At 41.5% G+C, this 116,501-nt stretch overlaps 2 protein-coding genes across 3 annotated transcripts in view; both read left to right on the top strand.

Annotated features, from left to right (window-relative positions):
- Window positions 1–5,785: 5,785 nt before the first annotated feature.
- LOC139550725 (contactin-associated protein-like 2) lies at window positions 5,786–102,339 on the top strand. 2 transcript variants are annotated; one of them, XM_071361822.1, is made up of 25 exons: window positions 5,786–6,249; window positions 37,849–37,959; window positions 38,121–38,314; window positions 42,868–43,015; window positions 47,089–47,292; window positions 47,759–47,943; window positions 48,745–48,888; window positions 63,943–64,201; window positions 80,019–80,168; window positions 81,994–82,156; window positions 84,445–84,551; window positions 84,795–84,914; window positions 85,159–85,274; window positions 85,619–85,703; window positions 88,245–88,401; window positions 88,606–88,733; window positions 88,865–89,035; window positions 91,251–91,469; window positions 91,822–92,058; window positions 92,248–92,478; window positions 92,885–93,018; window positions 93,742–93,835; window positions 95,868–96,098; window positions 99,207–99,281; window positions 99,373–102,339. In XM_071361822.1, exons 1-25 carry the CDS (start codon window positions 6,168–6,170, stop codon window positions 99,570–99,572), a joined length of 3,945 nt encoding a protein of 1,314 aa, XP_071217923.1. In that variant the 5' UTR covers window positions 5,786–6,167; the 3' UTR covers window positions 99,573–102,339. The 2 variants fall into 2 exon arrangements, with proteins under 2 accessions (XP_071217923.1, XP_071217924.1); XM_071361823.1 differs by lacking the exon at window positions 80,019–80,168.
- Window positions 102,340–106,668: 4,329 nt separating this feature from the next.
- The window catches only part of LOC139550724 (cullin-1-like), a 15,281-nt gene continuing 5,448 nt past the window's right edge, over window positions 106,669–116,501 (top strand). The window contains exons 1-12 of the mRNA XM_071361821.1: window positions 106,669–106,958; window positions 107,148–107,325; window positions 109,116–109,283; window positions 109,381–109,431; window positions 109,537–109,627; window positions 109,741–109,904; window positions 110,056–110,218; window positions 115,209–115,339; window positions 115,481–115,588; window positions 115,704–115,810; window positions 116,060–116,108; window positions 116,356–116,487. Coding sequence (XP_071217922.1) covers window positions 106,819–106,958; window positions 107,148–107,325; window positions 109,116–109,283; window positions 109,381–109,431; window positions 109,537–109,627; window positions 109,741–109,904; window positions 110,056–110,218; window positions 115,209–115,339; window positions 115,481–115,588; window positions 115,704–115,810; window positions 116,060–116,108; window positions 116,356–116,487 — 1,482 coding nt within the window. The 5' untranslated portion in view covers window positions 106,669–106,818. The remainder of the gene's footprint in view (window positions 106,959–107,147; window positions 107,326–109,115; window positions 109,284–109,380; window positions 109,432–109,536; window positions 109,628–109,740; window positions 109,905–110,055; window positions 110,219–115,208; window positions 115,340–115,480; window positions 115,589–115,703; window positions 115,811–116,059; window positions 116,109–116,355; window positions 116,488–116,501) is intronic.

The following is a 116,501-nucleotide window of genomic DNA, read 5'->3' as shown; positions in this document are numbered from 1 at the left end:
CTATAAAGCACATATTTGTGAAGTGCTGTGGAGACTGTTGTCCTTCTGGCAGGTTCTCCCATCTCAGCCAAGGAACTCTGTAGTTATGCCAGAATGGTCAATGGGTTCTTGGTCACCTCCCTGAGGAGGTTGCTCAGTTTGATCTGACAGCAAGCTTTAGGCAGAGTCTGGTTAGTTCCGTATTTCTTCAATTTTACAATGACCACTATGCTCTTGGAAACTTTCAACACTACAAATAGTTTTATACCCTTCCCCAAATATATGCCTGATCACAATTCTATCTTGGAGTTATAAAAACAATTCCTTGGACTTCATGGTATAGTTTCTGCTCTGACAACTGTGGGACCTTATAAAACAGGTGTGTTTCTTTCTAAATCATGTCCAAACAATTGAATTGGCCACAGGTGGACTCCAATCAAGTTGTAACACTCAATTTGGTGTCATAGCAAAGGGGTGTGAATACTTACACTATCGGTCAAAGTTTTAGAACACCTATTTATTCAAGGGTTTTCTTTATTTTTAGTATTTTCTACATTGTAGAATAATAGTGAAGACATCAAAACTATGAAATAACACATATGGAATCATGTAGTAGCCACAGAATTGTTAAAGATATCCAAATATATTTCATATTTGAGATTCTTCAAAGTAGCCACCCTTTGCCTTGATGACAGCTTTGCACACTCTTGGCATTCTCTCAACCAGCTTCACCTGGAATGCTTTTCCAACAGTCTTAAAGGAGTTCCCACATATACTGAGCACTTGTTGGCTGCTTTTACTTCACTCTGCGGGCCAACTCATCCCAAACCATCTCAATTTGGTTGAGGTCAGGGGATTGTGGTGGCCAGATCATCTGATGCAGCACTCCATCACTCTCCTTCTTGGTAAAATAGCCCGTACACAGCCTGGAGGTGTGTTCGGTGATTGTCCTGTTGAAAAATAAATAATAGTCCCATTAAGCCCAAACCAGATGGGATGGCGTATCGCTGCAGAATGCTGTGGTAGCCATGCTGGTTAAGTTTGTCTTGAATTCTAAATAAATCACAGACAGTGTCACCAGCAAAGCACCCCCACACCATAACACCTCCTCCTCCATGCTTTTTGGGAAATACACATGCAGGGATCATCTGTTCACCCACACCGCGTCTCACGAAGACACAGCAGTTGGAACCAAAAATCTCCAATTTGGACTCCAAATTTCCACCGGTCTAATGTCCATTGCTCGTGTTTCTTGGCCCAAGCAAGTCTCTTCTTATTATTGGTGTCCTTTAGTAGTGTTTTTTTTGCAGCAATTCGACCATGAAGGCCTGATTCACACAGTCTCCTCTGAACAGTTGATGTTGAGATGTGTCTTTTACTTGAACTCTGTGAAGCATTTATTTGGGCTGCAATTTCTAAGGCTGGTAACTCTAATGAAATGATACTCTACAGGTAACTCTGGGTCTTCCTTTCCTGTGGCGGTCCTCATGAGAGTCAGTTTCATCGTAGCGCTTGATGGTTTTTGTGACTGCACTTGAAGAAATTTTCAAAGTTCTTGACATTTTCCGTATTGACCTTCATGTCTTAAAGTAATGATGGACTGCCGTTTCTCTTTGCTAATTTGAGCTGTTCTTGCCGTAATATGGACTTGACCTTTTACCAAATAGGGCTATCTTCTGTATACCACCCCTACCGTACCTTGTCACAGCACAACTGATTGGCTCAAACGCATTCAGAAGGAAAGAAATTCCACAAATTACCTTTTAACAAGGCACACCTGTTAATTGAAATGCATTCCAGGTGACTACCTCATGAAACTGATTGAGGGAATGCCAAGGGTGTGCAAAGCTGTCATCACGGCAAAGGGTGGCGACTTTGAAGAATCTCAAATATAAAATATATTTTGATTTGTTTAACACTTTCTTGGTTACTACATGATGCCATATGTGTTATTCCATAGTTTTGATGTCTTCACTATTATTCTACAATGTAAAAAATAAAGAAAAACCGTTGAATGAGTGGGTGTTCTAAAATCTTTGACCGGTAGTGTATGTAAATTCGATTTCAGTATTTCATTATCAATACATTTGCAAACATTTCTAAAAGCATGTTTTCACTTTGTCATTATGGGGTGTTGTGTGTAGATGGTTGAGAAAACAACAATTTAATTAATTTTGATTTCAGGCTTAACACAACACAATGTGGAATATGTGAAGGGGTATGAATACTTTCTGAAGGCACTTTATGCTCATATTTAATTTAATCACCTAATTTCTATATTTTATAAAAAATTATAATACAAAAAAGTATTATATTTGTGTCCACATTAAATTATAAAAGTTGATTGTGATTTAAATAAAGGGAAAAGGGGTTCCTGGTAATTAAGAGTAGTAAGAGACTGAGTTGAAACAATGGAGTATCCACAGATGTGGGAGTGGTGTCATTGTAACGCTCTGTTGCAGGCGGATTTTTATTTTTTTATTGTTTGTTTCAATATCTGTGTTTTTGCATGTACATTGATTGTTTTTTATCTTATGCTACACAATGACATGTAACATGCATTTTCCTAAACTAATCTAATCTGTAAGTGGTTGGATTTATTGCAACTGTTACTGAGAAGGCTGTTCCAGTTTACATGATGTAGGTAGTCTCTAACAACAATACTCTCCTTCGTGCTCTGACATTCTAAATGTAAATTGTGGGTGATGTAAAATTGCTCTACAATCCCGAGTGGCGCAGTGGTCTAAGGCACTGCATCTCAGTGCTAGAGGCATCACTACAGACCCTGGTTCGATTCTAGGCTGTATCACAACCGGCCGTGATTGGGAGTCCCATAGGGCGGCACACAATTGGCCCAGCGTCGTCTGGGTTAGGGTTTGGCCGGGGTAGGACGTCATTGTAAATAAGAATTTGTTCTTAAATGACTTGCCTAGTTAAATAAAGGTTCAATATATACAGTGGGGAGAACAAGTATTTGATAACCTGCAAAATCGGCAGTGTTTCCTACTTACAAAGCATGTAGAGGTCTGTAATTTTTATCATAGGTACACTTCAACTGTGAGAGACGGAATCTAAAAAAAATCCAGAAAATCACATTGTATGATTTTTAAGTAATTAATTTGCATTTTATTGCATGACATAAGTATTTGATCACCTACCAACCAGTAAGAATTCCGGCTCTCACAGACCTGTTAGTTTTTCTTTAAGAAGCCCTCCTGTTCTCCACTCATTACCTGTATTAACTGCACCTGTTTGAACTCGTTACCTGTATAAAAGACACCTGTCCACACACTCAATCAAACAGACTCCAACCTCTCCACAATGGCCAAGACCAGAGAGCTGTGTAAGGACATCAGGGATAAAATTGTAGACCTGCACAAGGCTGGGATGGGCTACAGGACAATAGGCAAGCAGCTTGGTGAGAAGGCAACAACTGTTGGCGCAATTATTAGAAAATGGAAGAAGTTCAAGATGACGGTCAATCACCCTCGGTCTGGGGCTCCATGCAAGATCTCACCTCGTGGGGCATCAATGATCATGAGGAAGGTGAGGGATCAGCCCAGAACTACACGGCAGGACCTGGTCAATGACCTGAAGAGAGCTGGGACCACAGTCTCAAAGAAAACCATTAGTTACACACTACGCCATCATGGATTAAAATCCTGCAGCGCACTCAAGGTCCCCCTGCTCAAGCCAGCGCATGTCCAGGCCCGTCTGAAGTTTGCCAATGACCATCTGGATGATCCAGAAGAGGAATGGGAGAAGGTCATGTGGTCTGATGAGACAAAAATAGAGCTTTTTGGTCTAAACTCCACTCGCTGTGTTTGGAGGAAGAAGAAGGATGAGTACAACCCCAAGAACACCATCCCAACCGTGAAGCATGGAGGTGGAAACATCATACTTTGGGGATGCTTTTCTGCAAAGGGGACAGGACGACTGCACGACTGCACCGTATTGAGGGGAGGATGGATGGGGCCATGTATCGCGAGATCTTGGCCAACAACCTCCTTCCCTCAGTAAGAGCATTGAAGATGGGTCGTGGCTGGGTCTTCCAGCATGACAACAACCCGAAACACACAGCCAGGACAACTAAGGAGTGGCTCCGTAAGAAGCATCTCAAGGTCCTGGAGTGGCCTAGCCAGTCTCCAGACCTGAACCCAATAGAAAATCTTTGGAGGGAGCTGAAAGTCCGTATTTCCCAGCGACAGCCCCGAAACCTGAAGGATCTGGAGAAGGTCTGTATGGAGGAGTGGGCCAAAATCCCTGCTGCAGTGTGTGCAAACCTGGTCAAGAACCACAGGAAACGTATGATCTCTGTAATTGCAAACAAAGGTTTCTGTACCAAATATTAAGTTCTGCTTTTCTGATGTATCAAATACTTCTGTCATGCAATAAAATGCAAATGAATTACTTAAAAATCATACAATGTGATTTTCTGGAGTTTTGTTTTAGATTCCGTCTCTCACAGTTGAAGTGTACCTATGATAAAAATTACAGACCTCTACATGCTTTGTAAGTAGGAAAACCTGCAAAATCGGCAGTGTATCAAATACTTGTTCTCCCCACTGTATATATATTTTTTTAAATGGATAGGACTACAGATTGGTTTCTACTAGTTACCACAGACACAAAGTCAAAATTTACTATAGTAAATATTCATGAAAACAACAATTTTATTTTTGGTCTTAATTTAAGATGAGGATTAGGCATAAAGTTAGCATTGTGGTTAGGTTTATAATCACATTTTAAGAAGAGACATTTAGAAATAGGCAGGGTTATTCTTTTTTCAACTCTTCAATCTCTGTCAAGTTGGTTGTTGATCATTGCTTAAATACCATTTTCAAGTCTTGCCACAGATTTTCAAGACAATTTAAGCAAAACTGTAACTTGGCCAATCAGGAACATTCAATGTCGTCTTGGTAAGCATCTCAAGTGTATATTTGGCCTTGTCTTTTAGGTTATTGTCCTGCTGAAAAGTGAATTTGTCTCCCAGTGTCTGTTGGAAACAAGGGTTTCCTCTAGGGTTTTGCCTGCGTTTACCTCTATTCCGATCATTTTTATCCCCCCCAAAAAACTTCCTAGTCCTTGCCGATGACGATCATATCCATAACATGATGCAGCCACCACCATGCTTGAACACATGTAGTGTGGTACTCAGTGATGTGTTGGATTGGATTTATCCCAAACATAACACTTTTTATTCAGGACATAAAGTAAATTTCTTTGCCACATTTTTTGCAGTATTTCTTTAGTGCCTTATTGCAAATAGGATGCATATTTTGGAATATTTTTTATTCTGTACAGGCTTCCTTCTTTTCACACTGTAATTTATGTTATTATTGTGGAGTAACAACAATGTTTTTGATCTATCCTCTGATCTTCTCATTACAGCCATTGAATTCTTAACTGTTTTAAAATCAGGCAATGGCAATGTAACCCCCAATATAGTGTTGTTTGACTCCAGAGGAGTTGAATTAACTCTTGCGATTATATTGTGAGTAAACATTACTCTAAATAATTAACTCTAGAATAGGCCTACTGAACAACACTGCAAAAAGTTAAAGAAGTAACAATTATTTTTCATTTAATACTGTACAGAGTGAAACGTAATGATGCAACACTAAATGGAGCACATACAACTCTGAAAATATAACTATGTATGCTTTACTCTTTTAGACTTGGACCAAATGTTATATGTGGCAGAGTAAAATGTTCTCCGCCTTAATTTTATTTCACCGACGCGTGTCCCCTTGTGTACGTTTGGTGGACTGTACCATCACCGAAATAAAGGGGAACAGCAAGACAATTTCCAATTCAGTACCTGGACAGCGGCGACTCTGTTTGTCCGGTCATAATTAGCAAGCGAGTTTCCGTCAATGCAGTTAGAGCTAATGAGGCAGTGCAGTGAAAAAACATGGTTCGTGAGGATATTCTTTGAAAAAGAGGACCGTTTTTGTCAAGTGTTTAGTTTTGCTGGGTGACACTAGAGGTAGCGAATAATGTGCACCAGCGAGTAAGCGAGCCATTGCTTGGTAGCAGCCACTTACGATATAGCTAATAAAGCCCTATCTGGATAACTGTCATCAGCTTGCTTCCGCCTAGAGAGGCGGGTTACTATACGAAACATCCATAGGCAACGGAAAACAACAACTTGCCACAATATTCTTTGTTTCAAGGTCTAATTGAAGATGCTTCCTGGACCGGAGCTAACATTACTGCTCTGGATCTTCAGTTGCATCAGCAGCCTCAGCTCAGCATCTTCAACATCCAGTAAGTAGGCTAACACACACTGTATGATATGTCCTGAGCTTCGTTGCTTTGTGTCCGTCTTGTGCAGGACAAGGACCAGGGCATTCATTGCAGGCTGAGTGTTATGCGTCAAAGTGTTTAACACTTCGGCATCAGACCTGCTTGGAACACATGGCAGTAGAAGAATACCGGTGTTTTCAGTGCTTATAACGGATAATCGTCTGTTATTGTATTTATTTATGGGGATGGGGCTATGCTGCTTATTAGGCTACATTTGACCTGACTCCTTGTGTCGTTCGTAGATCCAATAGTTGATTCTGAATGGCAGGCTACAGTATAGGCTACGTTTGGTCTGTGTCAAAATAATCTCCCTTGATAGATGTTTCTGCAGTTTTGTGCACTGCAATATAGTTTATTTTTTACTGAAGGCACATTTAAGTCTCCAAAAAGTTTAAACGGTATAGATCAGAACACCTACTGTCGTTTTATTCTGTGATAAGTCATGAGTTAATTAAGCCTAATATTTAACGTGCATACACACATATGAAGGATAGCTATCGTAACAGCATGTGTTTTAGGAAGTTCTCCTTGCGTGCTTTACTCTTTATTGCTAAACTAGTCTAAGCCAACATAGCAGGCATAAAATAAACTGGATTGACACAGCTGTATTGATGGCTGGGTGAGAGTGCTGGTCCCATGTGACATTAACTTTAAATGGAACTGTTAAACATTAAGATCTGTACAAGCAAAGTCATTATTTAACCAATATATCTATACTGAATAAAAATATAAATGCAACATGTAAAGTGTTGGTCCCATGTTTCATGAGCTGAAATAACCTGTTTCTCTCAAAATTTGTGCACAAATTTGTATAAATTCCTGTTAGCGAGCATTTCTTCATTGCCAAGATAATCCATCCACTTGACAGGTGTGGCATATCAAGAAGCTGATTAAACAGGTGCACCTTGTGCTGGGGACAATAAAAGGCCACTCTAAAATGTGCAGTTTTGTAACACAACACAATGCCATAGATGTCTCAAGTTTTGAGGGAGCAGGAAATTGGCATGCTGACTGCAGAAATGTCCACCAGACCTGTTGCCAGAGAATTTAATGTTCATTTCTCTACCATAAGATGCCTCCAACATCGTTTTAGAGAATTTGGCAGTACCTCCAACTGGCCTCACAACCGCAGACCACGTGTAACTATGCTAGCCCAGGACCTCTACATCCGGCTTCTTCAACAACGGGATCGTCTGTGCCTAGCCACCCTGACAGCTGATGAAACTGAGGAGTATTTCTGTCTGTAATAAAGCCCTTTTGTCGGGTAAAATTAATTCTGATTGGCTGGGCCTGGCTCTCAAGTGGATGGGCCTGGCTCTCAAGTGGATGGGCCTGGCTCCCAAATGGGTGGGCATATGCCTTCCCAGGCCCACCATGGCTGCACCCCTGCCCAATCATGTGAAATCCATAGATAAGGGCCTAATGAATTTATTTCAATTGACTGATTTCCTTATATAAACTGAACATCGTTAAAATCGTTGAAATTGTTGCATGTGGCATTTATATTTTTGTTCAGTATATTTTGTGTGTGGATGTGTCTGTTTACACATGTACATGTGCAAGAGAGACATTAAGATGCCCTGAAATGAGAGCATAGAAGTCACAGGACAGCAGTAAAAACAGACAACCAGATCAACTGAAATAAAACAAAAAATAGATCACATAACTCAGTGATATTTGGCACTACATTTGGCTATTTAACAGACAATACATAGTGGTGTATGTCTTCGCCACACACCCCTCCCCTTCTTCTTGTCTCAACATTTTTTATTATACACAAGATACTTTATCTTCATGCTTTTCACTGACAGCTGCAACTCAATAATAAGCTAGTCCTACATTTGCCGCATGCGCTGCCCAAGGGGTCTGAATACTTTCCGAATGCACTGTAGACAGGAGTAATTAGGAATTTTGGCAAATGTATTTCCCTATTGGAGGCGCCACCTATGCCTGTCTGTAATGCTTGGCCTTAGTGTAACGGTAACCCATGATCATATTTGAGGAACAGAGGAAGGGGTATTACATGTAATTTCTGTCATACTCTATAACTGCCAATAGTCTGCTAAGAGGGAAAGATGATTAGCTCCTCCAAATTAAGCCATAACAATCTCTGTCACTGTCATTTCTGTCTATTCAAGAGGTTGTGTACATTGTGGTAAAGTGTTCAGACGTTATGCCCTCGCCATTCATTCAGTGCGCGAAATAAGTTTGTTTCAGTGGCAAACTATCTTATCATCATGCCTGATAGAAAACTGAGAAACACACAGACAAATTAGAAAAACTATGCCCAAACTCAGTGAACACAGCCTGACCATTGACACGACTTCACAGGCAGAGCTGACTGCAGGCTGAGTTCACTGAGGTAGTGACCTCACTAACACTGTGTGATAACTCTTGCCACACCATAAGGATACATTTTTCTTAACTCCAAATATACACTTCTTGTTGTTGTTATCATTATCATCATAACTTGCGTTTGCAATGTTCTTTCAGTTTTCATAAATTAAACGGAGGGAGAGTTTGTGTGTTTGTGCCTATTAGAGCTACTAAACACATTATTTAATTGCTTTCCTCCAGCCTGCACTGACCTTTCACTATTTGTATGAGTGGAGAGGCAGAAAGTTTAGATTTAATGAAGGTTGGATTTCACCATTCTGAACGTCTCAGATCAGATTAAGCTGTAACTACCTGGTTACCTTATCTACATATTTATACCGATTGTGTTCGACTAGATAAACATTGAAAGCCAAACTTCTATGGAAATATTATTGGATTTCAATTGTAGTGGTTTCCCTGACAGATTATCATGTTATTTAAGTGACTTACGTGGTTAAATAAGGGTTAGTAAATTAACATGGTAAAACCAGATTAGTTATTTTGCTAGTACCTTGTGTCAGTAGCTATATTTCCATTAATTTGTCCAGTTATTTTTTTTCGACATTTAGAAAGTTTGCATAGAACATAGATGCGACATTTACATTTAACTATCTTGTCAGTAAAAACAGCTGGACGTAATGACGTCACACCTAAAAAGACCACTTTCGCAAAAACGTAGTGTCAAATAAAAATGTAGTGGTTGAAGTGTTTCCTTTACTCATTAAGGCAAATTGTGCATTAATAAATTGGCGACAGCCTGTGTGCCCTCCCACCTATCTGTTTCATGTCTCAGGTAGCCCACGAAAGCCAGCATGGGTAGAATACAACAATTTACTAATATTTGCCATATGTTCTAATAATTCTCCTGTGCCAACGTATCGCCACGGTTCGTGCCATGGTGAAACTTACACTCCTGTAGATCTGAAATAATTGGATGGTGAACCTTGCCAGCCAACCAGAAGAGCAAGGCGATGCAATTCAGGCATTCTTGAAAGTCAGGACAATCCTTGTCCTGCAAAGAAAACATAATTTTTGTAGTTTTATTTTGCAAGCAGTAGACATTTGGATTGAAATGTGGAGTGGAGGTTTATAGTTGTGGTGACATCACGTGCCCGCGCACCTTAAAAATGATTTGGAAATCATAATTTATTCACATTTGTCGCAATAAAGAAAGTTACAAATCCATCCATGTCGAACAGATAAAAATGTACATCTTTAGAAAATGTATCCTGTATCTGCTGTTTCCAATACACAACGCAATTCTTTTTGCAACATTGCTTTTGTAAAATAAACCTGGGTCAATGGAAACCTGCCTAATGAGAAGGGAAGCCAGGAGCCAATCACCCTTGACTTCCATTGATGTCTCTGTGTTGACCTGACCTTTTGGTATTTGTAGTGACTGGGACATAAAGACCGACTCATTGTGGCCACGTGTCACATTCGTGTGTCAATGATTTCCTACAGTAAGATTCCATTTAAAGGTCATGAACAGTCAAAATCATGTTTCATGAAATTGGTTATTTGAAGGAAACCAGATCAAAGTATGATAACCAAAGTATGAAAAATGAATGTTACTGTGAAGTTACTGGTCCCCTCCCCCATGTCAAACGCTTGGATTCATTATTAAGAGGACAAGGTGACATCACCTTAACTCTCATTTTAATACACCAATTGTAACATGATATTCTCTTACCTAATTTAAATAAGTACTGCCTTGTAACCAACATTGGAGAAGGCGTGTTTGCAGAGGGGTGTGGTTTATATACTAGCTAGATAGCAACTCTACTGGTGCCAAAATTTGACTGTAGGGGGTCGGCAAATATAATTCAAAGTTTACCCTATTCATCTATGGCAAAGATACTTATAAAGTGTTGTTTCCATTTTTCATGAGCTAAAATAAATGATCCCAGAAAAAGGGTTAGTCCCATATTTACCTCCTTAGTTTACAGGCAATGGGGCCACACTCAAATGGGTGCTGAGGAGTATTTCTGTCTGTAATAAAGCCCTTTTGTGGAGAAAAATTCTGATTGGCTGGGCCTGGTTCCCCAGTGGGAACCAACCCATGGCTGTGCTCCTGCCCACTATGTGAAATCCATAGATTAGGGCCTAATTAATTAATTTCAATTGACTGATTTCCTTCTATGAACTGTAACTAAGTAAAATCTTTGAAATTATTGCATGTTGCATTTATATTTTTATTCAGTATATATGTTTCTCCTTTCATCTGTGTCGGGTGTTAGCTAGTTACTGGCTAGCTAGGTCTTCAGACAGCATTGAACAAAAGGGGGGGGGGGGGGGGTTGTTCAAAACTTTGATGCAGTTGTCAAGTCAATATCTGTCAATGCTGCTGTGAACCGCATCACAAGAGACATGTAAAAAAAAAAAAGAAATGAAAATAATGAGATCATAGGTGCAATTTCAGTGTTGTTTGAGTTGCTTTGTGTATCACCAAATTAGCCTGAGATGATTTTACTGTATTGCAACCAAGTTGCTTGACATAGACGTTTCAAAGAGCTGGTCAGTCAAGGCAAGCTCATGAATATAAGTTCTCCACCCACTCAGCCTGTCTTTTCAAACTTCCTGGTAGTTAGCCATTAGTGAAAAAGTACTTTTCAGAATGACTGTTCAGGACCTTTAAAAAAGTGGATTGATCAATAAAAAATGCAATGTATAGTTTAAATTCTTTATTTTTCATTTTTCAAATTAAATCTTAGAACTAATCGCTTTATTCATCAGACTCAATGTACTTTCCCTGGCTAAAGGATTTAAATAAATCTAAATCTGAGTAGTACAATTTGGCCAATTAAATAAGTAAATCCAATTGAAAAATGAACCTAGTCAACCCTCACTAAGGTAGCGCAAAGACCTGCATAGAGAAGCCATAGGGAATAGACCAAAACAAAATCAGGTCTCTCTTTAGTTCACCAAACAAACTATAAAAACAAATGAATCATGCATATTTGAGGCATAAATACCTGCAATGGACTGTACAATAAACATATGGCACAAAAGAGGATTATTACTGTCTGAAAGAGAGACTACTCCTTACAAATGCTGTATGGATTTTATACTTGTGTCCAGTGACCCTAAATAACTAAATGTTAACAATAATATTGAACTGAAGCTGCTGTGTGGGTCATGTAAGTAGGGGAATAATGATTGCGTCTCCAGATAATAATCTTGCTGCATATCCCCTTTTGAGAATGAACCTCTAGATTGGTGTTTTTTTGTTAGGCAAATGATAAAGCTCATTAAGATTCTGGACACCTGCCACCATCATTTGTCAAACCATGTGACGACCCTTACCGTGATCCTCCCCCCATTCTCCAAGATCCTCCTTTTGTTCACTCTTGGTGAACACCTCCAGAACAAAGACCTGCCCAAAATCAGCTCCCAAAATAACAATACCACAATAAAAACACATTAAATCTCTAGTAAAATATGACCGTTATTCCACTGTCACTGAACATATGGAGACAGCTTGGCCTCTAAACATGCATATCTGAAATTATTTACACATTTATCACATTGTTGTTTGCATTTGGATTGAGATGGGGGGTTAAAACCGTAGGAAACACACTCCCAGTCACAATGTCTTGCCATGGCTCATTGCTGGTCATAACTCTGTGTGTGATTGTGAAGTGAATCATTGGGGTTTCTGAGTCCCAGCAAGAGGAGATTAAAAAGGAAGCACTCATGCACCAGCTTTCAGGCAGCAGACCTCCCCGCGGATCACCAGCTTTTGACAGACCATGTTTTCGTAAAAAATCTGTATTCATTTGTGAGCAGTGCGGGCAGATGCTGTGTTCAGTATGATTGGGTCGAACAAAGAGAGGGAGCCGAGGAGGGAGCTATTCAAAGCCTAGCTCAGTCATTACCACTTGATGGGGCTGTGGGTTGGAGAGGCATAATTGACAGCGTTCACAACAAAAGTAATCACCCGTATTAACTCACAACATATGGAGTGTCAGTCAGTCAGACTCCCAAGATGACTCCCAAACACTGAAATCTGAGATTAAAATCAAAACTTTTTAACATCATCATTTTAGGGAGGTTGTAAAAAAATATATGTTTATTGTAATTAGCTCCAGTTGAGTTAGCTACATAGTGGAAATTGAATAGCTTTGTTTACCACAAGCTTCAGGGGCTTAACTTAAAGCCATCTCCTGCTGTGAATAGAGTTATCCAAAAACATGGCCTTGTACGAAATCCATTATCAAATATAGCATGCACAATGATGTTGAACTGTAGCTGCTGTGTTCAGTATGATTGGGTCCGTATTAAACATGATCCTGTTTGGAACATTGTATCTATGCTACGGTGGGGATAGTTGAGTGCGTTAGTGTGGCCCCATTGCCTCTAAACTAAGGAGGTACATATGGGACTAACCATGTCTCTGACACAGATCTTTAGGCACAGAACTCTTTAAAGCAACTGCTCTGGTTTACTGTTAAACAAAAACCTGTCATTAATTACAGCCCCCTTTTTATTGCACATTTTAAACCAAATGTTTTTCATACTGTAGCAGCAGCATAGTAGTTTAATGTGATGCATAAGTGGGCTATTTTTTCTATTCTTGTGTGTTAATAGATAGTTAAATTATGCATACAGATAATTGTATGATAAGATGGTAATTATAGTTTGAATTTATTTTGGAGTTCACATCTAGTATGGGATGGGGGGCAAAATAAATGATAACTGAAAGAAAACATTGAGCTTGCAAGACGGGGGTTCCCAAACTTTTTAACTCAGGCCCACCTTCCAGTATTGGGGAACATCCCACACCCGCCACGTTCATGACACAAACTGTTATCATGCCTCTTGTTGGTGGAGAGAAAAGTTTTACAGCTTTACTTGTAAGCTTATTTCCTGCAATTCTACACATTTTGTCATGGAGTGCAGAGAAAATTATGCAGTTTTAAAGCCAATTTTCTTGCAATTCTATACATTTTGCCATGTCTGTGTGTTCATGTGATATTTGAATGACTCAAACACGACTCAAACAAAATCTATGGTCCCCCGTGCCGATCCCCCCCTGCGCCCCACAGTTCGGGAACCACTGGTCTGAGATACTTAATGAGATGATTGTACTTGGTATAAACCTTGTCATATTTCTCTATTTAAATTAGCTTTTTGATTCCCCTCTCCTCATATCCATTCAGACTCATATTCACTGATATCTCCCCCTGCATTACTATCGAGGAAATCATATTAAGTTTAGACCCACCCAATTTATGTCTGCGATATTAACAGAATTATTTTCCTCGTTATTCCAGTTCTTAGAAGGCATCCATTATTGATCAATGTCACATCCATTTCTTTGACAGAATATCACCCGTAAATCAAATCAAATTCTATTTGTCACAAACACATATTTAGCTGATGTTATTGCAGGTGTAGCGAAATGCTTGTGTTCCTAGCTCCAACAGTGCAGTAATATCTAACAATTCACAATACACACACATCTAAATTAAAAGAATGGAATTAAGAAATATATAAATATTAGACGAGCAATGTCGTAGTGGCATTGACTAAAATACAGTAGAATAGAATACAGCATATACATATGAAATGAGTATGGTAGTATGTAAACATTCAAGTGACCAGTGATTCCACGTCTATGTACACTGCTCAAAAAAATAAAGGGAACACTTAAACACAATGTAACTCCAAGTCAATCACACTTCTGTGAAATCAAACTGTCCACTTAGGAAGCAACACTGATTGACAATAAATTTCACATGCTGTTGTGCAAATGGGATAGACAACAGGTGGAAATTATAGGCAATTAGCAAGACACCCCCAATAAAGGAGTGGTTCTGCAGGTGGTGACCACAGACCACTTCTCAGTTCCTATGCTTCCTGACTGATGTTTTGGTCACTTTTGAATGCTGGCAGTGCTTTCACTCTAGTGGTAGCATGAGAAAGAGTCTACAACCCACACAAGTGGCTCAGGTAGTGCAGCTCATCCAGGATGGCACATCAATGCGAGCTGTGGCAAGAAGGTTTGCTGTGTCTGTCAGCGTAGTGTCCAGAGCATGGAGGCGCTACCAGGAGACAGGCCAGTACATCAGGAGATGTGGAGGAGGCCGTAGGAGGGCAACAACCCAGCAGCAGGACCGCTACCTCCGCCTTTGTGCAAGGAGGAGCAGGAGGAGCACTGCCAGAGCCCTGCAAAATGACCTCCAGCAGGCCACAAATGTGCATGTGTCTGCTCAAACGGTCAGAAACAGACTCCATGAGGGTGGTATGAGGGCCCGATGTCCACAGGTGGGGGTTGTGCTTACAGCCCAACACCGTGCAGGACGTTTGGCATTTGCCAGAGAACACAGAGTCTGGAGACGCCGTGGAGAACGTTCTGCTACATCCTCCAGCATGACCGGTTTGGCGGTGGGTCAGTCATGGTGTGGGGTGGCATTTCTTTGGGGGGCCGCACAGCCCTCCATGTGCTCGCCAGAGGTAGCCTGACTGCCATTAGGTACCGAGATGAGATCCTCAGACCCCTTGTGAGACCATATGCTGGTGCGGTTGGCCCTGGGTTCCTCCTAATGCAAGACAATGCTAGACCTCATGTGGCTGGAGTGTGTCAGCAGTTCCTGCAAGAGGAAGGCATTGATGCTATGGACTGGCCCGCCCGTTCCCCAGACCTGAATACAATTGAGCACATCTGGGACATGTCTCGCTCCATCCACCAACGCCACGTTGCACCACAGACTGTCCAGGAGTTGGCGGATGCTTTAGTCCAGGTCTGAGAGGAGATCCCTCAGGAGACCATCCGCCACCTCATCAGGAGCATGCCCAGGCATTGTAGGGAGGTCATACAGGCACGTGGAGGCCACACACACTACTGAGCCTCATTTTGACTTGTTTTAAGGACATTACATCAAAGTTGGATCAGCCTGTAGTGTGGTTTTCCACTTTAATTTTGAGTGTGACTCCAAATCCAGACCTCCATGGGTTGATACATTTGATTTCCATTGATCATTTTTGTGTGATTTTGTTGTCAGCACATTCAACTATGTAAAGAAAAAAGTATTTCATAAGAATATTTCATTCATTCAGATCTAGGATGTGTTATTTTAGTGTTCCCTTTATTTTTTTGAGCAGTGTATATAGGGTGCAGCCTCTAAGGTGCAGGGTTGAGTAACTGGTAGCCGGCTAGTGATGGCTATTTAACAGTCTGATGGCCTTGAGATTGAAAAACAGCTTCTGTCTCTCAGTCCCAGCTTTGTACTGTACCTGTACTGACCTTGCCTTCTGGATGATAGCGGGGTGAACAGGCCGTTGCTCAGGTGGTTGATGTCCTTGATCTTTTTGGCCTTCCTGTGACATCGGGGGCTGTAGGTGACCTGGAGGGCAGGCAGTGTGCCACGTTAGTGGTTTATGTCCTTATGGAAGTACTGTACATGAGATGTTACCTATACCTCATGTCATATGGACAAATTTGAACTCCTTGGCAGAAGAATTGGCCTCATCAACTCAAAGTATACATTCCAACAACTGTAGGTACAGTATCTATATAGCAGCAGTTACTGAATTCAGATGTTACAAATATATTACCACTCCTGCAAATAAAGTCCGGTGTCTAAATTGGCAATGATCGAGTGGTGTTTGTGCATCTAGCGTTGTGGTGTTAAGGAGCAGCATCTTGAGAGTTATTTAAACACTCAAAAATACCCATTTGCTTTGAAGGACAGCAGTAGGTGGAAGGAGCGTGTTTAATTTGATGCTTGGTTACTCTCTGCAAATCTCACAGGGATGGCTTCTGAAAGCTTTTTGCTTTTGTTCAAACTAATCTAAAAAGGAAAGGAAATGTAAATATGTCAATTTGACTGACATGTAACAGAGCAATATGTCATTTGAAGCAGAATTGCTCCACCGTGAATAAAAATGTGTCAAATTGTGATTTGCTGCCACATTTCAATTTGGTATCCCTGTTCTCTGATGTTTTAATGTGTTCTACAATACAGTTCAACATTCAAACATCACGCTATCAAACTTCCCAGCAGAATAAATTATTTGGCTTCTATAATTTTCCGCTCAGAGAGCTAAGACTTGGTGCTCAATGAGTAGTAGCTAATTCATTATCACAGCAGAATGAAAGTACAGTAATGGTCCCACTGAGAATAATTATTCTTAGAGCTTCATTTGCTGATATAGTGAATTAAATCTGCTCCAACACTTTCTTTTTCTACTTTTATATTAATCCTGTGAGCAAGTGTCCTTGCGACACTCATCGGCTTTGCAGGGGTGTATTGTCTGCACGTGTGGCATCATTGCGCCATTCACTCATTGTTGAAAAATAACAGGGAAGAGAAGGACAGAAGCCTATAGACAGCTAATTTCAACTCTCGCCCTCTCTGGAATACCATCAATACAATAGCTCCCTAGTTTGACTCAGGAAAATCTTTGAACAAGGTCAATATACATAGCCTATGTACCGCTGCATAGATCCATATCATTGAACACATACATTGGAGGCGACAAAACATGCCATTCCATTAGTTTAAGCGGAGGCCATGCTCCAATAATAGCTCAGCTGCAGCCACAGCTTTGGCTGTGCTAATAAGGCCCAGAAAGTCAGAAGCTCCACAGTGACATATTGAATCTAACCCATGACTTATGCACTGGTATAAAAAGTACCCAATTGTCATACTTGAGTAAAGGTAAAGATACAGTACCTTAATAAAAAAAATACTCAAGTAAAAGTGTAAGTCACCCAGTAAAATACTACGTAAGTCAAAGTATTTCATTTTAAATATACTTAAGTATCAAAGTAAATGTAATTGCAAAAATATACTTAAGTATCAAATGTAAAAGTATAAATCATTTCAAATTCCTTGTATTAAGCAAACCAGACAGCACTATTTTCTAGTAAGAAAAAGATGAGCTATATGGATAGCCAGGGGCACACTCCAACAATTTACAAAGCATGCGTTTAGTGAGACAGTCAGATCAGCGGGAGTAGGGATGACCATGGATGTTCTCTTGATAAGTGCATGAACTGGACCCTTGTCCTGTCCTGCATTTAAAATGTAACAAGTACTTTACAACACAGTACTTGTGTTCCGGTGTTATACTATTGTCTAAATACTGTAGTATTACTATATTTATTTACTATTCACTGTAGTGTTTCTGCAGACTTTACTATAGTGTTTTTGCTGATATGACTAGTATACTGCAGTATTGTTTTTATGAAAATTGCTAGTATACTGCATTATTTACTGTAGTGTTTTTGCAGACTAAGGGGTGCTTCTATACATTCCCTGCATGTCCTCCCCTAATAAGGGTTCCGAGGGAAACACTGACAAAACCTCTGGTTCCTATCCTGTCACTCAATATTCTTTTGTTACGATTGAGGTTTAGGGGAGAGTTCTGGTGATACCCATCTACTGTGGGACTCCAGTTAAAGAGCAGGGAGAGGCAGTAATGCAGTTCAGTTTGAGGCTTTATAGATTCAGGCACTGAGATGATACATGGAATGATTGACAGTTGAGACTTGTCTTGAGACTTGGTTGGCTTTGTATGGAGTATGGTTGATCTAAAAAGGAGAAACAGCAAGGTACAAATAACATGCCATAACAGCAATGAACATACATCATTAATTGTCCATTAATGTCAATAATCAATGACAATATGCAATAAGCATATACATTTGGGAAACTATGCATAAATATAACAGCAGTAAACAATTAACTTCAGAAGGGGGTGCAGTGGCATGCTGCATGTTAGGCCGAAGTTATACAGTAGCAGGATAATTTAATCAATGGCTACATGCATAGCATAACAAACAATATAAAGCTAACAAAAGTAGCAAGCATAGCCATAAATCACGCCAAATTAGCATAACTAAAGGCAATGCACAAAATGTGCAAAAAACTTAAGCATGTGTCTATTAACACTACAAGTACCAAAGAGAACAGAACAGTCAATTGAAAATAACTGTTTGACTGAGCTGTTAGCATTTCGCTGCCATTAGTGGCCGATATCAACTATACAAAACAAACAATGGCGAGAGAGTCCTCTTTTATAAGATAAAAGGCTTGTACTCACATTTCGATGACACGTACTGGTTGTTCTTTGTGAGAGTTGTTTGTCGCGCTCAACTACTCAGCTCTGTCTGAGTGAAGGACCCGGATTGAAAAGAAGCACCTTCGAACATGCCCGTATAAATACCTTGCCATAGAGTTTTATAGAGTGCCCTCTGTCCTCCTGTGACTATAGAGATGGTTAAGGGCACACCTGCCACGAATGCCCTCCCCCACATTAATGTCACAGAGAAAGGAATTCTGTACAAAGATTAAAAACCAACCGGCAGTTCATTTTGGCTTTACCAGTATAAATAATCAACAATCACCAGACAACCAATAATACATATCCAGATAGTGGCTAGCTCGACTTTTTTATTTTTTTAACTATGCAATCATACAATCATAAATATGCAAAGTATTTTAAATTATCCTCTTTCATGAAATGATATGTGACTTGAAGTCCTAAGTGTTTATGATTGTCTGAGTAGAGCAAGGTGTTGTCTGGTCCCTTGCATTGCTTAGAACTGTTGACCCAACTCAATAGGTGGTCTGTCAAGAACCTGTGTCTTATGTTCTGGTCTGGTTGAGATGTTCCCCTCATTCAACAGTAACTCGTATAGTCTGGGAGTTGTGCCATTTTAGTTAAACCTAGTCGGCAGGTGTTACAACAATATACTAGTCATGTTGTCCACAAAGACACTTAAGTAAATACTACAGTATACTAGTCATGTCCGGAAAAGCACTATAGTAAATACTACTGTATACTACAGTCATGTCCTCAAAACACTACAGTGAATACTATAGTATACTAGTCATATCATAGTAAGCATTACACGATCGAGGGATACTACAGTGGGTAGTATAGAACTCTCCAGTATACTACAAAATTATATAGTTAGCGCTACACATTTGAGGGATACTACAGTGTGTTGCATAGAATTATATAGTATACTACAACATTCTAAAGTAAGCACTACATGACTACAGTGTGTTGTATAGTATTCTACAGTATACTACAACATTCTAAGGTAAGTACTACCAATGATCAAGGGATAGTACAGCGTGTAGTTTGGGATTCTACAGTATACTACAGTTTACTACAGAATTCTATAGTAAGTACTAAAGTATTCTATAGTAAACTGAAGTATTTTTTATGTGGGCGAGCGAGCGGTCTGATTAACATGCCACACTTCTCAGTGTATTACTGTAGCGACTCTACCATTGTGTCACTGACCTTGGCGCAGCAAAAAGACATGGGTCATCAACAAATTAAAGGAGCATTACATGGTGGACCCAATTCATTAGCCTATCCCCATCAACATTGTCTTGCATATTTAGGAGGCTTCCGGTTTTAAATTGCTTCATAAAATGAAGAAATGTTGTGTCTGACTATAAGCCTTAGGCCTAGCTTGATGACAGCTAGTGGGCGTGTTGCTAAAGTCACCAGTAACCACATTACCACTCATTTTTTGTGTAGATAGATATGGTAATATAGGCCTAGTTCCTTGTGATGTAAATAGAATAAACTGCCTATTCTCCACTAAAACAAAACTCAGCAGCTCATGCACTGTTAGACATGAAATTACCAATAAGGAAAACGTGCTGATGTACAGAATATCCAGTGGCCATTTTGAAACATTAGCTCCCCTGTAGTCATCTCGCTCAATTAATTTGTTTTCATGTAAGCCCAATGTTTGTTAATGTTGTGCTACTATAGCCACAAGGCTGCTGGAATTATTCTCCCTATGTTTAAGGAAAATGTGTACTGCCAGTGTACTGCCAGTCTCTCACACGAGATGAGAGTGGGCCTTGCTGCTGCTGATATTGAAGGTCTTCGTTGTGCTCTTAGCAGAAATGAGGCTATCACAGGAGACTGCACTTAGGCTCTGTTGCCAAATCAATAACATTGGACTGTCTACATCAGAGATGGGGAGATCTGGGCTCAGCCCACAGCTACAGTAGATGAACAGCAGTCTGAGAAATGAGCTGTCAGCATCTAAGCCATGCCTTTATGCGCCAAGGAATTCATCTGGTTCACTTAATGTATGTTCAACCATCTGGGACAATCTCACTACAACAGACGGTCATGATACAAGACTTGTCTCGGGGTGTGTGTGTGTGTGGGTAGGTGGGTGTGCATACAGCACAATATTTGCTCACAGATGATGAGTAAAACTCAGTCTACACTCAGTGTATGACTAATCTGGTGTATAGAAAACGTTGGTAATGCCAAAGCTACAGTATTGTGATGAAGTTCTTCCACTTTCAAGTTCTGCTTTCAAAACGTTGTTGATAAAATCTGTCTTGGAAAGCAGTGGGGTATTTTCTAAAACATGGCAGTGTGTTTGAACATTTTCATCCACAAATAATTGTTAGGTTTCTTGGGTCTTAGAAAGTGTTTGTTGTCTGGATACCTTTTATTCTGTTGTGAGGGGCTACACATTCCCTCTCCACCTGTCAAAATACAAAGAGGAAATTACTTGTTTGTTTGTTCTTTTGCATTTCTATCAAACAAAAAGCATTCTTTCTTTGTCAGTCTGGGCAGACACTTTGATGGAGGCAATTTTCTGTTAAATGTTAATTGAGGCTAATGAAAGGAAAGTAACAAACAATCAATATAACTCCATAGGCACTCAGTGGTCCAGCAACATTCTTACTGTAGGTGATTCAGATGTCCACAATCACATTGGTCCTTGTCTAGTGTCATAAACCACGTTTCCATCCAGTTTTTATGTGAGTAAACTCATATTGTATAAAATAAATATATTTTATAAATGCCGACACATTTGTTTGTTGGACATGGTGGGATCTTTTTGTGTCAGTCAAATTAAGTATACAAGAAATGGCGGTGGAAACGCCGCTATGCGCAAATATTGATATAATAACCATCATATTGAAGTAGACTTGGAGTCACGCGATGATGTTGTGTGTGGTCCTCCCACTATGACTCGGGAAACAATACAGTTTAGTAGGCCACAGATTTACATTTACATTTAAGTCATTTAGCAGACGCTCTTATCCAGATGAAATATCTTATGAACTTCACAGGGTGGTGAAAGTGCACGGCGATTTTGGTACTCCTTTCCAATAAATATCGAGGGTCTTATTCTGGTGACATGATGATCGATGCTTGACTGCCTTTTTTTTTTTTCAATTTAAAGTTTTATTAAGTTTTCAAACAACCAACCAAACACATTCCACATTCACAGATGTGACAGACTTAAAAAAAAAAAAAAAATTATAATAATAATAAAAAAAATGTTATATATATATATATATACATATATACATACCTACATATACATACATACACACATACACACAAATAATAATTATAACAAAATTTAAAATGTAGAACTTGCAGCAGCACTATCAAGGTTCTTATTTGCTATTTCCAGCCTTAGCTGAGATGACGAGCCAATGATTAGTTTTTAGATTTTACAGCACCTTACACAACACGCATCTGCTCACCTCCCCGATCCCCCCATTCACTCTGTCCAATTTGAGATATAGTGGAGTAGTGGAGACCAGAGTCTATCAAACTTGGGCTGTCTCTTGTGGAGGTCATAAGTGAGCTTTTCAAGAGGGAGAAAGTCAACAATCTGGTCAATCCACATTTTAAATGTAGGAGAGGTACTAGAGGCCCACAATAGAAGGATACATTTCTTAGCAAAGTATGTAATGGTCATGAGCAAATTTTCTCTGTCAGGATCAAGAACAAAGTCCTGCTGGGCATTAAGAAGATAGAGACACGGGGTCATATCAAACTGTACATCTAGTATTTTCTGTGCAGCAGTATGTATAGATTGCCAAATTCTGGCAATCTCTCTACAGCTCCAAAATACATGCATATAGGTTCCACTTTCAGAGGTACATCTTTTACAGTTAGGAGAAATGTCTGTTTTCATTTTATGGAGTCTCAAGGGAGTGTAATAAAATTTGTACAAAAATTTGTAATTCGATTCTTTCATTTTTACATTAGTAGAGGAGCAGTATACCCTGTCGCAAACCTCCGCCCATAACTCATCACTGATAGTCAGACCAAGGTCCTTTTCCCAGATTATTTTCAAAGGAGTAAAGGAGGAGCCTCCTTTCTCAGAAAGGAGTCTATAGATATAGGATATTTTGCCTTTAATGGATTGTGCTGTGACAAGAAGGGTTTCAACTTCGTTCAACTGAGTTCTAAACCTCCTCTTGGAAGTAAATGAGGAGATGACATGTCTAATTTGAAGATATTTAAAAAAAAATGGGATCTTGGCACATTGAATTCACTGCAGAGCTCTTGAAAGGATTTCAGTGTAGTGGTCTTCTGATGAAATAGGTCTGAAAAGGTCCTGATTCCTAGAGTATGCCAAAGATTAAAGTTGGCATCCCTCAGGGCTTTTGGCAAGTCTGGGTTGCCTACTATAGGCGAGTGAGAGCATATTTGGGAGGAGATGCCCAGGTATTTCTTACAGTCCCTCCACGCTAGTAGGGTGCTGTAAATCACAAATGTTTTGGCTATGTTGCCCACTTCACTAAAGTTATTAATGAATATAGTTGAGCTTAGTGGCAATGAACCACAGGATTGGGCTTCTATCTGGATCCATGTTGACTCTTGTCTGTTTGTGATCCATGTTAGCATGTTGCGGATTTGGGCAGACCAGTAGTACAATTGAAGGGAGGGAAGGGCAAGACCGCCCTTAGATTCAGGTTTCGATAGAGTGGAGAGCTTGATCCTAGGTTTTTTATTGCCCCATATAAATTTGGTGATGCTTTGGTTAATTGTTTTGAAAAAGGAAGCTGGGAGATCGCATGGGAGCATCTGAAATAAATAGTTCAGTCTAGGGAGGATGTTCATACGGATTACATTAATTCTTCCTACTAAGCTAATTGGGAGGGAGATCCAGGTTTGGAGGTTGTTTTTGATTCGATCCAGGAGTGGAAGATAATTCTCCTTGAAAAGCCTATTCAGATCTGGTGTTATGAATATCCCAAGGTATTGAAACCCCTGTGTCTTCCATTGGAATGGGCATAGTGTCTTCATAGAACTGGTGAGTGTAATATTGAGAGGGCAGACAGTGGATTTGTTCAAATTAATCTTATAACCTGAAAACGTGCCATACTGAGCAATTGTGTCTAAAATGGGAGGAAGGGATTTCTCAGGGTTGGATATGTAGAGCAAGACATCATCCGCGTAAAGCGAAATCTTGTGCTGCAGGCCGCCTGCAGGAACACCTGTAATACTTGGATTGCTCCTTATCAACTCTGCCAGAGGCTCCGCCCCCAACAAGTAGAGCAGGGGGGATAGCGAGCACCCTTGTCTTGTGCCCCGTCCCAAAGGGAATCTGTCAGAGTTCAGTCCGTTAGTAGTCACCATGGCATTTGGATGAGAGTATAGTGATTTGATCCATTTAATAAAGTTTGGGCCCATATTGAACTTTTCTAAGACTGAGAACAAAAAGCTCCACTCCATCCTGTCGATTGCCTTCTCAGCATCCAGTGAAGCCAGCAGGACAGGGGTCTTCTGTGCGTTTACTTGATCAATAATATCAAAAAGACGGCGAATGTTATCAGAAGAGTATCTGTCTCTAATAAATCCAGTTTGGTCCGCTTTTATTATTTTGGGAAGAAGAGTGTTTAGTCTTTTGGCCAGCAATTTGGTAATTATTTTGTAGTCGAAATCCAACAAGCTTATGGGCCGGAAGGAGGAGCAGGATAGGGGGTCCTTGTCTTTTTTGAGCAACACTGTAATGCGAGCTGTGCGCATTGAGTCTGGGAGAACTCCGTTTTTACAAAAATCCTCCAGCATTGGCATGAAAATAGGGCTAAGCTGGGGCCAAAAAGCTTTGTAGAACTCTCTGGGGAATCCATCTGGGCCTGGGGACTTGTTAGGTGGCATGGAGGTAATTGCCTCCAGGATCTCCTCAGGAGTGAAGGGGGAGTTGAGATCTTCTTGGTCAGTCTCTGATAGTTTAGGTAGCGAGATTCCCTCTAGGAAGGAGTGGAGTTCTGCTTCCGTGTGTTTTCTCTCAGAGGTATATAGTTTGCAGTAAAAATCATGAAAAGTTAAATTGATCTTTTTTGGGTCATATGTGACCTCGTCCTCTGCTGTTCGGATAGCCATAATTGTACGCTCTGACTGCTCTTTTTTTAATTGATAAGCAAGCAATCTACTAGGCCTATTGCTATACTCATGGTATTTCTGTTTAGTAAAGAAAACTTTTTTTTAAATCTCCCGAGTATAGTCCAAATTCAGTTTGGCTTTGGCTGCTTTAAGTTGACTCCAGGAGGTGCTGTCTGTGGATTGTTTATGTACTTTTTCACAGCGTTCCAGCTCCCTCTCCAGATCTAGCCTGTGTGCTTCCATTGCTTTTTTCTTAGAGGAAGCATATGCAATTAGATGACCTCTTAGTGTGGCTTTAGCAGCGTCCCACATTGTGGCCGGAGAAACAGGAGAATCTTTGTTGTCTTGTGTGTAGTTGTCTATCCATGTAGTTACCAATGTATGGAATGCTTCGTTTGATAGCATGGAGGTGTTGAATTTCCAGCTCTTTGACCTCGGGATGTTTTTGCAGAGGTCAAAGCGGAGGTGGACAAAGGCGTGATCCGAAAGCGCTATGGGTCCGATTCTACACGTGGCTGAATTTATGAAACTCTTTGGGATAAAAATGTAATCTATACGGGAGTAGGTGTTATGGACATTAGAGTAGTATGTATAGTCCATAGATGAGCTATTAGTCTCTCTCCAGATATCTATCAGTCCCATCTCTTTAGTAAGAGAGTTCAACATCTTTGCAGATCTAGGATTTGTGGTGGGGACTTGAGATGATTTGTCTAGGGTTGGGTTCAGGGTACAATTAAAATCTCCGGCCAACACTCCAAAGGAAACACAATGCTCATTGAACAGGGTTATCATTTTCGACATAAAAGCAGGAGTATCTGTGTTAGGGGCGTATATGTTTAAGAGAGTAATTGGTTGCCCATACAGTGACCCAGTTATCAAAATAAATCTCCCCTCCGGATCAGATATGTTTTTGTCAATTATGAATGGAACATTCTTATGGATAAGTATGGCTGTGCCTCTACTGTTGGATTTGAAAGATGAGAAATACACCTGTCCCACCCAAGCTCTGCGGAGTTTGGCATGTTCAGCATCACAGAGGTGTGTCTCTTGCAATAGCGCGATGTCTGCTTTTTCCTTTTTTAGAGCACATAGTATCTTTTTCCGTTTTATTGCATGACCTAGACCATGGCAGTTCCATGTCAATAGATTTAAGGTACTAGTCATCGTCATCGAACAGTAATCGAACTTTAGTGCAAGTCATCTCTGGGTAAAGGTGGATAGTAGTTACAGCTGCGTTCACATAAAAGGAAAATAAATGGTTTACATAAAATAACAGTCTCTGAACACCCCAGCCGAGTTCCCAAACAACTCGACATATCCCGTTGGATCTATTACCTCCCCGCTCAGTCACAATTCTGTGTTCCAACAACAACAACAACAAAAAAACGGGAACAGTTAGCAACGCACAACGTCTCCCCCTCCCCACCAAAGAAATGCCTCATCCTCTCCGCCCCGCATTGGGTAAATGACAACGTAGCCCCCGTCCAGACCACATTAAAAATGGGAGAAAATAAAATCAATAGCCCAGCCTACATATAGTAGGCCTAGGTTATAATATGGAGCCTATCCCTCTCAGCTAAAGGAACATAAATATAGATTAGACGGCTATAATGACATTTAGCAGGGCGGGTGGGTCTTTGGATATCGGCTATATGTTGTCTTACCTCCTTTAGTAATAATAGTAATCGCATTTAGTCATTGGTCCATTTCTCATTGACCGGGGTTGTCTTTCAAAAAACGTTTTGCCTCTTCGGGAGTTTTGAAGTGTCGCAGGGCTCCTTGGTAAAGAATCCTGAGCTCGTTTGGGTATTTGAATCCCCTAAAGATGCCTCGGTCAATGGAGTATTTCTTCACCTCGTCAAATTCTCGGCGCTTTCGGCGTATTCCAGCTGACAGGTCCTGTAGTAAGATGAGTTTGGCGTTTCCCACTGTAATGGTGTTGGTTTTCGCCACCTGTAGGACTCGTTCCTTGTCGGTGAATCTCAAGAAACGTATGGTGATTGGGCGCGGTGGTTGTCTGGCTGCTGGTGGGGGCCTCAGTGCTCGGTGAGCTCTCTCGAGTTCTATGGGTCTGTCGGTGGACAGGTGGAGCCACTCGGGAAGTTTGTCTTGCAGGTAGCGGATCAGTGGCATGTTTCCCTCTTCTTTTTCGCCCAGATTTAATAGAACACAATTATTCCTTCGCCCCCTGTTTTCCAGGTCCTCTGTTTTCTCTTCCAGCTGCTCTATTTTTTTTTTAGCATATGCTATTGTTTCCATGGCGTCTGTCAATAAGTTTTCCGTGGATAGGATTCGCCCCTCTGCCTCGTCCAGGCGCCCCGCGTTTATGGTTATCTTGTTGTTTATGTCAGGCAAAGCATTTTCCAGGATTGTCACCTTGCCCCCTATCGCACTGAGCTGAGCGTTAATGGCATCTAGTTTAGTGTTGAGTTCTGTACGTTGGGATCTCAGCTCAGAAAAGATGTCTTCGACAGAGTGCGAGGTTGGCCTTCGTTGGGCCTCGGGGGGGAACGGGTCCTCTTGCTCCTGGCTAATGGCGCTAGCTTTTTCTGAAGCTAGCTGCTTCTTGGAGGCTTTTTCCGTCGCTAGTGCTCGAGTCCGGGTAAAAATGTCACCTGTAGTGTCGCCTTTTGTAGCCGCCATGACTTTTTGACTAAAGCTAAATGAGTTTAAACTTGAAGTGGAGGTAAGATTAGGAATTGGAAACTACTTGTGCGGAGCTCCTAGTTCATGCGGCCATCTCGTTCAGGGGTCACGTGATCCCCCGCTTGACTGCCTTTTGACAAATAAAAATATTCTCATCATGTAGACTACCCTACTCGCACAGCCTACCCGCACTGTATCTGCTATACACGCACTGTATCTGCTATACCCGCACTGTATCTGCTATACACGCACTGTATCAGCTATACACGCACTGTATCTGCTATACACGCACTGTATCTGCTGGCTAGAGTGCACACGCCTAAACCAGACACATCTGCTGTAAACGCAACAGTTTTTGTGACTGAGAGGGACCGCATTTCAGCCGTGTGTAATTTCCATGCAATGGAAACATATTGAACTTTAGATTTTTATTTGGTATATGAAAAATTAAGCGAAAAAGTAAATTTTGTATGCACTACATCACGCAAAGCCTTTTATCCAAGTCAATTTAATATTGACACTATTCTCGCATTATTTACCAAGCAGTTGGTTTGGTGTTTAGGGAAACCTCAGGAATGTAGACAGCGGAGTTATACAGATAGTTTTTCTATAACAAATTTGGTAGGAGGTAGCTACATCGCTAAAATCTGAATCTACATGTCATAGTTTGTTAGTGAATGAGCAGTGTAACCTTTCCTTAAGTCTATAACGTTGCTTTTGAAGTCTATAAAATGTATCTGGCTTATGGCTACAGATTCAAGAGTGATAATTAACTTTTGGAAATTATGTTGACCTCTGCAGCTCCAATTAAACATGAGTGCATGGTGCATGTTGATTTGGAGGCCTGTAGTTAATGAGATTGTAGAGAGTGTGCAGTGAGTTTTGAAATGCAGCCCCGAATTCTAACCGTTGACCTCTGTAGCCAAGCAAGATTGAGCCATTAGCAAAAGTTACGCTAGGAGTCTGTTAGTCTCTTAGACAATAAGATGGCGCCTGAGAAGAAGGCAGACGTTTTACGTGCCCCCAACAGATTGTGTTTTTTGTTTGTTTATTTGCATTGTTTAAAAAAATATATATTTAATTTTTTATTTTATGGAATATCCGAAACATACAATATACTTGCGGTGAAGCCGATCAACAACTACACCATACCAGTCATCCAACAGACTCCCATTCAGAGCGACACACAGAAGCATCCAGGGTCAATGCCCTGGTCAAGGGCACGTTGACAGATCTCCCACCAGGCCAAAAAACGTGAACCCGAACCCTCCAAGATCCCCCCACAGTTCCCCAATCGCTGTCCCTCAACCATTTGAGACCCCTCCCACAGTCCCCCCAAGAAGAAAAATTTAAATAAAAAATAAAATGAATTCCATTCCCCACCCCCAAGAACACCCAATGCACCAACAACCAACAGAATGAACTAAAGAGAAAAAAAGAAAAAGACAGAAGAAAGCAGCAAACAACAATGGACTTTTTTTTTTTTTTTTAAAGGACATCAAGGACAACTAACATCATAACAGCAATGCCATTTGTATATGTTTGTGTGCATGTCCGGCACTATTACATGTATGTGTGTGTTCCTGTATGCGTTTATTAGAATGATAGTGTGTATATATGCACATGTTCAAACACCTGCACGGCATCAGCCTCAGGCAAACCGGCATTAGCTGTAAAAACACTGCCCATCAGTGTCATTCAAACTTACTTTTAAATCTGTTTTACTGTGACTTTATTTTTTACTTTTATCTTTGACCATCATCTCCCGCACAGCAACTCCACTCCCACTTGTCTCCAATTCCACATCCCAACCCTCAGCTTCCCTCAGCCTGTCACGCCCTGACCATAGAGAGCTGTTTATTCTCTGTTGGTTGGGGCATGATAGTGACTTGGGTGGGTCATCTAGGTGTTTAATGGTTTATGTTGGCCTGGTATGGTTTCCAATCAGAGACAGCTGTTTATCGTTGTCTCTGATTGGGGATCATATTTAGGCAGCCATTTCCCCTTTGTGTTTCGTGGGATCTTGTCTACAGATAGTTGCCTGGGTGCACACCAGTAGCTTCACGTTTCGTTCAGTATTTTGTTGTTTTTGTTCGGTGTTCATTTAAATAAAATAAATGTACGCCTACCACGCTGCACCTTGGTCCAATCCTTACGACGATCGTGACACAGCCCATCCCACCTATCTCTGCTGGCTACCCTCTTCGGATTTCTACGTAACATATCTTTCAACTATGCTGTGATGTTTAACGTACAATTTCAATCTATCTAGATAGATTGAAATTGTACGTTAAACATCACAGAATCCACAGATTGTGAGTTGAAGATAAATACTTTTACTTAGAGTATTAGAATATTAGTAATTGACTGACCCGGTCTCTCGAGATTTTATAACAGTACTATTTCTAGGGTCAATTTTAGATCAATGCTATGCATTTTCAGCCATTCCTGAACCTGAGATCTTCATTCGGTGGGAGAGGATAAGATGGAAAGGAGAACATCTGCCTAAAATATTTAGCTTCCTCTTTTAAAATATAATTTGGAGAATCATTGATGAATCCGTCTACAGTGAAGAGTTTCTGCAAATGCTTTTGTTATCGTTCCTGTATTGGAGATTCAGGAAGAATTTTGTGCATTTTTCTCCATATTCCATCCAGTTTGATTTATTTTTGTAATAGATTACATTAGATCATTCTTGAATAAGTTCCTCAAGTTCTTTTTGTTTTTCCTCTAACTTATTTTGCATCTCTGTAGTATCGTTTTTATTGCTATCTACCTGTACTATTAGTTCATGGATTTCCCTTGTTAGTCTTGTCTATTTAGCCAGAAACTGCTTTTTTATTATTGATGAATATTGAATTGAATGGCCTCTGAAGGTACATTTAAAGGTATCCCAAACAATAAGGGGATTTCCTGAACCTATATTATACTGGAAAAATTCAGTTATAAATTATTTTGTCTTAGTTAAAAATAAGTTGTCCTCCAGTAAACTTTGATAAAATGTCCAATATCGCCGTCCACTTGGAAACTCTATAAGAGTTATGTGAATGCCAATTAGATGATGATCCGATCGCATTCTGTCTCCTATTAAAACTTTTTAAACATTTGATGCAAGAGAGAAGAGGCACGAAGGTAGTCAAGACGACTATCTTGATTAAGTCTCCTCCATGTATATCTCACTAGGTTGGGGTTTTTTAGTCTCCAAATATCCACTATTTCTAATGTGTCCATAATATTTGTGAATTCCTTAAGGGCACTGTGATGATAGTTTGTAAAGTGATTACCTTTACTGTCCATTGAGGTACTTAACACTGTGTTATAGTCTCCTACCATAATGATATGATAATTTGTTGCCTGTAAGTTCAGTAAACTTGTATAAATGTTTTAGAAGAAGTATGGATCATCCTGATTTGGACCATATAGATTAATGAGCCAAATCTTTTTTTTGTTCACTTTCATATTCAAAAAGATCCTTACGAATCATTCCTGACTATTTGCACATTCAGATCGAAATTATTGTTAATTAATATCATCACACATTAATCACCCCATTCCTTTTTCCACGTAACTTCATCTAAGGATGTAGAGTGAGTTTCATGAAAACAGTATGTTAAATTCCTTTTCTTTTAGCCACGTAAAGACTGATCTTTTTTAATAATCCGCTAAACCGTTACAATTATAACTGGCTATACTTATTTGACCCCTTACCATAACTAGATACTATTCTCAGTCTAAATTGACCATAATTAGTGCTTGTAAAGTTACTGCCATCAGAGGTATTATGACGGTCAAAATTAGAGCTTTCAAATGTCTGATTTAAAATTCAAGAAATAGGTTTGAGCAATATTTGTTTTATTCACTTGCCTGTTTGCCTGTGAGCCAATACCACAGATGTTAGAACATTGAGACAAGATATTATGTGTGTAGTAAATCTGAGTAGGTTGATGAGTATGATATTGGATGTGATTTAGTGAGAGTGTGTACGATGTCTGTATAAGAGTAAGACTATAATGTGTGCTGTCCAAATAAATAATTACTCTGCCAATTTGCATGGTTGAGTGTCTATGTGTGTAACATGTAGTGCGTATAGCCTTAATATTCATGATGATAATTGTAATCCATATCGTATCACCGTCATAGTTGCATCATAATTACCTTTAACATCATTGAAAAACACATCCCAGCATTTCCATAGCAATTGCCGTTTCACATGATCATGAAAGAGACCTTGCATTACTCTAGAGACGGCTTCACTACAGTACAAATGTATTCCGTACAATATGTTATTATTCCCCAATGCCACTATTCTGATATCTTCCCCTTGCTTGTTTAAACATATATAAACTTGTAGACAAATACATAAAAAAGATAGACAAACAAGAAACATATTAAATTATAAAACAGTTCTCGACAATAGAGAGAGAGTGAGAGAAGAGAAGAGAAAAGAGAGAAAGAGAGAGTGAGAGAAGATTACGAGATCAGGTGTGTGTGTGTATGTATAAGTCCATATGTGTAAGCGAGCATGTAATTGTGTACGTGTGTGTTCATATCCACTTCATAGTGTTCAGATATTTTTATAGTTCCCATACTTTCTTTTTTTTGTAACCTGAAGTCCCTGTAGAATTTAGTACAGCGATGGTGTTATGTAGCTGTCTCAGAATAGCTATCCATCTATAATGAGTTTGTCCACATTGAGAAAGGCACACTTAACCTTCTCCCTCTGTTGCCTTTGTACCGGACACAGTCTCCTATGATGTTCGTTTATCTCCCTTGGAAATTGGTGATTGAGACCGAATTCGGTCCCTTCCTTTAAGCTCCCTTCCCCTGCTTTTGATCAGCTCCTTTTGTTGGTAGTGTTCAAATTTTGCGATGATCGGTTGGGGACCCTTGGTCTTGTCGCTCCGAGCTCCAAGTGTGTGTACTCAGTAGAAAGCCACCTTGTTTACAGTCTCTATACGAAGTTTCAAGGCGGATTGCATGAATTCTCTGATCGCGCCCTCTGTATTATTGGATGCGTCCTCAGGAATCACAGAAGAAAAGAAAAATCACGCATGCTACGACTTTGTATGTCTAGTAGCGACTTCTTAAAGTCCTGTTTTTCTTGAGTATACAATCCATGTTGGAATCGTTGATTTTTACCTTGGCTGTGAGTGCCTTGTTCTCTGCTTGGAGAATGAGAATTTCACTCTGGCTAAACTCAAAACTCCCCCTCAGCCCTGCTACCTCCTCACACAACCTTTCCAGTGTTGCATCGATTCCAGCCAGAGCACTAGCCTCTACTTCAACGGTAAGTAAATTGTCCGTGTCTGTAGATTAATCTGTTTATCTTTTTTGTGGGGGTTAAAGTTATTTTGTGAGGTAGTCGGATCTTTCCATGATGGGAGTATGTTGTTCCCCCATAGCGTAAAGCTGTTGGTACTCGTCGATTTCCCTCAGGATCTCCTTAGTATCCAGGTTGTCTCTTTACTGCAACCAGTTGTTTTACGAAAAGATAACAATGAGTCTTTCTCACGACGACGACAGGTGTCTGTAGTACAGCCAGCTAGCACTCCCGGAATCCACGCAAAAAATGGAACACAAACTTGCAGTCCCAGACGTAAAGGATAACCGCGTCGTGGAATCCTTAGCAACAAAAATCAATTTAATGAAAAATATTTAATATTAACAACAAACCAAGTGTAGACAGTACAATGTTCTGTTGCATGCTCTGATTATGTATGCTGCGTGATGACGTCATCTTGTGTTTCTTGGCCCACTTTATTTGCGTTGTTTGTAACTTATTTTTTACTTATTTTGTACATAATGTTGCCGCTACCGTCTCTTATGACCAAAAATAACTTCTGGACATCAGGACTGCGATTACTCACCACGGACTGGCAGAATCCTTTTTTTCCTTTAACAAGTCTGACGAGGCCGACACGAACGATATACTGCTTTCTTGGGAACAGCCCCAGATCCCCGTGATTTGCGTGAAGTTGGGGCAGAGAAAAAGGCGGGCTGCCTTCTGAGAACTCGTAGGCGATTGAATAAACCCCCACTTCCTAACATTCTGCTAGCAAACGTGCAATCTTTGGACAATAAAATAGATGACCTACGCGGAAGATTAAACTACCAACGGGACATTCAAAACTGTAATATATTATGCTTCAAGGAGACGTGGCTGAATGACGACACTATCAACATTAAGCTGGCTGGTTATACGCTGCACCGGCAGGATAGAACAGCGGCGTCTGGTAAGACAAGGGGCGGCGGGCTATGTATTTTTGTAAATAACAGCTGGTGCACGATATCTAAGGAAGTCTCGAGCTATTGCTCGCCTGAGGTAGAGTATCTCATGATAAACTATAGACCACACTGTCACGGCCGTTGAAAGAACTGGACCAAGGTGCAGCGTGGTGAGCGTACATTTTCTTTATTATTATGAAAAGACGCCGAACAAAACAATAAACACTACAAAACAAACCGTGAAGCTAAAGGCTAAGTGCCATAAACAAAGTCAACCTCCCACACAGACAGGTGGGAAAAAGGGCTAGCTAAGTATGGTTCTCAATCAGAGACAACGATAGACAGCTGTCCCTGATTGAGAACCCTACCCGGCCAAAACATAGAAATACAAATAATAGAACATAGAATACCCACCCCAACTCACACCCTGACCAAACCAAAATAGAGACATAAAACGGTTCTCTAAGGTCAGGGAGTGACACACACTACCTACCTAGAGAGTTTTCATCTGTATTTTTCGTAGCTGTTTACATACCACCACAGTCAGAGGCTGGCACTAAGACAGTATTGAATGAGCTGTATTCTGCCATAAGCAAACAAGAAAACCCTCACCCAGAGGCGGCGCTCCTAGTAGCCGGGGACTTTAATGCAGGGAAACTTAAATCCGTTTTACCAAATTTCTACCAGCATGTTAAATGTGGAACCAGAGGGAAAAAACTGTACCACATTTACCTCACATACAGAGACGCATACAAAGCTCTCCCTCGCCCTCCATTTGGCAAATCTGACCACAATTATATCCTCCTGATTCCTGCTTTCAAGCTAAAATTAAAGTAGGAAGCACCAGTGACTAGGTCAATAAAAAAGTGGTTAGATAAGCAGATGCTAAGCTACAGGACTGTTTTGTTGGCACAGCCTGGAATATGTTCCGGGATTCTTCCGATGGCATTGAGGAGTACACCACATCAGTCACTGGCTTCATCAATAAGTGCATTGATGACGTCGTCCCCACAGTGACTGTATGTACATACCCCAACCAGAAGCCATGGATTACAGGCAACATCCACACTGAGCTAAAGGCTAGAGCTGCCACTTTCAAGGAGCGGGACTCTAACCCGGAAGCTTATAAGAAATCCTGCTATGCCTTCTGACAAACCATCAAACAGGCAAAGCGTCAATACAGGACTAAGATCGAATCGTACTACACCGGCTTTGATGCTCGTCGGATGTGGCAGGGCTTGCAAACCATTACAGACTACAAAGGGAAGCACAGCCGAGAGCTGCCCAGTGACACGAGCCTACCAGACGAGCTAAACTACTTCTATGCTCGCTTCGAGGCAAATAACACTGAAACATGCATGAGAGCACCAGCTGTTCTGGAAGACTGTGTGATCACGCTATCCGCAGCCGATGTGAGTAAGACCTTTAAACAGGTCAAAATTCACAAGGCTGCAGGGCCAGACGGATTACCAGGACGTGTACTGCGAGCATGCGCTAACCAACTGACAAGTGTCTTCGTTGACATGTTCAACCTGTCCCTGACTGAGTCTGTAATACCTACATGTTTCAAGCAGACCACCATAGTCCCTGTGCCCATGAACACTAAAGCGACCCTCCTAAATGACTACTGACCCATAGCACTCACGTCTGTAGCAATGAAGTGCCTCGAAAGGCTGGTCATGGTTCACATCAACATCATTATCCCAGAAACCCTAGACCCACTTCAATTTACATAGCGCCCCAACAGATCCACAGATGATGCAATCTCTATTGCACTCCACACTGCCCTTTCCCACCTGGACAAAATAAACAGCTATACGAGAATGCTATTCATTGACTACAGCTCAGCGAACAACACCATAGTGCCCTCAAAACTCATCAATAAGCTAAGGACCCTGAGACTAAACACCCCCCTCTGCAACTGGATCCTGGACTTCCTGACAGGCCGCCCCCAGGTGGTAAGGGTAGGTAACAACACATCCGCCACGCTGATCCTCAACACGGGAGCCCCTCAGGGGTGCGTGTTCTGTCCCCTCCTGTACTCACTGTTCACTCATGACTCCACGGCCAGGCACGACTCCAACACCATCATTAAGTTTTCCGATGACACAATAGTGGTAGGCCTGATCACCGACAACGACGATACAGCCTTTAGGGACAGCCTATATTAGAGACCTGGCCGTGTGGTGTCAGGACAACGACCTCTCCCTCAACGTGATCAAGACAAAGGAGATGATTGTGGACTGCAGGAAAAAGAGGACCGAGCATGCCCCCATTCTTATCAATGGGGCTGCAGTGTAGCAGGTTGAGAGCTTTAAGTTGGTGTCCACATCTCCAACAAACTAACATGGTTCAAGCACACCAAGTCAGTCGTGAAGAGGGGGCAACAAAACCTATTCCCCCTCAGGAGACTGAAAAGATTTGGCATAGGTCCTCAGATCCTCAAACGGTTCTACAGCTGCACCATCGAGAGCATCCTGACTGATTGCATCACTGCCTGGTATGGCAACTGCTCGGCCTCCGACCGCAAGGTATTACAGAGGGTAGTGCGTACGTGTTAGGAATTTTATGAATAATAACTAAAACTATGTCTACATTTAGATAAAACTATAACTAATTGAACTCTGCACGGTATTATTATTATATCTGATTAATAATGTTAATTCATAAGGAAGGGATTAGGTAGTATGAACAATGAGGATAAAAACACCATTCCAACTTAGTTGGAGATTTGTGCTGTGGGTTATAAAGTAAGCAAAAAGGGTCGTTAAACTATGGTTGAACTGACCCAACTTAGCCCTGAGATGTTTAGATAAGGCAGTGAGTAACTTTTTAGGTCTTCCATTATCTTGAGTTGTCTGCTAAAGTGGTAATAAATTATAGTGAGCCTTCAGGAGAATAAATGATATTGTGTGTCATGTGTGTGCGCTGGGGAGTTGGAATGAACTTTTGAACCTGTTTTATCTTGGTCAAGAGGAGGAGATTTATTCTGTAACCAATGACGTCATATCTTGTATATAAACTGTTGTTCATGGTTAAATGGGAGCGTGCTCCGAGAATAAATACTATTATCTAATTTTAATAAGACTGTATCCTGTCTATTTTATGTTAATAAGTATCTTACAAATTCTTATAAATAGACAGATTGATTTTAATTAATGAGTACATAAAGGAATTATGAAATTCCCCAGTACATCACTGGGGCCAAGCTTCCTGCCATCCAGGACCTCTATTCCAGGCGGTGTCAGAGGAAGGCCTTAAACATTTTCAAAGACTCCAGCCACCATAGTCACAGACTGTTCTCTCTGCTACCGCATGGCAAGTGGTACCGGAGCGCCACGTCCAGGTGCAAGAGGATTCTAAACAGCTTCTAACCCCAAGCCATAAGACTCCTGAACACCTAATCAATTTGCTACCCAGACTATTGCATTGCCCCCCCCCCCTTTACACCGCTGCTACTCTCTGTTGTTATCATCTATGCATAGTCACTTTAATAACTCTACCTACATGTACATATTACCTCAACTAACCGGTGCCCCCCACACATTGACTCTGTACCGGTAACCCCTGTATATAGTCTCGCTATTGTTATTTTACTGCTGCTCTTTAATTACTTGTTACTGTTATTTCTTATTCTTATCCGTATTTTTTTTAACTGCATTGTTGGTTAGGGGCTCGTAAGTAAGCATTTCACTTTAATGTCTACAGCTTTTGTATTTGGCGCATGTGACTAATAACATTTGATTTGATTTTGATTTGATCTTTGGAAAGTTATTCATCAAGATTGAGTGTGTCTACCAGGAACATGACAGGCTGAACGTTTGATTTATTTTTCAAAGCTATTCATGTATTGCTATTGATGTGTTCAATAATAACCAAACCAGACAGAAATTGGCCTTGCCAGTATTCATATTGTACTTATATTGAATGGCCTTTGCTTCCAGTCATTACCACCACGGGCCTGCTATAGAAAAGGATGTGAATGGTAAGAGACGTCACATGTGCTATTCTCTCCAAAAACCTGTCTATGGTAAGGAGCAGTAACGTAAAATACAATTGTAAGGAAGAAAAGAAAACTTAATCAAATACATTGTTAAAACACACTGAAGTGTCATTTTATGGGACGATGACTCATTCCTCCATTGTCTGTATCTTGTGTTTTGTGTTGCCCTCCAGGGAAATGTGATGAAGTGTTGGCCACACCACTCTCTCACACAGCTTTTACCAGCTCCTCAGTGTACTCCGGTGGATATGGGGCTGGATACGCAAAGCTCAACAGGAGAGGAGGTATTAACTAAAAGAATTCAGAATGAAAGCTTAACATCTAAATATTTTTATTTTATGATTATTTTAAGCTGCAGTCTCATTCATTTCACTCACATATGTTTTGCCACATAGAAGCAGAGGATACTAACGGTTGCTGGTTTGATTGTTTCTCTCATCTCCAGGTGCTGGAGGCTGGTCTCCGGGGGACACTGACCGTTACCAGTGGCTGCAGGTGGACCTGGGCACTAGGAAGCAAGTCACCTTCATTGCCACACAGGGCCGGTACAGCAGCTCTGATTGGACAACCCAGTACAGACTCCTCTACAGTGATACAGGAAGGAACTGGAGACCGTATCGGCAAGATGGCAACATATGGGTGAGTGTGTTAGTTGTCATACGTGTATCAGAAATGCTTACTTAATCAGCAATCATTTCTAAATGTCTGTACTTTGTTCATATAATTATAGCCCAAAGAGAGCAATAGTAATGGCATATTTTTGTAGGCACTAACGCCATGGTTTGTTGAACAAATCCTATGGGAAAATGTTGTTGTAGGGTTATTGTATAAATGCCGAAAATAAGGTCTGTGGTGAACACAGGTTTAGGAGATCTTATACATTTTGTTCTATGAGATAATCTTCATCAGCTGACTCACTTTTTGTAAATCTTTAAGCGTTTACTGTATGTAATAAAAAAAGCACATAAAAGGCTTCATAATTAATGAAGGTCATGTTAACTGACTGATATTACCTCATAGAACAAAACATATAATATCTCCTAAGCCTGTGTTCATCTCAGACCTTTTTTCGACATTTATCCCAAAACCCTATACTTTCCCCATTAATTTTCCCCATAGCAATTGCTGAACGAACCAGATGTAACTCATTTCCGGTTTTTAGGACTACAAACTTTTTGGTTGTGCACCTGTTATACCCCTGAAAGGGGGAAATATAGAAATAAATCACACAGAGATGTAGCTTCAGCTTCAAGTCACTTGTAATTAGTATTTTTCATATAAAATCATTAACCATTTACATAGGTACAATATATATATTTTTTTTACAAATGCACAAAATATATTCTCTTTAAATTAGATAACTGTTACAATTGTTCAATAAACCAATATTGTCTCATTTATACATTGCAATGGCTTGATTAATCCTCTATTATCGCTCTTTAAATTGACACTGAAAGCATCACGTATTCCACTATTTATTATCACCATTGATTATCCTTGTATATACTGTTCCTATATTTATTAGATACTGTATGGATTAATTCCTATCAGCATGCAAACTCCTCCTAATAACAAAAACATGTATAACCTTGAATTAATTCATATTTAGTGCTTTAGATTACAACAACATTCACATTTTCCGAAAGTTTTCCATTGTTCCCATTCACCAACCACACACACAGGAGCTGTGCTCGGTCTCTCTTGGGCACGCTCTGATCACGAAGTCACCTCGTGTAAGTGAGCAGCCTTCTAGCAAGCTAGCTGTAATGGCTGTCGCTCTCCTCATCCTCGGATGAGGTGAGGAGAGAAGGATCCTCAGACCAAAACGCAGGCTCAGGGAAATAAGCCATCTTTATTATAAATTATGATGGCACCCGAAACGAAACAAAACACTTTCCAAACTACAAAATAACAAAACGACGTTGACGCAACCTGAACATAAACTTACATAACTAAACATAAACTTACGTACAGGAAAACAGACGACAACGAAACGAAACAAACAAACGCTACAGTCCCATGTGGTACGAACAGACATACGGACACAGGAGACAATCACCCACAACGAACACTGTGACAACGCCTACCTAAATATGACTCTTAATTAGAGGAACGCCAAACACCTGCCTCTAATTAAGAGCCATACCAGGCAACCCAAAACCAACACAGAAACAGAAAACATAGAATGCCCACCCAACCTCACGTCCTGACCAACTAACACACAAAAACTAACATAAATAGGTCAGGAACGTGACAGTACCCCCCCCACAAGGTGCGAACTCCGGACGCACCAGCACAAAATCTAGGGGAGGGTCTGGGTGGGCATCTAACCACGGTGGTGGTTCAGGCTCGGGGCGCGGTTCCCACCCCACCATAATCCATCCTAACTTCCTCCCTCCAAGAATGTCCACCCTCTTTTGACCCCCACAAAATTCCCTTAACAACATATCTAATAGGGACAACCCCGGGACAGAGAGATAAATCAAGAAAGAGGGATAGATAAGAATATAGAGATAGATGAAGATAGAGAGGGAGATTAGGATAGAGGGGCAACTCCGGACTGAAAGGCAGCTCCGGACAGAGAGACAGCTCTGGACTGATGGGCAGTTCTGGGTATCCAGCCTTTTCAGGCTGAAGGGCAGCTCATGGCTGACTGACGAATCTCGATGCTCATGGCTGGCTGACGGCTCTCGACGCTCATGGCAGGCTGACGGCTCTCGACGCTCATGGCAGGCTGACGGCTCTCGACGCTCATGGCAGGCTGACGGCTCTCGACGCTCATGGCAGGCTGACGGCTCTCGACGCTCATGGCAGGCTGACGGCTCTCGACGCTCATGGCTCTCTGACGGCTCTGGCTGCTCATGGCTCTCTGACGGCTCTGGCTGCTCATGGCTCGCTGACGGCTCTGGCAGATCCTGTCTGGTTGGCGGCTCTGGCAGATCCTGTCTGGTTGGCGGCTCTGGCAGATCCTGTCTGACGGGCGGCTCTAGCGGCTCCTGTCTGGCGGACGGCTCTAGCGGCTCCTGTCTGGCGGACGGCTCTAGCGGCTCCTGTCTGGCGGACGGCTCTGTAGGCTCATGGCAGACGGGCGGCTTTGCAGGCTCATGGCAGACGGGCGGCTTTGCAGGCTCATTGCAGACGGATGGCTCAGACGGCGCTGGGGAGACGGATGGCTCAGATGGCGCTGGGGAGACGGATGGCTCAGATGGCGCTGGGTAGACGGATGGCTCAGATGGCGCTGGTGAGACGGATGGCTCAGATGGCGCTGGGGAGACGGATGGCTCTGGCCGGATAATGCGCACTGTAGACCTGGTGCGTGGTGCCGGAACTGGAGGCACCGGGCTAAGGACACGCACCTTCATACTAGTGCGGGGAGCAGGAACAGGGCACACTGGACTCTCAAAGCCCACTCTATACCTGGTGCGAGGTACCGGCACTGGTGACACCGGGCTGAGGGCAAGCACATCAGGATTAGTAGGGGGAGAAGAAACAGTGTGTACAGGGCTCTGGAGACGCACTGGTAGCTTAGTGCGTGGGGCCGGAACTGGAGGCACCGGGCTAGATACACGCACTACAGGGAGAGTGCGTGGAGGAGGAACAGGGCTCAGGATACGCACTGGTAGCCTAGTGCGTAGTGTAGACACTGTAGGTACTAGGCTGGGGCGGGGAGGTGGTGCCGGAAATACCGGACCGTGGAGGCGTACTGGCACTCTTGAGCATTGAGCTTGCCCAACCTTACCTGGTTGAATGCTCCCGGTTGCCCGACCAGTGCGGGGAGGTGGAATAACCCGCACCGGCCTATGTAGGCGAACCGGAGAAACCATGCGTAAGGCCGGTGCCATGTATGCCGGCCCGAGGAGACGCACTGGAGACCAGACGCGTTGAGCCGGCCTCATGACACCTGGCTCAATACCCAATCTAGCCCTCCCAGTGCGGGGAGGTGGAATAACCCGCACCGGGCTATGCACTCGTACAGGAGACACCGTGCGCTCTACTGCGTAACACGGCGCCTGCCCGTACTCCCGCTCTCCACGGTAAGCCTGGGAAGTGGGCGCAGGTCTCCTACCTGCCCTTGGCCCACTATCTCCTAGCCCCCCCCCAAGAAATTTTTGGGAATTACTTACGGGCTTTTTTGGCTTCCGTGCCAGACGCGTTCCCTCATAGCTCCGGTTCCTCTCCCCGGTAGCCTCTGCTCTCCTCCGTGCCTCCAGCTCAGCTTTGGGACGGCGATTTTCTCCTGCCTTAGCCCAGGGACCTTCTCCATTCATTATTTGCTCCCATGTCCAGAAATCCTTTCTCTCCTGTCCCTTACTCTGTTTAGTTTCCCTTTGCCGCTTGGTCTTAGCGTGGTGGTGGGTGATTCTATGTTTTCTGTTTCTGTGTTGGTTTTGGGTTGCCTGGTATGGCTCTTAATTAGAGGCAGGTGTTTGGCGTTCCTCTAATTAAGAGTCATATTTAGGTAGGCGTTGTCACAGTGTTCGTTGTGGGTGATTGTCTCCTGTGTCCGTATGTCTGTTCGTACCACACGGGACTGTTACGGTTTGTTCATTTCATGTAGGCTATTTTTCCCTGTTCGTGCGTTCTCGTGTTTATGTATGTTCGTCGTTCAGGTCTGTCTACTTTCGTTTTGTTATTTTGTATCATTATCAAGTATAGTTCGTTTTCGTCTTGTCTTTAATAAATATTATGTGTTCACAACCCGCTGCGCCTTGGTTCCCTCACTACTCCACCTCTTCTTATGAAGAGAGAGAGGACAGCCGTTACACTAGCTAGAAAAACGGCAAATTTTGACGTGGTCTAAACATACAAATAACACATTTAATGTTTTAAACATCTTTGCTGCTGACTAATTAACACACAGTAACATTCTTACATTAACAAATATATTCAAAATCACATTCATACCTGAAAGGGGGAAATATAGAAATATATCACACAGCTTCAGCTTCAAGTCGCTTGTAACGAGTGCGCTGGGAAGCCCTGTGCGCCCCTATAGGAATTCCTAGGTATAGCCTATCAAACTCACATCAGACAAATGAACAGCATATTACTTACTGGTCCACATTATGATTCGGTTTTATTATTTCGTTATTATGGCACTTTTAATTCTATCACGCACCATCTAAAATGCTCCCCATGAACAGTAATTGGCTTCAAAATGTGGAACCTAAAGGTTCTGTTTGCTTTCCAAGGCATTTTCAGGCAACTCCAACAGCGAGAGTGTGGTCCGCCATGATCTGCAGCATGCAATCATAACACGCTACATCCGCATCGTCCCACTTGAGTGGAACGAGGAGGGGAGGATCGGCTTGAGAGTGGAAGTCTATGGTTGTTCTTACTGTGAGTGTACGGCACTGTACATCCATGCACATCTCACACTACTGTAGAAGAGATAGTATATGTGAACATCCTTTAACATAAGAACATAAAAAGGAATCTCTTAATTCAAAACATCCTTTATTGCGTGCAGTTTGGATAATTTCTACATGAAGAAAATATGAGAATAATCATGTGTTGGCCAATATGGGCTTAATTAATATGTAATACTGAAGGTTTCAATTATCTTGGTATCATATATCATATCTGTCAGGTGGGTGTATTAATATGCTCAGTAATGTAGATTCATTGAGTTTAAATAATTACATAACTGATCTATGTGCCAACAGCGACATTCACACAGCTACAGGTTTTTGATAGAGTAGGAGATAGAGAACAGCTGTTTACTTTCGCTGGTTTCTGTTGTTACCTTCTACTACAGAAAAACACGCTTTACTGATCAATTTCTTTATTCAAAGCTTTCACCTGCCAAACCACCCTTTGCTGTGTCCATTCTATGCTGTATTACACACTGTAGAAACTGATAGACAGGAAAAACTGACCAGGAGAAACTTGTTTGCCCTAGTCATTGACCAGTCTAGTTCCCCCTGGCCACTTACTGCAAATACTCCATCCATGCCCTTAAGATTGAACAGCAAATAGATGTATCCGACTGTCAGACTGGGTAAAGAGATGAAAGCACCTTTGAAAGGAGAAAGTTGCCACAGGGTGATATCACAATGCCATGCTGCTGTCTAAAGACACGTAGGCTGGCACATCTCAACAGACAGAAAAGTATTTGAAGTAGGCTTATATACCGTATACCGGGGTATTTCAATACCGCCAATACCGTTGAAACTGTTTCTTTTAAGTATATACAGTGGGGCAAAAAAGTATTTAGTCAGCCACCAATTGTGCAAGTTCTCCCACTTAAAAAGATGGGAGAGGCCTGTAATTTTCATCATAGGTACACTTCAACTATGACAGACAAAATGAGAAAAAAAATTCCAGAAAATCACATTGTAGGATTTTTAATGAATTTATTTGCAAATGATGGTGGAAAATAAGTATTTGGTCACCTACAAACAAGCAAGATTTCTGGCTCTCACAGACCTGTAACTTCTTCTTTAAGAGGCTCCTCTGTCCTCCACTCGTTACCTGTATTAATGGCACCTGTTTGAACTTGTTATCAGTATAAAAGACACCTGTCCACACTCCAAACTCCACTATGGCCAAGACCAAAGAGCTGTCAAAGGACACCAGAAACAAAATTGTAGACCTGCACCAGGCTGGGAAGACTGAATCTGCAATAGGTAAGCAGCTTGGTTTGAAGAAATCAACTGTGGGAGCAATTATTAGGAAATGGAAGACATACAAGACCACTGATAATCTCCCTCGATCTGGGGCTCCACGCAAGATCTCACCCCGTGGGGTCAAAATGATCACAAGAGCGGTGAGCAAAAATCCCAGACCCACACGGGGGGACCTAGTGAATGACCTGCAGAGAGCTGGGACCAAAGTAACAAAGACTACCATCAGTAACACACTACGCCGCCAGGGACTCAAATCCTGCAGTGCCAGACGTGTCCCCCTGCTTAAGCCAGTACATGTCCAGGCCCGTCTGAAGTTTGCTAGAGAGCATTTGAATGATCCAGAAGAAGATTGGGAGAATGAAATATGGTCAGATGAAACCAAAATATAACTTTTTGGTAAAAACTCAACTCGTTGTGTTTGGAGGGCAAAGAATGCTGAGTTGCATCCAAAGAACACCATACCTACTGTGAAGCATGGGGGTGGAAACATCATGCTTTGGGGCTGTTTTTCTGCAAAGGGACCAGGACGACTGATCCGTGTAAAGGAAAGAATGAATGGGGCCATGTATCGTGAGATTTTGAGTGAAAACCTCCTTCCATCAGCAAGGGCATTGAAGATGAAACATGGCTGGGTCTTTCAGCATGACAATGATCCCAAACACACCGCCCGGGCAACAAAGGAGTGGCTTCGTAAGAAGCATTTCAAGGTCCTGGAGTGGCCTAGCCAGTCTCCAGATCTCAACCCCATAGAAAATCTTTGGAGGGAGTTGAAAGTCCGTGTTGCCCAGCAACAGCCCCAAAACATCACTGCTCTAGAGGAGATCTGCATGGAGGAATGGGCCAAAATACCAGCAACAGTGTGTGAAAACCTTGTGAAGACTTACAGAAAACGTTTGACCTCTGTCATTGCCAACAAAGGGTATATAACAAAGTATTGAGATAAGTATTTGGTCAATAACAAAAGTTTATTTTCCACCATAATTTGCAAATAAATTCATTAAAAATCCTACAATGTGATTTTCTGGATTCTTTTTTCTCATTTTGTCTGTCATAGTTGAAGTGTACCTATGATGAAAATTACAGGCCTTTCTCATGTTTTTAAGTGGGAGAACTTGCACAATTGGTGGCTGACTAAATACTTTTTTGCCCCACTGTATTTTTAATACATTTTAATATTTGTAGCTATTTTTTAAGTAAAGAAGATTGCGTTCTTCATTTCAACTGTCACATAAATTTTCATAATGAAGCTTACCGGTAGTCCCCACTCACGTGGTGTTTGTTTACAAGTACAGAACGATGAGAGACAGGAGCCTTGTGAGTCACTCACTCTTGAGCAGCACGCACCAGGTAGTTACAGTATGGAGTTCACAACTAAATGTTTGCCAGCTAGATATCTTATGACTATTAAGTTAATTGTCTAAAATGTGCTGAATGCTCTACAGTTGCGCATTTGGTTTGCCAATTTAGTAGCTGGTTAGCTATTAAGCTAAGTGGTTAGCCCTTGATTATGACTCTCAGTTCCATTCTATTACACATAAGTCATTGGACGAAGGCGTCTTCTCTTCGGGAGAGTTTTGTTAAGAGCCCTGACGCTCAATCTGAAGATTAACACGCATCGCTTGCGGTACAGTTTAGGTAGAATAAGGACCTTATCTGTCATATCAGCAAGAAATAATAAAAAAATAAACTAAAGGTTAAATTGATACACACCTTGATAGGGTTAGGGTTAGAGTTCTCACGCGGCCATAAGTCAACGTTACAACGCATGTTTACGAAAATCAGACAGAAGACAAGAGGTCTTCTGTACTAATTGCTAACTGGCGTGCTCTGAACAACTGTGTGTAAGCATAACTAAGGAAGTGTAGCTGAAGTGTAGTTTCGTCGGATGGAGGAACCCATAGCTGTATGGATATGTGCAAAACTGCTACAGTAAATGTATATTTTATATTTGAAGAATTCTTTCTCACTGATGAACGATAAGGTCATATGTTTCAAAAGCCGTACAGCAGCGATGATTGTTGAAATTTCTAAACTTTAAAACAGGATCGGGATTGTAGTTAACATGAGCCAGTCGGAGACGAAGCTAATGGCTGAACATTTTAGGGAGAAGTGAGAATGCCGCCTAGAGCTTTCGAGAGCTAACTAAGTGGTTAGCTTCTTCCAAAATCAAGCTTCACTTGGTAACAGCAGGGAATCCCCTCCTAAATCAAGAGCCTCGCTGTCTAATATTTGTTTTGTGCTTGTGAGTAGCATTTTTTAGTTACTTGTATAACTTTATGAGCTGGGATGTCGTAATACTTTAGGTCAGATGCACTAAATGCACTCATTAGCATTTAGATAGCATTCTCTATGGGATTTTAGCATGTACTTTTTAGCATAGCTAATCTTCGGATTACAGAGTCAGTGGTGTTTGAAAATAGCGTCCCTTGCTTGTGTTCAGTGCCGGTATTACCGGATATCCCGATATGGCACAAGGTCAGTATGAAGGTATGACAATCTGGATACTGCCCAAGCTTACTTTGCAGCCATGGTTATATGTATTAGAGACAAAGTAATTTCTCCCGCAGTTGTTCTTTTCCTCCAATTAGAAAAAGAGAAATCCGTATAAGCTGCCTCACCTTTTTGACATTGCTTGTGATTGCATTAGGTGATCTCTAAAGGACAATAGGTTCTTCTCATTAACACTCATATTACCTTTTATGTCAAAAGCCTTGACACAGGACAGTAGAGGTATTTGAGGGGATATTAAGCTCTGTAACCTTTATCACTGTTCGGTGACCTCAGGGGCGGATGTGATCAACTTCGAAGGTCAGGGTGTGATCTCCTACCGCTTCAAGATGAAGAAGATGAAGATCTTGAAGGACGTCATCTCCCTGAAGTTTAAGACCACGGCCAGTAACGGTGTGCTCCTGCACGGGGAGGGACAGCAGGGAGACTATATCAGCCTGGAGCTGAAGAGATCCAAACTACTTCTCATGATCAACCTGGGTAATGGACCATTATCTTATCCTGTCTATGGGATATCTGTGTGCATCCCAAATGGCACCCTATTCCTTATTTAGTGCTCTACTTTAGATCAGGTCCATAGTGCTCTGGTCAAAAATAGTGCACGATATAGGGAACAGAGTGCCATATGGACGCACACCTACTGTAGTGTACTGTAGTCACTGATAATATAGCTTCTTATGGCAACTACTTACGGCAGTTGATGAAACTTGATACAATTCCTGCATATTTGCTAATATGACTGGCCCTTATGCATTAATCATCTTCAGTTTTTATTTGATGGATTTCAGTAATGGTTGTTGTCAGAAAGATAATTATTCATCACAGTAGCCTACACAAATTAGCATTTGTAAAATGTTATCGCACTATGTCAGACTGTTGTTTATAGGAAAAATGTCGCCTTAAGCATTTTCTTGAATTCAATCTGTTTATGTCTTGTAAACTTCAGGCAGCAATCAGTATGGCTCCATCCTCGGGCACACCTCCGTGACAAGCGGAAGTTTATTGGATGATGACCATTGGCACTCTGTAATTATCGAGCGTTACCGACGGAATGTCAACTTTACCCTGGATCGCCACACGCAGCACTTCCGCACCAACGGTGAATTTGATCATCTTGACCTGGACTATGAGGTAGGCCACAGTTTTATTGTGTATTGTCTTAGTGGTTACTCTTTTTGCTTCCCTCCCTATCAGGGTTGGGGTCAATTCCATTAAAATATCAGTCAATTCAGGAAGTACACTGAAATTAAAATTTTCTTCAGTGCTTTTCAATTAGGAAAATCTGAAATTTGAATATGATTTACTTTCTAAATTAACAGGAATTTTTATGACCCCAATCCTATATAGTTTGTATATTGTCTTGGTTAATTTCTCCATCCATTCCTATAAAATTGTATTGTATATTGTCATTGGTGCGTTTCTACACCCCTCCCAATAAAGTTGTATTGTATATTGTTCTGGTTCATTTCCTCACATACCTCCCTATCTCTACAAGGAGAGGGGATATGAGAGATTATTTAATTAGATCCTTTGGCTCCTGTGAGTCAGGTTACTCAGAGGTCTGTGTGAAGATGTGTTAGTTCACAGATGCCAAATCGGAGCAAGCTCTCTCTGTACTGCGGCTCCCCTGTGTGTACAAAGCTCAGCTTTTAGGTTTGTCTGTGTAATTATCGGTGTGCGATACCGAAGGAAATTACTTTGGCTCCGCAGGGAAAGAGAAGGAAAAAAACACAACACCATACATACATTCATTATAAAGTGGAGATTAATGCAATCAGGCACAAGTGAAAACCAATATACTCTCTGAAGGGATGTATGCTGCTGTATTGATTTGATTCAAAGCGACAAATTGCTCTGAGGTGTGGCTCCTGCTGCAGAGCCTCTTCAAATAATACTTGACCCCTTTTCCTCTTCTCCTTCTGTGTCCTCTAGATCAGTTTTGGAGGCATGCCCTTCTCTGCCAAGCTCAGCTCGGGAGGCAGGGAGAACTTTGTTGGCTGCATGGAGGGCATCACCTACAACGGAGATAACATTACCAACCTGGTCAAGAGGAAGAAAATTGATACTTCAAGTTTTGTAAGAACCTTTCTCTGTCATGTTTTGTACATCTGAGTAGCATCTTTTCTAGGTGGTTTGTGATTCACTGGTATACCTTGAAAACATAAACGGTAGGAACAGCCATGTATTTGTGATTACTTACTTGGAAAGTCCAGTGTTGCAACACCTCACTTAAATATAATGATCCTTTTTCACTGAGGCACTACAATAAAACAATATAGTGCATCTCAGTACACTCACTGTAGTATAAATCAGAAGAGAAGAAACTCTTACCTTGTGGTGATTATGACAGAAAACAAATTAATTTCTTAGAAGTCATCCTATATGGAAACATTTTTAAAGTATTTTTAGCTAACTATTTAAGGATACATGTGAAATATTTTAAATTGGCCAAATAATGTATAAAATCATTTTCATTCATACATTTTAAATAAATTACAACAGATATTATGGAATGTATTTAAAGGCCTAGTGCAGTCAAAAATGTTTTGTATATATTTCAATACTATGAGGTCGGAATAATATTGTGAAAATGTGACTGACCGGCTCGATTCGGTCTTATGTAGCAACATTTTAAATTGTGTTTTTTACATTGGATAAAAGTAGAGACTCCAAGCTAGAAAATTGTATATCATACACCACAGTTGAGGAACAATGGGAAAGTAATTCTGCTTTGAAAGTTGACAAACTTGTAACCTCACTTTTGAGAAAATGGCCATTTAATTTTTTGGTGAACCACTTCTTTCTCTACACTCATTCAGCATCGTTCACACCCTCTTAAGCCTTAGCCCCACCAATCTCTTTAAGGATTCACATGTGAACAACCAAAGATTTCAAGGCTGGCTAAAGGCTGGTTTATTTTTTTATTTTTTCACCTTTATTTAACCAGGTAGGCTAGTTGAGAACAAGTTCTCATTTACAACTGCGACCTGGCCAAGATAAAGCAAAGCAGTGCGACACAAACAACAACACAGTTACACATGGAATAAACAAACATACAGTCAATAATACAATAGAACAAGTCTATATACAATGTGTGCAAATGAGGTAGGACAAGTGAGGTAAGGCAATAAACAGGCCATAGTGGCGAAATAATTACAATATAGCAATTAAACACTGGAGTGATGGATGTGCAGAAGATGAGTGTGCAAGTAGAGATACTGGGGTGCAAAGGAGCAAAATAAATAACAGTATAGGGATCAGGTAGTTGGATGGGCTATTTACAGATGAGCTATGTACAGGTGCAGTGATCTGTGAGCTGCTCTGACAGCTGACGCTTAAAGCTAGTGAGGGAGATATGAATCTCCAGCTACAGTGATTTTTGCAGTTCGTTCCAGTCATTGGCAGCAGAGAACTGGAAGGAAAGGCGGCCGAAGGAGGAATTGGCTTTGGGGGTGACCAGTGAAATATACCTGCTGGAGCGCGTGCTACGGGTGGGTGCTGCTATGGTGACCAGTGAGCTGAGATAAGGCGCGACTTTACCGAGCAGAGACTTGTAGATGACCTGGAGCCAGTGGGTTTGGCGACGAATATGAAGCGAGGGCCAGCCAACGAGCGTATACAGGTTGCAGTGGTGGGTAGTATATGGGGCTTTGGTGACAAAACGGATGGCACTGTGATAGACTGCATCCAATTTGCTGAGTAGAGTGTTGGAGGCTATTTTGTAAATGACATCGCCAAAGTCAAGGATCGGTAGGATAGTCAGTTTTACGAGGGTATGTTTGGCAGCATTTGTTACGAAATAGGAAGCCAATTCTAGATTTAATTTGGGATTTTAGATGCTTATTGTGAGTCTGGAAGGAGAGTTTACAGTCTAACCAGACACCTAGGTATTTGTAGTTGTCCACATACTGTAAGTCAGAACCGTTCAGAGTAGTGATGCTGGACGGGCGGGCAGGTGTGTGCAGCGATCGGTTGAAGAGAATGCATTTAGTTTTACTTGCATTTAAGAGCAGTTGGAGGCCACAGAAGGAGAGTTGTATGGCATTGAAGCTCATCTGGAGGTTAGTTAACACAGTGTCCAAAGAAGGCCCAGAAGTATACAGAATGGTGTCGTCTGCGTAGAGGTGGATCAGAGAATCACCAGCAGCAAGAGCGACATCATTGATGTATACAGAGAAAAGAGTCGGCCCGAGGATTGAACCCTGTGGCACCAAAATAGAGACTGCCAGAGGTCCGGACAACAAGCCCTCCGATTTGACACACTGAACTCTGTCTGAGAAGGTGGAACAAACTCCCTCACGACGCCAGGTCAGCGGAGTCAATCACCACCTTCCGGAGACACCTGAAACCCCACCTCTTTAAGGAATACCTAGGATAGGATAAAGTAATCCTTCTAACCCCCCCCCCCCCCCCCCCTTAAAAGAGTTAGATGCACTATTGTAAAGTGGTTGTTCCACTGGATATCATAAGGTGAATGCACCAATTTGTAAGTCGCTCTGGATAAGAGCGTCTGCTAAATGACTTAAATGTAAATGTAAATGTAAGTAGTTGGGGAACCAGGCGAGGCAGTCATTTGAGAAACCAAGGCTGTTGAGTCTGCCGATAAGAATGTGGTGATTGACAGAGTCGAAACCCTTGGCCAGGTCGATGAATACAGCTGCACAGTATTGTCTCTTATCGGTGGCGGTTATGATATCGTTTAGGACCTTAGGCGTGGCTGAGGTGCACCCATGACCAGCTCGGAAACCAGATTGCATAGTGGAGAAGAAACGGTGGGATTCGAAATGGTCGGTGATCTTTTTGTTAACTTGGCTTTCGAAGACCTTAGAAAGGCAGGGTAGGATATATATAGGTCTGTAGCAGTTTGGGTCTAGAGTGTCTCCCCTTTGAAGAGGGGGATGACCGCAGCAGCTTTTCAATCTTTGGGGATCTGACAAAATAAAATACAATTTTATTTGTCACATACACATGGTTAGCAGATGTTAATGCGAGTGTAGTGAAATGCTTGTGCTTCTAGTTCCGACAATGCAGTAATATCCAACGAGTAATCTAACCTAAGAATTTCACAACAATTACCTTATACACACAAGTGTAAAGGCATAAATAAGAATATGTACACAAAAAATTAATATATGAATGAGTGATGGAATAGAACGGCATAGGCAAGATGCAGTGGATGGTATAGAGTATAGTATATACATATGATATGAGTAATGTTAGGTATGTAAACATTATATGAAGTGGCATTGTTTAAAGTGTTAAAGTGGCTAGTGCTACAATTATTACATTAATTTTTCCAGTGGCTGGAGTTGAGTCAGTTGGCAGCAGCCACTCAATGTTAGTGGTGGCTGTTTAACAGTCTGATGGCCTTGAGATAGAAGCTGTTTTTCAGTCTCTCGGTCCCTGCTTTGATGTACATGTACTGACCTTGCCTTCTGGATGATAGCGAGGTGAACCGGCAGTGGCTCGGGTGGTTGTTGTCCTTGATGATCTTTTTGGCCTTCCTGTGACATCGGGTGGTGTAGGTGTCCTGGAGGGCAGGTAGTTTGCCCCCGGTGATTCGTTGTGCAGACATCACTACCCTCTGGAGAGCCTTACGGTTATGGGCAGAGCAGTTGCCGTACCAGGCGGTGATACAGCCCGACAGGATGCTCTCGATTGTGCATCTGTAAAGGTTTGTGTGTTTTTCGTGACGAGCCGAATTTCTTCAGTGTCCTGAGGTTGAAGAGGCGCTGCTGCGCCTTCTTCACCACGCTATCTGTGTGGTTGGAGCATTTCAGGTTGTCCGTGATGTGTACGCTGAGGAACTTAAAACTTTCTACCCCTAGGGGAGTGCTCCCTCTGCTGTTTCCTGAAGTCCACAATCATCTCCTTTGTTTTGTTGACGTTGAGTGTGAGGTTATTTTCCTGACACCACACTCCGAGGGCCCTCACCTCCTCCCTGTCGGCCGTCTCGTCGTTGTTGGTAATCAAGCCTACCACTGTAGTGTCATCTGCAAACTTGATGATTGAGTTGGAGGTGTGCATGGCCACGCAGTCGTGGGTGAACAGGGATTACAGGAGAGGGCTGAGAACGCACCCTTGTGGGGCCCCAGTGTTGAGGATCAGCGGGGTGGAGATGTTGTTACCTACCCTCACCACCTGGGGGGCGGCCCGTCAGGAAGTTCAGGACCTAGTTGCACAGGGCGGGGTCGAGACCCAGGGTCTCGAGCTTAATGACGAGTTTGGAGGGTACTATGGTGTTAAATGCTGAGCTGTAGTCGATGAACAGCATTCTTACATAGGTATTCCTCTTGTTCAGATGGGTTAGGGCAGTGTGCAGTGTGATTGCGTCGTCTCTGGATCTATTGGGGCGGTTAGCAAATTGGAGTGGGTCTAGGGTGTCAGGTAGGGTGGAGGTGATATGGTCCTTGACTAGTCTCTCAAAGCACTTCATGATGACGGAAGTGAGTGCTATGGGGCAGTAGTCATTTAGCGCAGTTACCTTAGCTTTCTTGGGAACAGGAACAATGGTGGCCCTCTTGAAGCATGTGGGGACAGCAGACTGGGATAAGGATTGATTGAATATGTCCGTAAACACACCAGCCAGCTGGTCTGCGCATGCTCTGAGGACGTGGCTGGGGATGCCGTCTGGGCCTGCAGCCTTGCGAACGTTGACACGTTTAAATGTTTTGCTCACGTCGGCTGCAGTGAAGGACAGCCCGCAGGTTCCGGTAGCGGTCCGTGTCAGTGGCACTGTGTTGTCCTCAAAGCGAGCAAAGAAGTTGTTTAGTCTGTCTGGGAGCAAGACATCCTGGTCCGCGACGGGGCTGGTTTTCCTTTTATAGCCCGTGATTGACTGTAGACCCTGCCACATACCTCTCGTGTCTGAGCCGTTGAATTGTGACTACTTTGTCTCTATACTGACGCTTAGCTTGTTTGATGGCCTTGCGGAGGGAATAGCTACACTGTTTGTATTCGGTCATGTTTCCGGTCACCTTGCCTTGATTTAAAAGCAATGGTTCGCGCTTTCAGTTTTGCGCGAATGCTGCCATCAATCCACGGTTTCTGGTTTGGGAATGTTTTAATAGACGCTGTGGGTACGACATCGCCGATGCACTTGCTAATAAACCCGCTCACCGAATCAGCGTATCAATGTTGTTGATGAATACCAACTGAGCAGGTGAGCAGAAGGACTTGAGTTCCTGTATGTTGTTATGATCACACCACATCATCGTTAATCATAAGGCATACACCCCCGCACTTCTTCTTACCAGAAAGATGCTTGTTTCTGTCGGCGCGATGCGTGAAGAAACCAGCTGGCTGTACCGACTCCGATAGCGTGTCTCGAGTGAGCCATGTTTCCGTGAAACAAAGAACGTCACTTTGATATCTCTCTGGAAGGCTACCCTTGCATGGATTTCGTCTACCTTGTTGTCAAGAGACTGGACATTGGCAAGTATTATGCTCGGGAGCGGTGTGCGATGTGCCCGTCTACGGAGCCTGACCAGAAGACTGCTCCGTCTGCCCCTTCTACGGTGTTTTGTTTTGGGTCGCCGGCTGGGATCCGATCCATTGTCCTGGGTGGTGGGCAAATCAGAGGATCCGCTTCGGGAAAGTCGTATTCCTGGTCGTAATGTTGGTGAGTTGACGTTGCTCTTATATCCAATAGTTCCTCCCGACTGTATGTAATGAAACCTAAGATTACCTGGGGTAGCAATGTAAGAAATAACACATAAAAAAACAAAATACTGCATAGTTTCCTAGGAACGCAAAGCGAGGCGGCCATCTCTGTCGGCGCCGGAAGTTCTTGGGGCGTCGGAAGTTCGGGTTGAACGAAAGAGTTTGAACAGGCTAGTAATAGGGGTTGCAACAATTTCGGATAATTTTAGAAAGAGGGTCCAGATTGTCTAGCTTGGCTGATTTGTAGGGGTCCAGATTTTGCAGTTCTTTCAGAACATCAGCTATCTGGATTTGGGTGAAGGAGAAATGGGGGAGGCTTGGGCAAGTTGCTGTGGGGGGAGCAGGGCTGTTGACCGGGGTAGGGGTAGCCAGGTGGAAAGCATGGCCAGCTGTAGAAAAATGCTTATTAAAATTCTTAATTATCGTGGATTTATCGGTGGTGACAGTGTTTCCTATCCTCAGTGCAGTGGGCAGCCGGGAGGAGGTGCTCTTATTCTCCATGGACTTTACAGTGTCCCAGAACTTTTTGGAGTTTGTGCTACAGGATGCACATTTCTGTTTGAAAAAGCTAGCCTTTGCGTTCCTAACTACCTGTGTATATTGGTTCCTAACTTCCCTGAAAAGTTGCATATTGCAGGGATATTCGATTCTAATGCAGTACGCCACAGGATGTTTTTGTGCTGGTCAAGGGCAGTTAGGTCTGGAGTGACCCAGGGGCTATATCTGTTCCTGGTTCTACATTTTTTGAATGGGGCGTGCTTATTTAAGATGGTGAGGAAAGCACTTTTAAAGAATAACCAGGCATCCTCTACTGACGGGATGAGGTCAATATCCTTTCAAGATACCCGGGCCAGGTCGATTAGAAAGGCCTGCTCGCTGAAGTGTTTTAGGGAGCGTTTGGCAGTGATGAGGAGTGGTCGTTTGACCGCAGACCCATTATGGACGCAGGCAGTGATCGCTGAGATCCTGGTTGAAGACAGCAGAGGTGTATTTGGAGGGCAGGTTGGTTAGGATAATATCTATGAGGGTGCCCGTGTTTACGGATTTGGGGTTGTACCTGGTAGGTTCATTGATAATTTGTGTGCGATTGAGGGCATCAAGCTTAGATTGTAGGATGGCCGGGGTGTTAAGCGTGTCCCAGTTTAGTTCACCTAACAGCACAAGCTCTGAAGATAGATGGGGGGCAATCAATTCACATATGAATTGAGTCCAGGGCACAGCAGGGGGCAAAAGGTGGTCTATAGCAAGCGGCAACGGTGAGAGATTTGTTTCTGGAAAGGTGGATTTTTAAATGTAGAAGCTCAAATTGTTTGGGCACAGACCTGGATAGTAAGACAGAACTCTGCAGGCTATCTCTGCAGTAGATTGCAACTCCGCCCCCTTTGGCAGTTCTATCTTGTAGGAAAATGTTGTAGTTAGGAATGGAAATTTCAGGGTTTTTGGTGGTCTTCCTAAGCCATGAATCAGACACGGCTAGGACATCCGGGTTGGCAGAGTGTGCTAAGGCAATGAGTAAAACAAACTTAGGGAGGAGGCTTCTAATGTTAACATGCATGAAACCAAGGCTTTTAGGGTTACAGAAGTCAACAAATGAGAGTGCCTGGGGAGTGGGAGTGGAGCTAGGCACTGCAGGGCCTGGATTAACCTCTACATCACCAGAGGAACAGATGAGGAGTAGGATAAGGGTACGGCTAAAGGCTTTAAGAACTGGTCGTCTAGTACGTTCGGAACAGAGAGTAAAAGGAGCAGGTTTCTGGGCACGGTAGAATAGATTCAAGGCATAATGTACAGACAAAGGTATGGTAGGATGTGAATACAGTTGAGGTAAACCTATGCATGGAGTGACAATGAGAGAGATATTGTCTCTAGAAACATCATTTAAACCAGGTGAGGTCACCGCATGTGTGGGAGTTGGAACTAAAGGGTTAGCGAGGGCGTATTGAGCAGGGCTAGAAGCGCTACAGTGAAATAAGGCAATAATTACTCACCAAAACTGCAATGGACAAGGCATATTGACATTAGGGAGAGGCATGTGTAGCCGAGTGATCATAGGGGTCCAGTGAGTGGCTCAGGCGGCCGGTGACACGGCGATTCAGGCAGCTAGCGGGCCGGGGCTAGTAAACTAGCAGAAGGGCCTTAGAGGGACGTCGCGACGGAAGAAATACGGGTGTGTTCGTAAATTCAGTCTGGAGGGCCAGAGTGTGCTCTGGGCTTTTGTAAACTCAGAGCATTGTCGGATTGTCAGTTTGTAAATTCAGAGCATTTTGCTCTCGGAGCGTTCAGAGCGCACACTGGACTCACACTCTCTGGCCGAGGAGTAGGTTTTATCCGAGCGTTCTGACCAAACAGCAGTCAAGCACCCAAGCTAACTGGCTAACGTTGGCTACTTCCAGACACAAACATTTTACTCACCCTAGCAGAGCTGGTTAGGCTGTTTTTATGTTATCCAGAGCGTTGGTGACTGTAACTGTGCTGCTGGCAACAATTGAATTATGCTTTTTTTGCCAACGTTTACTGACACCGGCCATATTCAACGGGTGTTGAGCGTTCGTGACTTCATCAGTTATTCTGCGCTCTAGCACACTCAGACAAGAGTGCTCTGAAATCGGAGTAGATAGCCAGAGCAAATTTATCAGCTACGTCTATCGACAGTTTTTTAAAAATGTATGTTTATTTAACCTTTTATTTAACTAGGCAAGTCAGTTAAGAACAAATTATTGTTTACAATGACGTCCAGATGGTCATCTGAATCAGGGTTAGTTTGGAGGCTGGAGTGAAAGAGGAGCTATTATGATAGGGAAACCAAGTCTAGATTTAACCTTAGCCTGCAGCTTTGATATGTGTTGAGAGAAGGACAGTGTACCAGCTAGCCATACTCCCTCTAGCTATAAACCCTTAGACGTATTTATCACACGGATGGGGAGAGCGGTATTCTTCTTACCAAACCACATGGCCTTTGTTTTGGAGGTGTTGAGAACAAGGTTAAGGGCAGAGAAAGCTTGTTGGAGATGAAGAAAGCTTTTTTGTAGAGCGTTTAGAATAAAATCTGGAGAGGGGCCAGCTGAGTATAAGACTGTATCATCTGTATATAAATGGATGAAAGAGCTTCCTACTGCCTGAGCTATGTTATTGATGTACATTGAGAAGAGCGTGGGGCCTAGTACCGCGCATTGGGGTACTCCCTTGGTGACCGGTAGTGGCTGAGACAGCAGATGTTCTGATTGTCTACACTGCACTCTTTGAGAGAGGTAGTTAGCAAACCAGGCCAAAGACCTCTCAGAGACACCAATACTCCTTAGCTGGGCCACAAGAATGGAATGGTCTACCGCAGTGGTTCCCAAACTTTTTATAGTCCCGTACCCCTTCAAACATTCAACCTCCAGCTGCGTACCCCCTCTACCACCAGGGTCAGCGCACTCTCAAATGCTGTTTTTTGCCATCATTGTAAACCTGCCACACACACACACACACTATATGATACATTTATTAAACATTCGAATGAGTGTGAGTTTTTGTCACAACCCGGCTCGTGGGAAGTGACAAAGAGCTCTTATAGAACCAGGGCACAAATAATGATATAATAATAATCAATAATTTTGCTCTTTATTTAACCATCTTACATATGAAACTGAAAATTGTGAATAACTCACCACAGGTTAATGAGAAGGGTGTGCTTGAAAGGATGCACATAACTCTGCAATGTTGGGTTGTATTGGAGAGTCTGTCTTAAATCATTTTCCACGCACAGTCTGTGCCTGTATTTAATTTTCATGCTAGTGAGGCCGAGAATTCACTCTTACATAGGTACGTGGTTGCAAAGGGCATCACTGTCTTAACAGCGCGATTTGCCAAGGCAGGATACTCTGAGCGCAGCCCTAACCAGAAATCTGTCACTGGCTTCTGATTAAATACAATTTTCACAGAACCGCTTGTTGCAATTTCGGTGGGGCTCTCTTGTTCAGATATTGGTAAGTGGACTGGAGGCAGGGCATGAAAGGGATAACGAATCCAGTTGTTTGTCTCATCTGTTTCGGGAAGGTACCTGCGTAATTGCGCAACCAAATAACTCAGGTGCTTCGCTATATCACATTTGACATTCTGTAAACTTGAGTTCATTTGCACACAAAAAAAATCATACAATGATGGAAAGACCTGTGTGTTGTCCTTCTCCAACTTCTTAATCATAGCCTCAATTTTGTCCACCACATTGAATATAGTTGCGTAGAGTCCCTGTAATCCTAGATTCAGATCATTCAGGTGAGAGAAAACATCACCCAGATAGGCCAGTCATGTGAGAAACTTGTCATCATGCAAGCGGTCAGACAAGTGAAAATTATGGTCAGTAAAGAAAACTTTAAGCTCGTCTCTCAATTCAAGGAACCGTGTCAATACTTTGCCCCTTGATAACCAGCGCATGTTGTGAAAGCGTTACATGGTCTCTGCCCATATCATTGCATAGTGCAGAAAATACACGAAAGTTCAGGGGCCTTGCTTTAACAAAGTTAACCATTTTCACTGTAGTGTCCAAAACATCTTTCAAGCTGTCATACATTCCCTTGTCAGCAAGAGCCTCTCGGTGGATGCTGCAGTGTACCCAAGTGGTGTCAGGAGCAACTGCTTGCACGGACGTTACCACTCCACTATGTCTCCTTGTCATGGCTTTTGCGCCATCAGTACAGATACCAACATGAGCAACAGCTACGTTTGGCTACATACGGACCGTTAGTGGATTTCCCGCGAGAGAGTAACGGTTAATGTGATTGGATGTTAATTATTTGACTAGGCTACTGTCACGAGAATTTTCACTCCCAATGATAATAACAATCAATCAATAGCTTTGACCAATCCCTGAGGTTTGTAAGACCATGGGTTTAATAATAATTAGTCAACGACTCAGCTTATGCAAAAGGCTAGTACAGTTTCTTCAGAGAACGTTCTAAAGTCCATTATACAAAGACATCCATTTTATAGCTGCGCACATACTTCCACACAAACAGTAGATATCCTACGCACATACATACACACGAACAGTAGGCGAGTTGTATCCACTGTTTATCACTACCAAGCCGGCAGTTCCATTCCCCCGAGATTAGAGAAACCTTGAGAAGTACTCCCTATGCTATCATAAATTCCTTAGAGGCCTAGCCAGGTCAGTCCAAACACAGTTTCAATTGTTCTTCGGTATTTTCCTAGGCACCCACATCCAAGTTCAAATCCTAAGCTACGCCTTGCTCAGACAGTCTGTGTTTTTCCACTATACAGATACATTGTTTAACTTCTTGCCGCACGGATCCCTTTAGCGGGATCATTTTCGTAAACAACCGCTGAATTGCAGAGTGCCAAATTAAATTTAAAAAATATATATATTTATAATCATGAAATCACAAGTGAAATATACCAAAACACAGCTTAGCTTGTTGTTAATCTACCTATCGTGTCAGATTTTGAAAATATGCTTTACAGCGAAAGCAATCCAAGCGTTTGTGAGTTTATCAATCACTATACAAAACAGTAAGAACAACTAGCCTCAAATTAGCTTGGTCACGAAAGTCAGAAAAGCAATAAAATTAATCGCTTACCTTTGATAATCTTCGGATGTTTGCACTCACGAGACTCCCAGTTACACAATAAATGTTATTTTTGTTCGATAAAGAATAGTTTTATAACCAAAAACCGCCATTTGGTTTGCGCGTTATGTTCAGAAAACCACAGGCTCGTTCCGGTCCTGAAAGGCAGACGAAAATTCCAAAAAGTATCTGCAATGTTCGTAGAAACATGTCAAACGTTTTTTATAATCAATCCACAGGTTGTTTTTAACATACATAATCGATAATATTTCAACCGGACGGTAACCTATTCAATACTACAGAGAAAGAAAATGTTGAGCTACATCTCTCGCGCGCAGGAACTAATCAAAGGACACCTGACGCGTTTTGAAAAATCTCGCTCATTTTTCAAAATAAAAGCTTGAAACTATGTCTAAAGCCTGGTCACAGCCTGAGGAAGCCATTGGAAAAGGAATCTGGTTGATACCCCTTTAAATGGAGGAGGGGCAGGCAACGGAACAGGGATTTTCCCAAATAAAAGGCACTTCCGGGTTGGATTTCCTCAGGTTTTCGCCTGCAAAATCAGTTCTGTTATACTCAAAGACAATATTTTGACAGTTTTGGAAACTTTAGAGTGTTTCCTATCCTAATCTGTCAATTATATGCATATTCTAGCATCTGGACCTGAGAAATAGTCCGTTTACCTTGGGAACGTTATTTTTCCAAACATAAAAATTCTGCCCCCTAGCTGAAAGTTAACCTAATTCCGAGTAAAACTACACACATCATCAGATTATAATTTTATGATTCTAATCAATTTAATACAGTTATAATGTTTCAGAGTGGAATTATTTTATCATTATCTTTCAACATATACATTATTTTATCAGCTACCTGTATTTGACATTGTGTTGTTATTTTGCTGAACACTAGATGGTTTAATTTTATTTCTGGAAGTGAAACGAGGCTACTCAGGTGAGAAAAAAACTCTACCCAAAATATAATTGGACTGTTTGAAAATGTGAATTTAATTTTAATTTTATTATCAATAAAAAAACATGTGAATCACATTTTTATTTGGCGTACCCCCGATGGCATTGCGTCGTGGGAATACCTGGTCTACCGTATCAAAAGCTTTGGCCATGTCAATAAAAATAGCAGCACAACATTGCTCAGAATCAAGGGGAATGGTGACATAATTTAGGACCTTTAAGGTTGCAGTGACACATACATAACCTGAGCAGAAACAATATTGCATACCAGCGAGAATACTATAGACACCAAGAAAGCCAGTCAGTTGATTATTGACAAGTGTTTTCCAAAACGTTTGATAAACAGGGCAAAATAGATATTTGCCTATAACAGTTAGGATCCGCTTAATCTCCCCCTTTAAATAAAGGACGCACCATGGCTGCCTTCCAAGCAATGGGAACCTCCCCAGAGAGGAGAGACAGGTTAAAATGTCAGAGATAGGCTTGGCGGTGATTGGGGCATCATGAACATTCTATTGAAATGGTTACTTGCATATTGGAGTCTTTTGTTAAGACATGTAGCTAGCTAGCTAGCTAAACAGTGAACCATAATCCCAACTCATAACGTTACTACCATGCATGAATCTGCAGGTAATGTTAACTAGCAATGAAAATGGCTCTGAGATACAAATAATATTACTACACATCATACACGTAACATTAGCTATCGAGACAGCCAGCTAAAGTTAGCTAGCTACCTAACAGAACACTTTAACTTTAAATGAAAATGACTTTCTGACCATTAGAAACGTGTCATTTCTGAAAATATAGCTAGCTAGACTATCTTACTCGTGTACATGGATAGACGCTTCTTCCTCTCTGTCACGGATGCCATGGTTGCCCTTAGTTTGAAGATGTCATCTGGAAACAGGTGTTTTATACAACAGCTTTCTGTGTTCTCTTTTCGACTCCCTCTGCATATTTGCAATCAAACGGCAGAAGTTTCTCCATCTCCCTAGCTATCATACTCTAATTCCACAGGGCATTCCACTAATTTCAACTCTATCTCCCAGAAAGTGGAGAGCAACACTTTTGCAATTCTACTATGTGATATCTTTTTTTTAAAAAGCACCTTTACCGAATTACCTACACATACTGGCCAGCTCATGTTATAGACAGAAGCTTGCTACATGGCAGACCAATCCAAACTCATCTCTCAGCATGTCCCATTATCTCAGACAATCATGGCTTAGCCTTTGTTATTTTGTTGCTTTGACAAAGTTATTTCGGGAAGATTATTATTAATTTAGTGTGATTAGTTTACTTAGTGATTAGATTCATTTACGTCTATCTCTCATTTTAAGGTCAACCCTGTTACTCAAACTAAACTCTTTAATATGGTGAAACTATTCCTTTTAAAATATTTATTTGAAAATAAATATTGAACATCTACAGTAATAGTCAAATGATAGTGTAAAAACAGGTGAGCTGGTTTTACTCTTTTTGGCCATTTTCTGGTGTTTTGTGGTAAGAATCTGAACGGGTCGAGCATAACACGTCAACCCATAGATAGACAGGCAAGACATTTTTTAACAACTATGTTTTTGTGGTAAATCTTGCATTAATTTGCCCCTCCTTGTTGCATACAACAAGCTTCCAAGGGGATTCATGGCTGATTTAACTAGTAATTACCAGTTGGAGGGCCGTTCAAGTGGATTTTTCCCGTATGTGGTAAATTCCCACTTCCCACTTGGTTACGAATTCACCATAACACCGGTAAATCATCCACTGTAGAGCCGTATAATACCACTCATTGGAAGCGCAAGATCTAGACCTACACTTTGACATAGTGTCTTTGTTTAAATCGATAACTAACTAAAATAAAAACATATTAGAAAAACCTCTTGAGATGGGGCATGTCTTTTATTAAGTTGGACATGTGCTCTTTATGACAATGTTAAAATTAGGTGAAATCAAAAGGTTAAAAAAAAATCACAAAATTGGCTTTGTGGCCCAAAAAAAATTCTCCATTGATCAATACATAATTTAAGAAGCCGAATTAGGAACCACTTTGGCCACCCTATAGACTAGATGTCATAGCCATGCATTTCTGGAATATTGTCATGCATGCATATGAGCAAAGATGCAAATGTATCTACATGCATCTCTGGAATACATTTAAAGCATTACATTCATTTTAGCAAAGATGCAAAAATGTTTATTATGTGTCGTTAAATATATTGCAATGTTTTTATCTTTTCGTTTGGGAAATGTTGAATAAAAAAGTATTCCATGCAATGGGATCGAACCCACTAAATGTGTCAAGCTTCAGAAGTCCTCAACGCTTAGCACAGGACAATTACTGCTCAGTTGTCAATGGTATGTGATGGTGTGTGAGCCATTACTGTGCTGAAGTATGGATCCAACCATTATTATTGATTTCACTTCTTATGTGCCTCTTAGCTTGTTTTTTTCCCTGTGAGCATGTTCCTTGTTGTTGAATTGCATGCTTTGTGTTCAGCACAAATAGAGGGAGAAAGGTCAGCTTCGATAAGAGAAGCCAAAATAGTTTTTTGTCAAGTGCTGCTGTATGATGAGTGATTTTCTGTGTCTCTCTGAAATAATGCAGGCGCTTGCATTAAACCGCACAATGTACATTTAAAAAGCACCTTAGGTTTTCTGATGCGCCTCTTATGCAAAGTATATGCTAACTATGTTTATATGGTTGTGCCAATGTCTTGAGCTTAAATCAACAGGGAAAATCTGCCCTAATTTATAGACCTGTTTGCTATCTTAAAAGCACCTAAAAAATTGTATAAATGCAAAATATATGCTAGCTTTGTTTATACGTTGTGTGAATAACATTTTTGTTGTTGTTGCTAAAGTCAAGAAGGAAAAGCTGCCCTAACTTGTAGACCCATGTACTATTATACTTTCTATCCACCTTACAGAGGAACCTGACGTTCTCCTGCAGCGAGACACACTCCTTCCCCTTGTTCTTCAACGCCACCAGCTTCCTGCGTCTTCCGGGGCTGCCGGACAGTGACACCCTGTCGGTCAGCCTGTCCTTCCGAACGTGGAACCCCAGCGGTCTGCTCCTCTACACGGCCCTGGCCGACGGTGTGGTGGAGGTGGGCCTCACCGAGGGGAAGGTCACTGTCTACATCAACGTCACCCAGAAGAAGAACACGCGCATAGACATCTCCTCAGGTACGGTCTAGTTCAGGCCTCTCCAACCCTGTTCCTGTCGGTTTTCAATCCAATCCCAGGTGCGCTAGATTAGGGTATGAACGAAAACCTACAGGACGGTAGATCTCCAGGAACAGGGTTGGAAAGCCCTGGTCCCGTTAGTACTGCCATGCTGACTAATGCACTACAGTAGACCTGTTAATTTAGCCTGAAGACCTTCCCCTCCCTTGAAAGCATTAATTGCTTCTCTCTATCGATCTGGGGAGGCCTTCCCCAGGAGGGTCTTCTGTAGCTGAATCTCTGTCTGTTAGGCCCTGTCTGTTGGGCCCTGTCTCTTAGGCCCTGTATATGTTTGTATTTTTGTCTTTAATATTACAGATAGATTGAAAGTTCTGTACATTTTATTGTTTGCATAATTTATTTTCTCTATACATTTTTCCTCCAACTCTAATTGGAGTAAACTAACAGACAACAATATTTCTACTGCTACTTACAGCTATTTTGCTCACATCTACAATACCTGTAGTTCAATAATTATACATATATTCCTAATTTCCTTTTTCTTCAAGTGCTGGATATTCACGCACAGCGGGCAATCCACCATTTATTTTGATTTTAACTCCAACCCTTTGATGTCCACAGATTAAACCATCTTTCCAGTATAATGCCATTTTGCTATTTACTTTTGCTATACAACTCTCCATTTTACTATGATGTCTTACAAGGCTCCTGAACCTTCCTATTTGTAACATTTCTACCGATATTGCCCTAAAAATATATACTTTACCCTAGAGTATAATGATATTTCCCATTGACTGATTGTGGTTTTTCGGATCCCCTAACAATTTGGTTTGCAGGTCCATCGGAACCCTGATATTATGACATAACAACCATTCCTGGACCTGACTCCAAAAGCGAGCCACCAATGGAGAGTACCAGAAAATAAGTTCTAATAATTCTGTTTCCTCGTGTCTGAACAAGGCTGACTGTTCAATGCCCCATATATTGTGCATTATTTTTGTATGTGCCTACCAATTTTTGTTTTACAGTGCCTTCAGAAAGTATTAACACCCCTTGACTTTTTCCACATTTGGTTGTTTTACAGGCTGAATTAAAATGGATTTAATTGAGATGTGTTGTCACTGGCCTACACACAATACCCCATAATGTCAAAGTGGAATTATGTTTTTAGAATGTTTTATTTTTCTTCAGTCAATAAGTATTCAACCCCTTTGTTATGGCAAGCCTACATAAGTTCAGGAGTAAACAGTTGCTTACCAAGTCACATAATACGTTGCATGTGTTTAACTTTATTTTTGAATGACTACCTAATTTCTGTACCCCACACATACAATTAACTGTAAGGACCCTCAGTCAAGCAGTGAATTTCAAACGCAGATTCAACCACAAAGACCAGGGACGTTTTCCAATACCTCACAAAAAAGGGCACCTATTGGTAGATGGGTACAATAAAATAAAAAAACAGACATTGAATATCCCTTTGAGCATGGTGAAGTTATTAATTACACTTTGGATGGTTTATCAATACACAAAGATACATGCGTCCTTTCTAACTCAGTTGCCAGAGAGCGCTCATGGATGGTGACTTTAAAACAGTCCCAGAGTGTAATGGCTGTGATAGGAGAAAATTGAGGATGGATCAACAACATTGTAGTTACTCCACAATACTAATCTAATTGACAGAGTTAAAAGGAAGAAACCTGTACAGAATAAAAATGTTCAAGCATAGTGGTGGCTGCATCATGTTATGGGTATTCTTGTAATCGTTAAGGACTCGGGAGTTTTTCAGGATAAAAGAATAAGCAGACTAGAGCTAAGCACAGGTAAAATCCTAGAGCAAAACCTGGCTCAGTCTGCTTTCCACCAGATTAAAGACTCAGCTCTAATCGCTGCTAAAGGTGATTGTAACATGTATTGACTCGGGACTTGAATACTTATCTTAGTGGGGCGGGGGGTTATTATATGTATTTTTCTTCCACTTTGACACGAGTATTTTGTGTAGATCATTGACAAAGAAAAGACAATTAAATCAATTTTAATCCCAATTTGTAACACAACAAAATGTGGAAAAAGTCAAGGGGTGTGAATACTTCTGAAGGCACTGTATTCGGCATTCGACCTGATGCCAAGGATTTGAGACAACAAAAAACCAACTGACTTGAATTTTATACGGTATTGCTGTCAAACCTTTAGACTTTAAGTTAAACAAATATGTTGTATTTATTTATACTAAGCCATTTATGATTTTTATTGGGTGTCACACTAATTCTTAAATTTCTTCTTTCATCAATTGTCTCTTCCAATTTTGTGGCTGAGCTATGAGGAGTTGGTTATAATTTTGTATTGAGCATACACCTCCATACACTGTTAGTTGCTTGTGCCAATTTACTGTTCTCGTTTACAATGGCCTTAATAAATAATTTTATTATTGTACATTTAAAAATAAATATTTAAATGTTTTCTCTATCAGTATATTGGAGTTTAGCCATATAATTTGTTGTAATACTAGATCTGCCTTTTCTGGAAGATGACATTTTAATTGTAGACAACTCTGTATGTGTAATGAATACTCAGGGAGAAAAATGTGTAGATTCACGAGCAGAGGGCGGCACATGTTTATTAAGCCTTCGCAGAAGGCAGGAATTGTGGTCACAGGCAGGCAATGGCCAAACACAGGTAGGCAGTCACAAACAGACAATACCCCACAACCATACAAACAGAAAGAACTGAACTAAATAGGGAGCTGATGAGACCAGGTGAGAAACGAACACAGGTGAAATCAATGAAAAAAAGAAGAAAAAAAAGTTCCAGAACACAAATAAACAGGTGTACGTTCAAGAACACAAAGAAAAAGAACACAAGGTTGACAAAGAAAAGCAGAACCTTACAGTATGACTTAATTTAAAAAGGAGCATACTTTAAACAGGGATCCATTGTCGATCCACTGAAAATGTTAGGTTTTAATCTGAAAAAAGTCAAAGAGCCCACTCTTCAACATAGGATGGACCTCTCTTAGTGGCTTGCTAGAAAACAAATTTGGATTTAGATACAATGGAGGCTTTAAGAGAGGTTTAATGCCTTAATATTAAATAGTTCTAACCTTCCAAACTTATGTTTGTTATATAAGTATGCTCATTTAACTTTATCTGGTTTGCCATTCCAAATAAAGAGAAAAAATAAATCTTGCATGTTTTGAAAATGGATTCCCCTGGAGTCAGTAGAGCCATGAATAAATATGTAAACTGCGATATCAGCAGAGAAATAATCAGGGTAATCTTCCCGTAAATGGATAAGTGTTTCCCTCTCCAGGGGTTCAAGGTTCTATATTTTTTGCTAAGTTTTTGATCAAAATGAATTGTTGCAAGATTGCTGAACTTTTCCTGGATATGTACACCAAGTACATCGACTTCACCATCCGCCCATTTAAATCGGGAGACCATATGGCAATCTAACGTTTGTATCTTTTAGAGACCCAATATGTAATATAGTACACGTATCATAGTTGGGTTTTAGTACAGCGAAAATAGAGAAATTATCCAGGTCTTCAATGAGACCCTGCAAGGTTGAAGATTGAGGATTCAAGAGAGAACTTGATTCATCGGCGTACATTGATACTTGTGTCTCTAATCCCTTAATAGTTTGCCTCTTAATGTTATCATTAGATCTGATTTTTAAAGCTAACAATTTAGGGGGCTACCGAGTGGTGCAGCAGTCTAAGGCACTGCACCTCAGTGCAAAAGGCGTCACTACAGTCCCTGGTTCAATTCCAGGCTGAATCACATATGGCTGTGATTGGGAGTCCCATAAGGCGGCGCACAATTCGTCCAGGTTTGATCAGGGTAGGCCATCATTGTAAATAACAATTTTTTCTTAACTGACATGCTTGGTTAAATAAAATGTCCATAATATATAGGTAAGGTGACAGAGGGCAACCTTGTTTTACACCTGTTGACAATTCAAAGTTCTCCAAGAAGTAACTGTTATGTTTGTTCCTTATATAATGACAAACCGGGGCGTAGGTTTAACTACTTTTAATGAACATATACTTCAGCTAGAAAACTCCATGTTTAGCCATGCAAGGCATTCTTTAACCATCTCCCGCGCCCGCATAGCCTGCTGGGTAACGTAGTCTAAATGTTATTAACACATAACAACACTTTCCTTTAAAAGAAAACTACTTTTCTATGTAACTACACATGTCACGTCACATTTGTTTACTCAACCTGCATAACATGCAATTTTCAATAACACACATTTCTTTCCCAAAAATGTTTTTCCTTAAAAGAAATTATATATATTTTTTCAACTAAATATAGTCTGTCCAACAATACTCTATTGTGGCTCTATTTCTTTTCACATTAACAAAACATTCAGTCCAGGTAAGTGTCTTGCACTTTTGTCGTGTCGCTGTTTTTGTTTGTCTTTCTGTTTTTCCTTTGCGAGTTTGACTTTGTGAGCACCTCTGGGTGTTAGCAAGTCCTTATGGATGGGTAGGTTGGTTCTGATGCGACGTGCCATCAACATTTGTGCAGGTGAAAGTCTGTTCTGCAGCGGTGCGCTGCGGTAGATCAGATTTTTTAGGAAATGCTCCTTTCCATCGTGTGCCTTTTTCATCAGACCTTTGACAATTTTGTAGTAGGGTCTGTTGGGTACTGGATGAGGCATTAGCGGCTCTGCTTGCTGCTTTGGCCTGTAGGTCAAACACAGTACACATGAAGCAGTGGTCTGGCTGATTTCCTGGTTCATTCTTGGCCAGTACATTACTTCTCGTGCTCGTCGTTTGCATTTGTCCTCACCCAAGTGGCCCCCGTGTATTTTCTGTAGCATTTCTTTGCGTAGTGTCATGGGAATGACACTCTTGTTGCCTTTGAACACTATGTCATCCACAACGGTGAGCTCTGCTCTGCACATCCAGTAATCCTGTATTCTCCTTGGACAGTTGTTTTTCTGTGCAGGCCATCCTATCAGTGTTGTTTCTTTCAACTCTGTCATTGTTTGGTCAGCTGCGGTCTCCCTTTTGATCTGCTCCATTCTCTCAGAAGACACAGGAAGTGATGCTACGATCATGTCGACGTAGGCCTGAATCTCAGTGTTCTTCTGTGTGTCGAAGCTCTCCTTCTTGTCGACTGCTCGAGAAAGAGTGTCGGCGGCGAACATTAACTTTCCCGGGGTATAGATCATCTTCACATCATACTTTTGCAGTCTGATCAACATTCTCTGGATTCTCATTGGACAATCATTCAGTGGCTTAGACATGATTGACACCAATGGTTTGTGGTCGGTTTCTACTTCGAAGTCTCGTCCGTAGACGTATTAGTTCTTTCTCTATTTGTGCATACCGTGTCTCTGCGCCTGTCAAGGCTCTGGACGCATAAGCGACGGGTTGCCATGTGTCGTCATGCTGTTGCAGAAGAACTGCTCCCAGGCCAAACTGTGACGCGTCTGCAGAAATCCTTGTGCTTTTCTCTGGATCACAGAACCTGAGCACGGGCTCTTCTGTGATTGTCTTCTTTAGGTTTTTGATGCAGTTTTCCTGTTCATGGGACCATTCCCATTCATTTTTCTGTTCCAGAAGACATCTGAGTGGAGCAGACTGTGCTGACAGTTGAGGTATGAACTTTGCAAGGTAGGTGATCATGCCCATGAAGCGTCTCACATCGTCCTTGTTCTTCGGGCGCTCCATGTTGTTGATGGCTGATGTTTTCCTCGGGTCTGGTTTGACTCCGTCCTCTGAAAGTACATCTCCCACGAAGGTAAGTGTTTTCACACCAAACTCGCATTTGTCCTTGTTTAGTTTTAGGTTGACTTTCCGTGTCAGGTCCAGCACTTGTCTCACTCTCGCATCGTGTTCTTATTTTGTGGACCTCCAGACAATGATGTCATCTATCATAGTCTCCACTCCTGGAATGTGCTCGAAGATCATGTGGATTGTCTTGTGGTAGACCTCTGGCGCTGAGAGAATCCCATATGGTAGACGAAGAAATCTGTACCTGCCCTCAGGTGTGTTGAATGTGCATAGCCTTGAGCTTGCATCATCTAGCTTCATTTGCCAGAATCCTGATGAGGCATCAAGCTTACTGAACCACTCTGCTCCAGCAAACTGCAACATTATCTCTTCTCTGGTTGGCAACTTGAAATTATCTCTCTTGATTGCTTTGTTGAGATCTCTCGGGTCTAGACATATCCTGAGATCGCCGTTCTATTTCACCACAATAACCACTAAGCTTACCCAGTCTGTAGGTTCATCCATTTTTGTGATGACGTCCATCTTTTCCATGCGTCCGAGTTCCTCTTTGAGCTTTTTCCTCAGTGCAAATGGAACTTTTCTGCATGCATGCACAACTGGAGTAATTTTGTCATCAGTACATATTTTGTGTTCTCCTGGTAAACATCCAAGACCCTCAAACACATCCTCATACTCAGCCAGTAGTGATTCTTGGTCATTTTCAGTCTGTGATGTCACTACATACACTCTTTTCAACAAATTGAGCTTTTCACATGCATTGATTCCTAGAATAGGCTGTACACTCTTTTCCACAATCAGCAGCTGTGCTCTGAACTGTTTTCCTTTGTGCTGTAAAGTTACTATGCAGCTACTTTTGACTGGTACGTTCTCCCCAGTATAACCAGTAACCTTAATTTTCACTGGGTGTATTTTGCTCTTCACCTTCAGTGTTTTGTAGTCATCCAGCGACAACAGGTTTACCTGTGCTCCAGTATCAAGCTTGAATGGTATTATAGTTTCATTCACAGTCAATGGCACAATCCATTCAGCATTTACTGCATTGCATATTTCCACAGAATCAACAAAGAATTCTTCCATCTCCTCGACTGTGTGAACCTTTTTCTTTGTAGCCTCAGCTTTGCAGCATTTTGAGAAATTATTATTTTTCCCACAGTTGTTACATGATTTGCCATATGCAGGGCTTTTTTTTTTGCTTGTGGATAAATCCACATTTTCCACATGTAGTGTTTTGATTTCTCTCTTTTGCTTGTTTTTGTTTTGTAAGGCGTTGTGTGTTGTTTATTGCATACACTGACATCTCATCCCTGCACAGCTCTTTAGCTTGTGCTCTGGTGGTTTCAGCTGCTCGACACATATTCACTGCTTTATCCAAAGTTAAATCTTGCTCACGCAGCAATCTCTCCTTGAGTCCATTATCAAGTATGCCACAGACTATCCTGTCTTTCACTGGTGAGTCTTTCAGATTTTCAAATTCACACGTTTTGCTCAGTGTGTTCGGCTCAGCCAAATACTGGTCAAAACTGACTCCCTGTTTCTGATCATGAGAGAAAAACTTGTATCTCTCAAACGTGACGTTCTGGCTTGGTACAAAGTACTCCTCAAATTTAGCCATTAGCACAGTCAATGTCAAGTTTGCCTCGTCTTGCTGAAAGCTATTGTAAATGTCCAATGCATCCTCTCCAATAACATGCAGAAAAATGGAAGCTTTCAATTTGTCATCATCTCCCCCTGCACCACTGGCTGCTAGGTAGATATTGAATCTCTGCTTGAAACGTTTCCAATTGTCAGCTAAATTGCCTGTTAACGGCATAGGAGTAGGAGGACTAAGCCTATCCATGACGGAGAACAGGAACAGTGTCAATTTCTCTTACTTCACAGTATGTTGCTTATCAACTTGCTCGTCAACAGATTCCAATGCAGCCTCGCTCTCGCTGCTGTCACTCTCGCTGCTGCGGCTCGTTGTCCTCGCTCTTGCAAGCTAGCATCTTAGACTACTCACGTCATTTGACTTGTGGTAGAATGTTCACTTTTTGTCGCGGAAATTTGCAGAGCTACTCCTTTCTTTTCTCTGTCTCTTCATAGCGACTACCAATCTGACACCATGTTATGTTTTAATGAACATATACTTCACCTAGAAAACTCCATGTTTAGCCATGCAAGGCATTCTTTAACCATCTCCCGCGCCCGCATAGCCTACTGGGTAACGTAGTCTAAATGTTATTAACGCATAACAACACAGTAACCGTTATTTATTATTTTACATAAAGGATTGTTGTACATTACTTTTACCCATTTTATGAAAGATTATCCAAAGTTGAAAAAATCCAGGCACCTATAAACAGATTCTAGACGTACTGTATTAAATGCTTTCTCAAAATGTGCTAAAGGGATTATACCTGGTTTACTTCTATTCTCATAGTTTTCCATTATTTTAGTAGTTGTCTAATGTTGTCTCCAATATATCTTCCTTTTAAGAATCCCGTCTGATTGTGATGAATAATGTCCGGTAGGACCTTTTTTATTCTATGAGCAATACATTCAGCCAAAAGCTTATTTCTCTCTAATTTTGTGCACACATTTGTTTATATCCCTGTTAGTGAGCGTTTCTCCTTTGCCAAGATAATCCATCCACCTGACAGGTGTGGAATATCAAGAAGCTGATTAAACAGCATGATCATTACACAGGTTCACCTTGTGCTGAGGACAATGTAAGGCCACTTTTAAATGTGCAGTTTAGTCACACAACATTATTCCACATATGTCTCAAGTTTTGAGGGAGCAAGCAATTGGCATGCTGACTGCAGGAATGTCCACCAGAGCTGTTGCCAGATAATTTTATCTTAATTTCTCAACCACAAGCTGCCTCCCAATGTCGTTTTAGAGAATTTTGCAGTACGTCCAACTGGCCTCACAACCACAGACCACGTGTAACTAAACCAGCCCAGGACCTCCACATCAGGATTCTTCACCTGCGGGATCGTCTGAGCAGGGGTGGAGGTGCTGTGGAGTATTTTTGTCTGTAATAAAGCCATTTTGTGGGGGAAATCTTTTTTTTTTTTTTTACTATACCCCCTTTTTCTCCCCCAATTTTGTGATATCCAATTGGCAGTTATGATCTTGTCTCATCACTGCAACTCCCCTACGGACTTGGGAGAGGCGAAGGTCGAGAGCCGTGCATCCTCCGAAACACGACCCTGCCAAGCTTCATTAAATAGTACCCGCAAAACACCAGTCTCAAAGTCAACAGTGAAGAGGCGACTCTGAAATGCTGGCCTTCTAGACAGGGTCCCTCTGTCCAGGGTCTGTGTTCTTTTGACCATCTTAATCTTTTCTTTTTATTGGCCAGTCTGAGATATGGCTTTTTCTTTGCAACTCTGCCTAGAAGGCCAGCATCCTGGAGTCGCCTCTTCACAGTTGATGTCGAGACTGGTGTTTTGTGGGTACTATTTAATGAAGCTGCCAGTTGAGGACTTGTGAGGCGTCTTTCTCAAACTAGACACTCTAATGTACTTGTCTTCTTGCTCAGTTGCGCACCAGGGCCTCCCACTCCTCTTTCTATTCTGGTTAGAGCCAGTTTGCGCTGTTCTGTGAAGGGAGTAGTACACAGTGTTGTACGAGATCTTCAGTTTCTTGGCAATTTCTCACATGGAATAGCCTTCATTTCTCAGAACAAGAATAGACTGACAAGTTTCAGAAGCAAGTGCTTTGTTTCTGGCCATTTTGAGCCTGTAATCGATCCCACAAATGCTGATGCTCCAGATATTAAACTAGTCTAATGAAGGCCAGTTTTATTGCTTCTTTGATCAGAACAAAAGTTTTCAGCTGTGCTAACGTAATTGCGAAGTGTTTTCTAATGATCAACTAGCGTTTTAAAATGATAAACTTGGATTAGCTAACACAACGTGGCATTGGAACACAGCAGTGATGGTTGTTAATGGGCCTATGGAGATATTCCATAAAAAATCTGCCGTTTCCAGCTACAATAGTCATTTACAACATTAACAATGTCTACACTGTATTTCTGATCAATTTGATGTTATTTTAATGCACAAAAAAATTGCTATTCTTTCAAAAACAAGGACATTTCTAAGTGACCCCAAACTTTTGAACAGTAGTGTATATATACACTATATAGTGTATATATACACCACCAGTCAAAAGTTTGGACACACCTAGTCATTCAAGGGTTTTTCTTTATTTTTACTATTTTCTACATTGTAGAATAATAGTAAAGACATCAAAACTATGAAATATCACATGGAATTATGTAGTAACCAAAGAAGTGTTAAACAAATCAAAATATATTTTATATTTGAGATTCTTCAAAGTAGCCACCCTTTGCCTTGATTACAGCTTTGCACACTCTTGGCATTCTCTCAACCAGCTTCATAAGGTAGTCACCTGGAATGCATTTCAATTAACAGGTGTGCCTTAAGTTAATTTGTGTAATTTCTATCAGTTGTGTCGTGACAAGGTAGGGGTGGTATATCAAGCTAGTCGTCTTGATTACTTTCTTATGTCATTCTCTCTGGCACCAAAAGTTTAAAAAGTGTTGATAGGGGACAGAATGCGGTCGGATCATCACATAACTGGGATATACAGTTGAAGTCGGAAGTTTACATACACCTTAGCCAAATACATTTAAACTCAGTTTTTCACAATTCCTGACATTTAATCCTAGTAAAAATTCCCTGTCTTAGGTCAGTTAGGATCACCACTTTATTTAAAAATGTGAAATGGAGTCAGAATAATGGTGGAGAGAATGATTTTTTCCAGCTTTTATTTCTTTCATCACATTCCCAGTGGGTCAGAAGTTTACATACACTCAATTAGTATTTGGTAGCATTTCCTTTAAATTGTTTAACTTGGGTCAAACGTTTCGGGTAGCCTTCCACAAGCTTCCCACAATAAGTGGGATAAATAAGGAAATTGAAGGACTAACAGTATAGTTAGATAGTAATAAAAACTGTACCATAGAGGCACAGAATAAGTTAGAGGAAAAACTAAAATAAATGGAGGAACTTATTCAAGAAAGATCCAGTGAAATAATATATTGTAGAAATAAAGCGAACAGGATGAAATATGGGGAAAATGCACAAAATTATTTTTCAGTCTTTAACATAGAAATGCTACCAAATTATGTTTTATTTAAACTTGTTACAAATGATAGAGTCACGCATGAGTCACCAAACAATATTTTGAAAGAGGAAATAAAGTACTTTTAGGATTTGTTTTCGTTTCAGTCTCCTCCATCTCCACTAACCGAAGCTAATTGTATGGATAATAATGTAAAATTAACATCTGTAAGGAAAGACTCATGTGAAGACCAAATTACAGAGGAGGAACTTCTTGATGTAATTAAAGCCTTTAAATCTGGGAAAACTCCAGGGCTGGATGGCATACCAAACTTTTTTGATATACTCAGAGGACCATTATTAGCATGCTTTAACCACTCCCATGTAAACGGTAGATTAACAGACACGCAACAAGAATGTCTGATTTCATTATTACTGAAACAGGATCCAAGTGGTATATGTAAAGATCCAGTCCATTTAAACAATTGGAGGCTTCTTACACTTCAGTGTTGTGATGTAAAAAAAATTGCTAAATGCTTGGCGCATAGAATTTTAAAAGGTATTGTCAGATATTATTAGTCCTAATCAGACAGAGTTTTTACATGGACGATACTTTGGAGATAATATAAGACAAGTACTGCAATAGAATACTATGAAATATTGGGGAAAGCAGGCCTGGTTTTCATAGCTGATTTGAAAAGGCTTTTGATAAAATACAACTGGAGTTGATATATTAATGCCTGTAATATAAACATTTTGGAGAATCTCTTATAAAATGGGTTAAAGTTATGTTTAGTAACCCTAGGTGTAAAATAGTAAATAATGGCTACATCGCAGAAAGTTTTAAATGTTGAGGAGTAAAACAAGGTTATCCACTATCGGCATATCTATTTATTATTGCCATTGAAATGTAAGCTGTTAAAATTAGATCCAACAGTAATATTAAGGGATTAAAAATCTGTGGCTTAAAAACAAAGGTGTCATTGTACACTGATGATTCATGTTTTCTTTAAAACCACAATTAGAATCCCTCCACAGCATCATAGAGGATCTAGATTATTTTTCTAGCCTCTGGATAAGTGTACTATATTACGTATTGGGTCTCTAAAAAATGCAACTTTAACATTACCGTGTAGTTTACCAATAAAATGGTCTGACAGGGATGTGGACATACTCAGTATACATATCCCGAAGGAAAGAAATGATATCACTCCAATACATTTTTATAGAAAGTTAGCAAAAATAGATAAGATCTTGCTACCATGGGAAGGAAAATACCTGTCTATTTGTGTTTCAGTTTCTTGGCAATTTCTCGCATGGAATAGCCTTAATTTCTCAGAACAAGAATAGACTGATGAGTTTCAGAAGAAAGTGCTTTGTTTCTGGCCATTTTGAGCCTTTAATCAAACCCACAAATGCTGATGCTCCAGATAGTCAACTAGTCTAATGAAGGCCAGTTTTATTGCTACTTTAATCTGAACAGTTTTCAGCTGTGCTAACATCATTTCAAAAGGGTTTTCTAGGAGTGATGGTTGCTGATAATGGACCTCTGTACGCCTATGTAGAGATTCCATAAAAAATCTGCTGTTTCCAGCTACAATAGTCATTTCCAACATGAACAATGTCTACACTGTATTTCTGATCAATTTTATGTTATTTTAATGGACACAATTATTATTATTATTTTCAAAAACAAGGACATTTCTAAGTGACCCCAAACTTTTGAACGGTAGTGTGTATATAGATATATATATATTAACCCCAAAAATATATGGGGTATTGGAAATGATGCAGACAATTACATTGATGGAAGCAACAATCTATCCGCAATATTAAAGTTGATCCACCACCTGAAAAAAAAATAGTAGGGGTGCTATACAGAAGATAGCCCTATTTAGTAAAATACCAAGTACATATTATGGCAAGAACAGCTCGAATAAGCAAAGAAAAACGACAGTGCATCATTACTTTAAGACATGAAGAACTTTGAAAGTTTCTTCAAGTGCAGTCTCAAAAACTAACAAGCGCGATGATGAAACTGGCTCTCATGATGACTGCCACAGGAAAGAAAGACCCAGAGTTACCCCTGCTGCAGAGGATAAGTTCATTAGAGTTACCAGCCTCAGATTGCAGGCCAAATAAATGCATCACAGAGTTCAAGTTACAGACACATCTCAACATCATCAACTGGGCTCCCGAGTGGCGCAGTGATCTAAGGCACTGCTTCTCAGTTCAAGAGGCGTGACTGCAGTCCCTGGTTTGAATCCAGGCTGCATCACATCTGGCGGTGATTGGGAGTCCCATAGGGCGGCGCACAATTGGCACCAGCATTGTCCTGGGAAGGCCATCATTGTAAATAAGAATTTGTTCTTAACTGACTTGCCTAGTTAAATGGAGAGAAAAATACATAAACAACTGTTCAGATGAGACTGCATGAATCAGGCCTTCATGGTTGAATTGTTGCAAAGAAACCATTACTAAAAAACATCAAGAAGAAGAGACTTTGCTTGGGCCAAGAAACACGAGTAATGGACATTAGACAGGTGGAAAATTTGTCCTTTGGTGTGATGAGTCCAAATGTGCATTTTTTTGGTTCCAACCACTGTGTCTTTGTTAGACGCAGAGTAGGTGAACGGATGATCCACAGCATTCTGCAACGATACGTCATCCCATCTGGTTTGCGCTTAGTGGGACTATCATTTGTTTTTCAACAGGACAATGACCCAAAACACACCTCCAGGCGGTGTAAGGGCTTTTTGATGGAGTGCTGCATCATATGACCTGGCCTCCACAATCACCCGACCTCAACCCAATTGAGATGGTTTGGTATGAGTTGGACCGCAGAGTGAAGGAAAAGCAGCCAACAAGTGCTCAGCATATGTGGGAACTCCATCAAGACTGTTGGAAAAGCATTCCAGGTGAAGCTGGTTGAGAGAATGCCTCAGATGTGCAAAACTGTCATCAAGGCAAAGGGTGGCTACATTGAAGAATCTAAAATTAAACTTTTTTGGTTACTACATGATTCCATATGTGTTATTTAATAGTTATGATGTCTTCACTATTATTCTACAATGTAGAAAATAGTACAAATAAAGAAAAACCCTTGAATGAGTAGGTGTGTCCAAACTTTTGACTGGTGCTGTATTTTTCAATTAATATATCAGTTTCTCCGTTATCATGCCTTAATTTGGCAAAATTAAATAAGAAAAAGGAAGGAAGGGAGAGAGAGAGAGCAACGGAAATGAAAGGACAGCGTGCTTACAATTTCAGCATCTTAGGCTCTATAACATTTTATCTCTCCCAGTCTTTTTTCATATTTGGCCATTTAAATTCATCCCATCTACTCAGGCCTTTATAGCCTGTCTGCGAAGGGAACATTCCATTTTTTTTTCTTCAGATCATAGCAATCATCATGTTGTTCTGTTCCCTTGTCAGTTCGTTATTTAAAGAAATAGATCATGTCTATAGCCTACCAATGAATGGGTTGCCATTTAAGCTGCATAGCCAATAGTCATTAAAGTGTTATTCATTTAGACAGATCGCTTGAGTGGTACTGTGATTGTCTTTTCAGTAGGTGTGTGAGTGAAGGCATTAACAACACATACCTTTCTCTTTTGTGTTTGATGTGGTAGGGTGTAATAGTCAATCTTCATTTCAGTTGCCTAAACAGTTCAATAGTCCAGTGACCCATCTGTGGTACATTGTCTTTAAGAGGCTGTCCTAGTCTATGCAGTTCATTCAAATCAAATCAAATTTTATTGGTCACATACACATATTTAGCATATGTTATTGCGGGTGTTCCTAGCTCCAACAGTGCAGTAGTATCTAACAGTGCAGTAGTACCTAAAAACAGTTCACAACAATACACACAAATCTAAAAGAATGGAATTAAGAAATATATAAATATTAGATTAAGCAATGTCAGAGTGGCATTGACTAAAATACAGTAGAATAGAATACAGCATATACATATGAGATGAGCAAAGCAGTATGTAAACATTACTTAAACTTTATTGAAATGACTAGTGTTTCATTATTAAAGTGGCCAGTGATTCCAAGTCTATGTATATAGGGCAGCAGCCTCTAAGGTGCAGGGTTGAGTAGCCAGGTGGAAGCCTGCTAGTGATGGCTATTTAACAGTCTGATGGCCTTAAGATAGAAGCTGTTTTTCAGTCTCTCGGTCCCAGCTTTGATGCATCTGTACTGACCTCGTCTTGTGGATATTAGCGGGGTGAACAGTTCGTGGCTCGGGTGGTTGATGTCCTTTATGATCTTTTTGTACTTCCTGTGACATCAGGGGCTGTAGGTGTCCTGGAGGGCAGGTAGTTTGCCCCCGGGGATGCGTTGGGCAGATTGCACCACCTTCTGGAGAGCCCTGCGGTTACAGGCGGTGCAGTTGCTGTACCAGGTGGTGAGACAGCCCGACAGGATGCTCTCAATTGTGCATCTGTAAAAGTTTGTGAGGGTTTTAGGTGCCAAGACAAATTTCTTCAGCCTCTTGAAGTTGAAGAGGCGCTGTTGCGCCTTCTTTACCATACTGTCTGTGTGGGTGGACCATTTCAGATTGTCAGTGATGTGTACAGTGTGAGTTTAAGGGTTAAGCCAGCTTCAGCCTCCTCCACACGTTTGCCCAGTTCAGTCATGTCAGTTCATATTTTTTTGACATTGGATATTTTCTTCATATGCTTAGACAGTTTCTCATTGCCAGTGCAAATTTCTGTTAGTAGTGACTCTAAACTCACTTTAGTCGAGTCAGTAGCTACTTGGTCCATGGTCGTGTTGTTTGTTTGTCTCCATTTCTCAATCTAGTGTTTGCCATAACATAAGAAGGATATTTTAGTAAAGAGAGGGAATGCCAAACAGATCTGTATATCATAGTCTTTCTCAGAATTTATTGTTGTTTTTCTGATGTTTCAGTAATTGCAGTTCTCTGCTTATCACCCACCGTAACTGTGATTCATGAAGCCATATTGTTCTGTCTGTGGTCACTGTTAAGGTTCGGGGCTCAACGACGGCCAGTGGCATAACGTCTATCTCCATGCTCTGGAGAACTGCGCCATGCTGACCATCGATGGTGACGAGGCGTCCACGGTCAGAACGGTCATTCCCATTCAGATTAGAACAGGGGGCCAATACTACTTTGGAGGTATTTACACAGATGGTCTATAACAGAACCATATAGCTCTATACCGGACAGGTATATGGCTCTGGGCCCGATTTCTCAAAAGCATTTTAAGGCTTAATTCATCGTTAGAACCTTCATAAGAGCATCTTTACATTCTCAAGCCGTTTCCCAAACCCGTCTTTATTAACGTTGCACTTCAAATCGCTTGTAATCTAACGCCTGCCTCAGACCACTTGTTGAACAGCTGAGTGCATCGTTAAATCACCGTTTGTCCTCCCGCGTCACTTTACACACAGGAAATATCTGCTAAACATAGAATGAAGATGTTTATCTGTCTCTCTGTGACCGCCGAAAACTTCCTAATTGAATATAAATAGCCTAAAAAGTGTACATATAGGAGCAGAAGGCATTATACATTAGATATGCACACTTGCAACGCGTTTCAACTTCTAGTTGGAATCTTTCAGGCAGTGTGAGGAAGATTCTTGAAGTCGAAACGTGTTGCCGTTGTGTATCCTGATGTGCACTGCTGACTGCTCCTATATGTATTATTTTGTAAATATATTCTGTTAATTCTGCCTACTCGTCTTTCTTGGATTACCTGCCATTTAGGGGCCTACCGTCCCACTGCCGTCTCTCACCCTGCAATGCATCGTTAAAACACCTGTAAGCGATGGAATTTAGGTTTACAAGTGTTTTAACAATGCATCGTTACTATAACTCAGATGCATTTCCCAAAACACCTCCTAGTGAGAACTTTCACTTTCGTACAAGCTTGTTTTTATATTGATAGGATTGAAACAGTGCTGCTATCAGATCAGCTTTCTTCATTCACATTTTACATTCACATTAGAATTATAGCCTATATGGCTGCAAATATTGAGACAGTTTATTCCAATGCTTAGCCTACCCTATAATAATAAACTATCGTAGATTTGGCATATCATTGCGCACATGTTGTTACATATTAAATATTAAGGAAAAAATTTGACAGCCTACAGTTAGCAAAATAGAACTCAATGGAATGAACATGAAATTGATTTTAATATGATTTCAATATTGTCCTATGTAGTCTATAGGCCTACTGTATTCAATACTGCATTCATCTCTGTTTTTATTTGAAGCATGGTATTATCTTTTGCTTCTTTGTAACAATTGCAAAGACATTGGCAACTTTGGATTTGTAGTCATCTTCGTTCTGAAGTTGTCTGCGGTCACAGAGAGACAGATACACATCTTGATTCAATGTTTAGCGGAGATCTTATGTGTATAAAGTGACAACACACTTAGCTGTTCTACTAGTGGTCTGAGGCGTTAAATAACAAGCGTTTTCAAGTGCAACTTTAGTTAAGATGGTTTTAGGAAAAAGCTCTGAGATTTAACAATGCGACTATGAAGGTTCTTACAATGAGCATACCCTTTAAATGCTTTTAGGAAACCAGGCCCTGGTCTATAATGTGTAAACCCTTGTAATGGGCTTGTTACTTACTTATTCATGATGACATGTCTATAATTCAGTCTGACAAACAGTCTTGTGATTTATTGTGTGTACAGTACATGTTTTTGTGTGTTTGATGGCTTTGTAAGAAAATCCTCTTTGTTACATTTGATTGGTTGCCTTTTTGTTTTCTTTGTGTTTTGTTAGCCTTTAAAGTTGTTTCTTTTAAGACAGTGTCTTAAATATTGAATGAAACTCTTCCCTAATGATTCAAACCAAAACACAACACTCAGAATTAATGTTGCTTAATAGTTGTAATGTATCTCTAGAGTTTACTTTTCAAACAGAAAGCTCTGTCTTGATCATATGGTTAACTTTGGATTCTTTCTCCCTCTTGTTCTCATGCAGGCTACTTCCTGCGTACCAACACTCCCCCTGCCCAGCGCTCCTTCCAGGGCTGTATGCAACTGATCCACGTGGACGACCAGCTAGCTGACCTGGTGGCGGTAGAGCAAGGCAACATGGGAACCTTTGAGAATGTCAGCCTGGATATGTGTGCCATCATAGACAGGTAATATTCTATACCATTCCCCAAAGATCTTATTGAGCTTGATAATCTAAGCAGCGTATAAAAACCTACTGTAACATTACCTGAGGGGCTGGTTGCTCATGGGCATGCATTACACAGTCTTTTCATAAAGACGGTAGGTGGCCCATCAAGATCAAGAAAGCATCTCACACAGCGAGAGGCAGGGATCAGAGGATCACACAAGGCTTTCCTAGTGGATGTCTTAGTGTGCAATATCTGTGCTCCTGCTGGTAAATGCCTGTGTACACAAGCACACAGCCAAACAGGCACACATCCCCAATGCAAAACTCATCAAAACAATGAAGTGGAAAAGCTCTGTTGCTTCTCCCGAGATATGGAAATGCAATTTTAGCAAAAGGTTACTCAGTCCGCCTGGAGAATTTGGACATGCGCTTACATTCTTATCAAGATAAGCACATAAAAAGTATTCTCACAGTATGTTGGTTCACTCCAACACATGGTTCTGGTTCATAATTGGAATCTTATCTCTGCTTCTTATTCTCCGTTAGTGATTAGTAGTCAAACTGTAGATCCCGTTATTCCAACCTTTTGTGCTGGAATTGTTAACGACACCCTTTGGAATGTCAGAGGGAGACATTTTCAAGACCGCAAAAAAAGGTTCTGGACGGTCATGCAGATTTGTTTTCAGCTTAACGTCCTTAGTCAAATCAAATGATATTATTGTTCTAGGGACATTTGTGTAATATGTACGTATGATAAATCCATTTATGGCTGAATACTCTTGATGTGTAGTTCATTTGACTGATCTATTATGGCAAAGGTTATCCGATACACCAGATTTTCTCTCCTATTAAATAGGAACGTTCCAACATCATTGCCCTGTGTAAATTTAAAGGATTGTGGTGATGAAATCCTCATTCTAAACTATGCTAGCAGGGGGAGTTCAACTAACTTCAAAGGGAACTACATGTTACCACAGCCCTTTGATCACACCAGCAGGTTTAAGGAGGTCCTGAACTGGAAATGGACTAAGAGAGTACAGTGATACACCCTAACGTTCACCATGAAGTGGTATCAAAAATACATGAAACAAAGGTCACAAACCTCCTCACAGCACCGTGTGTTGACTGATTACTGTCATGACACGGCGACAGCACGGTAACATCCTCTGTTGTCTCACAAAGGTCAACGTATTTCAATTAGATGTCTTCTTGTTGAATTTGATTTGAAGAAGTACCAAATGAATGTATTGTTGTGGTAATTTCCTGTATTACTAAATGAGGAGAGTTTACAAACCACACACAAGTCAGAGTTATATCTAAACTTCATCTTTAATTATATGAGCTTCACCATAGCCCTTTGACTCTCAGATCAATTCAGTGTCTATAAATGATTTCTGAGAGTGCCTATAAGAGAATACAAAGACCTTTTATAGCCAAGATACACCCCTCTCAACTTACATGACGAACCACAGATCTCAGGAACTTCACAAAGGGCCTTTTACTTGAGAGAGGAGTATCCCATAGCCAGATAGCATTAGCTATAAATGATCGTTCAGTTTGGTCTCTAAGACGAGGTTCTAATCTTGTTCTTGGTACTTCATAGTACCAAAACATTACCTCATCCAATGGCATATATCAATTGTCAACTTTAGATACTCCCATCTCAAATACACCCCCTCTTCTCCCCACTCCTGGACAAACTCACTGAGGGGAGTGACTTCTAGGTCATATACTATCTCAAGATTAGTGCAACATCAGAGGGGTAATACAATGGTTCCAGACACTGCCATACTCCTCCCCCCAATGAGAAAAGGAGGGAGTGACTGGCGTACAGACATTGTGGAGCCCTTCACATTGTTTAACAGATACATTCACATATGAAGACAATGTTCAAACCTGACCTCTCCCTTTCTGATATTCCTGCATATTACCAGACATATAAAAGACAAGCCTGACCTCTCCCCTCTCTGGGCCCCAAGTGACTGAGCCCTAGCTGAGAAGGGATAACTGCAACTGCCAACCCTATAGTCCAAAAGGAGACATCCTAATGACAAGTATCTCACATAAGCATATTATATAAATAAAACATCTTGTTTATCTATGTTACCTAACTAATTCTAATTCATTTCCAATTAATTAGTTTTTTAGCGTAAATTATATTTGAAATATGCACTCTATGAAAGTTCTTCCTATGTTGTCCTATCTATTCTCTTCTGACACATCTGTAGTTTCACAAAGGTCAAAGTAGTTAAATTAGAGGTCACGTCTGCTTCTTCTTCATGTGAGAATGATCTCCCCCCCACACAGATGTGTCCCTAACCACTGTGAACATAGAGGCCGCTGCTCTCAGACCTGGGATAGTTTCAGCTGCTCCTGTAACGGGACAGGATACACCGGGGCTACATGCCATACCTGTAGGTATCCTCCCCTTCCTCCTCCTCCTCCTTAGCCTATCAAGACATCTTCATCTATGGTCTGTCATTATTCATACCCTCAGGGACCCATCTGAAATGTCAGTCACATTTTTGCACATCATTCACCTCCCTTACAAATGGGGAAACACCTGGATTTGTAATGATGAATAAGTCATTCTACTGCAATGTCAGCTTCATAATAGATGTGGTTTCCTCTCTCGCGTATGTATTCCTCCTCTCCAGCCGTGTATGAACAGTCCTGTGAGGAATACAAACACCTTGGTAAAACATCTGGCACGTACTGGATCGACCCTGATGGGAGTGGTCCTGTTGGCCCATTCAAAGTCAACTGCAACATGACTGGTAAGAGTACCTCTCAATAAGACTCAAGATGAAAATCAACCTAACCATCTCTGCGTCTGATGATTTTGTCCCATCCCAGCGGGCCAATCATATTAAAATGACATCATTATAACCAGATTACAACCTAATCTGGTATCATTGCAACCAGTTTTGACTGCAGGGATGGCTCTGACCCACATTTAATTATTCACCTGTAAATATTGTACTGGTTTGTTGATGGTGTTGTTGACTGTGTGTGTTGCAGAGGACAAGGTGTGGACGACAGTGAGAAACAACCTGTCTCCCCAGACTTCAGTGACTGGCTCAGACCTGGAGGGGAAGGCTGTGCTGCAGCTCAATTACAACATGTCCACAGAGCAGGTAACCTTATGACCTTATGACATCTTCACCCATTGAATCATTCATGAAGGAACCATCTCAATGGGAAAGAAATCTGTATTTTATCAGTGGGTTTAATGGACCAGGATGAAGCCTAGTTTCGTACAAAAAAACAATACTCAATGGAGAAACTCTATATTTTCAGTCTAGAGAAACCAGCCCTATGTGTATTTTCTATGTATTTTGATGTTACAGCCGAAGACACTAGCTAGCTACGTTGTTTATTAAAGATGTTCTCACTGTATTTTCACTCAGCTCCACTAATATTACTAAATGTTATGCATTCTGCATTGCTTAAACCCTATTTTTTTATCTCCCTACGACAGGTGACAGCCATCACGGGAAGTGCGGAGTACTGTGAACAGCATGTTGCCTACGCCTGCCGAATGTCTCGACTGCTCAATACGCCAGGTAAAGAGAACATTGGTGTTTGTATGTTAATTGTTGTGTACATCTGAGAATATTTTAAGGATCTGTTTCTATTGGACAATACTGTAGTATCCTTTCCAACAAAGACACAGCAATTTAGGCATCTGGAGAGAGAAAATGGCAATAATATGTTATCTTCTCTTTCCCCTTCCCAGTGTTTGTTATTGATGAATGTCCATTTAGGTGTTGCTAAATTGTTTAGCCGATTGTTATTAGCATTATGGCTACACGTGAAGAATACTCTTATCTATTTGATTTGGCAAGTGTTTCACGAGATGTGAAGGCAAGCTGACGTACATTAGACAGCGACAAGCTGACGTACATTAGACAGCTTGTCTCTGTCGTACATTAGACAGCGACAAGCTGGCGTACATTAGACAGCGACACAGCAGTTGTCATCCCTTGTCATTACTCATAGAATTGAGCCAAGCGTTTATTGCAGTGGCTCTGAGGAATACTACCTGTGATAAATGGAACTGGTTTATTCCCTTAAGCCAACCGTAGGGAATATTAAAACTGAAATTCCATGACAGCCACAGAACCTAAAAGCTTGCCAGTTTCTTCCAACAATGTAGTGTTTTATTTTTTACCTTGTTTGATTTTTATCTCATCTGGCGTTATCAAGCAACAGCCCGTTCCCCCTGAGGGTCCATAGAGTTCTGAGCCTGAGGTTTTGTTAGCAACAGGGTAGCCCCAGCTCCCAGCCTCTAGAGTAGACACTGATTTGTGCATCACTTGGTGTATATGTGCAGCATGACAAGCTTTCATCATGTCCTTTGAATGTGTTAGGATCTGAGACAGGGGCCTGACTGACTGGAGACGTTGACAGATAAAACCCACACATCATTAGTGTTCTGGTGAGCTCTGTACACCTTGCTGCTCGACAGCCGTTTAGCATGGTGAAAGGGAGCGTGTTGGTTGGCAGGATCAGTGAGCTGAAAGAGACGAGGCGTCAGAAATTCCTGGTCAGAGCTGCTGGTCGGTGGTAGTACCTCTCCCTCATTTGGTAGTCTTATTGTGTTGTCCCCAGTGGTGCCCATTCATCCAGTATTGAGGAATAGAAGCTTACTTTACCTCCCAGTATCACCGCTGCTGGTTTGTCTCTCTCCCCTTACACAGACGGGAGACACTTGGCCTCCAGGCCCTCAGCTTAGCCTGTTTCCCTTCTCATCACCATAAAGAACCTGAATTATTGATTACTCTATAACCAGGGAATACCCACAACCCCACAATGGTCCATACCGCTCCCCTCAATCTCTCTATCCACCCTCCTCTCTCCATCCACCCCCCTCTCTCTGTCTCTCTCCATCTCCCTCTCTTCACCCCCCCTGCCCTGCATGTGGACCAGTGTGGAACATGGGTACCTTGCAGGGGAACAGCCTGTGTAACAGCCTTTGTTCTCTCCCTAGAGCCTCACCGCCTCACTCTGTGTCCCCTTGGCTTTTACTGAAACATTTTAGCCGATTTCTGAGGCATGTGATGAACAGACCACCCCTGTGGCTAGAAACAGCAGTCCCATTGTCCTTCCACTATTATTTCCCCATTGATGCAAACGTTGCGTTAATATTTCACTGTCAGTGGCTTGATACCGGACCCCTTCAATAATGTACTACCAGCCAATTATTATTTTTCATAAAATTATTATTTGTCATTCACTGGAGGGCAAATTCAGCCAGGTGCTGCTGATAAGTAACAATGACAAGATGGAAAATGGCAAATGAAATTATATTTTCTTGTCTTTCCCAAATTACCGTCGTGTAAACATTGTTTTTTCCCACTGCTTATTGTTAAGCATGCCTGTTGTTTGACTACTTGAAATTCAAAAGCATAATTCACATTGTAAACAGCAATACACAAGAGTTGTTCAGAGATCCCACAGTAGTCCGTATGACTACACAAGCATGGTGGAGTTGTTGAACAAGAACAAATGCCCTGGGGAGTGTTTGTCTTGATAAATGATCTTGTTTGTCCATCTATACAAACAGACATTTCCACTTGATGTGATTCCTCACACCAGTTATTTTCCTGTTCCTTAGAGCAAGTCATTTTTGATTACCTGGAGTGCTGAATAACACTATCGGTCTGTGCTGCTGTTGGTGTGGGGGTGGAACAGGATGAATAGCTGATTAATAGACCACATAGCTTGTCTCAATCAATAAAAAAGTAAATTGTCAAATAGAGTGAAGGAAAATGGATCAGCTGGTTACACTTGTCTAAGGATCTAAACATAGGACTGCACATAACATAAGCAGTATATGACCTCTGACGTATTCATCAATATGCATCAATAGCCTCTTCATCTCAGTTTCAAGGCTATTTGCCATGCGAGTTTGACATCAACAAAGGTAGCATGTTATTGTCTGTGTACCAGTAGAGAAGAGTACATTTAAAAAACTGCTTATACTATCTATGGTCATTTGTTTACTGTAGATATACACAAATATTGTAGCATGATGCTTATGTATTGAGTATGTTGTTGTTTTGGTATGTTCTGTGCTGATTCATGTTGTTGTTATTTTGCAGAGGGATCTCCATTTACATGGTGGGTTGGCAGGGCCAATGAGAAGCATTTTTACTGGGGTGGTTCAGGCCCAGGGATCCAGAAGTGTGCCTGTGGAATCGAGAGGAACTGCACCGACCCCAAGTACTACTGCAACTGTGACGCTGATCAAACACGGTGGTGAGTGACTGAACAAGACCATAGATTCGATGTTACCGTATTAAAACGTAGTTTTATAATCTAGTTATCCTGAAATGTCATCCATGAAATTAATCAAGACGTAATACATTGTAGCACAAAGCAAATGTTACAATCTTACTGTTGTGCCTTTTGTAGTGAAAATATTCCTCTGTACCTCACATATTTGATTTATTTTTAATTTAGGAGAGAGGACGCTGGTCTTCTGGTGTATAAAGACCATTTGCCTGTGAGTCAGGTGGTGGTTGGTGACACTAATCGTGCTGGCTCTGAGGCTAAATTGACTGTGGGTCCACTGCGTTGTCAAGGAGATGGTGAGTTTGTTATAATTTCCACACCTATGGTAGTATTTTGGGCCATTATTCTCTGCTTTGTATGACTAGAATGCACAATCAGTGATGTGGATAGGCAACACACTGAGTGATTCATGTTTCCTGTTTCCCAGGTAACTACTGGAACGCAGCATCCTTCAACATGCCTGCATCCTACCTGCACTTCCCTACCTTCCAAGGAGAGACCAGTGCTGACATCTCTTTCTATTTCAAGACTTCCTCCTCTTATGGCGTCTTTCTGGAGAACCTTGGCAACGCTGACTTCATCCGCCTGGAACTAAAAGGTGAGTATACCACTACTCAGTAACAGGTCGATATACACTACCTGCAGACTTATATTATGGATGTGTGTCTGTGCAGTTCCATATCAAAGCTCTGGGTCCACATCTGCAAAAAAGTATCCCATTACAATATATAATGTATAGATGCAGTATAAATTCAGTGGTTTTGGACAGTGTTGGTAAGGCTTATTCACAGTAGATATCGACTTTGACTTTCCACTATGACTTTCCACTATATAAAAAGGATCTTGTCTGTCTTGTGGCCACAAAACAAGAATCTCGTGTTCCTACTAAAAACAAACCCCCAGCCACTAAGCAATTGTCACCTGCCATGTTCCCTGTGAGCTACCATTCAGTTCTTAGTACAGCTCCTCAGTCAACTCTTGGGGACTGTAACAAGATGGTAAATTGAATTTTGGGGGACAAGTGTGTGTGTACTGTAGAGTCTCAGTCTGAGAACATTGTGAAGGTGAAACCTCCCAAGGTACCTCTAGGGCTCTCCATAAAGGCTGCCATCCATCTCATCGATCGCAGTCCATACTTCTCTCAGTTTATATTCAACTTCAGTGCTTTAGAAATCTCCACTTAGAAATGGCTGGAAGTCAGTATTAACTTAAAGTTCACCAGCACAGTGGGAACCCTGTTTGGAAATGGTATTGTTAGATGAAATTGGTTTCCAGTGACATTTAAGCATGATTTGTGAGCTAGTGGGAGAGCAGTTTCCTTCCGCTGGGAAAGATCAATGGTCAGAAATATCTTTGAGCTCCTTCCGTCGCCTCAGAACCCATTGTTATTGTTTCTGACCCTTTTTCTCTGGCAGGTTTGAAGCTTTACTGACGCCATCTTTTGGTGCAATGCGTTGACAATATTTGAGCAGTATTATTAGTGATTCAGTTGCTCTGAAGAAACACGGTCTCTTCTTTGGAGACAGAGACAGACAATATTCTGTAAAAAAAACATTTCATATTTAATATTTTCCCCCCATTTTAATATTCACAAGGTATAGTATTAGTCTGCCAAGGGAAATGGATTTACTAAGCCTCTGGTGAGCTTTTGTATTTTAAACAGTTTTAAACACTTGAGTACTGGTACACATTAGAATTTCTCTTTAGAGCTTGGCACTGGCAGTTGTTTTAATGAGACTTGGCTCCACTCCAAAATTTCTCTGAGCTTCAGAATGTTATCTGCCAGTCCTGCAGGCCAAGCATCTGCTCTGAACAGGTGGATCTATGATTGACAAGGCTCCCCCATGTCATCTCCACAGCTTCAGTACATGCTCTGAATGGAGAACAAATGCAGTCAGACAGCTCCCTTTATTATAGATCTATTGAGTCGGTTGGGAAATAAAATCAAATAATGATTCTCCCAATGTGGTCCAGGGTGAGACCCCTGGTAAGTGGAAAAGAGCTCAATCACAATCGCTGTGAAATCTCATTACTCGATGGCAGCCTGGAGTCTGTGATTTATGTGGATTAAGCAATCGGACAGGGTGTTGGGTGATTAGACTAGTTGTCAGTATGTAACGTACGTCTCTGTAGAATTGGACCCAACAGGGGGTATGATGATACCTGTCAACAGGGTTTCAATAAAGTAAATGATGATAGAGGGGGGAAATGAGAGAACTGTGTCGTTGTGAAAGGGAGAGCTATCTCTCACTGCTCCCTGAAGTATTTGTCTGCGTTACGCATTTTTAAGTGTTAGCTGATAGGTACTTGTCAAATACACATCTAGAAAGTGATCAGTTTTTCAGAGCTGTGAATTATACATAGTGTCATTTCATTTTTATTTTGAAGTCATCATGATTTCAACAAGAATATTTCAAATCATCATGATTTCAACAAGGATATTTCAAATCATCATGATTTCAACAGCAAAGGAAATTATATAACAGTTTCCTTCGCATTCATGGGAAAAGTCAACACTGTATGTAAGCAAACTTTCCATTTCGGTAAAAATGCTTGTTAGCTTTTCAACCACTCCGAAACAGACCAAGGTCTTTCAAATCTCCTGTATAGCACAGGCCTAATCCTTGTTTCAAAAACTACCTCCTTGACACATTTCCACCTCTTAATTCAGTTGTTTCTTACTTACTTATCCTCTTTGTGCCCACCTGCTCATAAGGCAGAAACAAGACCTCTCCACTTCTGACGATCCAAAGCCTGTTTGGCAGCACCCAAAACCTTATCTAACTCCTTGCCCTTTCTCCCCTCCTGCCCAGCTGCCACGGTTGTGTCCTTCTCTTTTGATGTGGGCAACGGTCTGGTGGAGCTGAGTGTGAGGTCGTCCACTCCTCTTAATGATGACCAGTGGCACAGGGTGGTGGCTGAGCGCAATGTGAAGGAAGCTGTGCTGCAGCTGGATGGGCACTACAAGGAGGTTCGCCCTGCACCCCCACAGGGTCACACCCGCCTGGAGCTATACAGCCAGCTCTACGTGGGTAAGATATCCTACCTACCTGCCTCCCACCACATAGCGTAATGATGATCCGGGTTTATATGTCTATGTGGGTTAGACTACTGCTGCTCAGCTCATGGTGTTATGACCCGACTTATACAGGCTGCACTGTTGGATACAGGCCCACGCAGTATTCACATTGCACACAACAACAATGTCAAAAGGTATAAGGATGTCAATTCAACAACTTCAACAACTAAAAAAAAACTTGAGTTTAGGATGAGTTTACCTGTTTGTTTGTTTTTTGTTTTTTTACCAGAAGTGTACTTTGTAACATAAGTTGTTGTAAACCAAAATACCTAATACAACTTCTTGTCATAAACGTTATCATTCAGGTGCATCAGGTGGCCAGAGGGGGTTCCTAGGATGTATCCGTGCCCTGAAGATGAACGGTGTGACCCTTGACCTGGAAGAGAGGGCGAAGGTCACCCCAGGGGTTAAGCCTGGCTGCTCTGGCCACTGCACCAGCTATGGGCAGCACTGCAGAAACGGTGGCAAGTGCATGGAGAAATACAACGGTTACTCATGCGACTGCACCTTGACTGCCTATGATGGGCCCTTCTGCACTGAAGGTAAAATACAGTCATGTGAGAGAATAGTAACTCTGAATATGTCCGGGTATTTTTTTTTTCAACTTTACACTGTGGTTCAACTATAACTTTACACGGTGCTTTAGGGAGGCTAATATCGATTCGCTTGTCAATCTCTCAAACTTATGCTGATGTTTTGTTTTGCTGCCAAATGTCTCCTGTGTGTATCAGATGTGGGCAGCTACTTTGAGAGTGGAACACTCGTTCGTTACGACTTCCTTCCCGAGAGGGGCCTTCCAGCCATCAGGGATGTGAAGAGCCTGTCTCCCGTGCTACCCACAGAGGGCAACCTGACCCAGGAGGAGCTGGTGTTCAGCTTCAGCACCTCCAACGCCCCCAGCATCCTGGTCTACATCAGCTCCAGGACCCAGGACTACCTGGCTGTGGTGCTCAGACACAATGGTGAGAGAGAAACTGCTCAAAGGGTTTGAAATGCTTGAAAGAACAAGAGAGCAACCCTGGCCGTCCGTTTATAGGGTTTGAAACGCTTGGAGGGTGAAGTTAATGGCTCGGTCAGCAAAGAACCACAGAATGTACTGTAAATTAGCTCAATAGCTAATTATATAGTGCAACACACAGGTTGGGCATGGTCCCAGGCACATACATATTTCACTGAAAAAGCAGAAAGAGAGAGTGATAGTCAATTTAGTATTTGGCAATGTAAAGCGTCATTTAAAATACAATTTCCACTTGAGTTTGATACTCTTACCATGTTACTAAGCCTATCAGAATATGGACTGACAACCATATGAATTACGATGGTGATGGAACATTAGGACTGACTGTCCATTCCATCTGCCTCTGTCAGGAACACTTCAGATCCGCTACAGCCTGGGAGGCCTGAGGGAGCCGTTCACCATCGACCTGGACCAGCGCAACATGGCCAACGGGCAGCCTCACCACATCAACATCTCCAGGCAGGAGAAGAACATACGGCTGCAGGTAATAATAATGAGAACAGTAATGTGGTTTTATGTCTCTATATAGCACTTTTCAGCTGCAGGTCCAGTATGACCCTAGTCATAAAGGGTGATCTAACACACAGTGGGATTTGCTGAAGTCATGAAATTCAAAAAAATATGTTTTATTTCCTTTCAGACTACGTTAGGCCGCAGGTAAAAATCATACCAATGATGTAGCTTTATTTAAAGAACAATTTTCATCAAGCAGTTGAAAGGTTGGACTTTAATGTTCTACTTGTCCCAGGGAGGGCACTGCTCTCAGTGGGAGATTTGCTGACGTCATGAAATACAACAAAATACAACCTTTCCCTGTCCTCTGACTACATTAGGCTGATTGATAGCTACATAGATAAAGCACTTCATTAAGGAGTTGAAAGGTAGGACTCTAGTGCTCTCAGGAGGGGAGGACACCACTCTGTGAGAGTGTGCTGTCCTCTCAGACTGCATTAGGCTGTTGACACACCTGACCCACCTTGTCTGTGGAGATGGTTTTTAGTGCATTGTGCTATTAGCACAGTTTTTTTCTTTGTGTATCTTATTTGGCCAATGAATGATACTGTACACTGGCATCAGCTCGGATTTTCAGAAAGATACTCTAAAGTCTACCACTAGGGGGCAGTAATAACAATACAGTACAGCTGAACTGGGTTTATAACTGACTGTAATACATCATGATTCATGACCATATGGTATTATTTTCCAGTTGGATCATTACCCCCCAGTCAGCTACACTCTGCCTGATGACTCTGACACTCAGTTCAACCTGGTCAAGACCATATTCCTGGGGAAAGTCTTTGGTAAGTGCAGATATAATCCATGTATTACTGGAGTGCAAATATAATAAATGCCATCAGAGGTATGTGTACAGATCTCTTAGAATTCGCCCCCTAAGTCATTTTAGGAGTTTGGTTCTGTGTGTTCTGATAAAAAACAGAACCATAATGTGTGTTGCCCATCCGTGGCTAAAAAGTGATGAGTTCTGGTTTAGTCCAGGTGTATTAATATATGTAATGAGGGTATCAATATAGATGGTAAAGGTGATGTTGCCTTGACAGAAAATCATGTGTTGATACGAAGACATGTACATGTATTTAGTGGCCATATTGTCTAGGTCTTAATCTGACTGATGTAGTACACCTCCCCACACCACTCAGAAAAAAGCAGGATAAAACGCCTGTATCATAGGACCATCAGGAACCACACCACTGCAGCACACAACACAACAGTATTCTGTAACCAGACGAGGGATGGAATAGGAACTCGAATAATGTGATGTGGCGTGGTGGGAGGGAGCAGTACTGTGTCAGCAGGAGTCAGACACCAGTACACTGGTCCTGTTCTGAGAACAGTAGAGTGCCCCATTCTGCCTGGCTGGTAAAGCCTTACGACTCCCCAGAGTGCTTTGCTGCTGCACTCTGTGAATATATTAACAACAGACCCACCGATCTCTGACATCATCCTCAGGGAGGGAGCACAGAGGCCCGATCCTGATCCCCCATCTTGCACTCCTATACGCACATCCAGGTTTTCTCTGAGCCACGCAGTGAATGTATTAGCTCACTGATCCATGACATCATATTTTCTCCAATGTTTTCTCTGGTCTGGCTGTGGGGAAGGTAGGGAAAGGAGGTGGACTGAATCACTCGGGGTGCATTCATATTCAGAGCTCGTTGGCTAACCAAGGCTGCAGGCACGTAGACACCCTGACAGGTACATAGACAGGCTGACAGACAGGTATACACACAGGAAAATAGACAGAGAGATTGATAGATGTATTGGCAGGAAGACAAATAGACTACTAGCTGGCAGCGAGGCAGATGCAGAGGTAAATGGACCTGGTGACTGACTGACAGACAGACAGAGTGACGGACAGAGGGACGGACAGAGGGACGGACAGAGTGATGGACATGATCATAGACAGGTGTACAGCTGCCAGTGGTAGCTCTGGATAGAGGGTCTGCAAGGTGGAGGCAGAGCAAGCATCACTACATTCAGGGAGGACAACAGGGCAAACAGGTACTACTCTTCTGTATTTGACTAACTTGAGGTGGCATAGTGTTTTGGATTACAACATAACTGTAACTACACTAAATACATAGGTATTGGAGAAACTTATTGTAAACCTTGACCTTGTGATTTGTTGTTGCAAGATTTGTTTTAGATTGGCATTTCCTATACAGGATATACTGTAGGGTAGGCCTATGTTGCTTTTAACAAACCTTGCCACTGTAGTTTTATCATTGGTTTAAGATGGTGAATTTTCTTCCTGTAGATATTGGGATGTGTTCTCAAAAGTAAAGATCAATGCATGGCTAATGTTCCAAACAGGGTGTGTTTTGTATTTTTTTTTACCCGGGGGCATATGACACATCCTTCTTACATGGAACTTACTCTTCTTTAGCCGCCTTTGGAGAATATTGTATTGAGGTAGAATTGGATACTTTGTTTTCCCTGGTCTATTGGGAGTATATATCTGCAGTAGGAGCTTGTACAGTAGCTGCCTATCTGTAATGTAGGGGGAGACTAGGGATTGGGAATACAGGATCACCAACCAGAGGCTAGATTCCAGTGAACATAAATCAAACTGGGGAGGCTTACAGTATTGCAGTGTGCTGAGTAGTAGTGCATCGTGGTGGTAGACCAGTATTAAGTGGTCAGATAGCATCAGTCAGCAGCTCCACACAAGCAGAAGATGATAAAACTCTACTGTGCACTGATACACTCAAGGTCTATACATTTCACATAGGTTGACAGGGATACCATAAGGAAGAACTATCTAATCCAGAACTGCTGTTATGTTTTAAATGATTTTGTCTTGGTTTTGATCAGAAACTGGCCAGATTGACCCAGTCATCATAGAGAAGTACAACACTCCAGGGTTTGTGGGCTGTCTGTCCAGAGTTCATTTCAACAATATCGCCCCTCTGAAGGCAGCACTGAGGTCTGGCATCGTCGCCCCGGTGACCACCCAGGGCATTCTAGTGGAGTCAAACTGTGGAGCGTCTCCTGTCACGATCTCACCAATGGCTGCTGCCAACGATCCCTGGCACATGGACTCAGGTACAGTAAATCATTGTGTATCTATCTCCTTTGATTGTCCAGCCAATGGAACCATTTATTCATACAGTGTCATGGGATTTGATTATATTCTTGTGGTTTTACATCTTGTTCCATCATCTTGAATACTGCATTTTTACGGTAAGCACTGTAAGGCCTTTACATTATGTATAGTAGATGAATTGTCAGTGGTCAACTGGCAGCACCAGCGGTCCACTCAGTTCTCCAAAGAGATCTGATATTTCATTATAACTTCAAGCCATTATATTTAATGGTGGTATTTTTCTTCTTCTCCAGCTATTGTACCATTTAAACCCATGTGCTGTTTAGCTCCTGCGGATAGCTCTACAGGGTGGTTATTACTGGGTCAGTGTATTGATCCTGGGTGAGCTTTTCCAGATACATGAGATATATTGCTGGGAAACACAAGATCTATCTCCTGCCTGCTCTGAGAATGGTCTGCTCTGTACTAGGGTATGAAACTCCATCTCTCAGGGACTCTCAGTGACTATGCTGTATGTTTAACCTATGGAGGCATATGTGTGGTTTCAATAGGTCAGATAAATCATTTTAGTGATACTGCTTTGGTAAGGATTAATATTAACAAGTTCAGTTGTCCTACAGCTAGGCCTAATGGAAGTAGTGGGTTGATCTTTTCAGTTATTGATTTTTACACCACTGATAGTAAAAGACTAATAGAATTTTAGATGAAAAATATGAGAATAAGAGGGAGAATCCTTTTATCATTTGATCTTAGCCTTGCATAGTGCTCCAAAGGTGACCAATCAGCCTTTGTAAGCTCCCTGTGAGAGGCATCTGTGATCCCTGCCCCACTGTGTGTGTGTACATGTGTGTATGTGAAAATAACAAAAAACAAAGTATTTCGTGAACCAGTACTTGCACTAGATTTTTCCCCTACTAGCTCTGATTTTACTGATAGCTACTTTATTGAAGAAAAGTGTACTTACTATGACTGAGATATGTGGTTGTCCCACCTAGCTATCTTAAGATGAATGCACTAATTGTAAATCACTGGGAAGATATTTTTGATGTACCGATTCCATGGACAAGGTGTATGAGTTGATATATAAAACAACGCAAGATTCAAGACTTCATGCTTTTCAGCTAAAATTATTGCACAGAATTCTTGCCACCAACAGAATTTTGAATATTTGGGGCATACAATCATCGCAGCCCTGCAAATTTTGTTGTGAAGATATAGAATCAAGACAATTTGTTTTGGTATTGCACTTAGGTAGCCTGTTTCTGTTCTCAGGTTCAGGAATGGCTGAAAATTCATAGCATTGATCTAAAATTTACCTTGAAATAGCATTGTTGAGAGATCTGGAGAGACCTGGTCAACTCGTTCAACTCGCACTCTGGATTCTATTCGATTAGATAGATTCAAATTGTATGTTAAACATCACAGCATAGTTGAAAGAAATATGGTGCGTAGAAATCCGAAGAGGGTGGCCAGCAGAGATAGGTGGGATGAGCTGAGGGTTGGGATGTGGAACTGGAACTGGAGACAAGTGGAAGTGGAGTCGCTGGGTGGGGGATAGAATGGCGGTCAAGGATAAAAGTTAAAAGTCAAAACAAAACAAAAAGTAAGTTTGAATGACACTGACAGGCATTGTTACAGCTAATGCCTGTTTGCCTGAGGTGTTTGTACACATGCATATACAGACATACACTCATTCAAACGCACACACGTGCACATTCACAAACACACATGTAAATAGTGCCATACATATTGTTGGCCTTGCTGTTATGATTTTTGTTGTCCTTGATGTCTTGTTTTTTGCATTGTTGTTTTCTGTTTTCCTTTGTCTTTCTCTTCTCTTTTGTTCATTTTGTTGGTTGTTGATGCATTGGGTGATGGGGGGGCCGGTGTCTTGGGGGAAAGGAAATATTTTATGATTTGTTTTCTCGGGGGGGGCACAACTGTGGCGGGGCGGAGGTCTCTTGGGAAACTGTGTGTGTGTGGGGGGGGGGATCTTGGAGGGCTGGTGGCCTGGCAGTTGGGAGCTTAGTCCGGGGGCTGATAGTTCTCTGGTTCAGGTCCCCATTTTTGACCTTGTGGGAGATCTGACGTGCCCTTGAGCAGGACGTTGACCCTGGTTAATTCTGTGGGTCTCTCTGGATGGGAGTCTGTTAGATGACTAATGTAATGTAAATTTGAGCGGCTTCACTGCAAGTAGATTATATGTTTTAATATTCAATAATAATAAGAAATACAAATTTTAAACTAAGTCGCTCTGGATAAGAGCATCTGCTAAATGACTAAAATGTGTGTGTGTTTTGGGGGGGGGGGGGGTTCTGCAGGATCCACTCAAATGGACTAGTGCCCACAGATGTCAGCTGAAAAGAGTAGACTGCCCCTTTTGACTCTGAACCCACACCTACTTCCCCCATAGACTCACATACTGTGCATATACTGCATGCTATACACACAGAGTATACCAAACATTAGGAACACCTTCCTAATATTTCGTTGCGCACCCCCCCCCTCCCCTTAGAACAGCTTCAATTCATCGGGGCATGGACTCTACAAGGTGTCCAAAGCATTCCAAAGGGATGTTGACTCCAATGCTTCCCACAGTTGTATCAAGTTGGCTGGATGTCCTTTGGGTGGTGGACCATTCTTCATACACACGGGAAACTATCGAGTGTGATAAACCCAGCAGCGTTGCAGTTCTTGACACAAACCTACCATACCCCGTTCAAAGGCACTTATGTTTTTTGTCTTGCTCATTCACCTTCTGAATGGCACACAATTCATGTCTCAATTCTCTCAAGGCTTAAAATCCTTCTTTAACCTGTCTCCTCCACTTCATCTACACTGATTGAAGTGGATTTAACAAGTGACATCAATAAGGGATCCTAGCTTTCAACTGGATTCACCTGGTCAGTCTGTCATGGAAATGTTTTGTATGCTCAGTGTACATCTCCTGTCCTGTTCTTTTAATAGATGTCAAAGTGTGCCAGTTTACAATTGACATTCTGTTTCTGTAAAACATATGACAGCATTGACATTTTTTTTGCATTGTTGGATTATTTTGGGGTGGAGATATTTTGTAGCTGAGATTTTGTTTTTGTTTACTTTTTCAGCTGGTGCTGTATTCCCATTCAATGAGGAAAGAGTTAGCCGGGATGGAGTTGATCAGAACTCTGCAGTTATCGGAGGTGAGTTGGCGCAGTAACCAACTCGCCTACTATACAGGGTTGTTGGTGTTTTTAAAGGTCATGTTCCTCATAATGTCCGTTGTACTTGCAGGTATCATTGCTGTGGTCATCTTCACCATCCTCTGCACCCTGGTGTTCCTGATTCGCCATATGTTCCGTCACAAGGGCTCCTACCACACCAACGAGGCCAAAGGGGCAGAGTCTGCGGACTGTGCCGATGCAGCCATCATTGTCAATGACCCCGCCTTCACAGAAACCATCGATGAGAGCAAGAAGGAGTGGTTCATCTAATCGGACATTCACATTTTGGTACTGGGCAGAGGTGTGCCCATTGCTCTTCGCTGTGTGAAGGCAAGGCTTTCTTTGATGAGGGATGAATGATGTGTCATTGTGGACTAGGGAGATGTTCCCATGGACAAGATGTGTGCTTTGGCAGGCTTGTCTATAATGTACTTACATTGAGTGAGGAGTTTTGTCAACATGATATCAATCATTCACATGGAGCCATTATTTCAATGACTGCATCCACTGAACTGAGAATGGGGGAGAATAAATGATATTACTTTTGCATTACAGTTGATATGTCTTAATGATTTGAGCTTTGATTGTAGAGATGTTTGCCTGCATTTAGTGGGTCAAGCACAAACTGTATACTTATATTTCCTTCGCTGCCAAATGAGACCAAATGAGTTGCTTAGAGACAAGAATATCCCTACAGTTAAAAAAACACAAAACTAAATGTCACAGACATTGACATTTGATTGTATTGTGATGTGTTAATTTGATTGCACTGCAGTCCTTTTTGTGTGTATAATACAATGGCATGCTTCAAGATTATGGCATCCCTTCATTGCACCATTCCACACAGTAGCACTTGTATTTTCTCACAAATGTGTATATTGTCTCGCCAATTCTTTTTTTTGTACCAAATTATTCAGCGTGCTTTATCTGTTTTGCCCAGTCTTGCTACATGATGGTTCCTTCTGGAAAGATTGTAATCTGGTATGAGATGACAGGTTCACATTTGGGGACATTGTGACATTTGTGACTTTTGAAAGGGAATTGCTATGATATTGTTATGAAAAGGTTTATAGCACAAACAAGCATATCAGTTATAGAAATGACAATATCTGGCTTAACCCAACGTGCCTTCAGGGTTCAGCCACTTAGCCTTCTGTTTTGGACTATTTCATTATGGGCCCACTGACTGTCCCTTGAATATCTAACAATATAAATACTAAGCCCAATAGGGACGTATTTATGATCGTTACTATTTGCTAAAAGGAAAATTAAAGAACATGGCTTAAGTTCAGCTGTCTCCATGGACAGTGATACACTACAGTCGTGGCCAAAAGTTTTGAGAATGACACATTCATTTTCAAAGTTTGCTGCTTCAGTGTCTTTAGATATTTTTGTCAGATGGAATACTGAAGTATAATTACAAGCATTTCATAAGTGTCAAAGACTTTTATTGACAATTACATGAAGTTGATGCAAAGAGTTAATATTTGCAGTGTTGACCCTTCTTTTTCAAGACCTCTGCAATCTGCCCTGGCATGCTGTCAATTAACTTCTGGGCCACATCCTGACTGATGGCAGCCCATTCTTGCATAATCAATGCTTGGAGTTTGTCAGAATTTGTGGGGTTTTCTTTGTCCACCCGCCTCTTGAGGATTGACCAAAAGTTCTCAATGGGATTAAGGTCTGGGGAGTTCCCTGGCCATGGACCCAAAATATTTATGTTTTGTTCCCCGAGCCACTTAGTTATCACTTTTGCCTTATGGCAAGGTGCTCCATCATGCTGGAAAAGACATTGTTAATCACCAAACTGTTCCTGGATGGTTGGGAGAAGTTGCTCTCGGAGGATGTGTTGGTACCATTCTTTATTCATGGCTGTGTTCTTAGGCAAAATTGTGAGTGAGCCCACACCCTTGGCTGAGAAGCAACCCTACACATGAATGGTCTCAGGATGCTTTACTGTTGGCATGACACAGGACTGATGGTAGCGCTCACCTTGTCTTCTCCGGACAAGCTTTTTTCCGGATGCCCCAAACAATCGTAAAGGGGATTCAGAGAAAATGACTTTACCCCAGTCCTCAGCAGTCCAATCCCTATACCTTTTGCAGAATATCAGTCTGTCCCTGATGTTTTTCCTGGAGAGAAGTGGCTTCTTTGCTGCCCTTCTTGACACCAGGCCATCCTCCAAAAGTCTTCTCCTCACTGTGCGTGCAGATGCACTCACACCTGCCTGCTGTCATTCCTGAGCAAGCTCTGTGCTGGTGGTGCCCCGATCCCGCAGCTGACTCAACTTTAGGAGACGGTCCTGGCGCTTGCTGGACTTTCTTGGGCGCCCTGAAGCCGCCTTCACGACAATTGAACCGCTCTCCTTGAAGTTTTTGATGATCCGATAAATGGTTGATTTAGGTGCAATCTTACAGGCAGCAATATCTTTGCTTGTGAAGCCCTTTTTGTGCAAAGCAATGACGGCACGTTTTTCCTTGCAGGTAACCATGACTGGCAGAGGAAGAACAATGATTCCAAACACCACCCTCCTTTTGAAGCTTCCAGTCTGTTATTCGAACTCAATCAGCATCACAAAGTGATCTCCAGCCTTGTCCTCGTCAACACTCCCGTGTTAACGAGAGAATCACTGACATGTCAGCTGATCTTTTTGTGGCAGGGCTGAAATGCAGTGGAAATGTTTTTTGGGATTCAGTTAATTTGCATGGCAAAGAGGGACTTTGCAATTAATTGCAATTCATCTGATCACTCTTCATAACATTCTAGAGTATATGCAAATTGCCATCATACAAACTGAGGCAGCAGACTGTGAAAATTAATATTTGTGTCATTTTTACTTTTGGCCACGACTGTATACACGCTCTTAATTAATGCCTGAACCTGTATGGCTTTGTTGGCATCATGTGGTACTATGTAATATTTGACTGTATATGATTGTTAGAGTACAGTGAGGTTGTATGTTTAATGTCTACTAATTTTATTTGCTTATTTTCAGAATGCCCCACAATATTAAACGGTTCTCTCTTACAAGTGCCAACAAGACTCAAGTATGGTTTCTTGTCAGCCTTTCCCACATTAAGATGCTCTTTTTCACATCATGTGGTTTGGGTATTTATGTGATTAATTCAGAGTGGCATAACACAGACAACACAGTGTGTGCGGAAGACAAGAACTGGGGGATTAGAGAAACTAAGGGGTGTGTAGACAGCATGAGAGAGAGTAATGAAAACCTTTGCAATGAACATTAAATTATTAGCGGTTACTGCTGAAGGCTGTAACAGCATTCTGCAAACTGAAGGCATCCCTCCTTACATATAATGCCAGCGTTCCACATGCCCACAGCAATTTGGTAATTGCTTCATTGTTTGTTGTTGATATTTTGTCATGTAGGCTATTATGAATCAACACAAAACCCTCTGCATCTCGCAAGGCTCCAGTTTGGTTTATTGTTGTAAAGGGGAGCAAAACTTTGATTGTGCTTCAGATAGTTTTGCTCATTTGAATTTGGGTATCACATACTGTATGTAGTAATAGTCAAGTTGCAACTATCACAATAAAGCTCACTATTTTATAAGCTAAAATGATCAGAGGACATAATTTTACTGTAGAGCAACACTATGACAAAGCATGAGCTCACGTCAGACTAATACTTCAATATTATAGCATAGAGGATATCATAGAACAATATAGCATACTGATATAATGGAGAATACACTTTTTAATTATGTTGCATTACCCGTAGCATATGTGTAGCTGATAACCACTTGTCAAATGAACGATTGGCATTAGATTTCAAATGTCATTGTTTGATAAATGTTTTACTTTCATTAGCAGCATGATATGTAAACTAAAAACAGTACCACATTGCAGTACAATATATTTTACATTAATTATTTGGAAATATTTTGTATGTTTCTATCTGAGGGATGATGTGCAAAAGCCTTTTTATAATATATTTTAATTTATTTCATTACAATTAAATGGCAGTTATTTTTACTACATTGTGTGAAAAACAAAAATTGTTAAAATTTGAGATCATGTCCCCCAAAATGCATTTAATTTGTTATTTATGTTCAGTATTGTATGTTAAGCCTGAGATTGCATACATAATGTGATTTTGTCTTAATATAAATCATTAAACAAGCCTTGCCATACAAAGAGTGTGGTTGCTTTATCATCAGATGTCTCCCCATCAGAACCTTACCCCCCCTGACATTTATGGTAGACACTAGCCTGGTCCGTCAAACTATGCTGGACCTAGCCTTTTGGGGGCCCTTAGTGAGATTTGGTTGGGAGGGCCCCCACCTCGCAATAAAAGATTTTAGTGGCCCCTCTCTTGACAGTGGAGAAAAACATGCTTTAAAACTAACAAGTTTTCTGCAATTCTACACATTTTGCCATGGGGCAATGAGAAAATGTAATTTAATAAATTCCTACAATTCTACCCATTTTACTATTGAGGGGATAATATGTTTTTTTTCTTCCAGTTTTAAGGCAAATTTCCTGCAATTCTACACAGTTTGCCATGACTTACACCATGTTAATCAAATATCTGAGTGAGAGTGACCAACGTACCCGGTGGGTATTTGGCTATGATTACTATAGATTTAGATAGCTGACTAGACTCATTTACCAATCTAAAAATTGTTAGCTGATATGGCTAATTGAGTGACTGACAAAGAAAAAATGCTGATACACAACCAAATGTCAGAATTGCACCTTGTGTATTATACTATTCTTACTCTCACTAGTAAGTTATGACCTGACTGAATTCCTAAAATGAGGGGCCCTAAAGTCACTTTTGGCTGGGGCCAGCCCTGCATAAAACCAATACTAATATCATTAATTATAGGATGTTTGAGAATATAACGACAAATTGTATTCTGTTGTAGTGGCATACATGATTATCAATCAGTTTTCATTAGAACCTTGACCTTCTCACAAATCATGCTGTTCCATGCACAACATACAGTATGTCCATTATAATCAGCCGTGCGTGTCCGGAACCTTAAATTCCACTCAAATACCATGGGACATGTTTCTGCAAACACATTTGTAAAGTGTTATTTCTATGCACTGCCGCAGCTATTGTTGTGGCAGTGAAAAGTACATAATTTAGAGGGAAACGGGGATGTGTCTTTGAAAAGGAGTATTCCAATACTTTACTCAGATTAAAAACGTAATATTTGTTTCTAATTGGTACTGTTTTGTTTCATTTTGAGCCAAGAACGAGCACTACTACTACACGATGGTAAGCTAAAGTCAGCTGGCTAGCTAAGCATAACGACAAATCACCAGTGAACTTGGATATTATTCTAGCTAGCTAGTTATACAAAAACGGAACACACACACGACTATTGTGTGTTGTATTTATACAGAGAACACTGCATGGCTGTTTATCCGTAACGTTAATTGGCTTCTGTGGTCAGGTAGCTTAAGTTAGCTCTAGCGTTGCGCCTGAACAGGCCTCATTTCTCACGGTAACGTTAGTTAGCTAACGTTAGCCTGATAGTTCACTGGCTAATACCATGTTAGCTAAGTTGGTTATAACGTTTGTCAATCCAAATTTGCAGTTTGTATTATCGACTATTTTGTTTAAGTTACTAGCTAGCTAACAGTACACCAAGAAAATGTAATGCCAACGTCAGCTAGTCAAAAACATTGCTAACTGCTATGTTTGCTTACACTGCACCACTAACCAGGTTAATATTTCACGTTTAGCCATGGCATGACAAAGCTAGATAGCTAATGTTAAGTTCAGAAGCTTCCTTGGCAAGCTTGTGCATGGAGACTACAGGTGTAGTAGCTAGCATTATTGCCGGATAAAGTTCATATTTACTGTACAAGATATTGCCTTGGACTAGTTAGCTATCAATATTAAGTTTTGCAAATAACAAAAAGCTAGCTAACAACATACAGAGAATAGGTATATTTTGGATTGCAAGCCAGGCATTACAGTCCCTCAAAGATTGTTTGCCACCAGCTCAGTGGCAATCATTTTGGCAAAATATACTGTCCCTATCGTTGTAGCTTCCTCTTTGCTGCCCACTGTTATGTTAGGCTACCTCTTTTCAGTGTGTTTGCTGCTTAATCTGCATCTTTTGCCTTGGTTAGAGACAACACTGTCCCTGTGATAAATTGATGAATACTTGGGCCTGGACTGAAATGGTAATTATCTTGAACAGTTGGTTATTTAACAATTAGCCCCAAAACTTATCTTACCATCTCATGTTTGTCATTCATGCACAATACTTGCAGTATTCTCATAAGATATGTTTAACTTTAGTATCCAAGGATATCATTATATACACTTTGATTAGCCTATATCAGGGTTAGGCAACCCTGTTCCCGGAGTGTCGCAGGTACTGCAGGATTTTTTCCCCTACTTGGCACTAGACTTAACTACTTAATAACTAAATGATCAGTTCAGTGATTGCCTAAATTCAAAACACCTGGTCTTCCAGATCAATTAAATCAATAACATGAAGTGCCTGCTCCAGGACCAGGGTTGTGCACCCCTTGTGTATTTTATGTCTATGGTTGTATTCTAAGACTTAGTAGAATCTAAGTTAACATATTTACATATACACATGTAATGAAACAAGGTCAGGTTAGGCCTCATCTTGAAATCATAGTTCTGCACTCTTGTCTACTCTTTAAAAAATAAAAAAAATCTTTGTGATTTCTCTACCTTCAATGTATTATTCAATATCACTTGAATGATCTCCTGCTCCATGCTGGAAATCAGCCCTGCCTACCCTGCACAGGTTTAACAACAGGAGCCGAGGGCAGTAGGGTTTAGGTTTCAAGCTGAAGGAAAGCCAAATCCAGTCAGCCGTATTCCCCCAGCCAGGCTGCACTGGGGTGGGCAGACACACTCACTGACACTGTAATGTAGTTACAGTATTCAGGACCAGTGAAGGTCAGATCTCAGGCCCAGCTGTTGGGTCCTGATCAAGGGGAGCATGGAGTCAATATAACACTCACTAGACTAATCTCTAACAATATGTCATACATTAGCACCTGGATAGCAGATACTAGCTTTATATGGCAGGGGAACTATTCCAATCATTTTGCTGTCTACTGTAGTCTACAATGGAAGCAGTTTCAAGTGCAAATACTCATGAGCTAGATCCTAATACATGTTTTTGTCCAGGTCATGATTTTTTTCAATTGAATGTCAACATCAGTTATTGCAATCCCAACATTCTACAATGCAAGATTTTTGCTTACACTTTAGGGCCTGCACTATGTGACTTATACAATGTGTTCTCCTTTCTTACAATGTGTTTGTTTGCAGGTTTCTTGGCAGGATGCTCTCCTGATTGCTACTTGAAGGGGGTCTTCCACGATCGTCTGCCACTCCGAAGAGAAGACCCCACCTTGTCTCTGTGTTACATTGTGGCCTCTCTTCATCACCTTATGGAGGAGTAGCTCTTGACGGTTTCATTACAAGCAATAAAAGAAGACGTGGCACGGAGCAACTGAGAGGAGAGCAACAACAAGCAAAGAGACAATGTCATCCAACAGAAGCCAGAACCCTCATGGGCTCAAGCAGATTGGCCTGGACCAGATCTGGGATGACCTGCGAGCAGGAATACAGCAGGTGTACACCAGACAGAGCATGGCCAAATCACGATATATGGAACTGTACACGTATCCTTCCACATAAATACACTCCCAGGCTTCTCTGACTGTGTGCTTCCAAGTGTGTCTCTTTATTAAGGGCAGTTTTTATGGCTGACACCAGCACAGGTTTGCCTCAGTTTAAAGCATATTTGGGATAATCCATTGTCAGTATTTTAAGTTTCTACATTTATGTTTTTGCCTTTACCCACCACCTAGACATGTTTATAACTACTGTACCAGTGTGCATCAGTCCAATCAGGCCCGTGGGGCAGGGCCCCCTCCATCCAAGCCCTCCAAAAAGGCCCCAACCCCAGGAGGGGCCCAGTTTGTGGGCCTGGAGCTCTACAAGAGACTCAAGGAGTTCCTCAAGAACTACCTGACCAACCTGCTCAAGGTAATGCTCTGTTCTGTGCCTTTTTTAAATGGACTGAGGTCAATGAATCAATTAAATGAATTGGCCTGCTACTTAATTCTCCATTGGCCCTTCCAGTAAAGGTTAAAAGGAAGTATATCAAATGTCCTACCACGTTTGCATGCTTATCTCTAACTACAGTGGTATATGAACCCTTTTGAATTACCTGGATTTCTGCATAAATTGGTCATAAAATGTTATCTGATCTTCATCTAAGTCACAACAATAGACAAACACAGTCTGCTTAAACTAATAACACACAAACAATTATAATTGTTCATGTCTTTATTGAACACACTGTGTAAACATTCACAGTGCAGGTTGGAAAAAGTATGTGAACCCTTGGATTTAATAATAGGTTGACCCTTCTTTGGCAGCAATAACCTCAACCAAACGTTTTCTGTAGTTACAGATCAGACCTGCACAACGGTCAGGAGGAATTTTGGACCATTCCTCTTTACAAAACTGTTTCAGTTCCACTATTCTTGGGATGTCTGGTGTGAACCACTCTCTTGAGGTCATGCCACAGCATCTCAATCGGGTTGAGGTCAGGACTGACTGGGCCACTCCAGAAGGTGTATTTTCTTCTGTTCAAGCCATTCTGTTGTTGATTTACTTATTTATTTTGGGTTGTTGTCCAGTTGCATCACCAATCTTCTGTTGACCTTCAATTGGTGGACAGATAGCCTAACATTCTACTGCAAAATGTCTTGATAAACTTGGGAATACATTTTTATGTTGATGATAGCAAGCTGTCCAGGCCCTGAGGCAGCAAAGCAGCCCCAAACCATGATGCTCCCTTCACCATACTTTACAGTTGGGATGAGGTTTTGATGTTGGTGTGCTGTGCCTTTCTTTCTCCACACATAGTGTTGTGTGTTCCTTCCAAACAACACAACTTTCGTTTCATCTGTCTACAGAATATTTTGCCAGTAGCGCTGTGGAACATCCAGGTGCTCTTTTGCAAACTTCAGACGTACAGCAATGTTTCTTTTGGACAGCAGTGGCTTCTTCCATGGTGTCTAATGAACACCATTCTTGTTTAGTGTTTTACGCATTGTAGACTTGTCAACAGAGCTGTTAGCATCCTCCTGAGATTTCTGTAAGTCTTTAGCTGACACTCTAGGATTCTTCTTAACTTCATTGAGCGTTCTGCGCTGTGCTCTTGCGGTCATCTTTGCAGGGCGGCCACTCCTAGGGAGAGTAGCAACAGTGCTGAAATTTCTCTATTTCGAGACAATTTGTCTTACCTTGGACTGACTTTTAGAGATACTTTTGTAACCCTTTCCAGCTTTATGCAAGGCAACAATTCTTCATCTTAGGTCTTCTGATATCTCTTTTGTTTGAAGCATGGGTCACATCAGGCAATGCTTCTTGTGAATAGCAAACTCAAATTTTCTGAGTGTTTTTATGAGGCAGGGCAGCTCTAACCAAAATCTCCAATTTTGTCTCATTGATTCGACTCCAGTTTAGTGGACTCCTCACTCCAATTAGCTTTTGGAGATGTCATTAGCCTAGGGGTTCACATACTTTTTCCAAACTACACTGTGAATGTTTATCTTATGTATTCAATAAAGACAAGAAAAATACAATCATTTGTGTGTTATTACTTTAAGCACACTGTGCTTGTCTATTGTTGGGACTTAGATGAAGATCAGGTGAATTTTTATGTAAAATGTATGCAGAAATCAGGTAATTCCAAAGGGTTCACATACTTTTTCTTGCCACTGTAAATATCACTCTTCTCCTCCCTCTGTCCCCATCATCTGCAGGATGGAGAAGACCTGATGGATGAGAGTGTATTGAAGTTCTACACACAGCAGTGGGAAGACTACAGATTCTCCAGCAAAGTGCTGAATGGTATCTGTGCCTACCTCAACCGGCACTGGGTCCGCCGCGAGTGTGACGAGGGGCGCAAAGGGATATATGAAATCTACTCCGTAAGACGACCCTTTTTTAGTTTCTTTTGTTAACCATTTAAGAATATGAGATTTAGGTTTTCTCAATTGTATGCATTACTTCATCCTTTCCTTTCAGCTCGCGTTGGTGACATGGAGAGAATGCCTTTTCAGACCTTTGAATAAACAAGTGAGTATCTGCTCAGATTAGCTGTGGAAAAGTTATTCCCAGTCTTAGTTGATTATGATACATTTTGTTGAAGGCATGATCCTAAATGTGTCCCCCCCAACTAAGGTCACAAATGCTGTATTGAAGCTCATTGAGAAGGAACGTAACGGAGAGACCATCAATACTAGGCTTATCAGTGGAGTCGTCCAGTCCTATGGTAGGTCCTGGCATATTGTAATGGTGTGTTCAACTAATATGGAACTGTTGTGAGATGTGATGTCATGGCTCTGAAATTATGTTGGTTGATAGTGGAGGTTGTGTGTCTTTCAGTTGAGTTGGGTCTCAATGAGGATGATGCCTTTGCCAAAGGCCCCACGTTGTCAGTCTACAAAGAGTACTTCGAGACTCAGTTCTTGGCGGACACCGAGCGCTTTTACACACGAGAGAGCACAGAGTTCCTGCAACAAAATCCAGTTACTGAATACATGAAAAAAGTGGGTTATGAAACTAGTGTATTGAGCTAAATAGATGTATCAGTAGCCTTTTGTTTAGTGTAAAAAATTACAGAATCCCCCTCTCTTTCCTCTTTCTCCATCTCTTTCGGTCTCTCCCTCGGCTCTCTTTCTCCTTCTGTCTCTCTCTCAGGCTGAGGCGCGTCTGTTGGAGGAGCAGCGGAGGGTGCAGGTGTACCTCCATGAGAGCACGCAGGACGAGCTGGCCCGCAAGTGTGAGCAGGTGCTCATTGAGAAGCACCTGGAGATCTTCCACACAGAGTTCCAGAACCTTCTGGACGCTGACAAAAATGAAGGTATGGAGGAGATTCCAAATGGCAATTGCCAGCCAGACATGCCTTTTTGCTATTGCCAGATTTGTGCTTTATGTACTTTTTGTACATTTATACATTGCCTAGAGAAATGATTCATACCCACTTATTTATTCCACATTTTCTTCTTACATCATGAATTCAAAATTGATCAAATCTATTTGTTTTACCCATCTACACACAATACCCCGTAATAACAAAGTGAAAACATGTTTTTAGAATTTATTGAAAATTAAATACAGATCTCATTTACATACGTATTTACACCACTGAGTCAATACTTTGTAGAAGCACCTTTGGTAGCGATTACAGCTTTGAATAGTCTTTGGTATGTCTGTATTAGCTTTGCACATCTGCATTTGGGGATTTTCTCCCATTCTTCCTTGCAGATTTTCTCAAGCTCTTTTAAGTTAGATGGGAAGCGGCAGTGAACAGCAAGTCTTTCTGACGATTTTCAATGGGAATTAAGTCTGGGCTTTGGCTCAAGGACTTTCACATTCTTGTTCTGAAGCCATTCAAGCATTGCTTTGGCTATATGCTTTGGGTCATTGTCCTGTTGGAACGTACATTTTCGCCCCAGTCTAAGGTCGGTTTCAAGTTTTAATGTCACATGCACAAGTACAGTGAAATGCCTCTGAAGCAGGTTCTCATCAAGGATTTGCCTGTATTTGGCTCCATTTATTGTTCCCTCTATCCTTATCAGTCTCTGTCCCTGCTGCTGAAAAGCACTTCTGCCTTCAGCTCCTCAGCAATGTAGAGACCAGTGTGTCTGTTGTCCCTTGTGTCTGTGCTCTTGTAGAATACTGGTTGAGGTAGTAGAGATGATGTAGTTAATTATTCCTTGCCAACGAATATTCGTCCACCCATCAGAGATGATTGCAATAGTCTGCTTTTATGATTTGCTTGAACTTCACTTGAACTCTGAATCGAGCAAATGAGTATATAAAGCATGTCTGGTTGGAGGGGTATGCTGGGCGAGGAACATTCAGAATTCTCTTCCAATATACATTGCCTGTGAGGATCAGAGGTGAACCAGTTGCATACATAGCTCGAGCAAGACATTCATCACCATTTCTCTGACTACGTTCCTCCATTGAGTAAAAAAACCTTCTGATTCCAGGAGGACCATGAGCTGTTGCTATCGATAACGTGTCTGATTCATAATTTTCACCTGGCATAGAAGTACAGGGACTTTTGTCAGAGGTTTCTTGTTGTGAGCGCTGAGGGAACTTTATGCACTTGGCCAGATGATTCTGCATCTTTGTTGCATTCTTCACATATGATTTGGCACACTCTTTGCAAATGTACACAGCTTTTCCTTCTACATTAGCTGCAGTGAAATGACTCCACACATCAGATAGTGCCCAATGCATTTTCCTGTAAAGATTAGGAAAAAAATGTGTAAAAAAAACAACAAATACAATTCCATGTTAGATAAATAGTTAGTTAGATTAAACAACTCCTTTGTAAGATAAATGTTTTAAAATGAAATGCGTATGGAAACAGGTGAATTAACACTCCTCAGTTGGCAGGCTCAAGCAAGCTAAAACCCACATGCAAGAACTAACTAGCAGAAATTGTTAACAAGTTAGAAATGATTTAAACACACTTTGCTGTAGGCTACTATTTACTAGTTAACAAAAAATCATGTATGTCATATAAAATAAATTCACCCCACCCAGTATTGTGTTTCAAAACTTACCAGAAAGCATGTGGTCCTTGGCTCAAACAGTGTAGTAGTGTGGGCTCCATAGCATCTCATTAGTGTGCAAGATCTTGAGAATCAGCTGTACATGTGAATGGAAAAGTGCACTGCACATGTGATGGAAGAATGCACTGTGCATACAGAGGGTTGCAATTCCATCGAATTGGGGATAGTTTAACCAAAATATGCCACAAGACTTAGAATTGCCTTGTGTATTCCACAAAAAAGGGTTCACTGTTATAAGCTAACTTTTTTGATGAATTTAAGAAAAATTTCCCAAATTCCTTGGCTTAACATCCCATGGAAAATTTCCGAAAAATTTCCAGAAATTTCCCGAAAAGTTTCCAACCCTTTGCAACCCTAACCACAACTACCCTCGGTATTATTGGCCAATGTGCAATCATTGGAAAACAAACTGGATGATCTACGATTAAGACTATCCTACCAATGTGACATTAAAAACTGTAATATCTTATGTTTCACCGAGACTTGGCTGAATGACGACGCGGATAATATAGAGCTGGCTGGCTTCTCCGTGTTTCGGCAGAACAGCAACGTCTGGTATGACGAGGGTCGGGGGTGTGTGTATTTGTCAATAACTACTGGTGCGTGATGTCTAATATTAAAAAAGTATTGAGGTAATGCTCGCCTGAGGTAGAATACCTCATGATAAGCTGTAGACCAAGAGAGTTCACATAAGTATAATTTGTAGCTGTCTATTTACACCACAAACCGATGCTGGCACTAAGACCGCACTCAACGGCTGTATAAAGCCATAAGCAAACAAGAAAATGCTCATCCAGAAGCAGCGCTAGTGGCCGGGGACTTTAATGCAGGCAAACTTAAATCCGTTTTACCTCATTTCTACCAGCATGTCACATTTGCAACCAGAGGAAAAACAAACCTAGACCACCTTTACTCCACACACAGAGACACATACAAAGCTTTCCCTCGCCAACCATTTGTCAAATCTGAACATAGTTCCATCCTGATTTCTGCTTACAAGCAAAAACTAAAGCAGGAAGTAGCAGTGACTCGCTCAATACAGAAGTGGTCAGTTGGCGCGGATGCTACGCTACAGGACTGTTTTGCTAGCACAGACTGGAATGTGTTCCGGGATTCATCATTGAGTAGTATACCACCTCAGTCACTGGCTTCATCAATAACTGCATCGACGACGTCCCCCCCACAGTGACCGTACGTACATTTCCCAACCAGAAGCCATAGATTACATGCAACATCTGCACCGAGCTAAAGGCTAGAGCTGCCGCTTTCAAGGAGCGGGACACTAAGCCGGATGCTTATAAGAAATCCCTCTATGCCTTCAGACGAACCATCAAACTGGCAAAGCGTCAATACGGGACTAAGATTGAATCCTACTACACCGGCTTTGATACTCGTCGGATGTGGCAGGGCTCGAAAACTATTACTTACTACAAAGGGAAACCCAGCCACGAGCTGCCCAGTGACGCAAGCCTACCAGATGAGCTAAATGCCCTTTATACTCACTTTGAGGCAAGCAATACTGAAGCATGCATGAGAGCACCAGCTGTTCCGGAGAACTGTGTGATCACGCTCTCCGTAGCTGATATGAGCAAGACCTTTAAACAGGTTAAGATTCACAAAACTGTGGGGCCAGACGGATTACCAGGACGTGTACTCAAAGCATGCGCGGACCAACTGGCAAGTGTCTTCACTGACATTTTCAACCTCTCCCTGGCCGAGTCTGTAATACCTACATGTTTCAAACAGACCACCATAGTCCCTGCCCAAGAAAGCCAAGGTAACCTGCCTAAAATTATTACCGCCCCGTAGCACTCTCGTCGGTAAACATGAAGTGCTTTGAAAGGCTGGTCATAGCTCACATCAACACCATCATGCCAGAAACCCTAATCCCACTTCAATTCGCATACTGCCCTAACAGATCCACAGATGACGCAATCTCAATCGCACTCCACACTGCCCTTTCCAACCTGGACAAAAGGAACACCAATGTGAGAATTCTGTTCATTGACTACAGCTCAGCATTTAACACCATAGTGCCCACAAAGCTCATCACTAAGTTAAAGACCCTGGAACTAAACACTTCCCTCTCCAACTGGATCCTGGACTTCCTGACTGGCCGCACCCAGGTGGTAAGGGTAGGCAACAACACATCTGCCACGCTGATCCTCAACACTGAGGCCCCTCAGGGGTGCATGCTTAGTCCCCTCCTGTACTCCGTTCACCTACGACTGCGTGGCCAAGCATGACTCCAACACCATTAAGTTTGCTGACGACACAACAAGTGGTAGGCCTGATCACCGACAACGATGAGACACCCTATAGGGAGGAGGTCAGAGACCTGGCAGTGTGGTGCCAGGACAACAACCTCTCCCTCAATGTGAGCAAGGCAAAGGAGCTGATCATGGACTATAGGAAAAGGAGGGCCGAACAGGCCCCCATTCTCATTGATGGGACTGAAGTGAAGCGGGTCGAGAGTTTCAAGATCCTTAGTGTCCACATCACCAACAAACTATCATGGTCCAAACACACCAACACAGCTGTGAAGAGGGCACAACCTTGCCTATTCCCCCTCAGGAGACTGAAAAGATTTGGCATGGGTCCCCAGATCCTCAAGTTCTACAGCTGCACCATCGAGAGCATCCTGATCTGTTGCATCGCTGCCTGGTATGGCAACTGTTCGGCATCTGACCGTAAGGTGCTACAGAGGGTAGTGCGTACGGCCCAGTACATCACTGTGGCCAAGCTTCCTGACATCCAGGACCTATATATTAGGCGATGTCAGATGAATTGTCTAAGACTTCAGTCACCCAAGTTATAGACTGTTATCTCTGCTAACGCACGGCAAGCAGTACCGGAGCGCCATGTCTAGGACCAAAAGGCTCCTTAACATCTTCTACCCCCAAGTCATAAGAGTGCTGAACAACTAAACTAATCAAATGGCCACCTGAACTATTTACATTGACCCCCCCCCCCCGCTTTGTTTTTACACTGCTGCTACTCACTGTTTTATTATCTATGCATAGTCACTTTACAAATTACCCCCGCACATTGACTCAGTACCGCTACCCCCTATATATAGCCTTGTTATTGTTTATGTAAATGTATGTTACTTTTTGATTGATACATATATATATTTTTTATAAATAAATTATCAATATTTCATTAACTCTTTCTTGAACTGCGTTGTTGGTTAAGGGCTTGTGTGTAAGAATTTCAGTGTTGTATTTGGAGCATGTGACATGCATTGTCATTCTCTGTCTGTAGACCTTGGGCGGATGTACAATTTGGTGTCCCGGATCACTGATGGATTGGGAGAGCTGAAGAAACTCCTGGAGACGCACATATATAACCAGGGCCTTGCTGCTATAGAGAAGTGTGGAGAAGCAGCTCTCAATGTAAGAACTACAATGGATTTAATAGTTAAATGTACGCATTGTGTTTTACCGGTTCACATCTTTATTAGAATAATCTGAGACAGTCCTCTCTCCAGTTCACTTGGGTGTTCCTTGACTTTGTTTTCATTTATTTCACCACAGGATCCCAAAATGTATGTCCAGACCATCTTAGACGTCCACAAGAAGTATAATGCTTTAGTAATGTCAGCGTTCAACAACGATGCTGGTTTTGTTGCTGCTCTGGACAAGGTATGTTCATATTTTACTATATTTTGTGGTGTTAGACATTTTCAGACGGTGTCACACACACTTACACTGTTGTTGTTCTTGTTAACTTTGAACACCCATTTTTTTGTCTTCACAGGCCTGTGGACGCTTCATAAACAACAATGCTGTAACCAAGATGGTGCAGTCATCCAGCAAATCCCCAGAGCTGCTGGCTAGATACTGTGACTCTCTGCTGAAGAAGAGGTGTGCCTCCGCTCTGGCACATTCACTCAATGCAAAACTCAGAACCACAGTTTGATATTCAAGTCTACGTACGCCTGAGACCAGTAGCCAGCACTCCAGTATTGCTATGGACATTTGTTCTGAAATGGTTCACATTGACTAGAGTCAATATGACGTCTACTCTTCTTGTGGTTTTAATAGACACTGCTAACATACAAGAGCAGGATGTCTGATTTTAAATGAAATTATTTTCTTTCTTTTTTTGCACAGCTCAAAGAACCCAGAGGAGGCAGAGCTAGAAGACACACTAAACCAAGTGGTGAGTTGGACTGCTTTAAAAAAATATATATATATATTTTTTTTCAGCTGCCACACTGGTACTGCATTTTATACATTATCTGGTTGTCTGGAGTCGACAGGATGAAAAGTGGAGCTTCTGCACTGGCTGCCTTCCATTGTAGACCCAATCTCCTCCCCCTCCTTCAGCCCGGCGTTGCATTTTAGTTGGTTTACGAGATGTGGTCTCTATTCACAACTATCTAACTGTTATGTGTTCTCTTCCCTAGATGGTGGTCTTTAAGTACATAGAGGACAAAGATGTGTTCCAGAAGTTCTACGCCAAGATGCTGGCTAAGCGGTTAGTCCATCAGAACAGCGCCAGTGATGATGCTGAAGCCAGTATGATCTCCAAACTAAAGGTACTATACCACAA

Source organism: Salvelinus alpinus, chromosome 23 (assembly GCF_045679555.1).
Source record: "Salvelinus alpinus chromosome 23, SLU_Salpinus.1, whole genome shotgun sequence".
In the NCBI taxonomy this organism is placed as follows: Eukaryota; Metazoa; Chordata; class Actinopteri; order Salmoniformes; family Salmonidae; genus Salvelinus; species Salvelinus alpinus.
This window is presented reverse-complemented; position numbering and strand designations above follow the sequence as displayed.

Excerpts from the sequence above, each read along its gene's own strand:
- LOC139550725 (XM_071361822.1), top strand. The coding sequence starts at position 6,168 with ATGCTTCCTGGACCGGAGCTAACATTACTGCTCTGGATCTTCAGTTGC. Across the intron at positions 38,315-42,867 it reads GGCAAGATGGCAACATATGG|GCATTTTCAGGCAACTCCAA; the intron begins GTGAGTGTGTTA and ends TTGCTTTCCAAG. Across the intron at positions 85,704-88,244 it reads TCGACTGCTCAATACGCCAG|AGGGATCTCCATTTACATGG; the intron begins GTAAAGAGAACA and ends GTTATTTTGCAG.